We start from the raw sequence: 138,603 nt of genomic DNA on the forward strand, positions 1-138,603 counted from the left end.
TCTGGCTAAAATCCAGTTTTCACGGGAACATGCCGCAAATCTGTTTGTTTTTCCGATTGTTCTGATATGTCGCATAAGTGCAGCTTTGCAGCTTCATGAAGATTGTTGATGAATAAATAATAAACAACTTCTACCTTGCATTAATGAGATTAATTGCTGTGAAATAGTAAAATAAATGCATCTGAAAGTAATTTTCTTTCTTCTGTCTTTAACACTTTTGCACCCGTCTCCAAACATCCTGTCCAAAGCCTGCAGGTGGGACGTTGGACAGAAGGGCTCTCCCAGCAGCATGGCGGCCACCAACCCTTCCTCCTGCCACCTTTTCCTCCTCTTCCTCCTCTCCTTCCTTGTAGCTCAACCTGCTCTCACCCAGGACCCATCCGTCACCACGGTGACAGTAACCGAAGGTGACCCGTTCATCGTCCCCACCGCGCTGGCCAACCAGACGACTCCAAGCTACGTGGAGACCACACAGAACACTCCTCAGGAGACAGGGCTGTCCACTCCCACCAGCGGTGGAGACGCGGATGACGAGGACGTCCCTCCCGTAGGCGGGACGCGTTGCCAGGGCTACTACGACGTGATGGGCCAATGGGACCCTCCTTTCAACTGCAACGCCGGCGTCTTTCTGTACTGCTGTGGCACCTGCTTCTACCGCTTCTGCTGCCAGTTCCGCCAGCAGCGGCTGGACCAGAGGATCTGCTCCAACTACGACACGCCCATCTGGGCCAACACCGGAAAGCCTGTGGCCACCATCACCGAGGGCCAGGAGGACCAGGACCGGGACCGCACACACCTCATCGTCTACATCATCTGCGGCGTGGTGGCTATCATGGTGCTGGTGGGCATCTTCACCAAACTGGGCCTGGAGAAGAGCCGCGGAGGAAGTGGAGGAGGAGGAGGAGGAGCGGGGGCGGCGCACACTGACCTCAACTCCAGGTGAGGAGCATGAGGGTGTGTGTAAGTGTGTGTGTGTGTGTGAGTGTGTACGTGGAGAGGGTCTGTGTGTCAACGACATTTCATATAGCGAGTAGATTTAAGCAAAGAGGCGGATAGAAGTATGTGTGTGTGTGCGTACATGCGTGTATTTATGTGTGTTTGTGAATGCATGTATGTGTGTGTGTTTGCATGCATGTTCTGATGCACTGCAGGGGTGTTGGAGAAGTTGGAAATTCTGACTTCACCCCAGCAGAATAGCAGAAAAATGCCATTTCGTGTCCCATCAACATGCTAACACTCAACCTGCCAGCGTTTAATGTGTGTCTGTCGGCCTTCTAACGTGTGTGTGTGTGTGTGTGTGTCTGCTTGTACAAATTCATCTCTGAGCCTTTTCCTGACAACACATAACCAAGTTTGTTCAGCTCATCTCAACCTAACAAAACCTTTTAGAGCAGAAGCTGATGACTTTTGTCCCCGAGGTGTAACTGGAATGCTTGTTAAATGTAACCTGAATTTCAAACAAGAGAAAGAAAAAAAAACAGAGTCTGACAGAGAGAGGACTGAAAAAAAAGTTGGCAAAATCCAGTTGATCTTATCACGGTATTTTAAGATAAGTGTGTGAAGTGTTGCGCTTTATGAGCCGTGTAATTCTCTGAGTCACTCACCAGGTGTGTTTGCATGTTGTGAATGAGATCATACCTGTAAGGTACAAGCTCATATGTCTACACACCCCTTCATACACATATATAACACCCATATTTTGCATTTGCTCATAATCTTTTAATGTGTCTAATTTTGCATTTTTTCTTTGTTTTTTTGTGCTTGTTTCTTTGTTTCTCCTTTTTTCCATTTTTTTTTCTTTTTCATATGCTTTTGTATTTCACCCCTTGTGTATCATTTGCTTTGCTTGTAAGCATGACTTATATTTGAAATAAACAAAAAAGACTGGAAAACAAAGAAAAATCGACCAAACAGTTTTTGCCGCAGTAGGTGTTGAGTGTGATGCAGCCTTGAAGAGCGAACGTCTTTGTGCTTCGATGCCAGAATTCCTTCTTTCAAGTTTCCCCTCATGTGTGTCAGATCACTTCTTACACTTTAGCATTGAAAAACAAATAACGAAAGGGCAGGACGGTCACAGATTATTTTCCACTTTGACACACAACCAACAGTTTGGTACTTCTGTTGTGAACTCTATCTCTTTCTCTCTCCTGATAAGCATGCACACACACACACACACACACACACATGTAAACACACACTCCCGCTGCAGTTGGGTTCAATACGTGGTCCAGGGTTCAATCTGTTCACCCCAGGAAATCATTACAGCAAACAGCGCGCAGCGTGCAGCTCAAATCTCCCCGCTTTCATCCCAAACTATCTAACCCTCACTGGCTGCCTCTCCTCATTCTCTTCTCTGTCTAATTCTTCTTATCTCTCCGAGCGTCTTGTATTTGATCTCGCTTTTCTTCCGCGAATCTCCATCTCACCACGTGCCATCCTCAGTTTCTTTCTCACAAATTACAATGTTACTCGAAGTCCCTCCTCACTGGCCTTCCTCCTCATCTCCTCTCATCCTCCAGCTATCATCCATCCTTTCTGCTTTTCTTCTTTCCTCTTCCTTTCCATCCCCCTTTCCCTCTCCTCTGGGGCCCAAAGAGCTGAGGCAGGGGCCAGTTTCAACCACTCACATCCTCTCTTTTTTTTTTTTCTCTCCATCTCCTCCTCCACGTCACCTCCCTCATCTGCTGTCAGTACCGCACCTAACTTGCCTCTACTTCTGCTTTCACTCATTTTTACAGTGGCTTCTTTGTGCATTTTAATTGAGAAAGTGGACACCAAACCTCCGTCGACCAGCAGCTCAGCTTGTGTGTCTCTCCCGTTAACCTGAGCCGCAAAAAAACTCATTCTACGGATAACACACAGCCAGGATTAATATTTCCTGCAGGGTAGCACCTCACTGAAATAGAAACACTCCGGCTTCATAAACACCCTCCCTCCGTGAGCCCATCTCAACAGATTACCGCTCCTCCTTGCGATTAAACAAATTTCACCAAGATTACAGCTTTACCGTTTCTGGACTGCTCTGCCTGCACGCTCATTTAGTTATTAGCCCGCTGACATAAATCCCTGGTCCAAAAGTGTATGTGCAACTAAGACCTCGTGTACTGCACGCGCTTCATGAGGAGAAACGCATGAATATGTACACACGCCCACCCACTCGAGAGTTGGATATTGATGTGGCGAAGCACAAAAGGCAGCGTCTGCGCTCCATGCATGCCATGCATGCCATGCACCTGCTCTTTCTTTCCTTCCCACCATGTTTGTCTCCGTCTCGACACCCTGCGAGCAGAGGATGATTAACACTCTGAAATCCCACCAGTTCTCCCGAATCAGCTTTGAAAGTTAGAAATCCAAAGTGATCCTCCTCTCAGATTACCTTCCTCCCACACACACACACACACGCACACGCACACACACACACACATACACACCTTCTAATGCATGAACCCGCTCTTCTTCCAACCAAACCAGGTTCAGTATGTTTGCATGCTGCACTAATCCTCAGCCAACAAAAAGGAATGGAGAGCGCCGCCGTAGGTCACTCATGTCACGTCTAATGAAAGGCCTCAACCGGAGAGGGGCTGGCTTTACACCCAGGGAGTAAACAAACACCGATGACCTTCATGATTTTACACACACGCACACACGCATGCACTCGCAGTGATTTATAGTTCAATTAACAACAAGAATGATAGTGGTGGCATTTAGGCTGCGTGAGCACGGTTGAGATCACCACAGTGAGAGGTCAGGATGGCCAGGAGGCGAAATGCACTGCAATACAATACAATTTTATTTATATAGCGCTAAATCATAACACAAGTTATCTCAGGGCACTCTTCATACAGAGCAGGTCTGGCCCGTACTCTGTATCATATTATAGGAACAATTCCCGCCATGAGAACGCACAATGTCCACCTGACACAAGTGAGAGAGGCCAAGGACCAACATGGTGGCAGCTGAGGTCACATGGTTAAGAGAGAGAGAGAGTGTGTGTGTGTGTGTGTGTGTGTGTGTGTGTGTGTGTGTGTGTGTGTGTGCGTGCGTGCATTCATGCGACAGTGTGTGTGTGTGCATGTATGTATCTGGCCATTTGTGTGCCCCAGCACTCCAGATGCTGTCAACAGGGGAACCGTGTATCTCCAACTATTAAACAAATGCAGACAAATATAATCAAACATTAGATAAAATCCACAAACTTCTTATGGTCATGAAATGAACAGCCTTTGTGCAATGTCCAAAAATAATCTTCTTTAAGGCGAAAACCACAAGGCTTCTCTGGAGAGGTTTGCATCCGGCGTCAACACTACATGCATAGATCTATATGTTTGACTGCATTTGCAGTTCATCTCCAGTGTGTGTGTGTGTGTGTGTGTGTGTGTGTGCACTGCAGTGGGCTTTTTGGCCACGATGTTATGTAATGAAGGACACTGTCACTTAAAGGGTTTGACTGCTCTGCCCTGATTTAAGGCAGACAGATAAGCAATACTCGATACAGTGTGGGCAAACATATGGGCAGCGGCCGCACGCAACAAATGGCATCACAGTTCCATTTCACCTCCTCTCTCTGTCTCTTCGACACACACACACATTAAAATGACACCAGGATAATATTTCAAGGGCATTTTTTTTGGCCGGTTGATGTGATTTTTGGCGACAGTTTGCTCCTTTTGGGGAAACTGGTGCAATTCTATTGAGCTGTAAAATCATACTTTTGCACTTTATATACCATCACATAAACGGAGCAACATTCAGAAACACTTACGACACCTTCAGGCTGTGTATTCATATGTTAACCAAAGTAAAATCTGGAAAAGTGATAATTGATTGATGAATTATTCCAGGACATTTTCTCCCACATATTCTCAATTCACAGATTATAAACTTTTTTCAAAGTTTAAAAGTTCATAAACATTTGAAGGATCTGACACCTTGTTCATTTCTGCTCTGTGCATAACCCCACAGTGCTCACTGATGTACAGTGTGTATGCATGTTGGGACACACACACACACACACACACACACACACACGTGCATCAACAAAGAATGCACACATCAGTTGCACCATCCCATTTCTCTGATGACTTCATCTGGTTTTAGAAAAGAGGGGAAAAAAGACACTCCAGGCAGGAAATCACGCCAGTGTGAGCCCCAAATACCTGCCATGTGAGACAGTGCGTTTGCACTAAGAAGTGAAAAAAGACAGAAGTTTCCTCAAAGTTTCCTCCTCCTCTGCTCCACTTTCTCAGCTCCCCTCCATCCCTCCTGCCTTCTGATTGCCTCCAGGGTTGAGCTGTCACTCTCCATCACCTCTCACCTGTCACCCTTGTGTGCGCATGTCTGCATGCATGCATGCTTGCGAGTAAATGTGTTTGCACACGTATGCGCCTGCGTCACCACTTGCCGCAGTTCCTCCCAAAGTGAAAGGACATGTACGTTGACAGCTTCCTTGCTGTATCAGATGTGACAATTTCCCCCCTCCAGCTGCTTTACCTTCCTCTCTCCTCCTCTACGTGCTCCTCCTCAGTCCTGCCGGGCTTCACTGGGTCCACACACACTTAAATGTGGGTCAGCGCCCACTGACTCAAGGATTTGGCTATGTGCTGCTTCTGTGTTTGTCTTTGTGTGTTAGTCTGTTTATCAGGGGAGAGGCTAAAATGGTTGACATCTGAAAAGCTGAACGATTGGCAGCTTTTTATCTATTATACCTTAAAGGTGGCATTTCCATTTTTAAGACTGCGGAAAAGAGTTGATTCCAAGGTGAAAGTCAAACACATATCAGTCAACAGTGAAGTTCACAGGACCAGCTGACACACAGTAAGCTGGCCCCTGTAGCTCCATTTCATCCTTCTCCCAAACTTCTAATGGGCCATCTGTCTACAGCCTCAAACAGGCATGAAAACCAGCTAAAAACAGCCCATATAAATATGTACGCTACTTGCAAACTTGAAAACAGCTCAAAACTGCATTTCTTCCATTTTCAAGGTGGCTGGATAAAGAAAACTCACTTGGCAGCTTCTGTGCCGGAGGGAAAGGCTAGACAAGTGTGCTTTTTGGTATGAAAACAAAAAGCGCTCAGATGATACCTGCATCAAACCGCTGAATAATACCCTAGAAAACTATATAGGGTACGTGAGAACTGAAAAAAAATCACCACAGAACCGCGTTTCTTTCTTTCAAGGTGGCGGGAAAAATAGAAGAACCACTGACCTCTGTGCCAGAGGGAAAACTAGGCAAGTTAGCTTGTTAGCATGAAAACACAACTCCTCAAGATGCTGCCATGCTAACAGCTGAATAATGACACAGAAAACAATATAAGACTTCTGGATAACTGATTAATCACCATAGAACAGCTATGTGTCCGTTTAAAGGTAGCTGCAAAATAAAATGGACGTGGCAACCTCCGTGCTCGGGAGGGAAAGACAACAAGTTAGCATGAAAACAAACCCACACAGATGCTACCTGCACACACGACAGCTGAGTAATGACCCAGAAAACAATGTAAGACTTCTGGACAAGTCAGCATAGAACCACATTATTTTATTTTCAAGGTGGCTGAAAAAATGAAAAATGACACATGACACACAGGCTACATGTTAGCATAAAACCGCAAACTCTCTGATTCTGCCTGCATCTAACAGCAGAACAATAACCCGCATAGATATGGAGGCTACTGGAAAACCTCCATGTGTCACCATTAATCCTGTTTGTCATGCACACTATAATCACAGCTCTCTACATGTCTGAGAAAGGAGCAGTCAGATGTGAATGTAGGTGTTAAGACCTCGTCGCCTCCGTGGGCTTGTTTGTTTGTTATGACAGAAAAGCACATGAAGAACACGTTTGGCTTTGTTTATGCGGTGCAGTAGAAAGGTTTCCGTTAACCTAACTGTTGAACTCGTTTTTTTAATTAAATGTTAGACACTGACTTTACAGTAGGCTGTATGTATGTAGCAGAAGTATGTTGATATTTGTGCTGCTAGATATCTCTGCAGAAACACACAAGTGTGTGCAGGCTTTGTGTGTGTGTGTGTGTGTGGGGGGGGGGGGGTGCATTTAAGATGTAAGTTGTCATCGTCTCACTCTTTATCAGTAATCGTCAGTGACAGCGAATCTGTTTTAACTGTATCTCTGATGAAAAGAGAGAAGCGATGAGTGACGAGAGCAGTGACAACAGAGGGGAAATAAAGAGATTGGAGATATCTGCCGCGGTCGCTTTACTTTTTCAGCGGATTATCTCAAAGTTTTGTTTTTATAAATAAACCTAATGGTGGGTGGTGTCTAGAAACTGGTTTGGACAGACAACAGATGGTAAAAGTACAGTACGGGTGTGAGAAGAATCAGAAAAGAGGAAGGAGGCACTGATGGATTGACTGAGTCCCGATGTGGGACATCATTCATCTGTCTCCATGTGTGTGTTTGTGTGTGTGACAGATAGTAGTGACAGTGTGTGTTCACTATTCAAGCTCCACATGCTTCTTTGTCATGTAATGTCTATTTGATACACAGCACTGTAAAACTGTAAACCAAATTTCAGTTACAGGATCAATAATGTGTGCACTAATGCACAAACAGGACATGAGGATGCACATGCACTTTGCTGCACGTCCTGAATGTATGTGCAGACCTTAACGTATTCAGGACATTTCACATTAGAATAATCAATGGGGTCTCGCTGCAGAGAGACACAGAGTGGATTCCTCTGTTTGGAGAGTTACTGTAATATTAGCTGTGACTATCACTGCGTGTGTGTGTGTGTGTGTTCTGATCTGGGTGATGTGGGTGGAGTAATTTATTGTTACAGGACATTAGCAAAGTCTCATCTCAGCGTGGCTGTGATGTGATGGGAGAGCATGGAGGTACAGATGACCTCACAGATCTCAGGCCTATCGCTGTTACGTAACATGTTGCAGAGTAATAAAGAGTCGACCCTGGAGGTTACTCACTGAATATGTACATATCATGTGGTCCATAAGGTTTCCCCAACAGCAGAGATTTCTCTGTCACAGAAAAAAAGGCTTTTCTAATAATTGTAGCCCAAATGATTCAATGTGCAGCAAATTGTCTCATATTTTGCAGTGCAGTTTGTAATTGTTCTTGTTTAATTGTCCAAATTGCGTCAGCCCTTTAGCAGAGAAATAAAGTCTCAATTCAGGGCATCAAAGTCCCCTGGTCATTTAAGCCATTTACAGTTACAGTTAGCTGGTCGAGCTGTGATTACATTTGGCTTGGACTGGATCATTTCACGGAAGGAAAATTGGGACTATATTTGCATTCAAGAGGCATTTTAGTCCAGAGTGACAATGTTTTGTTGAAATATTTCAGGGACTGGAACAAACTGGTGAATTATGTGAGAATTGGGTGAATTTGTGTTTTTTCTTGCAACTGAAAGATCAGAAATATCCTGGAGGACTGACAGTAATGTAAAGACAAGGCACATGTTAATTCATATTTAATGCTGCATATTTATGACATCAATCAGTTGTGATTTAATGGGACAGCCTGAGATGTTTTTCGGAGTTTTTGCAGGTTTGAAGTATGTGACCTCAGTAACAAGCTCATTTTCCTGCGTGCAAAAAAAACTCTTTAATTTTGGTGAGTGAAACTAACAACATGGATTTAAGATGCTGCAAACAGGATAACAAATTGTAATGACAGTATATGAGAACTGATCCAGGCTGCACTTGACAAACATGCTCCTCGTTTGCGGCCACCACAAGCTTTTTCTGTCAATCTATCCCACCCTGCGAGTCTTAATCTTTCAACCAGCTGCACGGCCATCTTCACTCTTTCAAAAGGCATCCGCAGAAACTCTCATGAAGCTCAGCCAACGCTCCATAAACACTACATAGCCCGGAGACAGGTGAAGTTTTTGTTGCAGATTAAAAGTCCAAATCAGCAAGTTGTTTGAGCGGCGAGCCAAGAGAGGAGTGCGTGGAGGCCTGAGGCGCCGCACGGCAGTGAGTCAGAGAGGGGATGAGGAGCAGAGAGAGACTGGAGGAGAGGAAGACAAACGATATGGTTTGGGGGGGGGGGGGGGGGGGCAGATTTAGGGCTGCGTTTCGGCGAGGAGGGGGCAGAGAGAGAGAGAGAGAAAGAATAGGAAGACTGAAGGGAAAAAGAATTGAGAAGTGACGAAGAAAAGAAGAGAGAAAGTGATTTACATCTTTGCGGAAAGAGGAACAGAGATCAGGAGGCGTTCAAAGTCTTTTTGTTGGGCGATGCAAATATTTAGAAGGGGACAATTTCACGTCATAATCTAATGCAGACTTTCGCAAAGACACACGCGCATGCACGGTGTGCATAAAAGGATTCACAGTAAGATGATTAAGATCTGAATTGATTTGAATGAATGAATATAATATTCTGTTACAAAATAAGGCTCCAGAAATAGCTCATAAAATGTCTTCCTTTAACATGTCTCATCTACTTATACTTCAGTTTAGTGAAGTATAAGTAGATGAGACATGCACTTCAGTTTAGTGATTTCCTACATGTCCCAGAGCGCCTTTAATCAACCCCAAAACCCAGAAATACACCATCCATAGCTATATTCATAACAGAATTATTAGTCTCGGGAGTTAAATGCAAACACTCGCACAAACTGTACACACAGGTACCATTTGTCTGCATGAGATACTTGTGACGGATAAAACAAGCATGAATACGATATCTGACACCAAGGCAGCTTCATGTCATTGCCAAAGTCCCTGCAGGAGACACTTGCTGTGACAGCGTTACTCCATGAGATGATCCTCACACACCCACACACACACACACACACACACACACACACACACACACACACACACTTTGTAGGTGATCTAAGAGGAGGCCAAAGGGACTCACTTTTCTATTTGGCAAGTTGAGTGTGAACAAGCTGCCCCCGGCTGTCGCTGTCAGGTCGGTCATACTCTAGGTTGTGTGTGTTTTGTGTACCTGTACATATATGCGTGTGTGTGTGTGTGTGTGTGTGGTAGAAGGTACTAAACACATAAGCTTCGTTAGCGAAACAGAGGCACCAGTGTTTGAATTATTGATCAAGGGAGTGAATACCATCAACACTGTAAATTCAGCAGTTTGCACAGGGAGCGGAAATGTGTTTATTCAGAGTGATGAGTATGCCTGTGTGTGTGTGTGTGTGTGTGTGTGTGTAGGACAAAGAGGATGGTGTCACCAGCTGTGGGAAGAAAGTTGGGGTGGTCGGGTAGCATGAGTCTTTAGCTGATTTAATGAAATGAATGGAAAGACCTTATACTAGGGAAGTACAAGAATGTGTGTGTGTGTGTGTGTGTGTGTGTGAGAGAGAGAGAGAGAGAGAGAGAGAGAGAGAGAGAGAGAGAGAGAGAGAGATGATCATTCCTTTGCATTTCTTGCTTCCAAACACAACAAGCCCCGAGTCCAAACATGACCATATTGCAGGAAATCTTGCCCGTATGTCGTTCAGCAAAAAAAAAAAAAAAAAGGCCTCTAGTCAAATACAGCTGGCTGGAATTTATCCTAGAGGACACACAGAACAAAACACACACACAAACACGCAGCAGGGAGATGAGCCACTCGGCGAGCGCAAACTGACAGAACTACAACAAGTAATCCAGGATGTTGACTATAAAATGCGGAAGGAAAAAATGCAAAACCAGAATGAAAATATACTTCTGTGGCTCAGTTTTATGGGTGCAGTGAAACAGAAACCTCCTCCTAAATTAAAGGTCACGTGACACAAACAGTTTGACTTGGTCTAAATAAAAGCAGGGGCTTCACTTCACTTCACTCATACATGGACCACAATACCTGATTTTGCGAGTGGGGAGTTATGATATATAAGACATTAAGCAGCCCTGCTTCATGGTAACACACTGCAACACATACTGTCATATTAATACCCAATAAACAAACAATAGTCTTACAATATGGTTTCTGCTTAAAATGATGTATTATATTATGAAATCTGGTTTGACATCAAGTTCAAAATCAGCCCAAACATGGCATAACATGGCATCAGATGCTCCATTCATGTGTCACAATCACTGGCTCATTTACAGCTGACTAGTATCGTCCAATCATATTTAAGTAGGTGTCAATCGCAACCGTTATAATATTTATAATATTATAATATTTAGTTTGCTTTCACAGCTCCATCCACGAGCCCAGCCTTCTCTGTATGTGTTGGGTTTTTGGTTTTGTTGATCCCAACCAGATTCTTGGAGAGCTCCCTCAAAGAGCAGAGCCTTTTCTGCCAAATCGAACTGTACAAACGCTGCTAAAAATGGTCAAGCCCTTGACGTAAGTGTCTGAACTGCCCCACATTGTGCAGCCAACGGCAACAAAAGCAAAAACGAATTACGCCAAAATGGTTTTAGAAGTTGGCTGGGTATCTATATGACTGCACGGACATGTGATGATTTCTGTTCAACTCTGTTAACCCAACACACAACGCACACATGTAGAATCACACACCACCACTTCTTTGCACACTTGCTACACAACCACACACACACACACACACACACACACACACACAGGCAGGCAGGAATCATGAAAACATTCACACACAGGCAACTTCCACACACAGTGAAGACACCCTCCCCTGGGAGGAGTGTAAATGTACTGTAAATGAACTGCTTGCATGTGTGCACACAGCTGTTCAGGAAAGCCCTCTCAGGGGACTAACTGTACACATCTGGATAGCAGATGATGTTTGTTGTCTCATCCACTGACAGATGTCGTTTCAGAATCAAGCTGTGCAACCGCTCCAATGTGACCAATCCATCTCGTCGCTTTGTATTTATTTTCGACTGGAGGACGGCATGAATAATGTTTCTTCTGTCTTCCTGATTTTTGTGCACAAGGTCGGATGAAGGAATCAGGGCTCATTTTTCTTTTTTTCTGCCATTCACCTTCGTTCAGCGTAGCTTGCGCAGAACATATGGCTCTTTTTTGGTTTGACTTCCAGTTTTAATGTCTGTTTTGTTGTCATCACATTGTTGAGTGTTTTGTACTTAGCTATGTCAATAGACCATTTCAGGCACATTGACTGGTTTGGCGGGGGGGTGGGGGGGGGGACATTTGTGTTCCGCAATGTGAACATACAGCAAGAAACCACATGTTTCACCAGCTATTGACATCTTTTGTTATTCCACTCTGCTTACAGTCGAGCACCTATTGTCAACTGTGTTTTTGTCCTCTTTCTCTTCTTCTCTGTCAGTCGTTTGTGTTTGGGATTCAAAATAATTTGGTGCAATTTTATCTGTTAGACACAACAACATAAATGTGTGTGTGTGTGTGTTTGTGTGTGTGTTGTTCTCCAGGACACTGACAGACCTGCTGAAGCAGCAGGGAGGTGAGGTGAGCTCGGTGGAAAACGCTGCGGCCGGTTCGCCCGGCGGAGGGAGATCCAACGGCATCTCAGCCAGGATGCTGCGCAGCAGGAGTGGTGAGTACTGAGAGAGAGAGCGTGCACGCACATACACACCCATAATACACAGGTGAATTCAGGATAGCATACAATATACTGCCAGTGTTGCTATCGCCGGGAGAAAATCTCTATGTGCTGGTGTAAGTGAGAAAGATACTGTGAAATTGTGTTTGTGAAGTCAGCGAGAATCCGATTCCCCACCAAATGACAAAAACATAAAACACAACTTCAGAGGAGCTCAACAAACAGCATCTGTGCTGCCGTTTGGCTTCAGCTCATTTTGCATCTGTTTCTCTATCTGCATAATGAACGGCATTATATGCAGGGTCACACATGTAATGAATTTTACTCCATTCAATATTCATGACAGAGTTTTGCATCTACAATTAAGGCTAAAACATTTACACAGGATCAACAAATGCATTCAGAATGCGAAGAAAATCCATCCATCCTTTCTCTAAACCTACTTATCTGGTGCAGGGTTGTGGGGCTGTAACGACTTGTATTAATCACTAGTCTATCACAAGACTGAAATTAGAAATTCAAGCAGAAATATCCAACAGATTGTCCCCAGGGTAAACTGAATCCGTATCAATGTACGACTGATTTGTTTCTGGAATGCTTTTTTATTATCTTTCTTTGAGACGTAATATTTCTACAATTTCTCGTAGCACAAAAAGTCAAATAATCCTTTAATCCGTCTGTTAAATATATTCTTGGTACAAACTTAACAGAATTTGCTTTAAATCTAACTGTATCAGAGATACAAAAAAAAAGCCTAAAAAGTGTAAAAGCAACAAGTACAAGTGAAAGTGAAACCTTCAGACAGAAATAAAACTCTCAATGCATCCTTGACTTTCTTGAAATACTGGAAGGAGGGAAGTGAAAAACACAGCAGCGGCTACCTACTGCTGTAAAAAGTTCCCCAAACAGAACTGAGACAAGCACATTTACGCCAACGCATTCATGTACAGGGCATTTTAAATTTTACACAATTTTGGCACTGGCCGGTGAGACTTAATTAGGTACAGGGTGGAGGGGAGAGACTGAACAATGGAGCATCTTCATCTGTAAGTAGAACACTGCAACACTGGTGTTCTACACACACACACACACACACACACACACACACACAGACTGTTTAATTAGTATGTTAATGTAGGCAGGCTGCACCCCTACAGGCAGCATGTGCCATGTTCCATACATTTTCTATACGTCCAGATACACAGCACACAGTTTAAGAGTAAGAGTGCCATCCTATTTTTTATGTTTGCATTGTTGTTCAATTTGGTTTTTGCCAAAGCTGCCTGTGCACGTGTGTATGGATTAGTATGCGTGTTTGTGGGCCTGCATGTGAGTGTGCATGGGTGTGTGTGTGTGTCAGAGGGAGGGAGTGGGGTGGAGTGTTTGATATGAGAGGCCCCCCTGCAGCGTCCATCTCTCATCTCTTGCTATGTAGAATTTCACACACTGCTAATGACATGATATGACGTACTGTATGCGGTGGACGCTTTAATCCAGAGTGTTTTCATTGATCGTATTCACTTGAAAAGGGAAACAGATGCACGAGCTGGAACTTAGCATTAAAAAAGAAAGAGGAAAACAAACCGCCACACTGGCTGTAGCCTTATTATTTCATCTCCTTCATCTTGCTGAGTAACTGTTGCTTGTGGCCAGAGAGCCTGCAGTACAGTAAGAAGCACAGAGGAAGTAAAAGGGAGTTAAAGCAATTCAATTCACAGCGCAAACTAAGTGGCTGGTCCATAATGCTCAGATACTACAGAGCTTCATGGCCCTGCAGCTGTCAAATCATAAATATTAATGCCCACATGTCAGTTGATCTCAGGAGCTAACACGATCTCTGCTGGCTGAAAATCTGCAGTCTTGTGTCATGGCAGCATGAGAGACTTTTCTTTCAGTTCTTACTAAGTGATGCGCTGGCTCTTCAGTCACTCCTACACCCTACCATGTTTTCTTCATTCCCCTTTTCTCTCTTTTTTTCCTGAGCTCACTCCCACTGTTCCTCCTGTTGCTGCCCTCGAAAAGGTTTAAGTCTTATTTAGTTGTCGACAGCGTGCTGAGAACCACAGACTGCTGGGGGATTGACATGAAGGGACCAGCATGTGGCAGAAAATGTTGATTGAATGAAAAAACTGTAAGTAAGTAAACGTAGGCGTGGGACATGAGTGAGTCCACTTCCTAATGTGAAGTGACGGTAGCGAAAGGCAGGGGACTTGGCAGTGAAATCAGCACTGAGGATGATACCTATTGATGCTAATGTGTTCCATATTTATGCACATTACACCCACTTCTTCTCAGAGGCAGTAAAATGTCCACTCCAATTGTTTGCGATCAATAAAAACAGAAAAACTTTGAGCCAATAAAACAAAACAAAAAGCTACATCGGATCACATCTAAACTCAGTATGAAAAGTATTGTTTGAGAGAAAAGAAAGTTCAAAATTGTCTTATAACACGTCAACTGAAAGATGTCTACACACGTATTCTTTTTGGTAACATAACAAGGTTTTAATAAAACTCACAAGTTGACATTTGAGGGTCGACACGTCAGTGCTTCACATCATGAATCACCTCCCTCTGTCCCAGATCTTTGTCCTCTGTTCACCCTAAGACGCTGTGAATTGAAGCTGGCACACACTGTATGTGTACGCAAACACAAAATGTAATGCAAAATGTTCCCTAATTGAGCCACAGGACAAAGTGGAACACTACATAGATTGCCTGGGCAGAAAACAGATGAACAATATTGGTTTTTCCATAGTAGACAAGATGGCAGACAGAGGCCTCTGGAAAAAGTAATGCTCAGTACACACACAGTAATTGAACACATTTGAACTGATTGGAGGCAAGTGCTGCCATTCTCTCTGTGGCTGACGTTCACTTTAAAGCGCGACTATGTAACCTTTGAAAGAACAAAGAAAAAGAAGAAGAAGAAACCAAGGAAAGGTTGAATTCATAAGCGATAAAACATGTTTAATTCACTCAGGGGGTTTTCTGCTACAGCCTTAACTGGTCTGGTATGACCAATAGCTTGTGGTGGCTAATGTTAGCTTATGTTAGCAAACTTTATATAGATATTGGTGAGTAAGTGCCATTGGTGAGTCAGTTGGCAGACTTTGTGACCGATATTACGGGATGCTTTAGCACATTTACTATTATCCCGTAGTTGTGTAACAGTGGAACAAAGTTATGTCGTCTCGCTTTAAAGACAATGAAAAATTAAATGAAAATTTTGTTTTCCAAGTTCTAATCCTGTGTCCTCTTGTTACATGATAAATAGGTGTCAAAAAAGTAATTTTTGAGTATGTTTTTATCAAAATCCCTCTCTTTTCTTTTACTGTAAAACGTTAATATTTTTGTAAGACTATCTTGAACTTGGAGGCAGTAACATACATTTATCCAATTAAATGCGGTTTGGGGTGACTAGCTAACCCGCCCACCATGTAAAACTGCTTTTAACTGTTAGCTCTTGGGTAGTTAGCAGAACAATATCAAAGTAGGAGGTTTGTGGTTGGATTTCAGCTGTCAAGAAAAATGTTCATGCCCGAAGAATGTGGTTGAAGCCTAATTTATTAATTTCACCTTTATCCTCCTCCCGAGCTAACCTAACCCTGACCGTAGAGCTCTGTATCGTGATGCATTTGCTAAGCCACGCCCATTTTAGAGTGATCGAATCATATGTGAGGGATTTCATTTCAATACTAACTAAACCCCACCCAAATATATGTCCAACTTTCACTGTGACTTTAAAGGTCAGGAATGCCAAAAAGTCCGAACTTGTCAGAGACACTTTTTGAGATTTACATGAACCATCAGCAGCTGATGTTAACTGAGGACAGGAAGCAAATATTTGGTCTAAAAGTCTCCAACAAACATGACTCATTGCAGAAAGAGAGCTTGAAGCGAAGAGCGATGACCTATTTATCAAAGTCGACTGCAGAAGTACTGTAGCCTGACCCAGTAACAAATCACTCTTTGTAACACAAATTTCACCTTTTCTTCTCTCACTTCTCTTTTTTTTTTTTTTTTTTTTGTCTTTTACCCCAGCTGTCAGGAGAGTTGCCTTTTGAGCGCTCTTCTCCTCCAAAAGGTTTTCCTGCTCCCTCAACTCTTCCCCTGGGGGGTCATGAGAGGCAAACTACTTATTCTCCTAAATTAATGATCTCAGTATGAATCTTTGCTCCCCTGCTCGTGTCATGTTGATTATTCTGACAAAAGGCATGTGTACGACCAACTCAGCAGATCGCACAGGGCGAGGATTATAAAGGACGTGGGGGTGGGAGACGGTTGTGTACGTCTGCTCTGACTCTGCAGCAGTAGATGATGATGCACACAGACTTTCACATATGATCTCACTGATGACAGACGCCGTGCGCTCTCTCGCTTCATTCTCGTCTGCTTATTCGCAACCGTCGCTCTCTCTCACAGGGACGTTCATATTTCATCTCGGTGATGACAGACGCCATGCACTCTCTCCTTTATCACCCCCCCACGGCACTTAAGACTCCTTTTATGTATCTTTTCAAACACAACACACACACTCAAGAGATGCACATTTATACACAGAACACACAAACGACATACAGAGACGCGTGTTGGCCTCGCTGCTTTTCTTAGTGTTTTTCACGGTCATGAGCACTCACAATGGCACGCCAGTGGAAACAGCAGGCAGATGGTATAGGTGTGTGTGTGTTTGTGTGTGTGAGAGAAATCCCATTACATCAAAACCTCCTTCAACTCCTCTAAAGTTGCTGACCTGAAAAAGAATCTAAATCTAAATGTCTTGCTGGTGCATCATTAGTGCTTCTGCTAAAACTTCTGAAAAATACAACCTTCTTTTCATCTCAAACTGCTAATCAGACACCGTCTCATGTCTGCATGGCATGGCTTTATTATTTATTGTTAAGTTTTGTTATCCGCTATCTTTTTGAAAAGGAGAAAAATACAGAGTAGCCAACAGTTCTGTCATTACGGCACAATCAGAAGAATATTTTATTTTGGTTTTCTTATTCTTTCCTTATTTTGTATACCTCTTATACAGAAAAGATGGTCACCTTTAGAGAGCATCACTGAGACATGACATGAGAAGTTTCAACACGATTAACACACTTTTCATTAAGTGGGATATTCTCACTCTCTCCAGGTGGACACCCCCTAATACTCTGTATTAATACGCCAGACTAGCACACACGTGACCACCTCCACTCAAGACCAAGCCGTTGTCTTCCTCCCCCCTTCGATCGGACAGCTTGTTTCCACGCTCCTGACTCGTTTTGACAAATGGTACAAAGGAAGCCCCTTCACCTTAATCGTCCACTGCCTGCAGTTCCCAAAGAGAGAGGAGATGTTACGTAACTCATTAAGCAGCAGCGTTCCTGCCCTCTCGTTCTGCACTTAAAAGATCCCGATGCCAGACTGGAGAAAATTAATATGTGCAACCGTGCTGGAGTTTTAACATCCACAACCTCGAACCAGAACCTCTCCTAATTCCCACAGTTCCTGTTTAATGCATTGGCTTACACACACACACACACACACACACACTCTTACATACTTATTCCATTACGCAATCGCTCAAACCTTGTACCCTGAGAGAGGGTTTGGCCAAGCAGATGGACTCATTAATAGGTATTGTTTACATTTCTGTGTGGTTGAGTGTGTGCGCACATGTGCATGCGGAGGGGGATCAGTATGGGGAGCATTCTTATTTAGGTTTTGGTGTGTTCCATTTCCTGTGAGGTTTATTCAAGAAGCGTGTGGCTCAAAATAGTAAAAAATAATAATAATTTGGAGAAGTTACAGTTTTCAATTTCATACCTCCATCTCATAGTTTAGAGGGTTGTCTGAGATTGACTTGATGCAAAAACATCTGACCTTCTCATGACAACCAGTGAATATACAGTACCAGGGTGTCATTTACTGTTGTTAGTAGAAGATGGTGATCATGAAAATAGTGATAATGATGATAATGATGATGATCATGATGATGACAGTATGAAAAGGACTTTTTCCTCATAATCCACTAATATGGCACATGCTGAGAGGTCAGCACCACTGAATTACACTTGATGATACCCTGATCACACTCACACACTCTCACACTCTCCATAGCTAATCAGCTTAGACTACATTGATGAGTGTGTGTGTGTGTGTGTGTGTGTGTGTGTGTGAACAGTGATTAAGGTAGAGGCTCAGAGTGTAAATGTTGTTACTCTTGACATTTCTCCACCCCTCTGGCTTCAGCATCATTTCCTAATTTATTCCACCAGAACATCCTGCCATCTCTCCTTCACCAGCCCTCCGTCTCCGCTCATCATCCAAACCACACACCACTCTCTCACTCTGCGTCTGTTTCATGTGCGTGCGTGCGGTGATTAGCATTCAGAAGTTGTGCCATGTGCACCTCTTTCTTAGCACTGACAGTCGCAGATGTGATGAAATATTCTGTCTCTGATGCTGTGCGTCTCCCAGTGTGGCACTCTACTACTACACACACACACTCTTATGCACAAATAGACTTGACTTGAGCATGGCAAATCAGATTGGCGAGCACATCAGTACGCTTTACTGTTTCATTCAGTCAAAAGATCTGTCACTTTCACACACAGAAAGGTTCTGACACACACACAAACACACATTTTATATACGCTAATAATGCTAATTTCCACTGATTTTGTTGCTGTCATCCAAATGACCTTATAAAGCATGATGTCTGGGTGTGTGTGTGTGTGTGTGTGTACGTCTATGTGGACATTCGTGAGCGCTGCATGTGTGTCCATCCATCCCTGGGGCTGACATCAAGTGCGCTGGCTGGATCAGTGGACTTCATTAATGCTAATAGCCTGGGCTTCACTCTCTCTGCTAGTTTGTTCCATTGTTCATTAACCTCAGTTCATTTAGCATGGGACAGGCCGGCCGTCAGGGTTGGGGTCGCTGTCTCGCCCAAAGTCACCAGCCTGGAGGTAAAAGGGAGAAGCTTTTTAACTCATGTTAATCCGGCGTTTATGTGACGCTTCCACAGCATACATTCCCCCCTGAGAGATTCCCAGTACAACCAATGTTGAGAGGACTATGATGACACACCGAGCCGAACTCCAAGAAATGACAAAGGCCAAGTGATCAAACTCTTCCACCTTATGGATTGTTTAAAGTCGCACTTGAGGGTGTCCCCCTGCCTTTGGGGTTAAGATACCAACCGTGAACCACAATGTCCCCAGTTCTCTTAGGGTCCCTGAAAGTCCCTTGTTCACTGTGTGTCAGTTGGTTTGTCTTCAGTTGGGAAACTGAAATGGTAAGGTCCCTGTATTGTTAGCTACTCTGAGGCCCCTCTTGTGGAGGGGCCCTGTGTCAAAATCTAGTTTTAATACCTTTATTTCTTCAGTATATATTGTATAAATGTGTGTAATCAACTGGCAAACATCATATGCAATACTATAGGAGTACTGGTTGGATCTGGGGCTGTAGGCAAATTATAATGAAGCTGCCAAGTGTAGTCTGCAGTGTGCACTGTACACGCAGGGTAGTTGAAGGTGACAGGGTGCTTACAGACGGCAAAGAGTGGAAGGAACTGTTGGTCAGTAGGGCCCTGCAGCTCATTTCTTCTCCAGGGCTACCTAATGGGTTAATGCCAGTGTTTTATTTATTTTTATTATCTTTATCTGTGTTCTGCATATGGCAACTACAGAAAGGTTACATCTTCTTTAAAACACTAAGGAAGGTTGAGGTTATGGTTGAAAAAAGCAAACATTAATTGTAGGGACATGACAGGACGCACACTCAGGATCACCTTTGCTTCAAACGAACATGACTGTTGTGTGACACTTTCTAAAGGTTTTTATAAAGATACTGTAATCTAATCACCACCAACTGACTCTGCCTCTCTCTCTCTCTGCTGGTCTCTCAACAGAACAGTACCAACTGAATAACTCTGCTTATGGGCCGTTTGGACAAGGGCTTCCACATCCGCACAGCAACCCCAGCACAGTGGGACTCAACAAATATACCTCCCTCAAAGCTGTGGGTAAGTCGGACACATAAACACACACAAAATGATGCTGACTCCAACTGACACACTAACCTTTGAAGTACAGTAGGCTGGCAGTACAGGAGCTGTCAACTGATGATCTTAAAGAGGAGCCCATGCTGTTCCTGTCTGGCACTGTGGTGTGATTGGTTGGATAATAGTGGCTGACTCTAAATGTGATTGGTATAAGTCTTTAACAGTAAACTTACTCCACAGTTCCTCATGGCCTATAGACAAGCTCAGAGTTATAGTGCTGACACCCTTTTTTGTTTTAATTATCAACAACATTGGGATTTTATTAGAGCTAGGATCACTGCAACATTATTTTAGCTGAGTCTAAGCAGACAGTACAGGTCACTGCCAAGGACAGAGCTCTATAATACATGTATTTCATGTAACGCAGCCTGTGGGTGCAGCACTGGAGCTCTTGGGTAGGAAGAAACTACTGGGGCAAACATGATGAGAACCGTGTGACTGGTGAACGTCCCATCATCCCCTGTCCTCATTTTGATTTGAACTATCCCAAAATAAAACTTACACTTAACTTTTTTCCCCCCATCCTTTTACATAGTTTGTCTTTATTTCGAACCGTTATTATAGCTTTATACTCACCAGTTTTACACCTAGAAGAAGCTATCATTGTAAATGCATCCTAATATTGGCTAGATAGAAAACTATAATCCCCATTTGCTACCAATATTTGCTAATACCACCATTTTATTTAAGTGTCCAAATTCTAAGTGTAAAATGTATGCACTATATACTGTATTTACCTTCAGGAATTCCCACAAAATCTAAAAAAAAAAATGTTTCCATCACGTTATGCAGCACTACACACAGTAAGTGATGGCACAAAATAATGATAACTGATGATTGTCCAAAATCCCAATTTAGTCACTATTGAGTAAACTATTGAGCGTAAAGTTGGATACAGCCCAAGGCTGAAAAGACAAATGGTTAACCCTAACCCTCTGTCCCATCGGATCATTTTCTCTTTGTCTAACGTACTTTTGGTCACTGTTTGTACTACTGCCTGGAAAAGAGGCCGTGGGGTTTTTACCAGGTGATTGTACAGACCATTTCATGTCGGCAAAGGTCACACGCACATGTTGTTGTCCTTGAACAGTAGTGGGTGTTAAAGTGTACAGAACTACGTCCAACCCCAGGCATCCCATTAGAACAAAACAATCCTCTACCAGTGCGCCAAAGGCAAGTCACTGCTTGTCAAGGTAAATCTTTTTAACCTTTATTGTCCCTGGAAGGTTGACTGAGCATGAGTGTAATTTCCAAGCAACAACCCCCTTTACACACTGTACATACAGTAGATTAACGCTTGGACAGACTCGCTTTTACTTCGAAAGTAAAGCTCCTTGTTCAAGGGCACTAAAACAGTAATTATTCATTAGCTAGGCCCCTTCCCCGCTTAATTACTGTTGCATGTCAAGCTTTCCAACCTAGAATGACACATGTGCAGTTTACAATGATAACAGTGTCACAGTTTCCACTCAAAATGTATGGTAATTAAAAAATGACAACTGGCAGACTTTTAGCTTGCAAGCTAATTGATGCTGGGTTCATGAGTTGGTTGTAAACACCATCTCCAGGTGACTTTTTAATGTTTCAGGTTATAAAATGAGACCCCAGTTAAAGGGTCTTAAATATATACTTGATGGCTACACGCATGATAGATTTATAGTACTGTAATGATGTAGGAAAAGGAAAAGCGTAACATCAGACGGTTTTGTCATTCTAACATAACACTGCTTGGATGTTTACTGTAGAAACATATCATTTTCACTAAAGAAAAGGCTATGATGATGAGGTCTAATCAACATATGTGACGTGGCATCTATAATGGTATCTATAATGCTATTTAGCATTATGATACGCTAATGTTAGCAGCTTAGAGCACACTGTTTAATCCATTTCTGACAGTTTTGCTGTTATGTTTTTCGTCTTAGAAAGGGGGGAGGCCATTAAAAAAGACATGACCCTCCAAACTGTCAGAAACTGTGAGAAGTCCTTATCCAACCGTACCAAATGGTCTGCAAACGGGACGTTCGGAAGTAACGCTCAACGTCATGTGAACGTTGTATTTTCAATGTTTTCATTTATATCAATTTTAGAAACTATTTTTGCATAAAATCAACTGGGTAAAAAATAGTAGCTTTTGAAAACAGATCAAAACAAACAGCTATTGTTGGTGGACTCGGACTTTCGTACAAAAATGATGAAAACACACACAGAGACAAGGTTACTGTTCATGTAGCTAGGAAGCTTGCGGCGATGACCTCAGTTTTAAGTTTATTTAAATAATTCTCTGTGACATTCATGCTAGCCCATGACACACACACACACACACACACACACACACACACACGTGCACGCTCTGGACTCAGGGTGAGGGTATTTATAAACTTTTATTGCTACAGTATGTCCCCACATCCTGACACACATACCTTTACCTCCATCATCTCTACTGAACTCCTCAGTTTCTCCATCCTCATCGCTCTCCCTGCTGTCTGCACTCTCGTATCTCAGCAAAAGAGGAATACCGTTAGTATTCACCTTGAGGGCATACACCAATTGGAAATACTTAAACCAGCTTTCCCCTTTGATCTTCTTCAAACCCTCCCTCTCATCCTGACCATCCTTCGCCTTCTTCTGATTCTCTCTTTATGTCGTCTTTACACTCACTTAAAGTCTTTTTGTTTTTCAGAATTTCACATTTTCTGGACAACAAGGTCCGATTTGTTTGTAATGGGAGAAAAATGTAACTTGCGTTTTGCTTCTGATAGCTCACACTGACACTTCCCACTCCTTTTTTATACTATCATATTGTCGCATCCTATCCTTCAAATTTTCACCTCCTCCTACTCAAGCTTCACTTACTCCTTGCTGTCCCCCTAGTTTTCAATCGTAACTCGTGTCTCTGTTCACTTTTGATCATAAGGTGAACTGTTTTAGTGTCAGAAACACCACTTTTAATAGCAACACAAGTGACATTTATGGTATAATGGTGAATGCTAAAACATAGTTTAACAGTAGCACAAATAAAGAACACTCATAAAGTCAGCAGACTGGCTGAGTTAATGTTTTACAGCTGTAACTCACTAAAGTTAACTAATATTAGCCACCGTAAGCTACTGGTCATACCAGACCAAGTGAGGCTGAAGCGGCAACACCACTGAGTGTATTGAATTGAGTAGAATTGGGTTTTACTTCTTAAGAGTTCAAGTTTTCATCTGTAAGAAGACAAATGTGTAATTTCTACTTTTAAAAGTTGCATAGTCTCCCTTTAAAAGTTTCTAAAATACTTTGAGGAGCAAAAGAAGACGACATTGCTGACAGGTTGGAGCCGTGAGGTCCTAATATAAATGCATCATAGATTAAGTGTGATTCAGTCATCAGCCTTCTTACAATGACAGACTCTGTGTTTGCACATTGACAGTTCATTTTAGGCTACTTCTGCATGTGACTCAGAACTGCATCAGACTGTGACAAATTGAAAATGACTCTGAAGCAGGGCGGGAAATTAGCACCAGCCACCAGCCAAATGCTGGTAAAATATGACAGTGGGTGGTAGATTTCAGACACAAAGTAATGATCTGAAGTATAACCAACCTTAAAGAGGCCAAATACAGCACGTTTGTTTAAAAGTTACAAACAGAGCATACTACAGTAAATGAAAGGGTTTTTCCCATCAATTCAGGTTATTTCTGAATCTTTGGTGATCATTTCTATCAGTTATGATTTGTAATCACAAAAGTAATTGCAGAGATTTGGGAGCATGACAACATTGTTACAATGAAATATCAATGGGGCAAGTAAGGAGCGGTCAGATGACCAGACTGGTTGAACATAAGATTATTTAAGTCATTTATCACAACTGCAGTAAGTGGGGTAGGTCAAAGTAAAACCAGGAAGTTGATAGTAGAAGACTGTAATGGATGTTTACAACTGACAGTTTGGGTAATAACTGTACCATTCACATTCATTTTTTTCTTCCAAATGAATCTAGGTAACCTGGACAACCTGCTCGTGTTTATGTCTAAAACTAAACCGAACTGCTCTCTATAGATTATACTTTTTCTCACAAGCTGTTTCCACCCACCCCGTTCTTTGTTACAGCGCACAGTGCGTCTCGTAGCTACTACAAGAGCTTCCCGCTCATGGACTTCTCCCAGTACCAGCCTGTGGCGCCTCCTGCCTTCCAGCCTGTGCCTGTGCAGCCAAAAGAGAAGTCATACATCCATCAGCCTGTGTCAGCACACCACGACCTCCACGCCCCCCTCTCCATCTCCATCCCCTCCAGCCACCTGGAGCACTCGCACCTCCCCAAGACCACCACCCACCCGTTGCTCTCCAGCTCGGCCTTCAAAGCCTGGGAGCCGACTGGCCGCCATGTCCACAGGCAGACCTCTGCCCCGGGGCACTCCTCCTCCATGCACAGCTCCACCCGGAGACATGGCTACTCCACCCGGAGGCAGCAGAGCATAGAGAACATGCCGGATCTCTTTAACCAATCCTATGGAGGGATGTATGGAGGAGCTGGAGGGGGGGCAGGGCAGGGGCAGCATGTACAGGGGCAGCACGTACAGGGGCAGCATGTACAGGGGCAGCACATACAGGGACAGCACGTACAGGGGCAGCATGTACAGGGGCAGCACATACAGGGGCAGCACGTACAGGGGCAGCATGTACAGGGGCAGCACATACAGGGGCAGCATGTACAGGGACAGCACCCATCTCAACCCTCCTACTACCACCACACCAGGCAGAAGAGCTACTCTACCCACAGTACGACTGAGGTGACCGTCTGATCACCAAGGCCTCCGAGAGCGGCCTGCTGCAATGTTAATACATACTAAGAAAAGGCTTTGGTGTTAGCTAAATGCCAGAGTTTGGGACATTTGGCCCAACAGGTGAGGGATACTAAACGGGGAGACACATTCAGATTTACGAGATGAAAAGGGATGTTTTGATAAGTGGAAACAGTGAGATTCAGGAGAAAAACGGCGTAGCAGAACCACCATTCTTACGGACAATAGACTCAGCTGGTACAGGTTATTATTTGACTCCAGCAAGGGTTTTGCACATTGATCATGTAAAGTATATAGACTCTGAAAGGAAATCTAGGTTGCTTAAAACCACTCTCAGGCTCCTAAAGGTCACACAGCCTTTCATTGCGGTCGTCCAGGTCTTATAGGAACAGGGACGGGAGCACCAGCTCGTAGAGCAGGGAGCAAGCTCGACTTTGTCTGTGGTAAGGTTTTACATGTTGATTTCCTGTCAGACTTGGCAGGAATGAACAGTGAGTTTGTGTTAGTCAAGTAACTCTGGTTAAGTTTAGGTACAGTAGGTCATTGGTACACGTGGCTGCCAAATAACCAGCTGGCTCATTCCACAATGAGCCTGGAGCTGAGATGAGAGAAACTGCAGCCAGAGCCCACACTTTCTGTCTCCGCCAATCCAAGGAGACGTTCGGTGAAAACATGCAGCTATTCCCAATGGCTGCATTTGATGTAAATGTGGGTTACAACCTTTAAGATCCATTTCTGTGGTTCACCTTCAGGAGTTAGACCTCAGGAACCATTCACTTAAATTTGAAGGTACACTGAAAATCTTACTGCAACACATCGATAAAACGCTTCCTTCTAAATCCACTGCTCCCTCCCTCTTAAAGGAACAGTTCGACATTTTGGGAAATACAAAATGGGCTTTCTCTTGAGTTATATGAGAAGACTGATACCACATTGCAAGAAAGCAAATAAGTGGAAATCATTTTTCCAAAATGTCAAACTATTCCTCCGAGCTACATTGATTAAGCCACTACTGTATGTAACAACAGCGGTCTGTACATTAGCAAGCTAATTAGAGCAGAAACATTAAGTAAAAGAACGTAAGCTGCTTATCATTTGTTTTGTGGCACAAACATGAGTTTACAGTATTTCCACTAAAAGTGGTGGTTGAGAAGTCCTTCGTAACTCCAGTGAGTGGGGTGTTTTTGCTCCCAAACAGCATAAAGTCTGATTTGGAAGCCAAAAATCTCAGCGCCAGGCCAAATTTCTTTCTTTTTTTTCGATCTGCCAAATGACCTTGCTATGGTCAGTTCGTGGTATGGGGCAGTAGAAATCCAACTTGTTTTAAGCTCGAATGTGGAATTTCAAGTGATACCTCTGTTGGAGCTAACTACTGGTCGACATTTTGTTACATTTCAAAACACGAGTGCGATATCTAAATAAGAGGCGTTTGAATTTTGATTTGTTTTTGATACGCTGGACATTTCTCATAGTCTACATAATATACCATTTAGTTACAATGTAATCATAAATCATCTCAAGGTAACACAGTTCAGGTCATTTCCAGGCCCCATAGATGCCTTTTTGTGCAGTTCTTTGATAAGTTCCCTCCTGTTCCTCTTGTAAAAACACCTCTACTACTGTGCATCTCTCTTTCTACCTCCATGCACAGCAGTTTTCTCCTCTTTTCTTCTTCACCCCTTCCGGCCTCTCCCACCCTCTCTCCACGACGAAGCGCTTTGCATTCTGTGCCATCAGGCCAAGCATGCAGGGACAGCATCCCCGAGGTCACATTAACTCGACGGTGAGGACAATGCCACCATCATGTCAGCTCCCATCAGCCTCCATCCCGACCGGAGAGAAGGAGAGGGACAGAGTAAGAGCCAGAGGCTGGGACTCTTTAGAAAAGAAGAGAAAGGGAGGAGAGAGAAGAGAAAAATAGAAAAACAAACATACGTGGCTGCGTGTTTTCCTTCCTTGGGGGAAGGAAAGGGAAGGAGTCACTGTGGATCTGGGTCTCTCACTACTGAACTGTCTGGGTCATAACTCAAGAGTGCGGGGACGTGTGTGGATGTGTAATTTCCAGCCTCCGGGCACCATTGCAGAGGAATTCGCTGAGGCATTTTCAGGCCTGGAGCGTTGGACATTTCTCATCTTGTCTCTGAGGCCTGGACAGCAACGGACACTGTGCAGGGATGCTGCTGCTGCTGCTGCTATGAACATGCAACAGTTAATGCAACACATCCACTGTAGGCCTACTTGTTGGTGAAAGTTTATGGCTGCAACACCCTCAGGAACTGAACATTGAAGTGAAGTGTTAACGATGATGGCACACATGTCAAGAAACGCTTCCGTAAGGTTCTGTTTGCGCTGAAAGAGCAGAGAAGATTTGATGATGTTAATGCTAATTATTTGGTTAAAGTGTGAGGTGCTTTTGTAGCAGCTGAATTAAGAGTCGAGCAAAAATATAAAAGTTTAGCAAACATGACAGGATCTCTCTCTAACACACACACACACACACACACACACACACACACAGGTGCTAGCTTAGACTTCACAACAAAGTCACACAAAGTTATGGAGGAAATAATGGGTCTCAGATTTCAAGCTAAATTTCAAATGCCCTGTTTTCCTAAGAGACTCAAGTCTGAGCTGCAGGCTTAACCTTCCTCAAATCCTTGTATATCATGCTATTAAGGAAGTACAACATCTGTAAGCAACCATGATTCTCAAGGCAACAAAAGAGAACACGATTAGGTTAACATCACATAAGTGTCCACAATGGTTTTTATTATAATAGATTGAGACACCTAAACCAAGTTAACATTATTAAAACAGCGTTTTCTTCGTGACCCTAGCTGCACCACATGAAGACATAAAACTAAGTTTAACTACACACCTGCTAAACCTCTGCTGCAGTTTGCCTCCTATGGATGAATCCCATTTTGTTCTGTTTGTGTCACGCTGTCAGCTGTATACGGATTTGATAACCAGGGAAAAACGGTAACTATAAAGTGCACTCTTTTTGAAAGATGTCAGAAACTCAGTGGACATAATCGCACAAAGTATTTTGAATAGTATACTTGAACAATGCCTTTAGGTGGCACCAGCTAACTACACAGAGTTATCTGAAAATATGAGTTTTGACAATGGAAAAAGGTTTTCTCTCCCACTGCCAAAATCTCTAACTTTGCACCGAGACAATCCCAGTAATTGAGCGGCGTGAATACAGACAAGCCAAATACTGAAATCGAATTTTCAACTTGGGGAGGTGTGATCACACCCAAACATTCACAGAGGTCTTTCACCCAGACACCTCAAATAACTTTCACTCCTCATGACCCCCGAGCCACAAACAGTGCGCCGCACCGCATCCTTGTCAAAGACAGATCTCCACAGGTGATGTTCCATGAGCTTCTTGCTGCAGGCTGAGCCCATTCATTCACTAACAAACACAAACAAACATCGTGTCACTGTTTCTGTTTTCGCAAAACAACAAATCCCATGAGGAGCACTGTGACTGATGCTGCGGCCAAGACACCAAACACCTGTCTCTCTTCCACTGAACACATCTCTTCTCCTTCTTTCATTCGTTCGCTCCTATTTTGTCTGCAATTACTCACCGTTTCTCATTTCCAACGCAGCAAAGGATTCTGGGCAGGCATCACTTCCTCTCAATGCTTGATGTTGTGAGTTTCAAATGTGGAGATCTGCCGGTTTAGAGACAGATTTTCTAAGCAATAGACGTTTAGTTCTTTGCAGTGAACAAGTGCTTCCAATGTTTTTTCATGGTATGACGTCATGCATTTTCTCCTCCTAAAACAACGGTACCTCTCTGTTCTTTGTAGAACCACTTTTTTTCATCTATTTATGCTAAATGTTTGACATCTTGTGTGCATTATGATTCAGTCTTTTTGAACACATTTTTATGTAGTGCAAACCTCATCGGAAATAATGTGTTCTGCTTTATTAATGAGTATTGTGTAAATAGGTTTATTTAATGGGATTTCCTATATATTTTGTTTGAATAAGGGCTTTACGAACTAAGTCATTTTCATTCTAAGAGTATTTATTATAATTGCCGTTGATGTCACATTTTAGTAACATGAAACATGATGCATAGAGAGATCTATATTAGCAGAGTTGTGAAATTTTCTAATGTGCAATAGAGGATGATAAAGTAGGCCTACTGTACTGTATGTCACATTATTGCAGTGGGTTTTTACATTGGCGGCAAAACACAGTGACATAAATTAACTGTAGTTTAGGACGAAGGCACCACAAAGCAGACAGGTTGTCTGAAGCATTGATAATGTTTCTATTGTGTGATTACACAACACTGACTGATAAATGGGACGCCGCGCAAAACACAAGTAGCGTCGAGTATAGATCTGATTTGCAGTAAAGCATTTGTGAGCATGCAGCAGTTTGTTTAAAGCTGGTTTGCACAAGCAGAGGGGAGACAGTGATGTTTAGTGCTGTGTAAGGGTACTGGGCTCTCACTGTCTAACTGTGAAGTGAAAAGAGGGAATTCATCCCACTTTGGCACCATGAACCTCTGCAGTATTTGTTTAATAAAAGAATATATACGAGAACAGAGCTATGGTAAATGTAGAAATACAAATATGATCAATCCAAAAGTGGTGTGATATACAGTATGTAGCAGAACTGTGTATATACTGTATGTACCTGTACTTCTTATTACAACTAATTTATACCCCAAATGTTCTAGAAATGTTCTTTGCAGAGGATTGTTTAGTAACTGATGCCACTTTTGAAGATGAAATATTAAAGGTTGTAAAATTGACTTGTGCTTGTGTCAAAGAAAGGTTGGACCTTTGATCCTTTTGGGCAAAACACTCCACACACCAAGCAGCAGGCACCTTAATGAGGTCAGCTAAAAACTGAACACGCTGAACAAACTGAACTCCCTGCAGCCAACAGCTCAACGACAACTTGACAGCAATCAGCAGTTCTTTGTGGGATCAAGTTAACATACACCAGCGAAACCCCATAAGTAGTCAATATGGCTTTTAAGATTTCTCCATTTGAGATACGTTTAAATAGTAAGTAGTGTGTGTGTCAGTGATAGGAATAACTACTGCTGTGATTAACAGTTATCTATTGACAGGACAGGATCCATCTTGAATAGCTGGAAGTCTTAACACTCAGGGACCATCTGACAGGAGTTACAGGACATTTTACAACATTTGACCAGCTGGGATTTGAAGCGGCGACAATCACAAACATATAAATCTTGAACGTGTTTATATTTCTAGAATTGATGGGTGAAGTTGTGGTCCACCAATCAGGATTTATGCATTGCTTTGATATATTGTGGCATAAACTAGCTGCTGCCATTGTAGTGGGCCTGTAGTGTCACCCTGTGGCTGCTCTTGATACTACATGAATCCAAAGCATTTGTACCCAAAGGCGGGTCGCTTCTAATCCTACAAGAACTCATGTTCTTATCAACACGGAACATACATTCCCTTGCATATACTGTGCTCATAAATATAAATATGAGAGCCATACTTCAACACAGAACAGTTCACAGCACAGAAATGTTAAGACATGAAGGATATTTTAATATCACAACTTCAGGAAAGTTTCAAATGCCATACATTTAACAGCATGCAGGGTGTCGAAGTAAATTTAGTACTCATAGCACCGTTTTTAGTTTAATGTTTGTATAAACAATGTGTGAAAGTTTGTGACAGGGTCACTTAAGTGCAAAAATAAAATTAAATCACACTAAATAGTTTAATAAAACTTTGGGCCTGGAACAGTCCAATTTAAGAGAACTATAAGTGAATGTATGCAAAATTAAATTTGAGACAATTTAATTTTACTTTTTAACAACCTGCAGACACACTTTAAGTACAATGAAGTAGGTGTAATAGCAATAAGTTACACAATACTAATAATAGGTCTACTCGAAATAACAGTTTATAATTCCAAGGAAGCTATTCAGGAAAGTAAATGAGAGTAAACTGAGAATAAAGACACTGATGGCATCAACAATATCTGCTTTTCTTTAAGGAGGGATTAATGGCCCTGCAGTGATGCAGGTAAGTGGCTGTGGGCATAACACCTGCTGTACATGCAGTTCACTATGCCTGGCTTAGTCATGTAAATACAAACAAAATACAAACACAGATATTCAATGCTTGAACACTTTCTGTCAAATTCAATTTTGAATAAATTCTAAGGTCTTGGCAAGCGAAGCTACTGAAAGATGATGTGCACACGATTGGTCCTGTATTTCCAAAAACACAATCCTCTGTGGTCATTAGACCTGAATGAAGCAAGCATCTCAGAGGACACAAATGTGAACACTATAGACAAGTCAAACTGTGTTTTCACTCAATACAAAGAAAGGCCAGCAGAAATGATGTACACGGTTTTCTTCCTTTTAACGTTCACTTACTCTGGCCTTGCCCTTGGAGTGCAGAGCGGCCTTTTGACTGATTATGTCTAATGACCACAGGGGAACAAAATCAAAACAGAAAATGACATGTTAAACAATTAGGAGAATAGTTGTGCAGTGTTGAGATCGACAGCTCTACTTTTAATTTTTTTTTAAATAATAAGGCCAAGGACCAAGGAACAAGTGATTAGTTATTGGTACCGATCTGGATCCTGGTGCGGATTCTGGATTTTAAAAGTATTTCTTCACATTGGGGCATTTTGGAATATTTCTTAATCCTTCTGTATTTTGATGCAGATCTGGATCCAGATAGAATTACATTTTGTTTCTTTTTATTCAATTACTTAAGTAAACCTTTTACAGGACTGCAAAGCCTTGGAGACTTTTAAAGACCCATTAACACCCATTAAAAATACAGATTCAGACATAATCTTTGCTCAAACATCATGAGAATTGGGATAAAATAAAGGGGGTCCCAACTAAATTCGATCTAGCTTGTGTGAATGGCCACAAAAATTAAACGTGGCATCTTATAAGAAGCATTTAACTACACTCTCGTTCCCAAGGAAGTGTCAGCTGTCATTGATACGGTGACAGAAAGGGTGGAAGACAAGGCCGATGTTTGGTAAGCGCATGATGAGGTTGAGGTACGACAGGATTAGTCAGGCTTTGCTGTTATAGTGCTGGTAAAGTAAGAGCTTGTTATACACCAAGTTCTGTATATAGCCTACCAAGGAAACAACATTCTTTAATACATACATTTCTGTACATGTCAATCAATTTCTGTACTGGTCATCTAACAGTAACACACTTCCTAACAGTCTGTCATAATGAAGCACCTTAGTAAAGAATGATGATGTTTATTTTAAAAAGCCTCTCATGAGTACCAGTGCAGGGAAGCAGGAATTCAGCCTCTCAAATAACAATTTAAAATACAAATCTGGAGGATATGTAATGATTTGGTTAAACTGTCACTTTATGAACACACACAAACTTGTAGCTGCGTCAGATTTATTGCACCCAGAGCAGTGGCCTGGTGGTTGGCACACCTTAAAACCTCAGATGTGTAGATGCAGAAACTGAACTTGAAACTGAAGAGAGAAGGCCGTCCAAATGATGGCAGGTTATCTGGAAAAGTATTTTCCTTAATGTGCACAGGCCCTGTCTATCTCTGTCCAGTTATGTTGTTGCCTCCAGGATTTATGACGATGGAATCCAGTAATGGACGGAGAGCCTGGCCAAAAGGCCTAAAGAGGAAACACAGTAGACAGTATAGTTACACTGAAATCAAAAGGCCTGAAGAAAACCTAAAGAAATGACAGCATGTGAGCTAGGTAAGAGGAAGGGGAAGAAATAAAGCACAAATTCACAACAGTCTGTCAATTGAGACAAATAACTGACAGAAGTCACAGTGTCACAATAAATAAAAAAATTCCAGTGTTACTTCAATACTGTTTGTAACATTAATATTTCATAAATGTAGCGATGCACAGCAATGCAAAATTGTTTCAGTGTCTACTCCCCAAGGAGGTGAGTGAGATGAGTGGAACCGATCAAAGGAAAAATCCATCATCACATCTACGCACACTAGGATGTTCAGTACATCTCAGCTTGGCTCTACTACTTTCACTTTAGTTAGTACATGTACCATTTCCATGAAACATTGTCATGTTTCCCCCCCGGGGATCAATAAAGTATTTCTGATTCTGATTAAGACATTTTATCAATGTCTTCTACAAACGATTCCTCTCTGTAAAATTGGGGGAACATTGGTGCAAAACAAACAAAACCCTCCTGAGGGACTCACGCCAGTACACACTGCAGATGTTTGACATTGTCTTTAACAATTTCCAGGACTATTAAACTCTACTGTATCTATAGTTTTTCCCCACTGCTATTTATGTCAGCTATTACATGAACACACAATATCATGCGCTCAAGAACTTCTATGTCTTAATGCAGTTGACAGCATTAGACTATCAGACTTTCAGTGAGACTCATTCCACCCAAATGCACAACAGAGCGCCACAGGAAATCATTCCTGCCTGTGGCCATCAAACTGTTCAGCTCCTCCCTCTGAGAGTCAGACACTCAGAATAAACAGACTGATTCTGGACTAATTTCCCCTCGGTCAGCAACTCCTACCTCATTATTTGTTCTATATTTATATTTATACTTGAACTGACTGTTACTGACTTAAAATTACAATAACCTGTGCAATAATTCACCAGTGCAATACATATATATATATACATACATACATACACATTGTTATTGTATATATTTTATTATTTTTCACTTAAATACTGCAAATGTATATATTTTTTATATTTCTTTAAATCTTTTATATATTTTGTATTTTTTTATATCTTATATTTTTATATACGTCTCATTTCTAGCTCTATGCTACTTCTTCTATTCTTGAATGGGAGCACCTGTAACGTGTCTAATTCCCCCCGGGGATCAATTAAGTATTTCTGATTCTGATTCTGATGTCCTGAACAGTCCCCCTAAACTAAGTGAAAGGAGGCAACTACTTATCTTACAGAACTTGCAAAGATGGACACCAAACTTGCTCAAAATACAGAGAATAAAACGGAGAGAAAAATAAGAAGAGCATTGGTGATGCAAGAACAGCTTCATGACGCTTATTAAATTGAGTTGACTCACGTGGACAATACTTCAGATGGAAGGTCTGTAATGTACGATGGGATCTTTTTGCCTGTGAGGAACTGAGCCACCTCGTTGCTGAAAGCGTTGCAGTTGTGCTCAAACAGGTTGTACTTGTCACCTCTGTGCACCAAGAGGATGAAGAAGAGAGAGAAAAAGAGAGGAGACAGAGACATTAATTCAGAGAAAAGACAGAGAGGCCAGAGCGGGTGGAGAAGGGCGGGTGAGTAGCAGGAAAAGACCAGATAGAGACATTTTGACGGAGAGATAACAGGAAGAACTGAGAAGTGTGGGACTTTAAATGCACTCTCACTGCATCTCTTCAAGAAATTTAAGATAAAAATTGAAAATTCACTTTAAAAAATGCTGTAGGAAAAAAGGAAGTTGTAGCCTACATCAAAACTAAGGGCGGTAAGCACTTAAAACATGTTCATTACTAGTCAAAGTAGTGGCAAAGTGACCCCTACCTACCAATGGGCCCACTGGGATTTAAATTTGTGTAGTGAGTCTGAGTCTTTACCTGTATGTGGACTCCGCCAGTGAAGTCAGGTACTCCATAAAGATCTCTTCCGGCACCTCAGTGGAGCCCAGGTCCACTATGGAGTCAGGCTGACCCAAGGGGGTGCCACCCTAAGACGCAACAAACACACACACACACACACACACACCTCAGTGGACGTCTTGTTCCAAACACTTTGACAAACTTAAACATCTTGATCCATTATTTTCTAAATATTTGCATTTCCCTGTACAGTCATAAAAGTGGCAAAGGGCTTTATCGTATGTGCTTTGTATTCGGGGAAAGGATGAAGCTGATTCTTACAGGTGAACAATTGTTAATGCCTTCTCCTACAAAGAAAAACTCCTTTCCATGGACCACAATAGCAGTGTGCCTGTAAGACAACAAAACATCTTATTCCAATACAACCAAGCCAATGAAAGTAGTTAACCACAGTGAACAGGATCTTTAGAGAAAAGACTACAAAATGAGCTTATAAGAAGCTGCACTCACCATATCCCATCAAGCTGTTTCCCTGAGATGATAAAAAAAAAAACTGAATTAAATCAGAATCGACAGAATTCCCTAATTATTTGTGTTTCAAGTGTCGTATCACGTTGGCAGAAGATAAAAGTCATAGCTCAGGTCTGAGAAGCATCCCACTGTCTACAGCTTACGTGAAGCCAACCAACAGGTAGCTCGTCAGAAACTCACCTAGCATGAGGGGACTCATCTGGCGGGCCATGCCTCTGGACAGGTCGTAAATGTACAGTTTAACTGGGTAAGAGCCTGTTTGGTCCATAATGACACAAAAAGATTTCTTCAAAATGACAACTGCAGTTCAAGTTAGCTTACTCTCATCCACCAAGAGCTGGCCGGCTAACTGGCCTACCGGTAGCCAGCAAACAAAACTTTAATGAAAAAGTTTCCTGTGGAGCTGTTGCGGATATAAACATAAGCTACAGACTGTTTAGAATGAAAGGTAATAAATAAAGTAGGAAATATTAATCTCCCAGTGACAGCCCGAGATTGCCGGGTGCTAACAGCTGGTGCTGCGTCACTGTCTAACTGTAAAACAACAACATGACTGTCAAAAAAGTGCTTTCGCATGTAGAGGGACCCTCCTTCCGCAGTCGAGCCTCTCTGCAAGCAAATCCCTCCTACTTCACTGAGATTGGCCAGCGCCTTAGATTGGCAGACAAGCGTCCAATAGACGTACGATTTTCAGCGTGCTCGTTCACGTACTTGAACGCGCCAGCCATTGAAACTAGTCTGGACTTGTGGGTAGGAAGTGGCAACAGAGCACGGCAAGTGACTGAATGCTGTTACAATGACTAAATATGTCTTCAAGTTATTGTTTTAATGCGTTTAGTTCATATAGTTTGTGTGCGTTATTAGAAAGATAAGTGTTTACAAGGCCACCTCGAGATACCATTGAAACGAGCAGTGGCTAATTACAAGCTAAGGTAGCTAGCTAGCGTTGCCTGGGTAAAGTTGGCACCTCAGTTAATTTAACATTAATAATATCTTAATTAAACATTATTAATTATTCAGGTATTGTTGTCTGATTAAATTAGCGCCACACTTATATTTGTTTAGGTGGTTACGTATTTATTGAAAGTTTTGAAGGAGACCAGCGAGTCAGTGAATCGACTTTTGAGCTGGGCAATTTAGACACGATCTAACATCATTCATCATCATTTTAACTCACTACCTCAGTATTGATAATGCACTTTGTGTATAAATACTCCCGAACTGCTGAATCCCTTGACAGAGCCAAATGGCGGAGTGGAACGCATACTACCGGAATGAGGATGAGGAGGAAGAGCAAGAGGATGGAGAGCAGTCTGGAGGTGAGGTGAAAGCCCATTACTTCATCTGACGTGCAAATAATTGTCAGCTACCATGAATCACTCTGATTTGCTCATTAAGCCTCTCTGCTAGATTTGTCCTTCACATTATTACATTTCACCAAGTAGGGTGAAAAGCGAAGAGAAATATAATAAATATGATATATGTATATTATATATATTATAAATAATATACAGTTAAATATAACTATATATGACAACTTTGACTTGATCACACTTTATAATGCCATGGAGTGTAGTGTTATGAGCTGCAGTTATTACCATGTCATGTAACACATGAGTTTAAATATGTTATCAGATAGCATCTGACACCAAAATTAAGACATTGTCTTTACACAACAACAACTCTCTGTCTTTGTTAGGGGATTACAAGGTCACAGGGAGAGACAGTCTGGTCTTCTTGGTTGATGCCTCCAAGGAAATGTTCATCAAAGGAGAAGATGGGCAGCCCTCTAACTTCGACATGACCATGCAGGTAAGATGGCCAGTTATCTAGGTCTCTTTTGCTCTGTCTTTGTTGTGTACTGCCTCTTTTGTTTGTGTAACAGCCGTTTTTGTAAACAATTGGAAATGTTTGGAAATTGAATGAGGTGATTATCCAGATCGTCGCATGCGTGGGAATGGCAAGAAATGTGCTGGAATTATCCTATTACGTAAGACAGAAAGTTGGGGGAAAGCATTTTGAAGCGTAAATCATCACAAAAGACTTTAAATTATTTGAAGGTAAGGAGACATTTCTTAGACTGAATTCATATGAGAAACTGAAAACCTCCTCAGCTTACCTACTGCATATCAGTATCATAGGATCACCTCATTAGTTGTTCTTGTTCACAGATATGCCTGATGTCTTACGATAATAAGTGTTGGTGCTCTGTCCTTGTAGGTTGTGCGCAGTGTGTACACCAGTAAGATCATTAGCAGTCACAGGGACCTGATGGCTTTGGTTTTCTATGGCACAGAGCAGAGCAAAAATCTCAAGAACTCATTCAAGCATGTCTACGTGTACCACAACCTCGATGAACCAGGTGACAAGCTGCACTTTTCAAACTAACACATGATCACACTCTATCTATAATGCTGTAGTTTTGCTGCAAAGACAAATGACACACGTCTTGTGCACAGGTTTCATCCCTCAAATATCTTCAGATAAAACATTTTCAACTCTGTAACTTAATATTTTTTCACAAAAACATAAGAGCACTTGAAAATACCAATGCAACCCTGTTCATTCTGTTTTTCCTCATCTGTCCTGTTTTGTCTGTCTGCTCCCTTATTTTCCATAGGTGCAAAGCGAGTGCAGGAGGTGGACGCTCTGCGGGGGGAAAAAGGTGCCCAGCTGGCGGCAGAGACCATGGGCAGCGGGGAGACGTCATTAGGCGACGCCCTTTGGTGCTGCGCCAACCTCTACAGTGACATCAAGCTACGGCTCTCACACAAGCGGCTCATGATCTTCACCTGCAGGGATGAACCACACAGTGGCGACAGTGCAAAGGACCGACAGGCTCGCACCAAGGCCAGTGACCTGAAAGAGACTGGTATGACTGACGCAAAGGCTGCTCGTCTTCCATGAAAACCTGTAATGCTGTTTTGGAGTAAAGCTCAACGCTGCTCTTGGAAACTTTGCTGTTTGCATGCCAAATTCAGTATGCAGAAAGCCTGTGACTTTACAGCAGTAAGCCGCACACAGAAGCATTTATGTCATTATCAACCCAGACAGTAAAATGTATAACTTCTCTCTGATTGGAGCTATGCCGAACACCATAATTTTATTTCATAATTCCTAAGCGGAATTCTCTATTGCAGTCTGATTTTTTATAGGTTAGCTGATAATACAGGCAGAGTTTTACATTAATTCGACTCATTCAACTAATCCCTTCTCTCTCAGGTGTCGTCATTGATTTAATGCATCTGATAAAACCGGGCGGCTTTGATGTCTCGCCCTTCTTTCGTGACATTGTAAGTCCACCTGAGGATGAGAGCGAGTTGGGGCTGCAGCTGGAGCATTGTGACAAACTGGAGGACCTCCAGAAGAGGGTGCGGGCCAAGGAGCAGAAGAAGAGATCTCTGGCCAGGTAGAGACAAGTGACACGTTTCCGTTTCCAGACAGATAAACGTTCTTACTGCCTGGCTTCCTGCAGATTAGTCACTTCCCTTTTCCTTTTTTATTTATTGCTCTGTTTTGCTTTCTTCTTCTTTTGTGGTTCATCTTTGTGTATTTTCAATCACTTAAATCTATTCTTGACACCACCCTTCCCCCTCTGCCATCTTTAGGATGAACCTGTGTCTTGGTGAGGGTATAAACGTAGCTGTGGGAATTTATGCAACTGCTGTGACAGCTCGGAAACCAGGTGCCATCAGACTTTACAGGGAAACCAACGAGCCGGTCCGCAGCAAAACCCGCACCTTCCACACCCAGACTGGCAGCCTGCTGCTGCCCAGTGAGATAAAGAAAGCCCAGGTAAGAGATGACTTGTTGTAACTAACCATTAATACATCCTAAATGATCACATGTCATGATGACAAACAACTGACCAAAAACATTTATCAGCTGCAGCCAAATGTATGTGAATTCAGTTGATCATCGACATACATTTCTGTTAATTATCACTGATTTTATTCAGTGCTTGTTTGTTTGCGTTTGTCTGCTGTAGACGTACGGTAAGAAGCAGATAGTGATGGAGAGGGACGAGGTGGACTCCATCAAGAAGTTCGATGATCCTGGAATGTTTCTGATCGGATTCAAACCTATGGAGAAGCTCAAACGTCACCACCATATCCGACCTGCCGTCTTCATCTATCCCGAGGAGGACGAGGTGAAAGGTAAACACCGTTAGTCTGTCTGTGTCTGATCGACTTCAAAACTGATGATAAGGAATATTAAAACCACAGTATTTCCAAATAGTGTGAGGATATTGGGATATTGATTGTGATGGGCATTTTCCACTATTTTATGACATTTAATCGACCAAAAGATTAATCAAGAAAATACTCAGCAGATCAATCAAGATTGTGTATAGTGTGTATCTGTGTTTGAACATGCATGCTAATAAGCCTCTGATAAGTTTAAAGGACGGTGTCATCAAACTTACAGCACCCTGAGTGAATAGTGGCCCGCTGGGTCTGAACCTGTGTTCTCCACCTCAGGCAGCGCGTGTCTGTTCTCTGCCTTGTTGACAAAGTGTAGCGAGAGGAATGTGTTCGCTCTGTGCCGTTGCATCTCTCGCCGAAACTACCCGCCTCGATTTGCTGCCCTGGTGCCTCAGAAAGAGGAGGTCGACAAGGGGAAAGTACAGATAACACCACCAGGTAATACTTTACCTCCTTTTGCTGTTTCTACCAATGTATTTGGCTTTTCTAGCTCTTTTCCAGTGATAAGCAAGATAGGCAACTATGTTATAGTCTCATTGTAGTGTACTGAAGCTTTATGGCAACTTGTCGTCTCTCTTGCCTGCATCAGGTTTCAACGTCATCTACCTGCCATACGCCGACGACATACGGACTCTGGATCCCCCCCAGTGTCCATCGGCCTCACAAATACAGGTGGACAAAATGAAGGAGATCGTCTCCAAGCTGCGCTTCAAATACAGGTAGCTGCACATGTTCAGCACTCTACAGAGATCTTAGTTTAGAGATGCCCAAAAAACGGTTTAGTAGAAATAAACTAGGGTGCTGTATCAAATTCTGTAATCCAAAAAAGCAAAACAGTGTGCCTGTCTTCGGTGTGTGTCGTTTGCCACGCGGGAAATACTGAGGGACGTACGTTTAATTAACAAAAAGTAGCCCCATTATAACATGACCCCTTTCTCGTGTGAATTTATGGACACTTTGTGGTGACAAAATAATAGCTAGCAAGTGTGATCTCTGAGTCATAATAAGGTTATTCACTTGGTTTCTTTGTGTTTTCATTCTTCGTAATGCAATGCAGGAGTGATGCTTTTGAGAATCCAGTCATCCAGCAGCATTACAGGAACCTGGAGGCCTTGGCCCTGGATATGATGGCTCCAGAGGATGTAGAGGACCTCATCAGTAAGATGCAGACAAACGAATATTAAGAGATCCTGGTTCCTGTCGTGGCTGTTTCTTCATCTCACACTTTCTGTACCTGTCTGTCCTCTTCTCTCTTCTCTCTTTCTCTCTGTCTTAGTGCCAAAGGTGGACCAGATTGACCGCCGTCTGGGTGATTTGGTTCAGGAGTTTAAAGATCTGGTCTACCCTGCCGACTACAACCCTGAGAGCAAACCGGGTCCCAAACGCAAAACAGGTCTGAGCTGGAGTCATAAAAGAAACTCCAAAAATTGCTTTTTACTGTATCTTTGTTGTTTTTGCTTGTTGTCCAATACACAGTATCTGCAGGGGTTTGATCGAGTCACCGATCAGTACTGACGGCTGGCTGCTGTGCTCACTTTGTGCTATGGTACAGCAACAAACTGATTGTTCTTTTGACTGAATGTCTTTTCTCCTTGAATGAACTTGCAGCAGATGCCGGAGGCGGAGCTGAGAAGAAGCCCAAAGTGCAGGTGCCAGAAGACGAGCTGAGGGCCCATGTGCAGAATGGCACCCTGGGAAAGCTGACCGTGCCCGTGTTGAAGGAGGCCTGTAAGCAATTCGGGGTTCGGACCACTGGGACCAAGAAGCAGGAGCTGATAGATGCTCTGACTGCCCGGCTGGGCCCATGAGGAGTTGAATATACAACTCGCTGTGCCTTCATGAGCGGGCAAACTTGACCAGATCAGTGATCTGCTGTTACACCTGATTCCAGGTGTAGAAATGTCTTCAGCCACTTTGCACAAACCAACTTCTGATCAATTCTGTGATTCATTTTAACAGCAGGCAATGGATTTAAATTGACTGTGTGGCCTGTGAATTTTGAGATGCACCGGGACACTGTGTCAACAAAAAAAGCTTGATAAGACTAATCCTGTTGCTTCACCCTTTTTTTTTTTTTACAAGGCAGCACTGTTCAGTGCAGCTCAGTGCTATTGTCTGCAGTTACTGTGTCTGCTCTACGTTACATGAATATTGTTTGTATGTAAAAAAGCAAGTCATCTTCTTGTGATCAAGAACGCTCAAACTGGATGATATGGGTAACAACATTATGAAAAAGTCTTGTGTGCATTGGAATGCACTGTAACTAGTGATGAAACTTGTTGATCATTTTACGTTTGCATTAATAAAACAAAAACCTTTTACAGCCCTGCATCTAGTTTGTTTTATTTTACTGCATGAGTCAGTATACTGTACATCTTATGCAGCATTTCCAGTTCTTCTTGTAGCAAGAGAAAAGGTGTGTCCTTCCAAAGTAAGACCGCAGCATTACCAGCATGCCTGGACCTTCTCACTGCATTGTTTTGCAACACAGCACAATAAAGTAGGAGCAGCGTTCCTGTTGAGGGCAGGCCTCCACATGCAAATGTTTCTGCACAACACCAGGAAGAAGGGATCACATACAACTTTGACCTCATGAGTTGTGTCAGGTTTTGACAGACTGGAAGTGGAGGACTGTCTGACTACACACCAGGTAATGGAGCTTTAGGAACATTTTGCCATTGCTATGGGTCAATATGGACTTTCAAGCAACTGCATAGTTCTCCAATGTAGGTTTTCTGTGTTGACTTTGCTGCATATTGTAGATATGGAACCTCTTCTAGGGTCTGAATTGACTGACATATCGTGAAAATGATGTCTAGGCACTTTTGCTGTACTAACAGATTTAAACCTGATGTTATTCCTACATTTAATTTGAGTTGTTTGTATAATCACATCAGCGTTGCAAAACATTTGTCAACGGTGTTGTCTTGAACTTTTAGGGCTTTTATATTGAAAGTTCTGAGCAGAAGTGCCGACACACATTCCCGCTGCCTTGACACTGGCTGAAGGTCTGTCACCAGCAGAGAAATGGAGTGTCAATGTGAAAAGGACGATGCTGTTACAGGTGAGACGGAATTTTAAAAACTCATCAAACATACCTTTAAAGACATTAAAGATCTTCATAGTATTATTTGTATTTATAATTTATATTATAATAATTTATAATTTAAATTGGGACTTAATGAGATGTTCATTACTCACTCAGGGTTTTTATCTCATCTTACGTCATATGTGTCTTCATGGTTGCAAAAACCAAGTGGTTTAGATTTCTACAGATTTGTAGACTGTGGAGTATGTAGTCTATAACGTCAAGTTAGCAGCAAAACATTTTTGACTTCCGGGTTAGTATTTTCAAAATAAATCCAAGTAATCGACTCCTGACAATTTGAAAAACTTAACAAACAATGAAGCAATCAAAAATGTTTTAAGCATTTTATTAAATAATTATTTTATATAAGCAATTTTAGCAGTTGTTTAGCAATTTCAGCAGTTGTGAACTGCCATATTTAAAACGTTCCTGCCATAAAACAATCCTGGAATGAAAGAGACTGTGATGTCAGCCTGTACATACGAAGATTAAAAAGAGAGCGTTTACTTACTTAAGTAAACCTTGATGGGCCTACACACACAAAGCCCTGCATTGAACAATGGTGGTTTCCTGGGATTTAGAGTATTTCACATTTGGGTCAAAGGTAAACCCCATGATAAGTTGTGTACAACATTGTAATACTGATGTTGTGCTTTCCTCCCTCTCCTCTCTGTTTAGGCTGGTTTCAGAACAGCAACAGCGTCCAGATGGGAGCTTTCACTGTGGTGGGGTATCTTCTCTACAGATTCTCACAGAGTCAGTCACTCACCGACACACAACTTCATATTCATTTGGAAAAACAGAAAGATCCCCTGAAGTATAAGCCATATTGTTTGATTGATTGGCCTGTCCTCCTCAGAGATAGTGAGTCTGGAAACTAGAAAGCACAGAAAACGCTAAACAGATTACTTGCTTGAATTTATCAGAAGTGGTTTTGATGAGAACAGACATCCCTGGATGTCAGCCAGGAATTATGGGTCCTGCTTACAGAGGGTGACCCTAACCTCCCCCCATTTTTTAGCGATAAATAAAGACCAAAATCAACAATGACTTAATCCCACTAACATGTATTGTCTGCGTGGCCAGATTCCTCTGTGCTGTAGACCTCCATTGTTGTCCAAAACTTAAAAATACATGACAATGAACATGGAGTTAACCCCACACACTGCTGCTGACCTAGTGCACCAAATGTGTATTAATCCACTGCTGAAAATAGTTCTCAACAAATGCACAGAACTTTGCTAAAAACTGCACTGTTCAGCTGTTTTAGCAAATTACTGAGCCTTTTTTTTAAAAAATCTATGCACAGTATTTGTGACTTGTTTTAAAGATTTTCAGTAGGAACGAATTGGTTTGGGACGATGTGCCACAGAGTCAATAAGAAAGTTAGGAAAAAAAGTATTGAGAGAGGGACTAACAGACTGTTGGTTTTGGTCTTTACATGGGATTTGTTGACAATAAGAAAAATATAAAATAACACCAGCCTTATACTTTAAATGAAAATGGTCCCCTGTTTGAATTTTATTTTTCTCAGTGAAGGATTCTTCACCCAAACGCATACTCCAGTAGTGTGACATTAAAGTATGAATTATTTATAGATACACTGAGGACCACATTTAATTCAGCAGCCCTGTTATCCCAAATGCAGCCCTCCAGATTTGTAAGGCACTTTAGCAGAAAAAGGTTCCATGTAATGGGAATTCAAAGTTTCCCATCTTTATGTGCACACTGTATACAATTAAAGATTTTATATGGAGATCATTTCTTGCTGGTGGTTTATTGAACTACTGAAATCTGTACAGTGAGGGCAGTTTGCAGGATCAGAGCTTGAATGTCTCTGATCTGCAGACTCACTCACAAGTTTGATTAGAGGAGATGCTTCCATCAGCCAATCAGGGTCCAGTTTTGTGGGGGCTCTCTGTATGTCTTCACAATGACAGTATTCAACTCATTCAATTGAGGGTCTGATAGTAGCCTGTTTTACCTGCAGCACTCCCTGCTCTGATCCGATGGCCGATTCGTCTGTTCTGCTCTCTAACTGGTGAGTTTGGTTGGAGTCATATATCAGAGGTCAGAGGTCACTTTGTGCTCCCCCTCACAGCCTGGTTTTAACTGACAGCACACAACACTACCGTCGCCATTAGTACGTGTACGTTAATGTGTGTTGTTGTCTCCTCCTCAGGGCTGTCAACTCTTTGGAGCTGGGTGAGCCGCATAGTGGGAACCCTTCGCGGTACAAAATATAAATCTCTCATTTCTGACTCAAAGGAATAAAACACAAACGTGGCACGTGTCAGCTATGAATTTTTTAAAAAATGCTAACTTTTCTATTCGTGCTTCATGTCTCAGGAATCCAGAGCCTGTTCAAATGTCTGTCTCGACTCTGGCGGTTCATTGTAGGTGGGTACTGCCTGCATGTTGTTTACTCTTCACTCTGTGCTTCAAATGGACTTTTTAAGTGAAGGCAAACAGGTCAGGAGAAGTTTACAATTTGAGTGGGTAAGTTTGGGTAGGGAGGAAGTGACTCGGAAAGTCAGCAGACACATGACAGCAATTTAGTATCTGAAGGGAGTGGAGCTATTTTAGTGATAGATCTACATGATAATTATAGGCCTGTAATTAACAGTTAAACCAACTGACTTACAATCTGCTCCTCCATCAGGATTTTCCTCCAAGTTCAAGTGGCTAGTTGCTCTCATCAAAGCAAACACAGGTCAGTTCAAGTTAAGCTGCTTTTCTGCAATGTGCATTTTTTTTATTTATCTAATGAAAACGTGTCGCCTCTGCAGGGTCAGAGGATCTGACCAGCAGCAGTCCCAACAAACCAGACCTGAAGCTGATCCTCCTGGGGCCCACCGGTGGAGGACGGACCTCTCTGGCAGATACTTTGCTGGGCAACAGTGAGACAAAGGCGCCCATGGGTCCCCTAATGGAGAGCACCAAGAGAAGGACAGTAATGGATGGTAGAGAGGTTACAGTGATCGACACCCCAGATCTTTTGGGGCCCTCATTGGAGAACGACAAGAGAGCCAGGGAAGCTCTGAGGAGCCTTCAGCTCGCCAGTCCTGGACCACACGCCTTCCTGCTGGTGATCCGAGCTCCAGGCTCCAGCAAAGGGATAGACCAGGATGCAGCTCAGGCAGTCCAAGCCACCCTTGAGCTGTTTGGAGATGGGGCCATGGGGTACATCCTCCCAGTGCTCACCCATGCAGACCGTCTGGGTCGACGGCACGCGGTAGATCAGCTGCTGGATGTGGACGCCGGGGGTCTGAGACCTGTATGCGACCAGAGACCAGAGCTAGTGGACAACAGGCCGGACTGCCCCCCGGAGGTGCAGAGTGAGACGATCAAGCAGGTGGTGGGGCGAGTGATGGAGATGAAGACTCTGAGGGGGTGTTTCGTCCACGAGCTGCAGAGGAAAGAGGACCGCATCAGGGAGGAGCTGCTAGCTGACATGGCCTCTGCTCTGGCTAGAAAACTGGGACACATGTAAATAAGAGAGGGAGAAGGAGAGAAGGAGTTGTTGGTGTGTGTGTGTGTGTGTGTGTGTGAGAGAGAGAGAGGAGGTAGGATTCATTCAAGTGTTAAACATGCAATTTTGAGTTTAAGTGCAAGTGTGTTTCTTTGCCTGAGGTATTTTTGTCACTCTGCTGGTTTACCACTGTCCAAATGTATTTACTGCCACTGGCCGCCTTTTGGTTTTCAACATGCCGCAGATGCTTTTGGTTAGATATCATGCTCACACACACTTAATTTTCCCACTCTGGTGTGTTGTAATTCTTCGATGTCTGTTTATTCCTTTGTGTAGGCCTGTGTTCCATGTTTTCTTAGCCCTCCCCTATCTTTCATCTTTTATAAGAGATATCAAATTTTAAAGATGATCGAGGAAAATAAACAGAAGTCATACTTGGACTTTCTCTAAATGCAACAGCATTTAGGCCAAAAATTAATTTGAATTACTTAAATGTAAACGAGCTCATTTAATTGCAGGTTTTATAGGCTGTATTTATGTAGCTGTGATCAGAAAAAATCTTTTGGCTACAGATGACAGTGTCAAGTTGATGTATGACATCATAATATCAGTTAATCAATCTGGCTTTAATTGGGAAATATTAATATCATCTTTGTTTTGCAAGCATATGTCGCCATTGCAGTGTAAACCCACTCTAATTAACTTTTCATTTTGAGAATTGAGGTTGCCCACACTTTGGCAGACAAAACACAAATGACACTAGTAAAGCAGAGGAAAACTAGCACAGGAAAAAAAATAACACCCACTGGTCTGCTGTTCTTTTGCCGAGCCTGACCTCTGACCTGAGAAAAAGAGAAAAAGGTGTTAAAGGAACAGTTCTTCCCAAAATGAAATGGCATTCATTATCTTCCAGCTGGTCTGAGAGCACTCAGGGAGGAGCTGGAGTGAGGTCCTGAAGTCTGAGCCTGACCACGAGACGGATGGAAAGGTGGAGAGGTGGATGGATGGAAGGAATCATTATCACTGTGATTTGGCATCTGCTTTTTTTTTATGTTTAAGGGTTAAAAAAAATCATTAGCTTTGACATCTCAAGCTGCTTTAACTACAGTGTTTTGCAGTCAAACAAAGTTACTGCAAAATCCAATATTTACATCATTAGCTCCAACATTTTCCAGTGTCACTTTTGGATAACTTGTTACTCTTGTTACTGTTCAGTAAACTGATTCTTGACTTTTGGACCCACAGTAGTAGTGTTTAGCTGAAAAACACTTTCTTAAAAGCTTCAGTACTAAAATACAACACCAGCATTTCTGAGTTCATTAAATTTGAAGACCGCTTTCAAAAAAGATCAATTCTCTGTGGCTGAACATGCTATTGGCGGAGCAGGAAGGCCACAACTGAGGAAAAGAGATGCATTTTCAAATGTATCAACAGTATTGTGGTCATGTCCTGGCATTAAACAGGGCTGACACTTGCATTAAGAAATATGTTTTATATTAACACTGAATCAAATTACTCCTGTAATTTAAAATCTTTTTTAAAAGCTATTTACAGCTTTTTAGCCACTTTTAGGTCTTTGTTTGAGTTTTTCTGCCTGCACAACATTCACAGACATTCAAGTAGAGCACCACACCAAAGGGATGGGAAAGTGTCTTTGTGATTGTTAGCTAACATTTTGGCCAAAACAACTTGTTAAGCTCAGGGTAGAGTGACTGTTGGGATAAGTCCAACTATTTCAGGTGTAACTCTCTTCCCCTTCCTCCATCTGCTTGTTACCATTTTGCAAGGGCACCATCACTGCATCCTGGGTTTAGCGCCGGCCAAGACGATTGTGATTGGTTTAAAGAAATACAAACAGGACTGAGCGTTTTTTTCCCCTGTCCCGTTGAGATGCGACTGGATGCAAGACTAAGCTCAGGGTTGAGGCCAACCCAAATGGCCAAAAATAAATGCTTCTTTAAAGTTACAGTATTGGATGATTTGGCGACACCTGTGGTTACTGGTGGTTATAGTGAGTATGTAATTGAAAAAGTGTGTTTTGACAGTTTGAGCTACTCTGAAAATGTCAAAAATTAAACGGATAACAACTCCTTTATCCGTTTGCAGCGCAGCCAAACAAACCATGGGCTGGGGCGATTCATTATGTCACATTGTTTCAATAAGACCATCAACAATGTCATCATTATGTTAAGTATATCCTGCAAGCAGCTCTTGTGTTCCACAACGCGTCCAGTGCATGAATCCATTGTTTCCTGTGAATTCCCTGTGCATAGTATGCAATTTGAATTCTGCTCCACCGTAAAAATGAAAACCACTATATGAAGACGCAATGACAGAATGCAATTCACCGAATTGGCTATCGCTGAAGAAATGACTGCCACAAATGCCATCAAACATGCAGTTTGATAGAATGAAAACCTTAAAGATGTGATTCATAAAGTCAGATCACGTTTTATCACTTCATAAAGTTGTGTTGATGTTTCTGTCTCTGGCCACCTGATGAATATATGTACAAAATTCACTCTGTTTTAGTTCCCACAAACTGAAAAAAAATCTGGCTGCGAAATATTCTATCCAGCTAGTTGCTAACTTTGTCTGCCACTATTTGCAAATAATGTACATTGGGAGTGAATCAAAGCAGTAAAGTTGCAAGCGTGGAACCAAAACAAAGAGCTAAAAGAGGCTAAAAAATCTCCACAGATCTTAGCGGAAGTTGGGCGATTTATCTATGGGTTCCTCACTACAAGCGACTCTATAGCCATGTGTCTATAGCCATTGTAAAAAAAAGACTGGATATTCACACCTTAAGCATTCGGCAAACTGAATTTGATCATGTTACTACATTAACACCGGGCCTAAAAGTCATAAAACTTTTTTTCTCTCTACTTGTACATCACTGCTGCAAACAGGACGTAAGGCAGTATTGTGTTATGTATATATTTATGTATCTTGAACATGCCCACTCAGAATAAAGTGGAAAATATAGGGTTTCGCAGTCTCGGGGGAGGGACTGCTCCCCTGTCTACTGACGCAGGCGGTGACAGCAATATGGAGCCAGGGAGACGCTACTGCGCATGTCCGCGTCTGCACGGACGGAGAGAGAGAGGCAGACAGACAGAGAGGGAGAGAGAGGGAGGTAAACCAGGGAAGAATTGGCAAAGACAAAGGACTGGACAGACTTTAGGGAAACAGCAGAGAGTAGATTCCGCTTTTAGACCGGTTTATGACAGTCCAGCTGTGACACCAACCTCCAGGAAGCGGCCAGGTAAGCGGTCGGCGAGGGAAAATGAAGTTATAAGACGTAAAGGAAGCGCTGTGGTTGTGTTTGCTGTAGACACAGGAGTCACGTAGAGCCAGAAGAATAACGCCAGATATCTGTTACTATCGTGGGTTAACTGCATCTGTACATGTATGGTTTCAGAGTATAACAGCGGCTAACCCTCCTTAATGGACTGTAAGCTCTCTAAATGTGTGTGTCTTGTGTTGCACGGGGCTGTTGTCATATTTTGCTAGCTTACTGAGCAGCCCGCTTCCTCTATCCAGTCCAAGCTGCTGGAAATGTTTACCTTCTTCTCATTTTGGGGTCTACTGACCAAATGGAGATTGTAGCAGCGTGTAATGTTGTCTCAGCTATCGATCCCCATCAACAACGCAATCAGCGTGGCTTCAAAGTGTTGTTGAAGGTGTTCTGGCTGCTGTTCAGATTAAGTAAGCAGTTTGAAGATGTTAACTTGTGGTGGGCATTTGTGATTTGTTATTTTGAATGGCTGAATTGTAAATGACCAACAAAAGTAGATCATGAGAGTGTAGCTTTTCTCTCTGCCTCTCTTCCAGGTGTTTTTTTCAGAGGTTTTATTTTTTTGTCATAGCTCGGCATCAGATCCCTGTTGTATCTGTTCCAGTGGAAGTGACGCCTCATGGTCAGCAAGTCTGGTGATGGAAAGAACTGCAAAGCTATAGGCTCGCTGACTGGATGGAAAGAGCTGTCAACACACTCACAGAAGATGGAGGAAGTGGAAACACACATAGAGGAGCGGCAGTTTGATTGACGACACCACTGTGGTGTTGTTGGAGGAGTAATCTTTCATTTGGGAGCATCTGGAGTGTCTTTGTTTGTTTTTTTGCTGGCAATCCCGTCTTGAGTTCCAGTTTTTACCCCCTCCCTCCTGCTGACCTTTCTTCATGTCTGTCCTTTAGAGAGAGAGCAGGTGTTGCTGTGTGAAACAGCCACAGGTCTCATTTACCCCACCCCACCCCCGTCTTGACCATACACAGAGACACACACAAGCGCCTCTCTTCCAGGCGGGTGAGAGGTTGCTATGGCAATGGTTGTCATGATGCTGATGTAGCGTCCTGAAGGTAGTAGTTGTGGAGGTAGTGGTGGAGCTGGAGGAGGCGGTGCCGGCGGCGGCAGCGGTGGTGGTGGTGAACGTCCAGGGATGGGAAGCGCTCCGTATCCAGCCGGTGAGTGGAAGGGGAAGGGGCGAGGCGGCCTGCAAGAGCTGGGCTGCATGCGCTGGAAGGTCAGTAAGCAGAAAGGAGGAGGAGGAGGGGGAGGGGAGGTGGTGGTGGGAGCGGAGGAGAGGAGGTGCAGGGATCCCACGGACTCTCAACAGCAGCAGCAGCAGCAGCAGGATCTCTCATCCTCCTCTTCCTCCCTCACCCCCCCACTGCCTCCTCAACCCTCTCTGACACCTCCGGCTATTTATCATGAGAAGCAGCGGAGGGAGCTGTGCGCCCTGCACGCGCTCAACAACGTCTTCCAGGACGGGACAGCCTTCAGTAGGGACACCTTGCAGGAGATATACCAGAGGTGGGAAAGCTGGTGCACCAAATCCATATCAACATTTAGTCTGTGTACATGAAATGTGGCCGATAATCTGTTAATCTCTCTTGTTAACTTGTTGCAGGCTATCTCCCAGCACTCTGGTGACACCTCACAAGAAGAGCATGCTGGGAAATGGGAACTATGATGTAAATGTCATCATGGCAGCCCTGCAGACCCGAGGGTTTGAGGCAGTTTGGTGGGACAAAAGAAGGTATGTAGGGCTTGTGCTGAAAACCTCCACTTCTGTTGTCCCTATTCTTGCACTAGAAAATGTAAGACAGTGATGCTTTTGTTTATTTTTAGATTTTTTTTTTTCACCCTTGCTCACGTCAATTGCTTGTGTCATAGCTGCAGTATATCTTTTGACTGCCGTCCTTGTTTTTTCCCTAAATGATCAATTTGAGGGTCTGCCTGTCTTGTTTCTTAAGTTACTTTCTTATCTTCCATAAATACACATGGCGAGAAGAAAGAAATTCAACTATTGTTAGCCGTGACATCTGCAGTGTAAGAGCATACACTTGAATCCTAGTATGTAAAGATAAGGTAAATGTTGTAAAGAGACTCCCTGTGTCCTCATCCGCACCCTCAGCCACCTAATCAGCAGGGACTTGAATGATCTCTTTGAATAGTCAGCAGTTCCATCAGTTGACAAAGTCTACGAGACAGTTTTATCAGCATTTCTGTTCCCCTCATTAACGGTCTTGCATGACTGTAGACAACAACAGCAGCCACAGAGTTGCTTTTATCAGTAAAAAGTTAACGTTATCAGAAAAGCCATATTCCTGTTTCTCTGTTTTGGCCAAAACGGGAAACACAATCATAGCTGCTCTTAATCTAGTGACAAAAACAACAATGCTTCTCTCTGTTGCTGATTGATTGATTGATTAAAGCTTTGATATTTTTGTCTTTGTAAATATTGATGTTTTAATGTTCCAACCAAAGACACAAATACACAATTTACAGATTACCACTTATACATTACTGTACAAATGATAAGCCACTTCTATGCAAAGTGCTGAACACTTTCTGCAGTAGTGTGAAAAGGAAAGACGACATCTGTTTTGGTCAAAGTTGTGTTTGTAAAGAAGCTGTGGCCTGTATGTTTCTAACTCTCCTTGTTGGTGCATTTGAGTGCTTCTGGGAAACAGACAGCCAAGAATTCAGGATCAGCAACCTTGTTAATGCATCAAACTACCGAATTCACGTCATCCTTTTCACTTCCATCCATGTTTGCTTATTATACAACGCAATTACAATGTCATTTTGACACATGTTGAAGGGACAAGTGATTCATGTAGCAGTATATTCTGAAACACTGTGTTCCAGTATATTTTCGGTATACTGGGAACATTATTGTGAAAGGTTGTCTTGATGCTGAAGGTGCCTAGGTGTGTCTGTCCTTTACAGTAGACATTTTAACACTGAAACTCTCTCAATTTGTGGCAGTTCAGCTGGCTGTTTGGCATTTGATGGATGGAAAGTTTCTAAATGTTGCTGCATTTGTTTAATCATGGGCAATGTATCATACACACAGTGACCCTGTGACTCTTTCCACTGATGATAATTACGTCAAACAGGTTAATATCGTACTGAATTGAAAGGCTGGCAGTAGTGCATATAATTCATCTTAATTAGTGTACTAGAGAAAATGGCCAACAGTAATGTAAGGATTATACAATGAGATAAAGAACACTTGTATGGCCAATTAAAACACACTGTATTAGTACATATAGACAACATTTCCTACTGTATTAATTACAATATGACACAGTTGTTTTTTTGCCCATTTCTCCATAGCACCACACCCTAACTCGCTGCTGCCCCAACACAAAGGGGAAGTTTACAAACAGTAAATGCGGCCTTTCTTCCTCCAGGGATGTTGGCAGCATCGCGCTGTCCAACGTGACGGGCTTCATCCTGAACGTGCCATCCAACCTGCGCTGGGGGCCTCTGCGGCTGCCGCTCAAACGGCAGCACTGGATAGGAGTCAGAGAGGTGGGGGGAGTCTACTACAACTTGGACTCCAAGCTGCGTAGCCCTCAACCCATCGGCGACCCGGATGAGCTCAGGTGAGAGCGACGGGATGTGTGTGTGTTTATGTGCATGTGTTCTGGCGACCATGAGAAATATTGTTGTCATGAATATGTAGAATAATTGTGCCACAGTGGGTTCATCTATGGCATGCTGGAGCTGCGTTGGTCTGTCTATGTAACACTTTGGTCCAGAGTGAGATTTATTTACAACTATAGTAGAAACTTGATATGCAGTCGGGTACTAACCTCTGTGGCTTTCTGTAACTTTTTCATAGTAAAAGCCTTGAATTGGTTCACAGAGGCTTTTTACTGTGAAGCAGCGTTGAGCTTGCTTTGACAGTAGATCAACACAGATAATAGAAAACAGTTTGGCTCCTATATGTTAGACATAAGCTAGAGAAACACCTTTTTACAGATGTGTTGTTTTAAAGTTTTAATAGTTCAACATTTTAAAGTAGAGAAGGGAAATGGAAACGCAGGGCAGCACAACTGGCGCTGTCAGCAGCCCGGTAGGAGAGACGCGTTGTGGTGCACTAGGATTTTATAACTGAACTATGTTTTTCTGACTGTGTGGAAATCTGATTATTATGTCAACAGCCGTAACATATGCCCTAGCATATAAGTGTATTTGGGGAAATACAAAATATGTAAAGCTAAGTTGTGTGGCCGCTTGCAGTAGCCTAATATTTAGCTATGTGTAATGTGAAAGGGGTCACTTATAGTGACAAACCCACAGAGAATTATAACCAGACTGTACAGTTCCTCTCAGCTCTATGGAGCACTAACTGCTTTTAGCTCATTGCTTTGGTTTTCCAGCCTGCACACTCTACTCTCATTAACCTCCAGCAGCAGCAGGCAGCTGAAATAAAGCTCTTATAATTACATTTTTTTTTTATACAAATTGACATAAAAGAGTTGCTCATCTTGCTTTTCATCATCATAACTGTGGCTGTCCTTTTTTGCTGTTCGTTATAACCACATCCCAGGAAGTTTCTCCGCCAGCAGCTGCGAGGGAAGAACTGTGAACTCCTGTTGGTCGTCTCAGAGGAAGTGGAGGCACACCAAACATGGCGGTCCGATGGTTGAGGATTTAACCAGCCAATCGCAGCTCCAACTGGGCCAGCTGGCCAATCACAGAATGAACAGGAGAGGAAGTAGAGTCGTGCACAGCCAATCACACAGATGCACACTTGCAGACCCCCCCCCCCGCCTTTTTTTCTGGGTTTTGTTTACACAGCCATTGCTGGACTCTTATCTGATAAGATGCAAAGCAATGAAGGAAGCAAACACTTTACAGGGAGAATCAAGAATCACAGTCCTTTACTCACAACACAGTTAAGACTTATAAAAAGTTACGATTCTGTTTCTGCTGTTCTTGTGTTTTTATATATATTGACTATTTTTCAATGGCAGTTTCATTTTTTTTTTCTTTTTTTACTGTTCAAGTTTCCAAAGTCATGGGAGTTCAGGCTTTCTGAAAAATGCTGTGTTTATCTGCGTGTCTCCCTCAGTGATCCTCCCTGCTTCAGTCATGATGTTCACTGACGTGTCTTTGTGTTTCCCTTCATGTCGTGAACTTCTGTCCCTAACCTCCGTCCTTCACTTTCACCAAAGCGTGCCCTTCCTTTCCTCAGTGTGACTCCATCTCACTCCTCCTCTCTGTCCCTTTTTCACATCACATGTCAAAGTCAGTGATTTATCATGTTGCCAACTTTGTATTTCATCCACTTCGCAAACACTTCTGGCACAGACTGAGCCTATACTGTACAGAGGCTGTGCTGACACAACAGTTTTATATGCAACAAAGCAATGCAACACCCAGGCCAAGCACTCCCTCTAGTGGACGTTTGCCTCAGTTTCCTTTCGAGGAAGAAGGAACAGCATCATTCATCCAGTTTCTTTTTTTTTTTATTGTTCATTCAAATGGTTACTTTAACGTAATGAAGAATGCATGTCATCGAGGAAGTAATGCAATACTAATGATTATCATCTTTTCGTAGAAATGTACTGTATCATGATATATATATATATATATATATATATATATATATATATATATATATATATATATATATATATATATATATATATATATCAACTGAGGGTGACAAGAAAACCTGTTGTTTAAATGATTGATAAAATCAAGGGTATTGAAATCTTTCCAAAATATAAAATTACAGAAATTGGCCATAGTTTGTACAACCAGTTACAGCATGACAATTCATATTTAAAACAACCTTGACCCGAGGTCTACTTACAAGCTTGTTCTGGAGCTTTTGACCGCATCACACATTCCTCATCAATCAGCAGATTTGTGTAGATGTTCGAGTAAACTTAATCTACTGATAAGGACTGTGTGATTCGGTCAGAAGCTCGAGAACACGCAAGTAAGTGATCTTCGAGTTTAGATTATCAATGATAATTAGAATAATTAATATGACTTATTGTTAAAAAATCAACAGAATTTGTCCATATCAACCCCTCTTGCTTAGTTAGAGCCACAGTCATTTCTTGCAGTGGTAAAATGACACCACACAGACAGGTGACAAAATAAGGGACGATACTTATTCATTGTTTTATTTTATTTTTTTCCCCTTTGGCTCCGCTTTGGTCCAAAGGGTCACCACCACAGCAGCCCTCTGTAGCACAGGAGCTCAGCTGATGCAGGGCTCCTCCTCCTCCTCTTCCTCTTCTTCTTAAACATCTCTTGTCAAACCTGCCAAACACAGCAGATCTGAGAGGATGCCACAGATTGTCCCACCAAGTCATATACAGTCAGCAGGGGCCTCTAATGTGTGACACTTCAGTCGGGGGGGGGGGGGGGGGGGGGGGGGGGGGGTCTGGTGGTTGGTTGTCAGATGGAGCGCAGAGTGCCTGGGTAGAGAATAATGGAGAAAAAGAAAAGTGAAAGTTGCCGGCTAGTGAGCACATGTCCAGCCAGACGCGTGTTGCGGTTGATTATTGTGAAATGAGCCTTATGAGAGAGTTTATAGCTTTCAAATCTATCGGTTTAAGAGAAACTGTTAATTACTAAACACGTATTGTCTGTTAACGACAATATTGGCCTTAACTTGTTTACATGAGAAAATATTTGTTGCTCTGAAAGATTAAGAGGGGCTGTGCAGTTTGACGCCATTTCAGGAGATTTATTCCAAAGCACCAATTTATCGTAAATATAGAGGAGTTCATCAAATATGAATTTTTCACTTTTGCAGCCAAGGGCTTTATGTTATTTACAATAGTATATATGATTTTCTTTTAAAGACAAAGATCACGTTTTTCAATGGTGCATGTCTTATTTTGGAATCTTCACTTCCTGCGGACTCTGTAGGCCTTTAATGTCATATCCAAGTGAACCTGCACCGAAACACCAGAGAGGTTGTCACTCATTCGCTGAAATTTTTGGACCCAATCCCATCATGACTAATGTCTCACAATTGCAATTTCAACATTTGCTTTTTTTTTTGCCATGACAATCCTTCAGTCCTTCCTGCTTAAGGAATACTGATTGTCACTGTATTTTGTTTTTTTTTATTTTTTTGCATAGAAATAAAAGGCTTATAATGGCACTTTATGTATAAGCTGTGGGTGTATTAAATGGGTCATTATTCGCTCTGAAAGGGTCATCATTGAGTTATGGAGCAGGATATTTCTCTTCTTGGCCTGGTTGGGGATGTTTTGGTCAGCAGTGGAAAGTAATCAAGTACATTCACTCAGGTACTCTACCTCAATACAATTTTGAGATACTTGGTCATTTTATGCTACAAAATGTGAATAGAGAGCACAAATTATTTTTTCCCCCCTACCCAATTAATCATCTCCCAACCCCTTAGATCTATCTTGTGACCCTGACCCCATAGGTTGGTAACCAAGTAGCTCCACCTCATCTAAGTACTACAAAAATATGCTACTTTTTCATTTATGCACAAGTATTACCAATTACTATTTAATAATATATCAGTTACATGTGCCACTCTGCACAATGAGTGCTTTTACTTTTGATACTTAAAGTACATTTTGCCAGTGATACTTTCTGCTTTCACTACTGTGTTTGTAATTGAGTATTTTCACATGATAGCATTTCTACTTTTACTGAAGTGAGGGATCTGACTACTTCATCCCACACTGTTCTTGGTATCCATCCATACTCTGGATGAACGATGAGGATGATGAGGCAGCTCGTGGCGCGCGCGGACTCATTGTAAAAGGGGAGCGCGCTGTCGGAGGCGGGCGCGCGCGAAGCGGTGTGCAGATGTGTCGCAGATTTTGTAAAGTCACTGGACGCTCGGAAAGATACACCACAACGAAGTCGATCAGCGTAAATGGGCCCTTGAACTGTCAGGAAAACAGGGCTGCCGAGAGAGAAACGGCAGGAAGAGGACAGAACCGGAGCACCGTTGTCATAAGCAGTTAACGTTAGCTTAGTTTGCAAAGGAGAAAGACGTTACTTTGACAGTTAAAAGCCGACGGACGGCGGCGTGCACGGAGATGGAGCTGTCAGCGATTGGAGAGCAAGTGTTTGCTGTGGAGTCAATCGTCAAGAAAAGATTTAGAAAGGTAACCCTTATACATTTTGCCGTTTAGCTGCGGGACATCAGCATTTGAAGGGGACACATTTTTGGGAACCAGGGATGCTACTTTGGATGCTAATGAAAGCGTGAGAGCTTAAATGAGCAGAATTGCGCGGCTAATCTGGTTATCTAATTGCAGGCTGTATAAAGGGGGCGGGTTAAAGGAGGATGTCCCTTTAATATAACGTGGAGAGTGTTGTTGTCATTGCACTACAGCTTAACACGCCAGGTGTTTTGCTAAATAGTAGGGCACGGGATGAGGTTATCAAACTAATACCTTCATTTTGGGCCTGTTTGCTTGCTAATTGGATTTGGGTTTAAGTTACCATATGGTGTTGACAGACGAGGTGCGCAGCTAGAAATCATGGTTCCCCCGGAGCGCAGGAGGGCCCCCCTGAAACTCCTCTGTTTCCTAGTAGCCCCCCCAAAGTCTCTAAGAACAATTAAACACTGATAAACTGTTTAAATCTACAGGGGTAGACAAAATGATTTGAACCCTTTACGATAAAAGGAACTCTAGTCCTGGAGTATGCTAAGTTACAGATACAAAGGTAGGGCATGTTAGCTATTATGCTAATTAGCTGTATTTTACTGTCAATTAGAACTTAAACATCAAAGTTTTCAAAGTAATTGAAAATGGTCAAATAGAAGCTAATTTAGTTATATAAAAGGCAATGCATCTTCCAACATGCAGTGGGCCTGCAACTTACTATTGTTTTGATTATTCATGAATCTATTGAGAATTTTCTTTGATTCATCAATTTGTAGTTTAGAAACATAATGCCTCACGCCATTTTCCAGAGCCTAAAGCGAGTTGTTCAAATTGCTTGTTTTTGTCCTACTGGCAATTCAATTTACATGAATTTAAAAATGTAGAACACTTTCACATTCAGTAAATGTTTGGCATTTTGCTTGATAAATTAATTAAATGATTAATCAATTATCAGAGCCGTTGTCAATCAACTAATTGATTAACTGAGTAATAATTTCTGCACTGATATACAGAATATAGCATAACAATGCAATATGCATTAACTAAGTGCATTCACAAGGTGTATGCAACCAACCAGAAGATGGCAAAATACACAGTAGAAGGAGTAGAAAGATACAGCTGATTGGTGTGCAACCTAACTTGAACTTCTATTTTATTAGTGTTTGTAATGGAGATCTACTTGCTATTATTTTGTCTACACTCTGTATAAGTGGCTAGTCGTTAAGCTTAAAGTGAGGCTTCATAGAGTATAAAGTGAAAGTTTAGCAGACACAGAATATAAATAGGCCAATGTTAAAACCACATTTAGTACTCAGTGGACAGTATATCTGTCCATCCACAACTCAAACATGTCTGATTGTCAGATATATGTAAAGTATTGGGTTAATTAATTATGTCGTCTACATTGCAAGTTATGAAAGATATGGGTACAAGCACATGCAATATACAGTACATTCATTGCCTTTTTACTGTATGTGGGGAACTGGGTGAGTAAAACGAAGTCGGGAAAAGTGGTGACTTCACCCACTGAGAATACCTTTGAGAGCCTGGAAGTTATTATTGGATGATGTCACTGAGGATGACTAACTCTGAGTGGCTTGGCTGGTATATGGAAAACATACCGTACATTTTACATGATCTGTTAATTATAGATATTGCCTGATGGCATGGCAACATCCTCCTACACATAATCTCCATTCAACAACAAGAACATAACAGAATATAGAAGATGGAGGTAAATATCACCAATAATTAAAACAGTGATCAATTATGTTTTCAGAGAAACAAGAGTTCTGATTATTACTTATACAACTGTATTTTCATATGATATGCTTGTATGTTACTGTACAATTGTAATGTTCATAAAGATTCGTATCTGCCTCAGGAGGTGAGTGAACTCTGCAACAAATGATGCAGTCATTATTGGGCCAATCATTAACAAGGTGCATCACCCTGCAATCCAAGTCAGTGTTACAGTCTTTCAGAGTTTGACATATTGACCAACTTCTTGGCTGAAATTGCTCTTAAACTTTGTCTCCGCAGGGGAATGTGGAGTATCTGCTGAAGTGGAAGGGATGGCCTCCAAAGTAAGTATGTAAACTTAATAAGAAGGATGAATGGATTATATGGATTATATGACACTTGCGAATGTGCATCATATTCACATTGACATACAGATGTGCACAGAAAAGTACCATGGCCATGTAAAAAAAGAAATCTATCAAAAAGTTATGCTCATTAACAAAGATAACATAGCATATGCACAGAATGCTGTTGGATGAGATAATGTGAAATGTCTTTTGACAGGTTGATTCATAAACAAACCTCTGAAAAGTACGGAAAGTGATTTTCATAATATGTATCATAATTTTCATCATTTGTATCGAAACACTGATTATTAAAAGTAGGGGTTTGTTGTGTTTTTTGTGATTTTCCATATGAGTAACAGAGACATCACGTTTTGTGATTAAAAAAAGTAATGATTGGTTGACTCTCTCAGCACAAAGTTACTGTTTGAGTGGAACTGAAGAAGCTGAAGCCATCGTGTAGCCAACACATAGTATCTGTTTTCAGTAAGTGGAAAATGTAAAAAAAAAAACAGACAGACTTGATTTAATTACTTGATTGAGTGCAGTAACAAATGAATGAAGGAAATAGATACTAAAATGACGGCTTGTATGTACTATTTTTTACGCCTTGCAGGTACAGTACATGGGAACCTGAGGAACACATTCTGGACCAGCGCTTAGTGCAGGCCTATGAAGAGAAGTAAGGCTCCGGTTTTCTTCTTGCATTATATTAATCATAAAGAGATTATGACTCAGCAGACCAAAACGCAGATCCAAGACTTCTCTCCAGCTGGCATTAGCATATGTCCTGGGTTGCTGGATTGTAACTAGATCTCCCAAAACACATAAAATCCACATCTAAAAGCACCAAAGATATAAGGGGGATGTTGCCTTCCAAATCATGTCCGAAGGTGGTCAGACACACACATCTGGGACACTTTTATAATGTAAAGTGTTGTGTTGTGTGTTGTAAATGCACCACATCTCTAATGTGGATGTTCATGCAAAATAAACAGGTGGTGCTAGATGTCATTCATTTGAATGCACTCAAGTCTGGTTTTCTTTAAAGGTGCCCCGTGGAGTTTTCTTGTAAACAAAGTTTCTGTGTTTCGTGTTACATTGTGTGTGTCTTTGAGGCCTAACAAACATGTTCATTTCATTTAATTATTTTTAAGGACAATGCCCATCAATCAACATTTTTGTAAATGTGCCAGGGTTAGCCAGCTGGCTTCTATCTCTCTTTTTTCGTCTTCTTCTTCTTCTTCTTCTTCTTCTTCTTCTTCTTCTTCAGGATGGTGTCCTGTATGCCTGACCGTTGTTATTGTATGTTCTGTTTTTGGATCTCTTTCACTGCTGTTTTTATGACTGATGTCACCTGGGTGCAGACCAAATCCCACTTGGGACAATAAAGATCAATTGATTGATAATAAAACATTTGCAAAGTCGATTTTTAATAAAAGTTTAAAACCTGCATTGTTAACATCTATGGCTGTATTCGAAACTGCCGACTACATACTACCGACAAATGCAGTATGCAGTACATACAGCATACTGCTTTTCATAGTAGTATGCAGTATGAAACTGTCAAATTGATTTATTTTGCAGTATGCCTGGCAAGGTTTAGCTGGTTTCCGGTTTTGGAAAGAGGAAGTAATAATCATGCAGGTATTATGCCCCTGCCTTGCGAAAGTTGGAACAAACTTTTAAACAAGGCCGTGTAGATCTAATATGAGTGAAGATTCAGTAACTGGGTTGCTTATTTCTCGCTTCAGATTTGTTCAGAAACAGATTTTGGTGGACTGCTATGGGGAAATAAGTGAGTTAAGGTAAGGTAAGGTAGTTTACATAAGGTAAATGCATGCATTGTGGGAAACAGTATGCAAGGTATACTGGTCCAGTGCATACTGGAGATTTTTTCCGAATCAGTACAACATCCAGGTGTTTTTGGCATACTGCATATTTTGCTTGTGCTTGCATACTACATCAACTACGAATCAGTACGTACTGCTAGTACTGCAGGTTACCTTTAAGGAACAGATGTTTTGTTGCTTAATCCCTGGATATGTTTTTTTCTTGAGTCATGTGAAAATATAATCCAGTGAAACATCTACGCAACAAACAAGTGTTCAAACAGAGCCTAAGATTGGCTCTTAAAATGGTCAGCGAGCACATGTACAGAAGACATTTTGCCATCAGCCTCTTTTTAACTGTATGCTTGGCTTTTTAGAGAGCAGAGAGACAGAACTGTGGGTCACAGGAGAAAAGGATCCAAAACCAAAAGACTCCTTCTGCAGGTAAAAAACACTTCAGTAAAAAAAGAGTGACAGTTTTCTCTATTCTACATTACTTTATACTGGTTTATACAATTATCTTTCCTTTCCCCTTGTTTGCCCATTTTCGGTGATTGTGCTCTATACTGTAGTACATTTGCCTTTTGTATCCTGCCACCTTGTAACTCAGTTTGAGTTACTCAGATGATTCTGATTGAATTTTCAAGTAATTCACGTTTCAATTTGTAAGTGTTCTCTCCTTTTATTCAGAATACGGTCTACACCATGGATCTCCGCAGTGCTCACAAGACTCCAGAGAAACCTCCACCTCGCCTTCGTCTCTCTCTGACGCGCTCTCTGGTTCCTGAGGAGGAGGATCAGCCGTACAAACACAGGAGGTCACAGTTCAAGTACCTTGACTCGAACCCCCCGAGTCCTACACAAGAGGACTGGGAAAGCCGGGGAGAGGAGGAAGATGATGAGGAGGAAGAGGACAATTTAGACGATGAAGAGGATAGAGTGGAGGAGGAGGGGGAGCAAGAGGAGGCTCTAAAGGAGACAACAGAGAAGAGTGGAGGCATTTTAAATGGTAAGTGTGTCAGTCGGTCAGCCAGTAGACTCCAATCAGCATCACGACCCAGTTTACTTGGCTCTTTGTGAACCTTCTAGTGGGCACAGCCATGAACAGGCATGCAACCAAAATTACATTAAACTTCCTCCATGCTGAGCTGATTAAAGAGGTCAAAATGTAGATTCATTAATGACTGTGTGCATGTAAATGTAAAGCAACAGTTAGAGTAGAGTCTCTACTTTAGAAGTAGAAAACTACAAATAACTTACATTAAAGTAGCAGCCTAAAAGATCTACTGACAATCAGTCTGTCATATAATGTAACGTCCTTTTGCTTGAAAGTGTTACAACACAGCAAATGTAAACAATGAAGTTTGACAGTTACAAGACAGAGTATCCATCCATCCATCTACTTTCGGCCCCTTGTATCTGCAATCCCATTCTTTCGGCCACTACCCAAAGTTCATGACCAGAGGGTGAGGGCTGGCACGGCTCAGCTCCCTCTTCACCACAACAGTCTGGTTCAACGGCGCCCTGTGGAACCAGCACCTGCAGGGATAGGCACTGGGGTCGGGTGCATTGTCAGCTGGGCGGCAGGCAAAGGTGAGGACCTAGGTGTGCTCCTGGCATCGCAGGCTGGTTGTAGGGACGTGGAAGACAGAGTAGTAGAATCCATTTTAATGAATTAAAGGTGAGACATTACTAAATCTTCTCAAAATAATGATATGGAGTGCAGGATGGGGCACGTCTGTCCACCCTATCACCTCAGAAGCACTCAGAGCTGTCTGTTCCTGCAGCCAAATGCACCCTATCTGCCTTTGTCAATTTATAGCATCTATCAGAGTAGAGATAATCTGTCCAGGTCAGTCCAGGGAGGTGAACTCAATAACAGTACACATGCGATAGGCTTGATGCAATCGTTGTCTGACTGCAACTCCATGTCTCTGTCTCGCTCAGGACATGAGAGGACAGATGAGTGGAGCTCCGCTGTCGGACCAGACGAGATCACCCCATCAGAAAAGCCGGACGACGTCTGGAGACCCATCGTCGGTCCGGGGGAGGTGACAGTCACGGACGTCACCCTCAACTCCCTCACAGTGACTTTCCGAGAGTCACGAGTGGCCAAAGGCTTCTTCAGAGACTGGGGCCTGGAGGTCTGACATGTGGTGAAGTCTGAGTAGGTTGGTGGGGAGGGCACTGCGAGAGGGAGCTGGAGGCTCTGGCTTCGTCACAGTGTGTGAATGGTGGATGAGGGCCTGGATTGGTGTTTTCACTTCCCCTCTGTGACCTCTCTCTCTGCTTTTCCTCTTGCCAGCCACTTCCAGCCTGGGCAGTGGTATGTTTACATGCACAGAGTCACCTGCATATAAGTCAATCCTCAGTTAATGTTATATTTACGTTGAGCTGTTCACCTTTGATACAGAGGGACTGAGTTGCCTTGAATTAAAGGGGTATTAGATAGCTGTAACCTGTGACTATTGGAGAACAAAAAGTGTGACCCAAGTCGCCAGGCTGATTGAGGTGCAATTACCGGCACTGGAGGACCAAATGTGAGCGAGCTGTGGCCACCAGGTTTAGGTCGATTTTGGGGATGCACACTTTGGCTGAGAATCAGTTCGATTTAGCAATACTCCAGCTAGCCGAGGGCCCCATTGTTGGCCCCTGGAATCTTCCAATGTCGAACAGGTGAAAATGTGACTAAGCAGGTGAGTCAGGTGAAGCGAGGGTACGAGTCACAAAGTGATTTTTGGAAGCCGGAAGTCTCACACCTACCTAAAATGTGCCAATACAGGTATGTTATGATCTTAACTTTTCCACCTTAAAAGGTACCCTGTAGAGTTTTCTTTTAAACAAACACAGTTACTCACCAACACATTGCGCCATACCAAGCGGTAAAAAAGCTCTGCAGGGTACCTTAAATTTAAGCAGTTAACAGAATTGGCCTCATGGATGAAGATGTTCATGTCCTTTTCTCCTCTCATACTTGTATTTTTTATTGTAAAGTAAAGTAAATAGTAACTACAGTCATCAGAGTATGACGTAGCACGGTAGCAGGGTTATGACATTTAGTGACCTAAAAAGTAATCGTGAAGAAGAAGAAGAGGAAGAAGAGTTCTCTGTGCATGTAGACATGCCGCTGTTTCTGTCTCTCTTCCACGCTAAGCTAACCATTCAGTACTGGATTCATACGTATTGTACATACTCCAAACTACAGTGAGGCGGGCGTAGCTGTCAGTCCCATACTAACATGCAGTGCTGTACCTGTAACCTGTGAACACATAGACTGTTACTACTGTACAACACATGGCTTAGTCTTGCTTGCGTTTCAAAGTCCTCTGAGAGATGACTTGATCCGCCTGCATGCCTTTCTCCTCCAGTACAGTTATATCAATGCAAAGACACACAGCGTAGTTCTCTCTGTCCACGTGGTTCTTCATCTCAAAACATACAAAACTCCATACAAAAAATTGTACCAAAATTCGAAAACAAGATGCGACTTGATAACAGAATGTACTATGGAATTGCACTGTATTTTACTGAACATCATAAGGGTTTGTGTGTCCAAAGAGCGTCTTTGTAGAGTTTGGCCGACAGGGTAAATCACACATACTTTGCATGACTGACAACTATTTTATAAAAAGTACCAAAAGGTTTCATTGATTTCCTACCTTCCAATCACCTTTCACAAAAATCAACTTGCACTCTTGGGTAACCTATTACAGCTAACAATCTGTCAACTCAATTTATTCATTAAGCTGTGTTATAGTAATGTGACAATGCAGGTGCAAGCAGGTACTGTTTGGGAAACTTTACCTGCAGTTGGCTGATAAAAAGCACTGCATTCAGAAGATGAATTGTTGTAAAATCAAACCTTGAAGACAAAGCGTAAGCAACCTGGACATTACAAGGATCATGTGACCTATGACGAGTCCCTTATATTAAAGGAGGGGTTCACAGATTCACACTGTCTTAAAACAATAGTGAGGTACCCATATGAACAGGCTATTTGACAGAGTTTCCTTGTTGAGCCTCATATTAGCTTCTCATAAATCTTTGAATACATTTTTACACAAAAAGGGGACTGTGGATTTTGTCACCAATTTGTCAAATTTGAAAGGGAAGGAATGATTACAGCAAGCAAAACTCTGTTTCAGTGGCAAAAATGGTCAGGAACCTCCGTTCTAAGTCTTGGATGTGAAAAAGACAATCCAAGTCAATGGTCACTGGGATGGATTGCATATGTCAAGGCATATCAAGTCATTATGGAAAACATGTTTAAGTAGACATTCATTCTTTACCACAGAAACAGCAGTTGACAATCTCATCTTGAGGTCCATTTAGTAGCTGCTCTGGAGCTTTTGATCATGTTGCATGATCTGAGTTTTCCTCAGTTGACATGATTTGTACATGTTAAAAGTTGAGTTTTAAAGTCCATTCTTGACCTTGGAAACAGCAGTCACCCCGAGGTCTATTACTAATAGGATAACTATTAGTAGGATAATATTAATATATTTTAATGATAGAAATCCAGATAGATTTAGATATCACTAATAGCAATACAATTATTAAATATAAAGGATAATAAGACAACAACTCCGTGACAACTGAGCAGACTCTATTTGACATAAACTGAAACCTGTTGCTGCCTAGAGGGTAAGAAATGAATCTAAAAACCTGCAGTATGCTTTAGAAAAATGGGCCAATATGGTCTTTAATGCAGGGTGTCCCAGCCCCCTCCATCTATCAATAAAATAATATTTTACCAAAAACACTGGCAAACTCTATAAGAACACATAAATTGAAAGCTTTGCAGCTGTATTTCATGAAACTGTGGTCAGGGATAAATACTGGAAAGATCAAAATTACTCATTTACTCTGAAGCCAGTATAGCGCTATGATGCTGCCGGCTTCCTGCCCAGCGGACACAGGAGCTGATGTGATGTGTCATGTCTGTGGAATCTCCCACCGTGGCGTCCCATTGGTCCACAAGTTGTTTACCCCGCACTGAGGATGATGGGTCAGCGTCTTGTGATCTCAAAACTGTCTCTGCGTGACGATGAGGCTGCAGGGAATGGAAGTGCCTGATGTTGCAACATTTTGTTGTTTTGTCTGGAGGGCTAATGTCTCTCTCTATCCTCTACACACACACACACACACACACACACACACACACACTATTAATGCCCCAGCTTATTTGGTTTCTGTATGTCTGAATGCCCGATCCTCCACTGATGTGATGAAGACTTGACATGTGAGGAGACTTTAAAGGGGCGGAAGATGTGTCCCCTGCATCTAGGGAGGGAGAAACATGTATTTTTTAAGTCGTTATTTTTCTACATTGACCTGAATGTATATTTATTCTTTAAAGATACCTGTGTATTTGTCATGCAGATGACTGAACAGAATAGTTTTTATACGGTTTGTGATAACCACTGAGCTGATGCCATATTTAAATGTACTGACAAAACAAGCATTTGGGATTTGACATTGCCTAATGTGGTCGCCTGTGCTGCTTTCGTCCACCACTGAGCGAAGGACCTTGCACTTTATTTTGATGTTAACCTGCACATTACCTGCTCCAGTCTATGAAGTGTCATTGTGTATAGAATATTTCTATGGTAATACTGAAATAAATGTTGCTCATGTTTAATATAATTTTAACCAAACCTGTGCAGTTGCTTATTGACACACCAAAGATACTTTGGCTCTAGTTACTCAGCGATGCTGAAATTGGGTGCGTTAAAATTGTGTTCAGATATTATTACAAGTCTACAGGAAGTGCCATATGTTCAAAGCAACATTAAAAATTTAACTGAGGACAACCATTCTGTTATTGTTTCAGAGCTTAATTTAATAGCGCCAATATGTCAGTTATGAGAAACACAAATAGATGTGGATCTTTATTGATATTAGGGATTAAATGTTAGGCTCTACCAACTGGCATCATAACAGAAAGTTAAAAGAAGTTAAATGTGTCACAAAGTTGTTACACTGGCAGTGTAACCTTTTATTTAGTAACTTTTAGTCTAAAATAGTTCAGCTTGAATACTTCATTAGTGGCTGTGATTATTATATTAATATATTTAGGTTTAAATTAGATTACAGTATCTTAAATTCTGTATACTTTTACATACTAACATACTACTAATTAGTCGTACCAACTCGTACAGTGCCTTATTTACATGTAAATAAATGTAGCCCAACCGATACTGGATTTTTTAGGAACTAATATTGATGTTTGAGAGTTTAAAAAATCTGATAAATATATATTGATTGTTTAGATAGTCATTTTGTTAACAAAACATTTTGATAGTGATTGCTTCAGATTTTTTTTTAATTGTGGCCAAGATACATATTGAGCAGGACATTTTACAGTTGAAAAATCAACTTGTGAGTGTTCTCTGGTGGACAAACTATGCAGTGATTTCTAAACCCATTTCATAATTTCATATAGGCTACAAATGAATCTACAAATACCATGAATTTTCAGTGATGCTTAAATGTGTGGTAAATAGTCATTTATTCACCATACATAAATGTGAGAAAAGAGGAAACAATTGAGTATTTTTCCAATGGTACAAACATACTTTATTGTACAATTAATTTATTGGCAAAAAAACAATCAGACCACCAAAATAACTTAAAAAAAAGAAACTAATGAAATGGAGCAACAGTTATTTTTGCTTTCTCTCAGCAAGCACCAAAATTGTTAACAAGAGGAACGAAAAAGTGGTCAAAGATTCCATTTGAATACTAAACAAATATTTAAATAGTCTTATTTCCAGTCTCTTTTTAGGAGAAGAAATGATTAAAACAAAACTATTTGTTCAGTTGCCATCGGTTTGTACAGTGATTCAGTATGTTTACAACTATATTCATGTACATGAAACATTTCATAAAAAGGATGGTATAATATACTCCACGGCCTCCCCAGGGCAAACTGAATGACTGTCTGCAGTGTCTTTTTGCATCACCATAACATCTTTAATACAAAACAAAACATGATTTATCTAATAATTCCTGTAGCTTCAAGTTTTATTTCCAAAAAATAAAATTAAATAATATATCTATATATAAAAGACAGTTTTTCCTTGTTTTTTCTTATAAAATAAGTCTCAAGATATATTGCCACCTGGTTCTGATGCGTCCCCTCCCCATACCCAGCAAGCCCAACCTTTTGAGAAAAATAGTGAGCATGTGAATATTGTGTCTTCAGTCCTCTCCATAAAAAGCTAAATGACCAAATTTAAACTCTTTCAGATCACACCTCTAAATCAACCCCTGCCTCGGCTCGACTTCGTGCGGGTTTCCTGTCCGTTTTGAGATTGTTCAGGTGTGTGACTTGTTGCAATAACCCCTCCCTCCCCAAAACCTTGTCAAAAATACACAGGAAAAAGGCGCATTGGTGCTTGTGACCGACTACACCCCATACTGTACCTTTTAGAAAAAATCTCAATACTGTACAGTAGCTCAGGAGTACTTTTTACAGATACAGCAAATATCCAATCAAACGAGGGGAGACAAGCAGCAGAAAATCATTTCTCTGCTCATAAGGTTTTAAAGTATGTACAGTTTTTTTTTTTTTTTTTTTTTTACATCTTTCACTTTCATTACAAAAACAGTATCTAAGTCCACCATTTCTTACTTTGTACAGTACTAACATTGAATTAAATCTTGTGGCTGAGAGGCAGTCATGAGGATGAGGAACAAAGGGGAAATAGAGAAAAAAAAAACTACAGAAAGGGAAACAGTCGAGGGTCGAGGATACAGGCAGGACTTTCTTCAAACCTCTGCAGCCCAAAAACAAAACAAAAACAAAACAGACAACTTTATCAACCTCTTATCCATGTCACAGTTCATAAACAAGGCTGTAATATATGTACACGGCACGCACAACCTTTTAACATCAGCCAGCTTGAAACAAGAGCACAATATGCCTCCGACAGCTAGACGATCAGACATCAACAGTTCATCCCTCCGTTTGTTTTGTTTTTTTGGGGGGGGGTGCACATTCATAGGAGAACTGAGGGTGGAGAGTTGGACCATGGGTGCAACGATTTGTTCTGCGGATCTGGCCATTGTTTGCAGAAAAATACAACCAAACCCACGGTCGGCGTCACCCACTCCCCAAAACACTGTTGAGGTTTAATTCCAACCTATAAACCCGGTCAAAAAACAAACAAACTAGGAAACAAGTCAAAATCAAACTGCATTTAACGCACCCTCCCACCCACCTATCAAATAAAATAAATTCTATATGTGTGAACTGTTGCAGTCGCTGTAAAATGTACATTGCTGTGAAAACTGTCCAGAAGAAGACTCCTGTAAGCAGAGGATATGTTGATGCTTGTTTTACGATCCATTGAGGGAAAGAAAAGAAGAATTCAGAAATAAAATATACTTACTCTCTGCAAAATAGATACAATTATGATAGGGATTAGGGTATTTGAGGAGGAAAACAAAACAATAAAAAAGGTACATCGTGTCAACTCACTTTTAATTTTTAGCCACATTTAAAATCTTAAAAATATTCATAAAAAGGCAAAATTCTCAGTCCCCAAAAATATTGTGTCATAGACTAAGGAAGAAATATCTTCAACCTGAAACACTGCCCTTCCACCTTTTTGTACACAATTGGCAAAAATATAGATATATATTAACAGCAATAACTTACCATTGTTTTAATTTATTCATTTATTGACTTCTAAGATTTATGTTGCATCTCCCATAGGAAGGAAGCTTCAGTTCTTATTTATACATCACAAAAATATTTAAATAAAAAATAAAAACTTCTAAAACCCCAAAGCTGTAGTCCCGCCTCGCTCTCCGTTCATGGCAGTTTGTCATTTGGGGCAACTGATCAGAGCATCAGGACAGAGAGACAGTATGGAGTCAAGGCTACATAAGGTCTAAACTGCTGTGGTTAAGGTTCGTTCCCAGCTCCTGGTTGTTGTTACTGCTGTTATTATTCCCAACCAACATGTCCGACTGTCCCGCTTGCCCACCGTGCATCCCTGTCATCCCGCTCAGCTGGGACATGATGGAGTTCTGGTCTGAGCTGAACTGACCAGGATCTACAGAACTACCTGGCTGTTGCTGCTGAGATAACGCTTGCTGCTGGGGTTGCGGAGGTTGGGGCGGTGCCATACTGGGGTGATGTTGGTTTAGGTGGCCTGGGTGGGGTGAGCCAGTCTGGGTCTGCGGAGAGATGCGATGAGGGGAGGGCTGGGGTTGAGAGGAGGGCTGCATGCGTGGGGACGGGCTGGAGTGCGGAGGCTGCGACTGCGGCCTTGGCGAGGGCTGAGGTGACCTGACCTGACTGCTGAGCGACCCCGCGGGGCCAAGTCCTCCTTGTCCTTGGAGATGGGGGTGGGGGGACTGCACCATCTGCTGGGGACTCATAGGACTGCTGTGGTGAGCTGGAGAGCCCCCACCGAGGTGCTGCTGTTGCAGTAGCCTCTGGTGGATGTTCTGGTGAAGCATGCCTTGGGATGTCTGCGGTAGTGGGGGCCCACCACCCCCTCCGCCAACTCCACCTTGCTGTTGTTGCCCCTGCCCTGGTCCGCCTTGTCCAGGCTGGAGCGGAGGTCCTCCAGTGCCTCCACCAGGTCCTCCATCTTGTCCTTGAAGCCCACCCATTGGATTTTGTTGCTGCTGCTGTTGTTGCTGCTGCTGTTGCTGCTGCATCTGCAGCTGATGCTGGAGCCTTTGCTGGAGCGCTGCAGCTACTTGTGACATGGAGTTGGGGTAGCCCTGCTGCTGGCCTAGCTGTCCTGGCCCACCCTGTGGTCCTCCTTGCTGCTGCTGGGGACCCCCTACGCCCCCACCCCCAGGCTGGGGTTGGGAAGTGGGGGGTATCCCCGGCTGTCCCTGGCCAGGCTGCATGAAGCCTTGCTGGCCTTGCTGCTGCTGCTGGAGTCCTTGAGGCTGCTGGAACTGCCCGTGGTTTCCCATCTGCTGCTGCTGCTGTTGTTGTTGCTGCTGTTGCTGCTGCAGTTGTCTTCTCATCAACAGCTCTCTGAACTGTGGAGTCATATTAGCCATGTTGCCTTGTTGCCCTGCTTGCATTGCTCCTTGTTGTTGTTGCTGCTGCTGCTGTAATGCAGCCATTTGCTGTTGCTGTAGATTCCCAGGCAACATTGGGCGCTGTTGTTGTTGCTGTTGTTGTTGTAACTGCTGAAGCTGAGCCATGGTGGGCATATTGCCTCCCCCTGCTCCACCCTGAGCCATGTTCATCCCTGGCTGGCCTGCCTGGTTCACATTAACCTGCTGTTGTCCATCGATGTTAGCAAGCTGGTTAGCCCCAGGCCCTCCTACACCAGGCAGCCCTCCAGCAGCCCCTTGGAACCTCACTCCTCCAGGGCCCCCTTGTGGAGGCCCTCCCACTACTCCAGGGCCACCCTGACCACCTTGATACCTGGCTGCTCTCTGCCTGATAAAAGCGGCCATAAGTGTTGGGTTGGAACGAAGGATGTTGAGGACTTGCTGCTGTTGAAGGGGTGAGCTTGGGGAGCGCAATGTTCTCAGGAGGTCTTGTAGTGCTGCCTGGGGTAGGTTTCCTGATGCAGCTGCACTTGCTATTGAAGTGGGTGCCCCCGCAGCCCCTCCTGATACACCCATTACCTGCATCAGCCCGCGGTTTCCTGGTTGCGGTTGTTGCGGATTCATCGGCTGCTGCTGTTGCTGAGCAACTGATGGCTGCTGCTGTGGTGCCATGTGACCCATCATGCCTGGCCTTTGTTGTGGGTTCATGGCTGGTCCCCCAGCACCCCACTGCTGGTTTGCCGACTGAAGCTGTCCTCCACCTCCCTGCTGGACTTGCTGAAGCTGCTGTTGAACTTGAGGTGGCAACTGTGACTGAGGGCCACCTTGCTGCATCCCTGCCAGCATTCCCTGTTGCTGTGGGTCTAACAAAGTCCTGCCAACAACTCCCTGAGCCTGGGGGGGCATGCCCTGGGCCCCAATGTGGGGCATGCCCATTTGGGCCTGGGTGTTCTGGTGGTGAGGATGTGGGGGTATCATGCCCCCTTGCCCCAAGCCACGGATCTGGGCCTGGGCCTGGGCCTGAGCCATCTGTCTCTGGGTCTCTGCGAGGCGCTGGATTTTTAGAGCTGTCTCTACAGCAGCCAAAGGGGGGCCTTGCTGCTGGCCTTGTACAGGCATGGACCCCTGGCCCTGGTTGGGTTGTTGCTGCTGCTGCTGGGGTGGGGTGGCTGGACCCAGTCCAGGTTTGCCCAGGGACTGGTGGAGAGGAGAGGCTCCAGGTGGTCTGGGGTTGTACGGAGGCAAACCACCAGGGTGCTGCTGCTGCTGGAGTTGCTGGACATTGGGAGGCTGCTGCTGGAGCTGAGGCACCATCTGCTGTTGAGGAGAGTTCATCATCCCCCCTCCACCTCCTCCACCTACTGGCTGAAACTGATGGAGATGGTGTTGAGGGAGCATTGTACCACCTTGCTGCTGAACCTGCTGTTGCTGGCCTGGAGTTCCCATTCCCCCCATTCCCCCCATCCCAACTCCCTGCTGCTGAGGAAGTGCAGGCATGTTCCCCTGGGTGGGTGTCTGCGGGGTAGGAGGCTGCGTGCCCACAGATGTTGGCGTACCAGGACCAGTTGCTCCATTGTTGGCTCCTGGAGAGGGCAAGCCATTGCCCCCTGGAGCTCCTCCAGGAGTGGGCTGGCCCACCCTCTGCATGCTGGCCATCCTCCTCCTTAGCATCTGAGCTTGCTGGAGCCTGTGCTGCAGCTGCTGCTGTCGGAGCTTGTGCTTGATGTTTAGGCAGAACGGAACTGGGCACTTGTTCTCCTGACAGTGCTTCGCGTGGTAGCAACACAACGCGATAAGCTGCTTGCAAATGGGGCAGCCACCGTTGGTTTTTCTCTTGCAGCCTTTCGTGTGCTGAACAACGCGTTTCATCTTCTGGCAGGACGGCAGAGAGCAGTTTGCGTTTCGACACTGGCAGGCGTGGACGAGGGACTGGATGCAGCGCTGAATGCTGAGGCGACGAGAGTCTCCGGGGCTCTGAGTGGTAGCGGCAGCCTGGTTGCTGCTCTCATCATCTAAACCAAGGCCTAACTTCTCCATCTTGTGCTCGTGGCCCTTAGTGTTGTAGCATGTGATGCAGAGGTCATAATCCTGTGAGGGATGGCATGAATGACAGTTAAACATTTTTTACAGTTTTACAGTTACAGGTTTTACAGTAACATAATTAATACTACAGGCTACATATTGTTTTACCACAACACCAGACCCACCAAAACAACCCTTCCCCAACTCACCTCACAGACGGTACAGTGGAAACGAGTCTCCACATGGTGCTTGCACTCATTACAAGTGTAGACAAAGCGGTCCTGGCTTTGGTTATGCAACTCCACCAACATGCACATGGAGCTCCACTTGGACCTTCTCAAAGAGCTGAACTCCAGGTGTTTGTCCCTGGCTATTGTCAGGAAAGCATCACGGCCGTCCATGAGGTCACATGCCATCAGGGGATCCGGGTCTACAATAGGGGGCAGTGCGTTCGCCATGGGGCCTGCGATCAGCCGGATCACGAAGAACACCTAGGACAGGAAAAAGAGGTGCGAACAGATGAGGCACAAGTGATATGTGGTCTTTCAAAATTAATGCAACTTTGTGCCAAAGTAAAATCTTCTTCAGTAAGTTGCTTGAGAGCGATAAGATGCAGACGGTTAATGAAGTACAAGTGATGTGTAATTTCTTTTTCTCATACCTCTTTGTGTTTTTCCATAGTGGCATAGAGTTTCTGTGAGAGGTCATTGGAGACATTGGGCATCCCTGGCTTCTTCTTATTGGCTCGGCTTAGGCTGCTCTTGTTCTTACTCGTCTTCTTGTTGTTCTTCTTCTTTGCGTTTTTACTGTCGCCTTTTGTGTCCTGCACAAGAAAGAAGGGGGGATATCAGTGATCACCAGATTAACAAGATCATGGATGGATGGATGGATGGATGGATGGATGACAGATCATAGCATTCTTACATCAATACTCTCATTGGAAGTGCTGTTCTCCTCCCTTTTCCTCTCTTCCTCCTCCTGCTCCAGCTCTTTGATGCTCTCCTCCAGCACATTGGGCCAAAAGTCACCCTCAAAGTAAGGCAACTCCTTGGCACTGGTCAAACGATCCTCTGTCGCCTGCTTGAAGATATCCTTTTAGGGTAAATTGAAAATAAAGTTAGTGTTTTGTGTGGATAGTATCCAAATCAGTCATTACTATCAGCTATACCATTATATGTACACTAATGTTAATCTTTATTGCTGTGCTACACACACTGGGGAGGGAAACATTGCCAAGGGGTTAGACAAGTATGATTGTTAAAGAAAAAGTCTCTGGTTCAAATCCTCCAACACATACTGCCTCTCTACCTTGTAATCGTGCACTATCCTCTCTGCCACAGCTTTGTCTAACATCTTCTTGTACCACTCCTGGAGGCGTTTGGGCTTTGGAATCTTCTGATCTGCAGGGTGACAGTGGAAGATGTAGTCGTCCCCTTCACTAGGTGGGCAGGCCCAGATGTGGCCAGTGGTGTAGCTGAGGAGGACACAATAAGCAAAATTAATTTACAGAGTAGCAAAAGTAAGTTGGTTGTGTGACAAATCAGAATAAAAATTACATAAGCATTCGGATACTCCTGATTAAAAAAAAATGTTTTCTTTGAGCAGCAGCACTCACCCCAACTTCTTCACATACTCCAAGTAGCCGATGAGGACTTCATGGTAGACTGCCGTTCTTAGACCGCGAGGCCGGAAGAAGTGTACACTGTCCAGGTAGGAGATGTATACTCGCCTGAGTGGATGACAGAGGAAATATTAATATATCAAATAGCATCTCATATATCATATAAAAAGGAAGTACTAAAATAATGTTTCTAATACAGTGACGTCCTTACCTCTGGTTAGGCTGAGGGCAGTCGGATCCATACTCTTGAACATGCATGCCAAAGAAGCAGACTTCTGCTCCGTCAATGTCCTCAAACGCAAAAAGAGCTTTTGTCCTGTATGGGAAAGACTCCGACATCTCTCCGCTGTCCACAAATCTGCAGAAAAAACATGAGTCTAAACTTACTGACTGTAAAAGAGAGTAAAATATATCTATAACTCCATACTTTTTACAACAACAAATTCTCAGCTAGATTAAAAAAAAACACATTTTAACATGCATCAGTGTTCTCACTTAATGGCAGAAATACATTTTTTTTTTTTTTTTTGTTCATGTTGAAGTGCGACAATATGTCTTGTTCTTCTACCTGGACTTCATGCCTGGTTTAACCTCCACCACTTTGTCAGAGACGTGGACGACGCGAATGGTGACTTCTCCAGCCTCTGGGTGACTCTGACGCTTCAGGAAGTCATTCACCCTTATCTCTAGGTAACTGCCCAACTTTGTCTGGGGCAACCCTGTAAAGCAAAACATTTTAAAGTAACTTTTAGCTACAAGAAACCTGATTGTAATCCAAATGTGTATATAGGTGTACATGTGATATACTGTGCAAAGCCATAGAGAAACAGAGAAAGTGGAAAACTAAACGGAATTATTATTATTACTGATTTTATGCAACTACAGAGTCGTGAGTCAGTCAATGGTAACAACATGAGATTAATGTGTGACAGCAGTCTCATATGAATAGGTCAAATGGAGGTTGAACACATGTTCAGAACACCAGTTTCCTGTATGAAATAGGTATATAAGTATAACAAAGCATCAGGACAAAATGGGATAGAACCACAAGAAGCATTGCCACTTACTTTTGGCAGAATACTTGTTCTCTTTCCTCGTCTTATTTGCCTTCTTTAAGCAACCGTCACATACAAAACTATGGAAACAAGGGGGTTAGATCAGTTGAATTGCATAAAAAACGATGTTTAGCAAATGGCATCAGGACTTTTGCATGAACCTTGAACCATGAACTACTGGAAGTTGAAATAGCTACTCACCCCAATGGCCAGATTGTGTCATTGTGCAAGACACAAATCTGATGCATCCTGCGTCCACAGTCCATACATTCAACAAGCCTGAAAAGACGGACAGAGGTGAAGATATATATATATCACACACTGAAGTCCTTGAAACTAATTTGGTTTAATCTTTTTTCCCGTTGCTAAGATTTGACATTTGGCGAGGAGTTAACTTACAGTTCAGGGTCCAGTGTGTCATTCTTCTTCTTCTCAAACTGCTCCTTGTTAATCGATCTGAAATGAATTAAGAGGGAGTATGAAAATATGTAGAACAACAAGAGGAAATACAACGATAAAAGCAGAACTGTTACATAATCTGCCCTGTCAAACTGTCAAATATGATTTAAAGAGTAGGTAGAAAATGTAAAAATGACAGTTCATGAAATGTCAATATGTTTCAAATAGATACATGATTTTTTTTTAACTGAAGTTATCTTGCATATTAAATGGACTAATACTCACGTCTGTGGCTGGGTGGGGTCGTCGCCCAGGGAAACCGTCTCTCCCTGGATCTCGTTGAAACACTTCTCGCAGAAGTGGTACCTGTTAGCAAGAAGCCCAAATTTTGGTGAACTACACCGTTCCCCACAGCACAGTCAATCACAGACAGCGCACGGGAGGGCAGTCAGCGATTGGTACAGGACATGGGCAAGGCAGGGTGCCACAAGCGGAGCAAGCAGGAAGTAGGAGCGCAGGACAGCAGGAAGTCGTCATCGCAACAGCCAGTCATGATTTTGAGGGGTGAGGGTGAGGGGATGGGTTTGGAGGTGCATGGTTGGTCAAGGCAAAAGCAAGCCAATGTTGATATCACAGCCATTGGAAGGGAGGACAGACAAGTCGTATGGACCAGAAACGAGACGAGACGAACATCCAAGACAACACACAGCAGAGAGCCGAGGCAAAGCACAGATTAGCAATTTGGACATGAGAGGATGAGCAACAACCACCATCACAGATAGCAGAGCAGGAGCAGAATCAACAGGAGCTAAATGTGAGGAGGGAACTGCAGCAGGAGGTTTCGGCACAGGACATAATACAGACACTGAACAAATGTGAACAAGTAAGCACAGACAACTGCTCAGCTGTTCATTCATTCAAGCAGTTCATTTTAAAGTCGGTCCTTTCACATTCTAGTAAGGTTTTCATGGGTGTGTAAAAGACCTGGTAAAATTACTGCTGCTTCTTCCTAAAAGAAAACGTGTGGTAATGGAGTGTTCAAAAGATACTTTGATGCAAAAAGCACAAATAGCACTTGAGGAACAAGGCATTTTCTTTCAGCTTTGTCTGTGCAGCCTTTTCTGTAAACACTGACAAATACTTTTTCAAATATTCTGTGCTGAGGTGTTATTTATAGATTGGTTTAGTGACTAAGAAAAACTTAAAGAATGTGAGAAGAGAGGACGGACTGTTAAAATGCCAGTGCATTAGGCACCACATGAAGGTATAAAAACAGGGAATATGAAGTGAAGGTAAGTGTTTAGGGAAACAAAATTAATCAGATGAACACTTCTATCTTATCTTCCTCATTTTCTCTACAATTCAATTCAATTCAATGTGTACTGTTTAAATGTTTTCCAATATTATCCCTTCCTCTTTTACGACCCATCCATCCATCTAGTCATCCCTCCGCCCTTTATTACAAGGGCGCTTCCCTCCCTCCATACCTGTTCTGGTAGCTGAAGTAAGCAGCATCTCTGGGAATAGTGCACAGCTGCTTTCCGTAGCAGCACAGTGTCTGAGGAGAGAACTCCAGCTGATGGACACAAACAAAAAACGGGAAAAAGAACATATTAATCTCCTGACCATCAACAATGGGAACTTTAGTCACACACACACACCTCGGCTAATCATGGGACAATACACACTTGATACGAAAAAGATCTCTCTGGGCTTCCACTGGTAGTTTACATTAACTGGCAATGTATATGATAGAACTATAAATGATAACAAGCGAACTGTAATACGTGTTGACTGGGACATTAACATATCAAAATCTGTGATGAAAAAAAATGAAATATCATATTAGCAAGGACAGCGCAAGTCCTACTGTGTGAGATGAACCTACATCCACACTGCAGCTGTAAAAACTCCCCCAGCTGCGCGGAGGTGAGCCAACTTCTGTTTCTGCTTAGTTTTGTAAAAAGTAATTACATCAAGCTCTACTTGGCTTTGTCTCATTGTCAGAGGTAGCCATTCAGCCAGCCTCTTATAATAAGGGCCGATTGGTTTTGTTATTTGTCTGCAAAACCAAAAATAGCAGAGTCTAATGAGAGCTGAAATGTGATATCGCGGTGGTATGCCCAAGGCCAAATTTAGCTATGAACCACTTCACTGCTTCCATTTTCAGATGTGAATGATGGGAGTTAATTTCTGCATCTGAAACACACTCAAAACATTAATATACTTATCCATACATATCTATATCTCAAAGGAAGGCTCTGTTCACCTGATGGGAAGTTTACAGGCTGAGCATTACCAACTGAAGTTGGTTTCAAAGCCAGGAATTTGAAAACCTTTTTGGTGTTACCGTTCAGCCTGTAACTTTACAAAGTATAGATTTGTGAATAGAGCAGTCTTAGAAAATACAGTAAGAGTACTGACAAGTGTGCATGTAAAGGGAAATCAGTCTATGTCAAATACTAAGATAAAAAAAATCAACAAAAGTCACTCTTCAACTTCATCCCACATTCACAATATCGCCCCTCACCAACATACATTTACAATTACACCCATCTAGCGCTCTGTCTCACCTTCCTCCCACAACAGTAGCCAAGGCTCTGCATGACAGGATCGATCTCCTGCTCAAAAACCTCGGCCAGCTTGGAGCAGTACTTGTAGACTCTGGATGTTTTGCGGTTGTACAGCCAGGCGTTGTTGAACATCAGCCAGATGTCATCCACGTACTGCCAGGGGTCCTGGTACTGACCTACAACCAAAGCACAAAGCATGGGATGATGGAATGAGAAAACTTTTGTGTGTTCTTTGTAACACAGCATGACAAAAAGGTGCACTACAATGGAAAAAATTAACCTTTGTAATATTTAGCAGCAAGCACTAACCTGTGTCAAGCTTTCGCTTGATAGTAGACAAGTCCATGGGGTTCTTCACAATGTCAAAGTAGTCCTGCAAGAACACAATGAGCATGTATTAAAATTGAGCTGTTGAAACGGAACCCTGGAAACTACATCCTGGTAAATATACCACAAGCAACAGCAGTCAAGAGGTGTTGGATTTCCACCCAAGTTCTCACAAAGTGGGGGAGCTACACCAAAGACAGTACAGACTGTGGCAGTTTCAGTTAACCAAGTGAGGAGAAGAACACACTGTGACATGGGGAACAGTGACCAGGGACAGTGCAGTTTATACAAGGCACAAGAACAAATACATGCATGGACTCGGCATGGATACATACAGGTATGCACAGCAGTTGTGGGTCTACAGGCATTCTGAAAGGCAGAGACTCTGGATCTTGTCTGTAGAGAGATTCGAGTGTGGGCATCAGGGCCTGACGAAGCTCCTCTGGCTTGAAGACTGGGGAGAAATGGAGATCAGAGAGGAGAATGGGATGAAAGAGTAAACTGAAAAACTTTTATTTTACACTGCTTCAATTACCCCTTTGGCTTCCAAGACAAACACATGACACGACATGTACATCAATAATATCCAAGGGGATGTTTGTGTGCAAATAAGATCAGAATCCCTCCTTACTCTTCTTTTTCACTGCGGCCTGTGGTGTCTCCGACGTCTCCTCTTCCTCTTTCACCTCCTTCTTTATCTCCGGTTTCCTGTCTTCCGTCTTCACACACGCTGTCTGCGTTGTAGTAGACGTATCCATGGGAACCCCTTTACCTCCCTCTCCAGAACACTCTTCCTTTTTCACTTCTGACTTCACAGGCTTTTCCTCTGTTTTGAGGTTGCTGAGCTTCCCTCCTTTGGAGCAGCTGCCGGTATCGCTCTCCTCCTCCTCATCCTGCTGCTTGATTTCCATCTTGGGGTCAAGGTTACCTGCTGAAGCGTCCGACTGTGGCTGCTGGGAGGAAGTGTCCAGGCTGCTGACAGAGGCTGGAGTCAGGGCCTGACTGTCTGCTGGGAATGAACCCTTTTGGGACAACTAGAGAGAGACATAGAAACACATTCAGGTGCATGGAAATATAGGGGATATATAGGGAAGCAGGAGATTAAAATAAACCTTAAGGACATGAGTTACTGCGACAGAATCAATGATATCTGTAGAATAAAGTGAACTGGTCTTAATGTTAAAATGTCTAAGTATGTGAAAGGCTAAATCACACTGACCGGAGTGCGTGGCAGCTGAGCTCCGTGCGGCGTTGAGCTGGAGCCCAGTCCGGGGTGAGATGGAGTGGTCGAACCAGCTGGCCCCATGTGCTGCTGCTGGAGGGACTTGTTGGAGCCGGGGCCCTGGCCAAGCTGGTTCTGCTGGGGGACTGAAGGTGGAGCCAGCTGTGGTGCATTAGGGGTATGCGGCTGAGGGGTCTGGGACCCAGCTAGCCTGGGGGGTGTTTGGTGAGGAGTAGGAGATCGGCTGTGAGCAGGAGAGGGCGAGCTGCCACGCATGGCCGCCAAATGGGGGATGGAGTTGGGTTGCTGGTTTGTGTTAGATGGAGTCATTGAGGAAGCAGGGGCTCCAACAGCTGAGTTGGGACCTCCGCCACCCACGCTCTGAGGACCCATGGGCCCCACTGCGGAGACGCTACTGGGACCACTGGCTGAACCTGGCTGTGCTAGAGGACTAGCAACTGGAAGAGAGGGAGGAGTGCCCATCTGCGTCTTAGGATAGAAGAGGATGAGGGTAAAGAGATGGGTGACAGACAGGAAGGGTGCACAGGGTCAATAAAAGAATCTGAATAAAATCTCTCTGACTAACAGGAAAAAGAACTTCAGGCCACCTTACCTGTGCCATGCCCGCCTGTGCTCCAGGTTGAGCCATCCCAGGCTGAGCTGTTCCAACTCCTGGTCCTGACCCAGGAAACTGTCCCTGGGACAGATACTGGTTCTGAAGCTGGTTGACATTGGGCTGCCCCATCCTGGGTCCGACCATTCCCATCTAGAGGTATAAAAAGGGCAGGGGTCTTAAAAATGCGTATGCAACTTTTTCTGCCAAGCCATTTGACTGGCTAATGAAGCACTTTTTGCAAGTTAGTGTGTAACAATTCATTTTCTTTTAAAGATTGTGTTTGATATGCATACTTCTGTCCTGAAACAATAAAAACCGTGGTGTGTTTAGTACTGACCTGGTTTCCAGATGCTCCCATGGGGAGAGGAGGCGTGGACCTCTGGCCCATAGACTGCATCCCCATCTGATTGAACTGATTCATACCTGACAAAACACAGAGACTGTTATGATACACCACATAACATTTCATGTGGAAACCACACTTCATATTGTATTTTCTTATATAATAGTTCCCATACATGTGCAGTGCAAATGTTGTTATGTAAAAGTGTGAAGTGTCAACACCAGGGCAAAAAATATCACAAGCCTCCAGTCTTAATACTAATGAACAATTCCTAAGGAAAACAGGTTTCAGTCACTTTGACTTGAATTAACATTTGAGCTGATACAACAGATACAATGTGTCAAATGTTGTTCCTACCATAAACTGGTGAATTAAAATACTGCATTCTGGTTTCCCAGTGGTTCTTTACCTGGGCCTTGCATCCTGTTGACCATCTGATTTGGTCCAGGTGGTCGCACCATTGGTGGGTCAGGGAGGGGACCGTCTGTAAAAAGATTAAGAAAATCAAGCTGGTATCTGTGCACAGGAGATAGGGGGAGGTGAAAATGCCCTAACTAAGTGTGTGTGGAGAGGTTTGTACAAACTGGAATGTTTCATCCTATTTTCTGTTTGTTTGGTCAGATAGATCAGTGGCATTTGGACTCATGTGGCAACAAATGATTGAACAGAGACACCTGGAAATGCGAGTTTTTCTTTCAAAGGATCTGTGGGCCAGTTCATAAATAATGTGTGTATAATCTGAATCCACTCAAGAAACAGACAGTACACCATGAGCCCATGATACTAGCATGGCAAAATGAACTCCGAAAAAAAACACTGGTAAGGTGTAATGCATGGCAAAAGTAACAAGGAATCCACATTAACTCCCATTCTCAGCTATACTGGACTTAATTGAGCCCTGAGTATAATTCTGCCAAATGCAGCAGAAAGAAGACATCAAGGTAACACAATATGATACTAATAATCCTGCAGTCACACATCACGGCGTGTCATTATGTCGCATTCCGCCAGATTAAATTAACATTCACATGAATGTGTGCGGCCCGGTGTAACATTAGCTCATCCAAGTCTGCATATGCTGCATGTCCACTCACTTGGAGGCAGTCCAGTGGGGGGCTGACCCATGCCAGCAGGCCCGAGACCCAGACCCTGCTTCTGGAGCCGAGTCCTCCTCTTCTCCTCCAGCTCCTTCTGGATCTTATAGATCTTCTCCGCTAGCAGGTGATAGTACTCAGCCTGTCAAAGAGAGGTTAACAAAATAAGGGAAACGTGGCAAACTTCTCAAACGTGAAAGAGCAGTTGAAAAGTTTTTTTCTGACCTCTTAATAACTAAGGAAAAGTTAGTTTCACATGCAGGAAGGCCTTTACCAGCTGCAGTAAACCTAAGGTAATTTACCTGTCAGGCTCATATGCTGTAGGTTTTCACCCACATCTCATAATGGCACAAGAAACGTGAATTCTTTCACTTTTGAGACTGATCTGCGACAGAACGAGTGACTGGCTACAGCCACAAAATGACAGGCAAACAGTGTCTGTCAGCTAAAGGAGAGAGCAACTTACTCTACTGTTGGCTGACTCATACATGTCTCCCTCAACTTTTCTGGCATAGGCCACCAGGTTCTCCATTCGACGGTCCTTGAGGGCAGCAGGGTCTGGAGTTGGAAAGATGGCTTGAACACTGTGGGTGGGAGAACAAACAGTAAAGGAAAGCAAAAAGACGAGGAAAGGGGGGTGGAGGTGAAAAATGATGCAACTGTTAATTCCTGTCATTTTTTCACATTTGTGTTGATATGACATCTGAACCCTAATCATAGTCCCTTTGAGAGAGTTTCTGTGTGGGTACCTGTGTTGTAGCTGGGCTAGCAGTACACTACGCTGTGTGTTTCTTCGTATTAACTTAATACACAAACAAGATTGTGATAAAATGCACAGTGCAAAAAAAGGAGTGTGGGTCTTCTTTAATACTTACAGTTTGTGTACCAAGTGGTTTCGTAGGTCCTGCGTGATGTCCTCATGCCAGCTTTTCCTCATGCCTGAGGCAGAGGGAGGGCCTGCTGTGGGCATGGAGCCGACACCACTGGCATCATTCATCAGACTGGAAGAGATGGGGAGGCATCATATTAATTACTTACTTATTAAAAAAAACAGGTCTGATCTGATGTAGAGTAAAATGCTGAAAATCTGAAGCTCTTAGCCGTGATAGGTGCTTCTTATCAATGTACCCGCCCAATGGCATGCTATGGTGTTTGTGTTCCTTCTTACCCTTGGCTGTTCACATTGAGGTGCATCATGGTATCCTGCAGCAGGCTGGCTTGTTGGCTCTGAGAGGAAGCTCCCACACCTCCATTGACTCCCATAGGATTTGCACCTAAACATGGAAAGACCAGTGCACATAAGTTAGCATTCCTTACTACTAATAATAATGCAGTTCTATACCTTGCTCTTGGACATGTACCTTGTAATGTCTTAAAGCCTCAAAGCATATTCTTTAGGTGCTGATTAGACTGTATCTACAGGCTCCTCTATTCTTTTACCTGGAGCACTTTAAAAAAGGTATTTTGGTAGGCAATTGGTTTGGTGGGCAATTTGGTTTGGCAATAAACAACTGAAATCTAACTCCCTACATAATGCCCTTACTCTGTTGAACTTTTCAAAATTCTTGTCTGGGCTCTGGGAAAGAGATGTTATGTCTTTGTGTGAAAAGAACTACCTGGATTTGAATGCATCTAAAACCAAGGAACTGATTATTGATTTTAGACGTAACAGAGACGCAGCCAAGGAGTGTGTCATACATAATCAAAGTGTGGAAATTGTCATACAAATATTTTGGTACTATTTTATTTTTAACGCTGGGGCAGAGAATTCACCTTCCCCCCAAACTAAATTCCTTTTCTGTCAGTCCCGTCATCCTCTGTCGTTTCTATCAATCTTATATTGAACAGCATTGTTGGAGTCCGTTCCAAGATCTCCGGTGTGAAACAAAGAGACCTGAATTCTTTTTGCAACCAACAAATCCTCCAGAAAGCAGCAAGTACTCTGGCCTCTTCTGGACATGTTCTTGTTAGTGAATGCCATCAGGGCGTTGTTATGTTTTACCTGCTTGTAAAACGAACCACTATTCTAAAATCATGCCTTACCGCTGCAATTCGACTACTAAATGCTCCATGTTTTATCTGATCTTTTTATTGTGTTCATCAAGTTTATTTATCAACAATATTTACAGATTAAATTCCATATTTAGCTCCCTTGTATCATTGTTATTGTGTTTTGTGTACAACAAGTAGCTGTGATTAATAAAGTTGTTTGTATTGTATCTTTCTACTGAAAATACCTGGACAGTGAAGCAGGTGAGCATGCAACCTAACTCACCCATTGGGTTCAAAGGCCTCATGCCAGCCTGGCCTTGCAGGCCTTGGTTGGGCATGTTGGGCTGGGCAGTCTGAGCCTGGATCTGGTTGCCCTGATAGGTGAGGCCCAGGGCTGCATAGGCTCTTTCTATGGAGCTGGGGTCGATCTGGCTCTGTGGGTTGAGGTTGGGGGTACTTGATTGGCCACCAGGTACTGCCCCAAGAGAGCTGCCCAGACCTGCAGCGGCCGCACCAAGTAGAGCTGTGAGGACATAAAAGAAGAGAGGAGAAGGTTAATAATACATCTGATCTGTTTAAGAAAACCCTGTGACTGAACATTTATGCAGAACAGAAAATTCCAAAACTCAAATCATATTATCGTTAAGTACACTATAGATTATGTTTAGCTCACTAATACTGTAGACTAATAAGGTGTGGTTTCCAATACAGTACAAAGTAAGACGAGGCAATATCGGCATCACAATATTAATACAAATACTTTTCTATATCAATATACTATACAAAAATCACATACAACAAGTAAAACTGGTGAAGATATAACAACAACACAATATGATAATATCATTAAGACGAACAGTGTAGTGTGAACAATAGGAATGTATAAGTATAGCGATGTTTGGTCAGATACAGACACTCACACTGCGGGTTCCTCTTGTCCCCAGCATTCTTCAGTGGCAGGCAGACAGGACAGTCATGTCGCGTACAGTTCTTCCAATGGGAGATGATCTGCCTTGATGATGCACAGTGAGCAACTGAGGATGAAAAAGGGCAGAAAAGACAGTAAGAGATGGTAAACACAGAGGTATGTGAGGGAGGGGAAAGAGGCAGAAGAACAAGAATGACACAAAGGGAGGGAAAAGAAAAATGAAATAAAGGAGATACCTAAGAAGAGCTGCTGAATCAACAAGACACAGGAAACCATTATGAAGTTAAAGTAATGCTGATGTTGTTTTATCTTTTTATTATTACCCAAAACAAGCTAACAATCTACTAACAAGTATTGTTTTTCAGAATTCAGAACTGCCCTGGCCATGTCCATTGTAATGAAGGAATATGTCAACATATTCGATATGGTTTCCTTGTGTTTGATTTATGTTTTTGGACTACACTCTATAGCAAATGGAGGTACAAGCAATATAAAAATGGGTCAAGACAGATTTGTGACTGGTTAAATACACAATAATTGTGATCTCACTAGGTTTGTTGGTTATAATATAAAAGAGAAAATAACTCTGCGTTATCCTTAATAACACCTGATATCTCTGTAACCAGCCTGCTTGTCAAACACAGAGACACATAATAACTATCCTCTGAGTGCAGGAGATTGCAGCATCCCTTCTACTCACCCTGACAGGACTTGCCAGCCTGGCAGTGAGTCATGTGGTTGAGGACGTTCTTCATAGTGCGGCAGTGGGGCAGGTTGCACTGCCGGACTTCACCGTTGGCCTGCTCCCGCCGCTGGCACTTGTGTGCATGCAGCAGGAGCACCAGTTGCTGCTGGATTAGCTTGCGCTTCTCAGGGTCAGCTGTGGGTGGTGCTCCGGCTGCAGCAGATGCTGCAGAAACCTGGGTACCGGGACCCACCAGGCCTGCCTGCGCATTGGGCACCATCCCTGGGGCCCCTCCCACAGGTGCCCCAGATGGACCGCCCACACCTGTCTGTGACTGCTGGGAGCCCTGGTAAGTGAAGTGGGAGGGAATAAGAAGAGGCGACGTGGATGAGACAAGTAAGCAGTAAATAAATAGGAAATAAGGAGGGGTAAGGTGGAAGGTAACAGGGAGTAGGGAGAGGAAGAAGAAAATAAGGTGGTGGTGTTACATTTACAATGCGGTGAGTGAGGTAAGTGAAAAGAAACAGAGCTCATACAGAGCAGTAAAACGGTGCGGTGGGTTCAACGGAAGAGGTGGGAGATAAGGGAATCACTTTGATTTGATACTTAAATCTGCCAACTTGGTAAAATAATTATAGTGCAACTCTTTCTTGCATCTGACACAAACATTTTTTTCCAGTCAGTTTGTATTTGTTCCCTACCATGGCGGCCATTCCTGGCATGGGCTTCTTATCCAAGTTGAACTGGGCCAGGCTGTTGGCCATGGGACCTTTGTTCTGAAGCTGAGGGCCCAGCCCTGCACCTCCCAGACCTTGATTCCCCTGCCCTGCATACGGACCTCCAAAAGGGCCCCCCGGGTTCCCCATCATGCCCATCTAGGAGAGAAGTTAGTGAGAATGATGAAGAGATATGAAGAGTAGAAGAGAGTGATGTAGGACACATCAGGCAAAGTAAGACAACAATAAACTGTGTTGTTGCAACCACATTTCACTGATGTCATCAGTGATAGCATTTGAACTGCACATGTAATAGTATTTTGTGTTCTGGCAGTTTGCAACATAATCTTTCATACTGATATTTCCTCACAACGTGAACTCCGTCAAAGTTAAAGGGAAGCTTTCATTTCCCAAAAGAACATTAGATTGTCTGTTTTTACCACTTTTTATTGCTCAACAACAATTAAGTCACCAACTACAGAAGGGAGACTTTTAAATCGGTTAACCATGTTACACCATCAAATAATGTGTAATTGAACAATTAGAAAATCTTATAAAACATATGCAAACCAAAATGTAACATCATCAGCAGTACCAGTAGCCTGAAGAGTGGGTAATAGCAATCTAAAATGAATAGTTCCCCTTTCCTCCCTGTACATTGAAGGGTTTTTTTTTTGTTTTTTTTTAAATCACTGATCTATTCATCATCAGTACCCCTGTTTCTTTCCTCTCCTCATTCCGTCCATCCCTTTCACAAGCGGTTGCATTTTTCTTTTATTGCTTCCTATACCTAACCCAGAAACCCTATCACTGCTTTTGATCTCTATAGCTAAATCAAACATCAGTGTTTCCACCACATTCATTCATTCAGCAGCAGCCTGCCACTGCAACATTTTTACTGTCACTCCTGCGGGACTGTCAATCACACAAGCAGAGCAGTTTTCTGCCACTTCAACTCCAAGAAAAAGCATGCTGTGTATAGCTCATGGTCTGTATACATAGATACGGTCATGGACCAAACACACTACTTTGTGGCTGTATAGGGAGAAAAAAGCATCTCTTATTGAGTGAAGAACCAAACTAGATCCTACAATAAAGTAGCTCAAGTTCAAGGAAAAACAACGCCAAATATAATTTGTGAATAGGTTTTGCACATAAAAATATGGTCTTGACCTATCAATCGCTCAAAATTTAGCTGTCTTAACTTTAACTTTAATTACTAAATCATGAAATACAAGTAATGATGCCTTTATAATTATATACCAAAGCTTGCTGAAATTAGTCCATGTTTCCGTTTCAAAAGTTAAGGTTTTGGGTAGCATTTTGGGTAAATGTTTTTGAGCATTCACTGGAAGATTATGCAAGTTCTACAATTTAGTATTGGAGAGAACAACATTGTGCGTATACTTGAAATATGAGATTTGTTTCTTGTTCCATTAATTGCAATCAAAGCTTGTCAATCAAAAAATGTATGAAATATGCAATGTTAAACCATTTTCCATAGGAAAAGAACAACATTTCAATAATTGAGGAGTCCCTACCTTGTTCATTGCTCCAGGTTGCTGACCTCTCATCCCAGCCTGGCCCCCAGCTCCCTGCTGCTGTAAGGTCTCAGCCAACAGGTTGCTGTTGCCACCCATCCCCTGATTCCCAAAGCCCATCCTGGGGGAGCCATTCATCACCTGGCTCCCAATCATGCCTGGCTGCTGTTGTCCATTATTGCCTTTCTGCTGCGCTCCCATCATGGCCCTGTTCATGCCACCCATCATTCCAGCTGCCGCATTCTGTTGCTGCTGCATCATGTTGGCCTGCTGCTGAGGGGAGAGGCGCTGCTGTTGCCCCTGGCCCATCATCTGCGGAGGCCCCTGGCCAGGGGATGCCTTCATGTTCGCCAAGTGTTGCCCCATGGCAGTGGGGCCACCTGGGCTGCCCATGGCTCCTTGGTGTCCTTGTTGGGTTGAGGTGGGCGCCCCTGACCGCAAAAGTTCGGAGAGCTGTTTGTGCTTGGCCACCGCATCCTGGCCTCCGCCAACACCCCCAGGAACCCCTCCAGGTCCAAGCCCAAGACCCATTCCTCCTGCCCCTCCACTGCCTCCCCCAGGACCCAGCCCTGCAGGTCCTCCTCCCAGAGTGGTGTGCAACTGGCTGAGGTCCCCTCCATTGACCAGGCCTGGTTCATTAGAGCTGATGAGCTCGTCTGGGAGATCATGCTCCAAGTCAAACAGTGAGCCGAAATCTAAAATGGGGAAGAAATACAAAGTTTAGGAGGGGGAGACAATGAGATAGGAGACAAAGCAGGGAAAGGTTGAGGGGAGGACAAAAAGGGCCACAGCCATGTTAAGCTGGTATAATCCTTCATTTTTCAGCATGACTGAGTGAAAATGCAATTGCATGCTTGACATTAAAAACTCATAAAAGCTGTTTAGTGGTGTATGACCAATTTACTCCCATCAGAAATTAATAACATGCCACCAAGCACAACAAGTGAGCCCTAACTACAGGTGAGATCAAAAAGAACTTCAGTGTGCATGAAGCTGCCTGCACAAACATATATGCAAACACACACGCCCACATGGCCGGCACACACAGAGATTCCCTGACCAGTAAAGTGATTCACCATGCTGCAAAGACAGGTTTGTACAGACAAGGTGACAAATGGACCTTTTCATAGAAGTTAAGCCACAAAATGGAGCCAAGTCAGTGGAGACGCACACTCACTATGTCAGTCTGTATCCACTGAGTTCAGCAGCACACAGTTTAGGAAATCAAGAAAGATACATGATGGACATCATGTACCTTTCTGTATCTTTAAGATGGACATCAAGACCAGAGTACAGAAGTCCTGATATCTGCTCTTCCATAAATCAATGTTTTTCTAACACTGTAAGGTACCACATACTGTCTACCTCACCCAACCAACATCCAATTAGTTGTTCATGTCATTTTTCTAGCTACAATACGAAACATTTACTCATTAGAGATCACAAAAGTTAAATGTGTTTTTGTCTGTTTCATATAACTACAAAATGAATATTTTAGATTTCTGGTTACAGGTCAATTAAGTAAGCGATAAAGACATCACTTTCAGCTCTGGTCACTTAAGGTCATTTGCCATTGTGATAAATTAAATGACTGATCTACAATGAAAATAATCTGCAATTGCAGCCATAACTTTTAATGAACTAATCTGAAAATTAACAAATAGTCATAGCAGACAACACCAACTTCAAATGTACACCAATTCCTCGCCATATGCTTTTATTTCTCAACTTAACTACGAAAACTCAGCATGGAAGTGTCACAAATAGTCTTATAAGACAACACATTTGAGTGCAATACATTGCATCCCTTATTTACTGCTCCTTTTCTTGACAGCACTGCACTGACCCTGCAAATGTATCATGCAAGGTAACGTAAACGTGTGCAACGTCTGGTTGATTTAACCGTAAAAGTCCCTTACCACAGATGTTGACTGTCAGTGACAACCTTAGCTGGGTGGACAAGATGCAGCTGTGCATGGTAAAATTATTGAGTGGTCAAATCTGGGTGACTATTCCGTGCTAGGAGCAGTATTTGCTTGCTTACTTGACTCGCTGGTTAATATCGCAGTGGCTTGGCATGGCGCTGTCCATGCTCCACAGTTTTGTTCGCAGGCCACTATTCCAGCTGCTGTCACACGCCATCCACAAAAAACACACCAACAATGGCAAATTGAACGATCAGTCGGACCCGTGGGCCTAAATTTAGCTCTCCCATTAGGCTTTCCCCACCACCATCGGTAACCTCTGCTTTCACGAACACTCTCAGCGGTAGCTAACGTTAGTTGGGAAAGGGTCCGAGTTATGATGGGGCAACACAACAGATTGTTTTAGACGTTAGAAGCCTCGAAAACTAAATTAACAGAATGGGGTTAACTGTAGCTGACAGTCAATTTGGCACAACGGTAAGACACCAAAAACTTTGTCTTAAGTTGGCTTGGCATTGGGCTTATTTTCAGCCCGGCTAAAGTAGCCATTAGACACGGGGCCGTCAGTTGAGGACCCACATTCTGTTAGCTAACCTAGCCTTAGCCGAATGGCTAACAGAGCTACCTCCGGCTAAAATGGCTGTTAGCATGCGAGCTAGCTGGGGGAGCTCTTCTTCACGTCCGACACACACTCACTACTAGCAAGCTAACATTAGCAAGCTACGACAAAAACAGAGGAGTAATCCCGCGTCTTCTTCCTCTTTCAAGTAAACCCAAGCCGCCGAAAATGAACAAACTTAACGAATAACACCGTAACAAATGATATCATAAAACAATACTTACCATTTCCATCGCTGGCGGAGGCGGAAAGTGCCGGAGAGGAGAGTTTAGGCCTCTTGGCTGAAGGCGGGCCAGAGTCCAGAACGTTCTCGGCCATATTTTTTCGAAATAAAAATATATAAAGTATCCACAATTGCAGACGTTTTCACGCCCTTAGAAGCTCATTCCTCTTCGTTTCCAATATTGCGACTTTTCCCCCTCCTTTTGGGGGACTAAGAGGGGGAAAGTCCCGTGTACAAATTACTCCTCTTTCCCTGGGTTCGCCTCTCGATTTCAGCCTCGGCGTATATCAACCCCCCTCCCTCCCTCGTCGGATTTTTTGTTCTTTATAAATTTCTGCCAGCGGAGGAGGAGGGGGTCGGTGAAAGTAAAGAGGGAGACACACGCAGCGGCTTCCCTCTAAACTTACACAGCCTCTTCGGATGTAAATAAACTGTCCCCGGGTCTCTCTCCCATGGTTGCATCCGTCATTTCAACCTCCTTTCCAGCGGAGTCTGGATGGAGATAATGTCGGGCAGAAACGGCTTGTTTGCCTGCGAAGTGATGGTGGTGCTGCTGGTGGCAGCGGGTAAGGATGAGGGGATGCAAATAAAAAAATAAAGCTGACAAATGTGCAGCTGCAATGGTGGATAAAGTATAATACTTATTCGCTGACCTGTGCATGTAAAAGAAGAAAAAAAAAGAAAAGTTATTCATTATGAAATTCATATATGCAGCAACCTGAACTTGCATCTGCTCTCTGGTGAGCTTTAGTTGCAAAGATTAAAGTTGGATTATTTTACATTTATCTTAAATGTAAGTAATATACTTATATACCAAAAGTTTTGCAGCCGGTACCCTTTAAAAAGAGCAAATTAAACATTCACAAGAACTTCAAGTGCAGCAGATCAAGGTGGATTCCTAAACACTGAAACGTGTATGCATATCTGGAAAGACTTGGTGGAACTTGATTACTCAATAACTGACATTCACTGAATTAAAGACCCAATCCTGTCATCTTTATTTTGATTTGTTTGCTTTCTCATAGGTAAAGTGTTAAATCCTCTTTCATACAGCTCAGAAGAATGCAATTTCCTCAGCCTGTCCTGGTATTGGCTCTGCAAGTTGGCTCTGTGGCCAATCTCACCCATTAAGCCCTCAGTCAAAGAATATTCATCCTGTCTTGTTGTTGCACCAAAACAGTCATCAGCCTTTACTCTGTCACGTGTTATTGAGTATTTATTCAGCCTGTAAAAATACATTTTCTGCTTGTTCCTCGACTTAATTTTTTTCTCATATGGAACACTAACACTAAATCATTTTCTAGTGTTCAAAATAATCCCATAGTCTTTAAGGTTTCCTACTGCAAAGCAATGTCCAGTTTGAACATTTTCAATTTTTCTTCTCAACTTATAATTAACAGCAGCACAAGAGCTATTACAGTGTACACTGCTCTATATAGGTGCTTCACAGCCATTCGTTCACACTCTTCTTCACACAGGTTAATCTTAACTTATCAAACCTTTGTTTCCCAGAACATTCTCCGTAAGTAGCTTTAAAGTCAGATTTGATAAAATCCACATTGGATGACCATGTCACCATTACTGTTTATCCTTTATCTGCCTGTTCCACGAATACCTTTTCCACAACATACCATGCTTATATTGAGTTGAATAGTTAAATGTAAGATTAAATATAACATTTTTAATTACTGCACCATTACATCAGATGTAGATATCTTACATGTTAATCTGTATTACAGGATGGTTTAATATTTTTAAGATCTGTAGTAGAATTTAGAATAAAGTTTTGTGAATCAGTATTCCTAATGACTGGCCAGTGGGACAAAAGCAGTTTGTAAAAGAAGAAAACAATGTGTTGTCTTGATGAAGAAAAAACTTGGGTGCCAACAGATTACCATCAGAAAGTTCTCTGAATAAAACCTCATGTATCTTCCAGAACATTTCGTCCTTCGTTGCTGCAGGTACTGTAAGCTGTTTTAATATTTTGCAAGTTGTCACATCCATTGACCTGCTTTATTGCTATGAAAACAGGGAATTCCACTCCATGTTGAAGGGTTCACCAAACCTGCATTATCATTTAATAACCACATCAGTGAATCATGACACTTGGGGACAGGACTGTAAGTGCATACTGACACTGGGAGTCAAACCCTGACAGTGTAGGTATCATGCCCAGTCACAGGACCGTGGCTGGATTAACCCACTAGGGGGCCCAGGGAAAAAACTACTCTGCCCCCAACTCTGCCAGTGATCAGCATTGCCTACTTTGCTCATTTTACATGTACATAAATGTTGAAGCAAATCAGAGTCTGTTTGTACAGGATCTGAACATGAAAGAGAATTTATTCACAATTTAATTCTGGTCTTACGTTACTTTGACTAAACTTTACATGCCAGGGGCTTCAGTCATGCATGGCCCTTATTAAGGCCCGCACCATTACAGTTGATATTATGCTTACATCAAAAAGGATGGAAACAAGGGCTTCCAATGTGGTACAGAAAGGAACAAGATGAAGACAAGTGAAAGCTCCTTGAATTCTTTCAGTTGTATTCATTCATTTATTGATGTTTCAGATGCGTCTAAACCACCATTGATCCAAACAGAGCAGAAGACAAACATTCCTTGATTGTAGATTTAATACAACAAGAGTTAATAGGTGGTTATAAAGGGTTTAAACAGTCTACACTCACAGTAAATTATGACAAACCAATGGACGCACTGTGAACCTGTGGCCTTCAGGGTCCTGAGGCAGTTGCCACCTCTGCCAGGTCAGTAATCCAGCCTTAACCATTAACCACGCATACAACTTTGGTTAAAATACAAACATAAAAACTTCTTTTTATAGTATTTATTACACCTACCCTACCTAAAGTGTCTGCCTATTGAAGGGGCAATGAGTAGATAATATATATATAATAACATATGCATAGTATATTGTTATTCTAGCTACCAAACCCAAGTTTATGATATTCAATTGGTGACAAAATCAACAATAGGCTAATCTGATGACTTAGTTGTATAAATAAATGAATGAAGAAATACAGTTAATTTAAGTGGATTGTAAAAATCCAGACAATCTGAGAAAAATGGAAGGCTGATGCATCCATCTTTGGCCTACTGTAATATCACTGCCATGTAGTCAGAGTATGAGTACTACCACCAGGCTATAGTAATCAATTGGCCCATGCATGCCATGGTTGGCCAACAATGTATCAGATAGTGACACTATAAGACATATGAGACCTTCTCATTCTCAAAAATGACAAAAAATCAGAGCTATTGTGAGGGAAATCGGATGCTGTGTTTATTCCAGAACATATTTTCCATTTTTCAGAAACTCAAAAGTAATCTTTCTATACAATCTAGACCCTCCATTCACACAGTCCCAGTGTGCTGTGTTGCAACGTTTCAGCACATTACATTATTGGCTGTTCAGTGCTCAATAAATCAACACTTGCAAATGGAAGTAAATCACATTACTTGCATTTGCAGTGCATTACCTGGGCACACACATACACATACACTATGTTTGTGTGTGCATATAGTTTCCTGTTTTATATGTACACACGTATGGGAATGTTGGCCATTAGTGATGATATATAGACTGGCTGTGAAAGGTTTTAGACCTGTATTGATGATAAATTGATAATGTAAAATAAATAAAATACATTTGGTGATATAATCAGTAGTGTTTTGACTTGGAAGTGCTTATATACTGTCACAGAATGAAGTTTAAGTCATCAAAATACTTATTTTAGACTTATCTCATTATTTGATTAGATGAAAGCAGCAATGCTCTTTTGGACAAAGGACTTTTTCACTGAAGACATTTTGACATGTCACAGTAGGAAAAGCACAAGTGTAAATAATCATTAACAACAATTAATGATGGCTGAATTCCATTTAGTTGCTTTAGTTGGTTCCTGGTATTGTGCAGGTTGGCTCGCTGTCATACTGTCATGGCATAAAATGGAGCCATTGTTAATGTTACTAGTGGCTCCTGTGCTTTTCCAACAAAGTCAAAATGTTTGCTGTGAAAAAAGGCCTCTACTCCCTGTGATAAAGGCCCAGTCAGTATTTTAACATTTTAATATATTGCAAACACGTTTGTCTATTTTGACAAATATTACTGAAATTAACAAGCACTGAACAATATAAGGGTACAATATTAGATTAGTGTTGTTCTCTGTATTGAAAGACCTGCTTTTAATGAGAAACTGGCACCAAGGACAACAAGACTAAATTTGTAAATGACAAATCTGTACCTAAAAGTTGTAATGTATGTTAAACTCCGTTGTATAAAAGTATTGGATGGAACATTATAACCCAATACTGAGGCTGACAGAGTTTGTCCTGAGTGCACCCTCAGGTAAAAACTTGGGGTCATTTAAGTTTAAAGGGTTCATCTTCTGGTGAGCATGAATATGTTCAGTAAATCTGATGGCATCTTCACCTTAGATTTTGATTTTTTTTTATATTTCTTATGTACAAGTGGAAATGTTGGCCTTAAGGTGGAACAAGAGGAAAGGGGGTCACCAAAAATATAAGGGCTCATCCTCTGAGCACCATTAATGTCCAAAGCAGATTGGATAGACATCCAGCCATTTGATTTTGGGGTTGGCTTGGCATGTTCAGGGTTATGATTATGTTGATGTTGCAAAGGAAAGGCCACAGGGTCACCAACATCACAGGGAGTAATCATAACCCTGAATACCTCAGAGCAATTTTACCTGTGGATGTCAAAATATCTTGTTCCAGAATAAAGTTGTGGTCAGACCGACTGACTGTCATTGTTTTCCTTAGCAGGACAAAAAGAGCAAGGGCAGTTGAGCACAGAGCCCATTAATAAAATCCTCTGAGAATAAACTGCTGTGGTGTTGACACAGACAAGGGGATGCTGGGCAGCAGGTGAAGAAAATCATACAGAGATAGATGACTGAATACCTATATACACTTATTTCTGTCCTATGTGTAGATTAAGAGAAAAACATAATGATTCTGTCGCATAGCGATGCATGTGTATGCAATTATAGACAAGTATGTGTCATAACTAAAAAGTGTCATTGTAATTTAATGTTGATTGTAATTTCAGTATTGAAAGCAATTCTTAGATATCATTAATTTTCATATTTTAGGCCCAAACTCTCAGTATGCCCACAAAAAACTCCACCTGAATATGTCAATACCTCAGTTCCTGTTTGGTTCACGCTAAGTTGTAGACTACTCTAGTTTTTTGTTTTTTTTGGTCAGTGTTCAGGCTGGGGTTTACTTGGAGTTACACTGGGCTTAATCACTAAGGTGTGTCTACTCGCGATGGCCGTTGGATTATCATCAACCAGAGAAAAAAATGTAGTGATTACATATTTTAGCTCACTGTACGAGCACATGAATAGAATAACAAGTTGCCAGTTAAAAAAGTAAAAGAGATGATTATGGCACTAAGAGATTATGAATAAATATTGTAGAAATTTACAAAAAATAGACATGCAAGTATTTTCTGTAAATATGATAATATGGTATGAAACAAACAAATAAACACAATATTGCAGATGCAAAGCTACAGAGTACTGGAGGTTTTAAAAGTTTTTATAGAAATAAGTGGGTTAATGTTGCTTATTTGACCAGGCAAGGCAACCATTACAGCGTTTACTGTTACAAATACTACCACCGTTACTATTAACTTCTAATTTAATTATTAAGCCAACATTTTAACACTTGTATGCCTGCCCAATAATTCATTTTAGATTAGGAGACAAATCTGTGACTGACTGTGGTTCGCGTTTGTCCAATTCTGCTAAAACCTCAACTCCCATAATGCTTTGCCCGTGCGTAAGAAGTATCTACGGTGACGTCAAAGGTAGGTGACCACTATACAGCACCGGGGGGGGGCTACGAGGATATAGTTAAACTTATATTCAAATAGTTTAGCAGTTGTATGAAACATTTCAATCAGTGCCGAGACATTATTAGCCTCTGTAAGTTGCCCCTTAAAGTAAAAACAAGCGAATTGCTGCTTCATTATTGGACAAACGTGCTGTTAGCAATATTAGCAATTAGCTCGTATGTACAGTAGCATGTGAGCTAGTCACACTTTTGTTTATGTTTTGACCAGCCTGCTTATAAACCTGTTAGCTGTAACAATGTGCACATAACAGTGAGTTTAACAGCTAAATTCATTTTAAAGTGGTCGTTATTTCGCATGTTGGGCCTGGTAATGACATTTACTTTGTGTTTACTTGTTTAAACAGTTTCTGATTCTGATTAACAAATGTTTCTAAGTTCTGGTATATAGAAGTTTGTCTTGCCTATAAATTAACGTTTCATTGTCTATTGTACATGTTCACTTTGTTGAGACTTGACGGCTTGATATTATTGACCAAATCTTGCCAGGCGGCAAGAGGCATTATTCATCGTTCATTGCAGTCAGATATTAATGTATCATTTAACTGTAATGCAGTTTTTAAGACTAAGAAATACTGGAGCAAGAAACAGCAAAGGTGTTATATAAATTATCATGCAGCTCTGCCTGTGTCTGACCAGCAGTTTTCTCATGTCTAGTGTGTTATCTAAAAGTAAATGTTACAGAATGTATTGTCTGTGGTAGAATTGGAAAATTGTCTGCTAGTTGTAACATACAGTCATTACTTTCCCCTGCAGAACTCGTACAAATACGCCCTGCAACTCAAAAGTAGAAAGGATGCATTGGCTGTAGACCCTGCTTTGAACTCTGAGAAACACAGGATGCCCTACCACTGTGTTGCCTATGGATGTGGAAAAACTGCAGAAGATGGTGTGACGCTGTTTAAATTCCCAAAGGATCATGAGGAGTTTCGCAAATGGGAGAAGCAGGTCCAGCGCACCCGCACCCAGTGGGTCGCCACACCTAATTCTCACCTCTGCAGTGAGCATTTTGGCAAGGAGTACTTTGAGCCCAGACCACCCACGGGGGCTCTGAAGCTGAGGCCGGGAGCTGCTCCCACAGTGTTCGTCCGTCCGCACTGTTCCTTTTGCAGTGGAGTGGGCTGTAGTAAGTGCCTGCCTGCTATCCAACGCCGGGGCATTACAGCTGAGCCAAGAGAGCGTGCCGTGAGTGTGAGTAGTTATTATCGTGGATCTGGAAAATGTCACTGCAGAGAGAGTTTCTGTCATCTGAGAGCTTTAAGCAAGCCTGTTGGTTGTTTATATGTGTGATGTAAAATCAGAGTAAATTTACCATTCTGTTTTTTTCTCTTCACAGGCAGAATACAATGAATTGGCGCCCATTCGCTTTGATGATACTGATGGGGGAGGTAACCAAGAACATCCGACACAAGGAGGGGTGAAGCTGGGGGAAAAAAAAAAAGAAGAACGACCAGGTGAGGTGCAAACGCAGAGACGAGAGAACAAGGGTTGAGAGACAAAATGTCACTTTTCTGTCTGTTCATTGAAATGCAATTTTAACATTGTTAAAAGGAGTGATGGAGTAGAATAATGTATTAATTTATTTATCTTTACAGTGGTGTGTGAGATGTGTGGCACCACCGGCAGCTTTAGCACCTTCTTTTCGAAGACCAAACGTTTCTGCAGTATATCCTGTTCACGTTCCTATTCATCAAACTCCAAGAAGTCCTCCATACTGGCACGTCTGCAGGTGAGAAAAATATGTGATATTGCTGCCCACAAACAATACTGTCTGGTGAATTAGTGCCACGTAACATTTTGGAGTGAAGCTCTTCATACACACCTGCTGGTATTTGTTGTTACAACTTTACAATCTTTTAGTTAACTTGCTCTTTAAGGAGAGCTGTGTTTTTCATCCAAAAGCCAAAGTTTGTACACTTTTTTTTTTTTACATAATGTACATCACAACGTGTGTGTGGGGTTTAATAAGTTCTTTCTGCTGCACCTCGGCCGCTGCTTGTACACCATTGACAGCATCATTAGTTGGGTACCACTTATGGAGAAGCATTGACAGGGTTGCCTCCGTGACATCTCCCTTCACTGGTCCTCATCCATCTGTTCTTATCCTTCCTCTTGAGGCACAGACAGAAGCGGCCCTTCTCTTCTATTTCTTCAAGCTCCTTCACTGTCCTCTTTACTACGAGCATTACTGCCACTTTTGTTCCCGCTCCTCTCTGAGTGTAGACTGTAGAGGCTCCTAAAAAGCTTTTGAATCCCTTTTTATATCAGATAGAAGTTCTGCGCAGCCAGCTTGGAGTATTTGAGACATTTACCCTCGTAAGCAGCCTCCATCAGAAAATCTACAGTATAATCAACGGTGTATTTTGGAACCATTTCAATACGACAAAATTATTTCCGTCAGCGCCACATTGATTTGACTTTAAGGAGTTTTACATGCAATCAAAACCAGCATATGTTGCTTGACACGCAAAGATGAATGGGGACATTCAGTGATGAAGGTATGCAAAACAATGTGAAAGACATATTGCCAAGACTTTGGGGGGGCTTTCACATCACGTTTCAGTACTGAAAAGCATCAGGATTATTGTTACTTTATTGGTCGTTAAAGAGAGTATTCAGCCAAAAACAGAGCGCGACTATTCTATTCAGATTGTTTCGGTGTGATTGGTTGAGATTTTTAGATTTTAGGTATACCTCACCAAGTTACAGGTTTGTGCGTGCTGTTCAAAGCCTCACAAAATTCCAACTGTCCAACCACCAACATCAGTTTGCCCCTTTTTTTGTTCCCCTTAAGTAGCTTATACTTGGAAAAACCATCTTATTCCACACTTTCTGACTGGATCATACTGTTAACTCCCTATAGGCTGCAACTAACAATTAGTATTTACTTGACTAATCAATTAATCTTAAATGTCAAGAGAATTTTGAAAAATGTCCATCAAAATGTCCTAAAGCTAAAAATAAGTTGGTTAAAGGTAAATTGATTATCAAAACTTTCTGTCACTTGACAAGGTGTTTCAGCTGTAGTTGAAGCTGAATTATGTTTACACTGAGGGAAACATTCAAATCCAAGACTCCATGTTTTCATGGCTGCATCATTACATGTTTTCAACAACAAACATTTCCTCTGCAACTGGTATCTTTGGAAACTGGTTTTTATTTATTGTTTTGGTGTATATTAATATTTCCCTTATTTATAATTACGAACAAATGGTGGCAGTGTTTCGCAAAAAAGCTGTCAACCGGTCGCCATTGCAGAAAAGGGGGAAGAAGAAGAAGAGGAGGAGGACCGCGCTGGACTTGAAATCAGTGCACCGACCTGAGAGGCTGTCTGCGGGCGAGTCCGACTCTTTTCACTCAGTAATTCAACGGAGACGTCCCTACATTCAAACAAATGGTCCACAAGTGTTGCGTTGAAGCGTGCTGCAACACAAAACGCCCGAACCTCGTCTTTCACCGGTTTCCAGTGGGCGACCCAGAGAGACTGAGGCAATGGCTGTTCGCTCTCAACATGGATGTAAACACTCCGCTGCACGTTCTCAGCAAGCTGTTCGTCTGCCAGAAGCACTTTCAGCCGGACGACTACTACGACATCTCGGACCTGCCGACCCGCCGGGCCCGGCTCCTCAAGACCACCTCGGTCCCCACCCAGTACACGTACACACACACCTCTGAGCCAGGTGACCTCACCGCCAGTGGCTTTTACCTGGATCAACTGGTGAGTTATGGTAACGAGAGCATACATTATTTTCAGGACCTGCAAAGCCTGCAATGTTGAAAACCCCTTGAGATCACTGCAGCATAAAATGTTTTTTAGATTTTTCCTCATCTTATTATTTATCTAAACTTACATTTGATTTGAATTGCCTGACTGAATGCATTTTGTTAAAAAATGGAACATTTTTATACCAGTGTCATTTTGTTGCACAACTAATTGTACAAAAGTGTTCAAAGGAGAGCTGAAACGAGTAGTTGATTAATCGTTTAGTTAGTCAATAGATAGAAAACTATTTTGATAATTCATTCATTTTGAAGCAAAGTTGACAGCTATCGCTGGTTCAGATTTCTCAAATGTGAATATTAGCAGTCGTTTTTTTCCAGTCCTCTATGATGCTAAACTGAATATGAGTTTTGGACAGTTGGACGGACAAAAGAAGCCATTTGAAAACATCAACTATCGCTCTGGGAAAACAGGATGGACGTTTTTTGGTATTTTCTGACATGTCATAGATTTTTGATTATTTGAGAATGTCATTGGCAGGTTAATTGATAATGAAAACAATCCTTAGTTGCAACCCTGGTCCAAATATTTTCATAGTAGTAATTTAGTAGTAATTTGTTGTGTGTGTGTGTGTGTTTTGTATTTCTTTTGCCTGTTAAGACTGGAAATATGTGATTGTATATATTATTAACTGAAAACTGCAATAAAGAATATATTTGCCATCTTCCTGTGGGAAGTTTTGTGGCAATGAATTTAGCCCAAAGGGTTTTGACAAATGTTATATCTGTTTTTTTTTTATATCTGAGCTTTATTTTAAAGCTGCCTCTGCTTCTTGTTTTCACTTTCATAATATGTTCACCCATGAATATTGAACCACCTGTAAGTCAAAGCATTAGCGTGCACAGAGCTATTAGTCACAGACACACGTGTTTCTTTGCCAGTCTTCTCTTTTATATGTCGGGAAATGTAACCAGAATTTGTCAAAGTCTCAAACGTTTTCACCTTTGACAGCAGATCTGACTCGTTACTCTCCTCCCCTGCAGTACATGCCAACAGTTTGAAATAAACAACCATTTGGCTAAATGTGCTACAAGTGGTAATACGGCAACAAAAATCAGGACGATGAGACAACTTCTTTCAACGACGCAATCTTTCTTTGTGCTTCTCTCTCCAGGGGAAGCCCCCCTCGAAAAAAGCCACTGTGCTGAACAAGGTGAACAAAGCCCCTCCAGCCCCAACAGGACAGGATGGTGAGGACACTGAACACAAACACACAGAGGATCTAAATTACTTTATTGCAGTACAAAATCAGATGTCATGTGGTCAGTTATAGTATACTTGTAGTATATCTTGATACAAGATACTGTACATGTACACAAACATAGCACAAAATCTTACTTCAGCTGTATGATTCCTCTATTCTTTCCACTCCGTAGCATCTGCTGCAGGTTTTGAGTGGGGCTCCTACTTGGAGAAGGAGACATCTCTGGCTGCATCAGTGTCCTGCTTCAGACATGTGAGTCCTATCTGCAAAGTGTAATTAGAAACAATTGTTTTTTTCTCACAGATCATAAATGTTGTGGGATTTGTCTCTAATACTGTTGTAGGGACAATTATGCCAGTTTAATATAGCTGTGGTCAGGAGAAGGATGAACCTGGAGCACATAAAACACGTGACACTGATGTTGTGTAAGGAAACATCTGACCTCCCACCTGCAGGCTCCCCTGTGTGCCCAGTGGGATGACATTGCTGTAGGAATGAAGGTGGAGGTCCTGAACACAAACGCGGTCCTGCCCAGTAAAGTCTACTGGATCGCTACTGTCATTCAGGTTGCAGGTGTGTACATCTGTCTGTCTGTTTTAGCGAGCCATTATACCGTGGAATTGACCAGTTGTCACATTTATTTTCTTACTCTTAATCAATCTTAAAGGTTCCCTGTGGAGGTTTTGACCCTTGTAGCGATATGGATCTGTTTTTCTTTGAGTGGGTCCCTGTTCTGTTTACACAGTTGAAGCGGTACACATTTCTGCCAATGGTGTCACACTATTTCACTGATCTACAGGTAGCAGTAACGCAGCAAGATATGCTGCAATTAACCTGCAGGGAAGAAGACTGTAAACAATGCTGGATTTAGAATACTTAAAAACTGCCTCAAATATACACACAGTGTGTTTTGATGAATAACAATGAATGTAAACATGACTTTTGTTTTACAGAAGTTTACAAGAAAACTCCACTTTAACATCATCTATAACAAAACTAAAGGGATAAAGCAGGCTAGCATCCCCTAGAGGCTACAGTAATTATTACATAATACAAAAATGTTTGGCTGGACAAAAATGACACTGATGATTTTGTTGTTGTTACAGCCTAATAGTAGGGCTAAAAATGGAAAATTTGTCCTGACGGTGGGCCAGAGGAAAAGCCATGGGGTCAGACTCATCAGGGTTCATCCTCTGATGAGCCAGTCAATTTTAGTGTCGCCTCAACTATTTTTGCTTGATAAAGGATTTTCACTCTGAAACTATTATCAGAACTAGACTCTATGTCATTTTACTAAATGTTTCAGCTCAAATCTTGTATCAAATCTCATCTTTTCTATTTTCATGTAAAAAGAATTACAAATAGTCTGTCCTCAGAATTGAGTTTTTCCTTAACTTAACTTGGGCCTCTGAAACAGCATTTCAACCATGGCACACTAAACTTCTAAATCCCATAATGACACAACAAAAATAGACTGTACAATGGCAACAACATTGCATTAGAATAATTTTGGGTTAACGGATTAATAACTAGCGTATTATTAATCAAAAGTACAGTTCATTCATAATCATAAGAAACTGCATCGTATTTAAGTTCTACAGCCCAATATCTAATCTTAATAAAAAGTTAATATGGGCCTGACATTTTGGAAATGCAGTAGCATCGATAGTAACTTAACTCTTTCCTTCCTCCCGTCCCTTGTCTCCAGGATACAAAGCCCTGCTGAGATATGAAGGCTTTGAACACGACAGCAGCCATGATTTTTGGTCCAGCCTCGTCACGGGAGAGCTGAACCCGATTGGATGGTGCGCCATGACAAGCAAGCTGCTGGTGCCACCACAAGGTGAGGAACCACGCTGCCATGCAAACACAGAACCGCATGACCATGGTCACACTCATGTAAGCCAATAAAAGAATTGCAAGGTTCATTGGCTTCCTGATGGCATTAGGCCATAGTGATGAATTTGAGTGCGTAGCGATTGGCCTAAATCAGTTTTAGCAAGAGGATATGTTCTAATTTAACAAATGTGTGTCCATAGATGTGAAGCAGAACATCCCAGATTGGAAAGAGTATCTGATGATGAAGCTGGTGGGGGCCAACACTCTACCTGTTGACTTCTACCTGAAGGTAAAACTGGATGCTGGACTGCCTGACACAATGATTTGGCTCGTGAATGGGAACCTGACTGTCTTGTACATGTGAAGAGTTAATTAAAATTAAAGGAATGGTTTCATTTCACCGAATGAATTAAACACATGAACTCTGTCCCTTTGCCACCTTCCGTCTGTCCTCTTCTTAGTTGGCAGAGGGCATGAGGACCTCTTTCAGAATAGGTATGCGCGTGGAGGTGGTGGACCCCAAACACGTGAGTCGGACCCGCGTGGCCATCATAGACTCGATTATTGGTGGCCGTCTGCGGCTGGTGTACACAGACCAGAGCGACGCCCCCGAAAACGCTGTCTCTGATTTCTGGTGCCACATGGGTAGTCCCCTCCTGCACCCGATAGGCTGGTCCAACAAAGTGGGTCATGCCATTAAAGCACCTGGTAGGTCTAGGATTCAGTTTATCCATACACACGATTGATGGCATGCAATATAGACGGAAACACATTTTGCACTGGTTTATTTACATTAGGCCCTTTAGGACCACACTCCCATTCACCTCGACAGGTTAAAGTATTCTAAAAATCACAAGCAGTGATCAAAATAGATGAAACACACATTTCATGCTTGTCTTGAACGAAAGCTTTTAACATAAAGATATATACTGCATATATATATATATGTATTTCTGTGTTTCTTTTTAAATTACAGTGAACAGTGTGGAAGCTGCTGCCAGCGGTTTGAAGGGTAACTGTGACAGTACATTCCTGCTCTTTAAAAAGGTAAGGACATGTCAAAATCATTCTATGGAAACCTTGACAGTAAATCCACAGTTGATAACAGTAGGAACTAATTCAGTTGATGTTGTTTTTAGAGACCTGGCGTGATATTTTCTTTTTAGACCGATCAGCCAGTAACACTTTATAATCTACTGTCTTTATTTTGGTCCCATTTGACACAACTCAGTATTTCACGACAATTGACGTCAAAGTGAAGTGAGTAATAGTGAAGTTTGGGCCATTGCTGATGTGACACTAACCTGCACTCACTACCTATTGAAAGTCACTCTTTACATAGCGCTGCTTTAGCACAACTCTTGAAAACCACTGTGTGATCTGCAGCCCAGGTTTGTCTACATGGAGGGCTGTTTCTTTGAGGAAGGAATGAAGCTGGAGGCCATTGACCCTCTTAACCTGGGAAGCATCTGTGTTGCCACTGTACACAAGGTAAATGCAGCTGTTTCTGATCTGGTTTTGTGTTAGTATAATCTTGATTAGACCCCATCAGACAGACTAGATTTGCCTGAACAATTGTGTGGTTATAAATTACATTACAGTGGCAGAGTAAAAAAAAAAAATCCTCTAGTTGGACCATGTCTTTAAAACACTAACTCCTACACTGTTGTCTCTTTGTCCCTGCCAACCTCCACTCCTCCCAGGTGTTGTTAGATGGCTACCTGATGGTGGGTATCGATGGCACCATATCGAACAACGGCTCTGACTGGTTTTGTTACCATGCCTCATCTCATGCCATCCTTCCTGTAGACTTCTGTGAAAAGAACGTCATTCCTCTCACAGTACCTCAAGGTGAATATTAACATGCCTGTTCATTCAGCCTCTGCTTCAGCTTACACTTGTGCACTTCCTGCTGGTAATAGTTTGCCTTACCGTCCTGTTCTTGACAGGTGTCAATGTATGCCATGAAGAAGATAGAAAATACTCAAGCAGAGTGCTGTTAATGAAAATACTTGCTGATTTCTCTGTGTCTTGTAAGGTTATGACTCTCAGACCTTCACCTGGGAGAAATACCTGAAGGAGACCAAAGCTAAAGCTGCACCGGCACGACTGTTCAACGCTGTAAGACAGGAAATACAAGGAGTGCAATCCTTCTATTAGTTTGTCTTAACTTGGTACAAAAAGAAACTTCATCAAACAGCATATGAACCCACGGTTTGTCTTTCTTCAGGACTACCCAGGTCACAGCTTCTCCACCAACATGAAGCTGGAGGCGGTGGACTTGATGGAGCCGCGTCTGGTGTGCGTGGCCACTGTGAAGCGTTTTGCAGGCCGCCTGCTGCTTATCCACTTCGACGGCTGGGAGGACGAGTTCGACCAGTGGGTCGACCACCAGTCCCCAGACATCTACCCCGTCGGCTGGTGTGAGCTCATGGGCTACCAGCTCCAGCCGCCTCCTGGTCTCGGTAAACACTACGTTTAATAGCAGTACCCCCCTAATGTGTTGTAGAGAGCTGGGTTAAGTTAACTGGGCATCTGAGCCATTTTATTCTAATTGAGATGTTTACATGAGGCATTTTAATTGTGATTGAACTGCAATTTGGATTATCGGTTGAATTAAAGGCCAAATGAGGCAGAAAACTGTCCACTTTCCATCACAAGTTTCCCCTTCTAACCTGTAGTCTACCACTGTGACAGAGGAGCGACTGGTGGCCAGTGCTGTGTAGATGTTTTTGACCCTGCATAAAGTTGTTTAATAAACGTTTCATTCTGTTTTCCAGTTGATTTACACGAAAACCAGTCGGCACAGAACAAGAAATGCAAGCCCTTTGCATATGGGAAAAAGAGTACGTTTTGACTCAAATGTATATGCAGTCTTGTGTCTTGCCACAGAAACCGGATTCACATTTAGTGTTTTCTTACATCTGATTGAAATTACTCTTTCGCCTCCTTGTTTTGCTTTCCATAGAAAAGAGGAATGTAAAGAAGAGGCTCTCTCAGGACCAAGCTAAAGATGATGCTGATCAGCAGCCTGAGGACAGTCCTCCAGGGCAGGAAGGCGGCAATCTTCCTCCAAAAATGCCTCTCATCCAGCCCAAGACTGAGCCAGAGGAGCAGGAGAGTAAGTAGACAAGCTCATACAACATGCTGTTCACTTTTTCCCATTTTCGTGGGACAATTTTGATAATTTGCTGACTTAATTATGTCTGTGTAGTCTTTGCAGTACAGGTGAAAGTGGAGGAGGTGGAGATGGAGACTCCCATTGATCCTCCAGACAACCCTCAACAAGTCTCTCGGGGTATAATCAAACAGGAGGAGGGAGGGGGCCGGAGTAAGTCAAGACTACATCAGGCAACTGAGCCGAGCAGCTCGGGAAACGTATCGCATGAAAAGATGGAGCAGAGTGAAACTGCAGCAGGAAGAAGTGAAGAGTGGGGATCATTGGAAGAGAGCTTCACTGGTGAAAGCATGGAGCAGAGTGAAAACAAAAGAAGCAGTGGTGTAGAGAGGAGACGAAAGCTGGACCAAGAGGAGGGGAGCCAAGGAGATGACAGTGCCATGGACGAAATTTCAGAGCAGGACACAACAGGAGATCCTGCAGGAACGGAGGGATGAGACGAGTCTGCCTGTTTTAAAGAAATAAGAGAACTGCGGAAAAGGTGGATGAGCAAAGAGATTGTGATGACTGTGATGGAGTAAATTAAGGCCAATGTGAGAAAAACAAAGAAAAAACTGATGGAAAAAGCACTGACAAAAGCATGCTGGGATATATAGAGCAAATAAAAAAAAAGGTACATCATCAGTAGGAAGAATCTCTGGTGGTTTAAAGTTATGATCCGTAAGATTTCAGTCCTGTTTGATTTGATGACGCACGGTAACAGCAAGTGCGGGTTCCAGAATTGGGGGAGCAACCAAACAAACTCATATTCTTTATAAAGAAGTCCGTCCATAATAATAGCAACTGCGACCTGATTTTTTTTTTTTCTTTTCTAGTTTTCCACACAACAGCGGGGCACTGTAATAGGAGTTTGTTACCTTGCCTAGGAGGTGGACATTTGCAGCCTGTCGCCTGCTGCTTTCTTCATCTCACTGTGGAGATTCTTAGTTGTTCCATTGCTCCCTGCAATATTTAAAACTGATCCGCAGTCAGAAAGTCCCAGAATGACTGTCGTCTTGTTTTGCACATGCATTTTTCAACAGTGGCAACCGCGGCGACAAATACATTTCATTTTCTGTGACTGCTTCACAATAAAAGCCACTCCGTGTTTCGACAGTTGAACACTTTTAATGTGAACTAGCCGCAGCAGGAAATGGTGAGTTCGCATTAGCATTAACTAAATACAGCTCTGATAGAGCTGTGGGAGACTGAACAGTAAACAGCGAGGCTGATATAAATGAGATAAAATTACAGTAACGCTGGATTACATGCAGACGTGTCCTCTCTTCAGCTCCCCTCAGACAATTTGAATCACAAGCAGGAATGGCGGACTCCACCACTACCAATAAAAACTACGATAGAGAATTAATTATGGAATGTAAATACATTGAATAGCTTTTGCTGAAAGAATACTGAACATAGTATTAAAAACAGGGTTTGATTTTATGAAAATAGGGTCAAAACTTTGAATACTTTATAGACTTTTAATGACTGCATATATTTCACAAGGACCAGCTTAGCCAGTTTATAAAACTACCTCACTTTCTCCATGTTGGTATGCTCCACTACACAATGTAACACAAACCTGTAAATATGACTTAAGTGTTTGATCCTTCTGGGTTGACATAGAGACAAATGTTTGTTGTAATGTTTTATTTTTCCTGTTTTATATCCAGATGTGTTCTTTTTTTGTAAATATGAAATAATTGATAAAAAAAAAAATACTGTTTCTCAACTTGCTGATTTGAATGTTGTCTCAAGCTACCTTTACAAATGGGACTTGAAATTCAGTGAGTTCAGTACACTGCAGTTGTGGTTTAGTGGTTAAGGATAACTAGCACAAAGTCAAAGATTGTATCATTTTTGAGCAAGTGACTAAAGCTAATGACATTCACTTCATTTGCCTCCTTCAAGATGCTAAAACATCCAACAGAGCTGCTCAGAGCTGGGAATGTGAAGCAGGGCAGTGCCATGTGTGCTCAGTGTAGGTTCCCTGGATGATAAAAAAAAATAAAAAAAATCTTTGACCTTTTTCAACACTGTATTGATTAGACAGCACAGAGGAAATACTGCAAAAAAACTGTCTGGCAGGAGATGTGAGACAGCCTCAGCAGCTACAGCTTTTAAAGTCGACAGAGGTTACAGTTTTAGAGAGTTGAATCCATGGTTTAACCTCAAAATCTTTAACAGTTGCCAGTTTGCTGGAAGTTGTGGCCTCAAAACATCAGTACAAATGGCAGCAGGTTCAGGCCATACTGCGTCTCTTGGTGGTTTTCTTGGCCGCTGCCGGTTTTGTATTGGGACTCTTGCGAAGTTTGGATTTGGCTTTGAGCATTTTGACCTGCCGGAGGCCATTGAGGTGCATTGGTTTGGGTTTGGTTGCCTTGGGTGCCTTGGCAGGCTTTGGGGTGACGGTAGGGGCGGAGGGGAGGCTCTCGCCCCCGGGACAGGCTTTGAAGATGTGGACGTCCTTGACCCTGCGACCCTTCAGCTCAGGAGGGTTGGCACAGGTCGCTCGTACCTTCAGGTTTACTTTCTCAATCCACCTAAATGAAGAGGAAAAATCAAATTATTTTATTAAGAATGCCCCGGCACTAAGTAATCCATCTTGAATGAGGAACTAGTAGCTGAAATATAAGGACAAAGCTACAACTGGTGTGCAAGTTTTGCCACTATTTAAGGTTCTAGATTTTATGTTATTGGGTCATAGGGTGTAATATATGATTCATGTAGTCATAAAACAAGCTTTGTTTTATGTCTAAAATCTTTAAGGAGCTGAATACATTTTCAGGCTTTAGAAGCTCCTGTCAGTCAAACCTCGGTCATTTCTGGCTGCACTGTGCTGTAGCTGTCTTACATGCGTAGTGGCAGCAGAGGGCAGTCGCACATCAGAGGGTTGTCGGCCAGGTTGATGACCTCCAGAGAAGTGAGAGGGTGGAGGTTCGGCACCTCCTCCAGCTGGTTGCCCTCCAGGAAGAGACTCCTCAGCCCTGGACCCAGACCTGCCAGGGAGTTCTGTGACATCTGGAGTACGAGAGATCACATCCCAAAATTGTCAAATAACCTCGGTGAAGTGATTTGTTGCGTATCCTGAGATCTATCTCGAGTCCAGCTTCTTATGAGTAAATGTGCAGGTTAGAAAATAAAAGAAGAGAAAGGTCTCGGCTGCTGTTGGAAAGAGTGACTCATAGCTCACACCTAGAGCCCGCTCACCTTCTCCAGTCCCATGTTATCCAGATACAGCTCCTTCAGAGACCTCTCCAACGGTCGAAAAGCATTTGGCCCCACCCAGCGAATTGAATTCCCCGACAGCCGCAGGTCTCTGAGGTTTCCCGCCTTGCTCAGCGCTTCGGTGGGCACCTCCGTCAGCTTGTTTCCTCCCAGGTGGAGCGTATCGAGGTCATGGGCCTGGTCCAGACCCCTGGGTGAAACGTGATTAATGGCATTCCCAGTGAGGTAGAGGGCTCTGAGGCCCTCAGCTCCGGTCAAGATGTCCGGCTCCAGCTTGGTGATGGCGTTGTTCTCAAAGTGAAGCGCCAGCAGGCTGGGCACCAGTTTGAAGGCTCCTTTGGGGAAACCGGTGAAGCGGTTCTTCTCCAGGTGGAGGTAAGTCAGCTGAGGGAGGCCTGTGGGTTTGGATTATAGAAATTCAATTTGAGTTTAAGTCAGAATAATTCTACAAAGGCCTTTTCTACAGATTTAAATGTTGCCTTTAAAAGACCTTTAAAGGCGTCAGGGCTGAGGGAAGTGAGGTCATTCTCCGACAGGTACAGGTAGATCAGTCCCTTCATTCCACTGAAAGCCCCGCCCTCCACCTCCACAACCTTGCAGCGCTGCAGATGTAGGGACACGACCTGGGCAACGCCGGGGAAACTGTTGCTAGGGATGTAGTGGAAGTGGTTGCCACGCAGGTCGAGGAGACGCGTGTTGGGAGAGAAACCGCGAGGAACTTTGGTATGACCGCGGTTCTCACACGAGGAGTGGTGCGTCTCAGCCTGAAGACAGGAAGGCAATGGACAGAGGGGACAAAGAGACACACACAACCAACACAAATCATGCTTTTCCACTCACATACGTACACATTAAGCCTTCCTGACACCACAGACTTGACAATTGGTGCCCAATTTTCTAGAATCATATTGTTTTTCTTTTGTAAGTAGCATATACACCAGTGGTTCACATATTTTTGGCTGCAATGTCGACTCTGGTTTGCAAGCAGTTCAACAAAATAGTTTCCTTCTTGGACTGTTCCATCTGATGAGTTTTTTAGGAGCCAAAAGCGCAGCTCTAGGGACCGGTTGCCAATCTCGAGAGGGCGAGTTTTACATAACGTGCTGGTAAATTGCTAAACTGTCTCCCCTCGAGTCCAACTTCATCCAGCCCACTCACCTCGCAGGCACAGTTGGCCGGACACTTGACCTTGCTCTCTGGCACTTCAGTCGGTGGTGGCGTGATTCTGGTTGCCTCCTCGAACTCTGCCTTCAGCATGGCCTCCTGGCTCTGACAACGCAGCTCAGGGGGGTGAACGGCCTCCAGGTTCTCTCCTGACAGATGGTCCGGTCCTCCACATGTCCCCATCAGCTTCACCTTGCTACGGATCGCCCACTCCCTGTAGTGAGGTTATTGGGGATTAGTACCTTTTATTTGACGAATGTAAGCACTGCGGCCTAGATGTCAGCCACCGGTTGGTCTGCTGTACCTGAGTGGACGTAGGTAGCAGTTGCAGTAGATGGGGTTCCCAGCCAGGTTGACGCGTGCCAGTTTGGGTGAACCTTCAGAGAAGGGCTGGATGACACGTAGCTGGTTGTAGCTGATGTCCAGGTGGATGAGGCTGGGAGATTTGGATACAGCTGTGTTGGCCAGGTCCTGCAGGGACATGTGGTCCAGGAAGAGGTGGGTCAGTTTGGCCATGGTCACCACCTCCTCTCCGAGGTAAGTCATTGGGTTGTAGCTCAGATCAAGACGGGTCACCTCAGGCATTCTGGATACCGCGAGGGAGAAGTGTGCAAAATTAGGATAGAAATTTCAGGTTTATTACTCAAATACTACATTACATTACATTATGTTAAATTATATCATATTAGAAAAATCATATTTGATGTTAGCAGATGTTTTCCCTCCAAGGCACCAGGCAACTGTGAGATTAACCAATGTCTTTCAGCCTTGCTAGCAGTACAGCTCTAGGGACTGCAACCCTAACAATCGGTTGGTCCACCACTTTGGTCCAGACTGAAATATCTTAACTACTACAGGATGGATTGCTTTGAAATTTGGTACAGATATTCATGCCATGTGTAACTCTGTGAGGGAACATAGATGTCAATGTCATCTAGATAGTGTCATATGCCAAGTGGCCTACCTGGTCATGGTCTCACTGGGGAAGAACTGCAGCTCATTGTGGTCCAGACTGAGACGGGTGAGCGTGAATAGACCAGCGAAGGCCTCAGTGTCCAGGTAGTTCAGAGAGTTGTGACTAAGACGAAGCCATTTAATGTTCTGCAAGCCCTGGAAGGAGAAAAGGTCGGCCATTCGATTAATGTTCCAACAACAGGAGACATTTCTGCATTTCTTGAGGCATCGTGTGCGGGTTGGCGTGTGTGCACCTGGAAGGCCATGTTGGGGATGTAGACCAGCTGGTTGTGTGTAAGGGAGAGCAGGTTGAGGAAGCCGAGCTGAGAGAACGCTCCAGGCTGGATCTCTTCTACGCGGTTACGGTCGATCATGAGCTGCTTCAGCGAGGACAGGCCGTCAAATGACTCCTGGACTCACAAAAGACACAGGAAGACACAATGTTTTTACTCTGCTGCATTGAAAATGTGTACAGGGGTAGAGGGGGTTAGAGTTTGTTTTGATAAGGAGAAGCTACGCAGAGGGTGACGGGAGAATTCTAGTTAAAAAAACAAGTATGATGGGATAAATGGATCTGCGTGACCACCTGGTAGAGGATCTCAATGTTGTTGGTGGCCAGGTTGAGGAAGACCAGGCGACCGAGGCCGCGGAAAGCCCCCTCCTTCACCCTGCGGATGTTGCAGCGCTGCAGCGACAGGTGAGTCAGGTAAGGAGTGTGTTTGAAAGCCCCGCTGGGAAGTTCCTGGATGTCGTTACCTCGGAGATCTAATTTCACAGTGATCTATGAAGAAAGGGGATTACATATTAGACTGGAACAAGAAGGAAATACTGGTATAGAAATGTTGGTATACGTGTGTGAATAAGAGACCTCATCAACAGTGGGAGGAACTTGGGTCAGGTTCTTGTTGACGCAGGTCACAGTGAGCTGGATCTGGTCACAGACGCACTGCTGTGGACATTTTGCTGCGTGTGCCGCGGGGATGCAGAGGAGCAGCAGGCTGAGCAGCAGGGTGTCAGGACAGAGCTGGGAGAACATCTGAGAGAGAGCGCAACAGCATTTATAAGAAAGTGTGTCCATTGACACCCAAAAGGCCAAGCCACCAACAACTGACTGCTTTAATTTTTTTTAGATGTGAGATACCCTAATAGATCCACCACTCACCCATTCATTCATTCATTCATTCATTCATTCATTCATTCATTCACTCACTCACAGTCAACTTATTTGGCCATGGCAGTGTCTACAGAGGAAATACTGAATCAACGTCATTCATCATTCACTCTTTTACCCTCTGCAGACTGCCGAGTCTATATTATTCAAACCTATTCATACAACTTAGTTAAAGTCATATATATTAGTTCAATACTACAAATGCAGGTGGGCCTCATCTGTAGGACCCCAGGCCTTCTCTGGCTCAGAGCCACTGTTTTGCACACATCGTCAAGTGGCAAGTAACGTAGCACGTTCGGAAGTTAAATACACCTTTGAGGTAAATATTGGACTTTTTATTTCACTACATTTTGACAGTTATAGATTTTCACCCCCCAAAAAGGGGCCCCTTGTCAAGTTTCAGATATCTGAGTTGTTCCATCAAAGAGACGTTTCCCCTCTAAACCTCTCAGATGGTTTCATTTAAATAACTGTCCGTTCCAAATTTCACTCAAAGAAGTCCAAAAAATCAATACAGATTGGTGAAGCAGAACTTTGTCTCTAATGCGCCATCTCACAACCCCTCAGATTTATCTTGTGACGTTTTGGAAAGGGAGCCACTGGACTATAGACCAGAACAGCTACAAGTAAAATGCTACTTATTAATGCAACAGTAATTTATAGTAATATATCAGTTGCAGTGGGGCAATTTTCTGCAGAATGAGTTTTACTTTAGTAAGTTAAAGTACATTTAGCTGATAATACTTTCACTTGAGTAGGATGTTAAATGCGAGACCTTGTGATTGAGTGTTTTTACAGTGTGTTATTGGCTTTTACTTAAGTAAAGGATCTGAGTACTTCTTCCACCACTGCTGGTTGGTAACAGCAGGAAGAATGTGAACCTGTGCAGGTAAAATAAACATGTAAAGAAGGGCCCTCCTTCCAGACACACACAGTCCCTGTGATCCAGAACAGTTTGCTGAAGCTATATGATGTACAATATATGACATGATGTACTCATATTCTATAGTTACAACAGCCTGAAAACAATTTGCGTTTCCTTACTAAAGCTCAGCTTGACGAGAAATATCTCCATCATTCTGCAGTTCTGGGGATTAGTGTTATTTTGGTCAGATTGGGCAGCCCGAGCCTTCACTGGAATGCCTTAAAACCACATTCCCATGTCGGATCAACAGTCTTGATCCGCAGGAATGGACATGAAAAGCTTCACAGCTCCACACTCTGAAATTTGGAGTCTCAAAATGTTGACACGGTGAAATGGGGACTTGCCTAAACCTCTCTGTCAAAACTGCCTCACCAAACCCTGCCAGGGACGGACCGGACAGAGACCCGCGGCTGTGTGATTCAGAGACGACACGGTTACATTTCATGAATCCATTTGTGTTCAAACTCTCAGGTTGCATGGAAGTCAAGCCGACTATACAGTGCTGGACATTTTATCAGCATACCACGTTTTGTTCCTAAGACCCCCTGAGCAGAGCGGGGCCAGGAAACTAGAGACGGAGGAATTTTCTCCGGCCGGACTGTTTGTCCGCGTCCCCCCGGGGATCAACAGTCCCGACCGCAGAGGAGCTGCCGCGCCGGCGGCGCACAAAGACGCACAGTGTCTTTCTCTGCCGGTGTTGTGCCAAACTGCGTTTCCCTCTGGGAAAAAAAAAATGTGTCTTCTGGCCAGGGACGGTGAGAAAACCACTCTTCACCGGCTCTGGATGCTTTTACCAGAAACGACCGTGCAACGTCGTTTCCTGTTTTCAGCACTGTGTTAATGTTGTCCTGCGCGTAAACAGGTTGATCCGATGAAGGTTTGGGAATGACCAAAAAGCTGCTACAACGTCTGATGTGGAGAAATACCAGCTGCTTGTATGTGTTGAATTCACGGACTTAATGACAACCAAGAAAATATGATTTCTCCAGTGAGATAAAAATGTCCCCTTTCTTCTGACGCCGAATTGCGCAAAATAAAACAAAGCGCGTCCACACGATTAGATAATTGCGCAATTTGAGTATTAAACTTACAATTTATATACATTGCTTTCTGTTCATCAAGTGCTCATCTGCCACTTTTAACAATCACTCCACTAAATGCAGGTGTTTGAGCTCCTAACATGGGACTATTTACAGTAAGTATAGGAATCCTTTTTACGCACGGACTCACCGTGGTTCGGTCGTGGTTCCGTCCGGCTGCTGGTCGTTTACTGGCCGCTGACTCTCTCACGGTCTCTGCTCCCTCTGCTGCTGTTCCCCCGGCTGTCCCCCATCCAAAACAAACTCCTTTTATCCCTTCATTCACTGACACTCCGCCCCGACACACACACACACACACACACCTCCAACCTCTGGAGTCTGAACTGTTCCGCTGAGCCTGTTAAAGGAATAGTTCGCCTCAAAATGAAGCTATTTAGCCATTTCACCTCACTGTCATGCCTGTTCAATCTCCACTGAAGTTAGAGGATTTATGTCGCCGTTCTTATTCTGTTTACAGCGTCAAAAAGCAACATTATCACCAATATTTACTGATTTAACGTAAAAAGAGCCGTCTGTAGTTCTACTCAGCAAAACACACACACACACACACACAGACTCAGAGTCAGGCTTGTTAGGTTAGTTATATTTCTGATGGTCTTTCAGTACAAATCAACAACATATCAGGTAAACAAACATGATCCTGACAATATGAATGCAGTCCACACAGTCTCATGTTATTCAGCAGAGTACCTAAATGCCATTAAAGTGTATTCCATTGTCCATCCTATTTCCCTTAAATGCTCCATCACGTCACCAACACATAAATCGATATATGAGGTAACACACAGCAACTGAACTTGTGCGACACAAAGTCACATAAGAGCACATATTTTCAATAAGACTTATGGATCCAAAAAAAAAAAAAAGAAGAAGAAGAAGAAACATCAGGTAAAAGACTGTGGTTCCCTGAGCTCTGCAGTGTTATGACTGTGCTCAGTGCGGGGCAATGCACACACACACATGCTGTGTATTTAGGCTCATGGGTGGGTGTGTGTGGTGCTCCTGCATGCAGCCCATTCCTGCTCACAGTCTGATGCACACAGATGCACTCTGACTGGACTTTATGAGCAGCGGTATGACGACTGTGATTGGACAGACTGTCCTAAACCTTTTGAAGCAATGTCAAAATAATTAAGGCAGCTCTTTATTTAGGACTAATTTATTTTGATTTGTAGATTGTAGCTATGTTTTTTGTCCAGTATGAGTCACATTAATAATTGACTTAGCCTTCCCATTTTCTGTCTCACTCCATAACAAAGTTTTCACAGCAACAAATATCAGAGTACATGAGACGCTACTGAAAATACAGCATATCTGTCGCTGTGTGCTCATCAGAACACTGTGACAATATCTGCCATACAAATGTCCTAATTCATCAGGACCTGGAAATAATCTTGGTGGATTATTTTGTTGTGTGAAACTATAACTAGACGCAAAGCAATATGTTGCAAAAAGTGCCAGATTGACATTGTCTATGTTAGCGCCACTCAGGTTACAATCAGTTCCATTTTTTTTTGTTTTTTTTTGTTTTTACACATCAACTCAAAAAGTTAACTGATGTGTATTTCTATATTTGTATTATTTGTATCTCTATTTTCTATAAAAAAAATATAAGTCACAAGTATAAGTAGAAAAATAAAAATTAAGACATTCTGGACAGTCATGCCTTCATAAAATATACAAATCAGGAGTGGAGAGACATTAAGTGGTTGTCTGAGCCCCGTGTTCAAGTGTAAAGCTTCCCTGATGGTTTTGTTGGTGAAGAGCTTCGTGTCTGTACAGTGTGTGTCTGTGTCCCAGTGTTAGCACTGGCAGTGGTTGATCAGGGTTGATCGTGGCACTTCTTCTCCAGGGCAGAGCCCAGCCTCTCTGCGGCGCTGATGCAGGACTTGAGAGCTTCACTGTTCCTGCAGATGCACAAAGAAAAAAAAAAAAAAACCCTCACAGTCCCAGCATTACACTACGGGGAGTAATGAGACATTTTTCCTAACAGGTTACAAACACTAATACACTACATTTAAGCTTTTGTTCACGTTTCGACTGACGAGTAAATCTGCTTGTGTCGATAAAAGATTCTCCTACTTGGACATGAAGGTGTGAAGCAGCGAGGCGTGGTGCTGGGGGAAGTACTCCTGCTGGACAGCGTGCTCCAAACACAACAGCTGACCTGGGACCAGTGACACCTTTTTCATCTTCCCCTCTCCCTGAAACACACAACAGAAAAACCTAAACTGAATTTTAAATTAATAACACAGTGATAGAAAGGAAAAAGAAAAGCGGAATGGATCAGCAGCACACACCTTTAAAAGAATTTAATTTCATGATTCGAAGTAATGAAGCAGGAAAAAGCTAGAACCACAACATTTCCGTGGAATCTGCATGTGGTTTCAATAAAAAAAATAAAATAAAAAACAATCCTTCAGATACTTGCCAGATTCAGCAACTGGGACTAAAGCACAGAGTTTAAATATCCATAAAAACACATGTAAACAAAGTCTCTATAACAGCGGAGGATTGTGTCACCTCCTGATTCAGCACCTTGGAGAGAGCACTTATTGCAAAGTGTTGTATGTCTGCAGTGTAGCAGACATACAAAGCAGACCTATAGAGGCTAGACCAGGTAATCAAAAGGTATTATGTGTAGGACTTTTATGTGATTCGAGTCTTTCATATTAAAAAAATATTAAACAATCCTGGGGGAGATGGGGTTGGGGGTTCTGGAGCAGTCCTGTACCTTGAGGAGTCCCATCATGACCAGCAGCGTGGAGAGGAAGCAGTATGACTGGAGGGCTGAACCAGAGAGGAGCTTCTTCAACACAGCGTCTGCGGGGACGACACAGGTCATTTCAAAACAAACTCATAAACGGTGAGATCTATCAACGGCAGTATCTGAACCACACAACAGCAAAATACTCAGAAGCAGCATTTTATTCACCAATAGTTTCAAGGACGGCGGTCTTGGTCTCTGGTTCCTCGCTGTACAAAGAAGCGATTTTCAGAAGGACGTCAGCTGCCCTGTGCGGGTCAGATGCATCCACCTGATGAGAGAGTTTTATTAACACACCGTGTCCATTCTGTGCAGAAATTAGGTTCGTGCACCTAACCCAGCACACTACATCATCAAAAGGGACAGATTGTGGGAGCAGCAAACAACCTGCTGGGACACTTTATATGAAATCCTACCTGCTGCTGCAGGTTTGTCCTCATCTCTCCCAGCTGAAGAAGCTTCTCTGCAGAGGGGCAGCTGAGGAAAGACACAATCTCTGCCTGAGGGTGGACACAAAGCCCCAATCAGATACACAGCAGGAATCCTGATTTCCTTTTCTATATATTTTGTTATATAGAACATATATCCAGTCATTCAGCCTTGACAGGGTGTTTCAAGATCCAGATATGAAGCTTATTGCAAGGCTGTTTACCAAAACCATTATTCTTTTAACATGAAATATTGAAAAATGTATAAGCTTTGGATTTATGCACTAAATGACTAGACTGGTATAGTTCATTTGTTTAGAAATTAACAATATAGATCCAATATAACAGCTAAAGAAGAATAACTTGACGCTGATCTGGGTTTGGTTGTATGGTAAATAAATACAAAAATGTATGCAAGATGTATTTTGTGTCATCTTACTGGGCTCTGAAGTTTTTCAGGACTGTCATCTTTTCTTATAATTCCATTTTCCTTCACAAAGTCACTGTCCTCCTCGCTGCCTTCATTACAGTCATCACTGGCGGCATCATCATCATCATCATCATCATCTTCATGGTTGTCATCATCTTCCTCATCCTCAGGTTCTCCCTCATCATCACTGTGGGTTAAGTCAAGAGAACAACATGTTTCTCAGTAAACACACTCATTGTTTATTAACAATTATTATCAAGCTGATCAGAGATGTGTTGTGTTTTTGTACTGAAGGAACTGGACGCTTCAGGAAACATTCATAGGATTACTTAACGTTACACAAACGCACACTCTGACCCACACACGTGTATTACCTGAGTGTTGCCAGCATGTCTCCTTTGTCCATGCTCTCCATAACTTCTCTCAAAGCCTCACAGCCCTCCTCTCCCAGACAGTTTCCTGTTGAAGCCACACACAAGAGGAACTCTTTTGTGCCATCATTTTGTTATTCTAAAACATTTTAATAACTTTTCTTTAATTGGAATTTCACAAATTTTCAAACATTTTCATCATATTCAACAATTATGTCTTTGGAAACCAATTCCATAACTTTTCCAGGATTCTTATGGCTATGGGAACCCTGCATGTGACTGCTACTTCTACGGTGATAGTGACACCAGTTCAACAGTCAGCGTGCGTACCGTTCAGATCCACTTTCTCCATGTGAGGTTTGTCCTTAACAGCCTGAGCCGTCACCAGTGCTGCTGCCTCAGTGATCTCACCAAACGACAGATTGAGCTCCTGGAGACAAGGAACACGACAGAGCGTAATCAGCCTGCTGACACACACACACACACACACACACGTAAAAGGCTGAAATTTGCTGGCGAGCTGACCTTGAGGATTGGCAGTCCCTCTCTCAGGACTGCAGCGAGGGCGATGGCTCCTTCAGAGCGGACCAGACAGTCGCCAAAGTTGATCACCTGTACATTTCTCAGGTGCCTCAGAGCCTGCATGGCCAACAGGAGAAAACTGCGTTCAGAAACAGTTTTGGCATAAAACACACTGGCTACATATCTACTCTGAACAGGCCTCACCTGTGCCATGGCCAGCGTCCCCTTCTTAGTGAAGGTGTTGTCGTTGAAGTTGAGGACGCGGAGCTCTGGGTTGTGTCGCATGGCTGACGCTAACGCCATCACACCTGCGTAGTTGATGCCATTTTGGGGCATGTGGACTTCTTCCAGGCTGCCCATCAGCTTACATGGAAAACAGAAAGGGGGTTTGAGGTTTAAGGGGCTGGCATTTGAAGTGAAGCGGGTCAACTCATTGTTTAATCAAATGATTGTTTCAGCTTTGAAATGTTCAATTATCAGATGATGTAACAGTTAATTAGTGTTGTGTGTTTTGTAATGTTTTTATTTTCTGAAAACATTAATGATACATATTCAAACATACAGTGTAAATGAAGAGTTTCAGGAAATGATGAAAAAAAAAAAATATTACTGATGTAAAGCTTTAACAGCAATAGAAGAAAAAAAAACTTGATTTGGTAGTCTAGTGTTAGTCCATGTATTAAAAAAGAATCGATGTCAACCAATTTGGGAGTGAGTATAATCTACCTGAAAGGCCTTGGCCAGAGCGCGGGCTCCTTCATTTTCCAGGCGGTTCCTCCCGGCGATGAACACTCTCAGTTTGAGAGGAGCTCCGAGCGCTGATGACTGTCTGTGGCACTCCATCAGAGCTTCAGCCAGGATCTACACAAACCATACAGCACTGTTACAGTCTGCACTATGATGCACACATGTATCAATATCTCTCCTGTGTGGAACATGTTTGCAGTAGCTTATTCTAAGTCTGGAGCACTTGCTTCTTTTCTTCTGGTTTGTTTGTTTATAGGACAAAAGTATTATTTGAAGTCTGCTATTTGGAGCTGCATGAAAGATTGAGTGTTCGGTATTGTAGCTTACCTTTCCTCCTCCGATCCCCATGCCACAGTTGTTAAGCTTTAGCTCCCTCAAGGTGTGGCAGGAAGGGCTCTTAAACAGCTGCTCGATTCCCTTCACGCCATCCGGCCCAAAGGCATTATCGCTCAGGTCCAGCTCAGTCAGCCGGGCCCCTGCACTCATTAACGCACTGCCCAGAGATCTCTGATGAAAGCACAGAAAGAGAAGATGTGAAGCTGGCATGTTCTGAGAGTGGATGTCAAACAAGTATATTACAACACTTCATCACAGAGCAAAGCCCGAAAACCTAATGAACTGCATAAACCAGTGTTTGAGATTCTCACCAGGGCTGTTGGGATTTCAGAGCGCAACCTTCCAGTAAACATGTCACTCCAATAGCATCTCTGAAAGACACAAAGGGTTTTAAACAGAGAGAAAACTGCACAGTGTATCCTCTTTGTTACAAGCAGAGTATTAATACTGCAAGGCTGGGTATTCAACCACAGTACTGTTTGCAGTCCAACCAAAATGTGTCTTTTATAAACCGCAAAGTACTGAAAGTACTAATAACAAAATATTGCTGATTTAAATCTACATTTTGTAACTTTTACTGTGTCTTTTATATTGTTTGGCTATTTATATTAACACAAAACATTAATACATATGAGAAGTATAATTTTACTAAAGAAAAAGCATATGACATTCATAAATGAATCATCTGGGTACTGAGACTATTTAGTGTGAAAGCATTTATTTAAGTTTAAGCTGGTGCACCGTACATATTAGACTGCTTTTGCTGCTTTCCCACAATTGAAATTTAATGAATAGATTTTGGCAGCCTAAAGTATCAACCAACTCCTAAATCGGTGTTTATTACATCAATATCCTTTTCTTCTGTTGAAACACATTCAAAGTGCCTAATAATCAGGATCAATACTGGCAATACCACCACTGTCTACTTATAGATTAAAGCCAAAGTTTGCGGTCTGACCCATGCGTTTACACTGTGAATGCCAACTACAAACTGAGGAGTACCTGGAGCAGGTCTTTGCTCTCCAGAGCCTTGGCGATGGCCCGGGCTGCGTCCACTCCCACAGTGTTCCCCTCCAGGCGCAAAGCTCTCAGACCCTGATACTGCTCTATCTCACGGACCAGGTCCTCCACTGACAGAGAGAGAACACGGAGAACAGGCAGTCAGGTCTCAAGAGGAAGCAGGAAGCAGTCCTCTACAGTGAGGAATAAAAGGAGAAAACCAAGATAAACCCTGCTGCCCTCCTCAGCATCTGACCTGACTCTGCGTTGTCCAGCTTCAGTCCCAGGCCTTTGTAGCTCAACTCTCCATCTCCGACGTGGGTCTTGGAAAGAGCATCGGCCAGTTGAGCAATGTCATCTGCGGCCATGGCGCCTCTATGGAGACATCAGAAGTCAGACAATAGAGAGAGGGACCAGATTTTAGTAAGTTCCACAACATATAAATGAGCAGAAGTACATTAGTATAGCCAAAATCGAAAAATGATGTTCAATGACGGCTGACACGAACGGATCATTTTCTAACATCAGTAGAACTATCAACAACGGTAGCTATTTAGCCTCACGAGCGTTAGCTAATAGAGGTGCGCAACATAAGAAACGTTGACACCACTAGCCAAACTAAAACTGTTGTGGCTGTGAGTCCGAGCTTTATGGAGTGTACTCCTGTGTCTGTCCGCCCCTGCGTCAGTCACACAGCCCTCACTGAAGCACTGAAACTTACCACAAAGAGTAATTTCCAGGGAAATGATAGCGAACACACGCTGCTCTTCCGTACAGCGCGCCGGTTGCTCAACCATGTGACGTCATGCTGCCCCTGTTTCTTTTTCGTTGATTCTGTTCGATTCTGTAAAATCGATCTACAGGTGTTTTACCGCCATCTGCTGTTACTATCCGAACTCCGTTATCCGCGCTTGGATTTATTTCAGTGCTTTAATGAATATTTTCATGACGTGTTCCTTGAACTCCTGCTATAGATGATGATATTTGAAGTGGCCCCTGCACCACATAACTGTTTATACTAAATGTATTAGGCTACATTTGTTGCCTTTGAGGAGAGAGTAAATGCCATTTTAAATGAGCACATTACAGCACAATTTAGTGTGTCTCAAATTAATACATTTCAAAAATGAAAAGGAAACCCACAAGGTAGAAATTAAGAGTGGCCTAATAATTTTTTTTTTTTGTCAAACTACTTTTCAAAGGGAGAGAACCTCACAGAGGACGGGACTGGCTCCTCCATGCGGTCCCCAGACGAGTATAGGTGATACCCTGAATGCCCATCTTAACGGATGGAGACAGTGAGGAGCCACTCCTGCAGGTGGGCAGAGAAGATGGCCTAAACCCTCCGGATGAATCATGTGAGGAGTTGGAGCCCGGGAGAAAGTCCATTCTCTGGGAGGACCTGAGACTCAAGAGCAGAGAGACCAACCAGGCCACCCTCATCCAGGAGGCAGAGACACTGCTGAAACCTCCTCAAATTATTGCATTATTCTGGTGGAAATTAACTAAATATATTTATTCCAACGCTGTACTTAATTACAACTTTGGGGAATTTGTACTTTATTCATATATCAAATATTGTACTCTACAATACTGTATAATACTTCTGAATTTTTATTTAAACAAACATTTTGCGTGTAGGGCCTATAATTGTAATGGAGTATTTTTACACTGTGGTATTACTACTTTTACTTAAGTAAAGGTTTGAATACTTTTTCAACCTCTGGAGAGTACCACAGCATATCAGGTGAAAACTAGGCCCAACCAAAACCGTGACACATTTATTTCTGCCCTCCTGTGGCCATACTTCTCCAGGAAACTTGTTGCAATACTGCACCGGCCAAAGCAGCTAGCAGTTAGCTAGCTAACGTTAGCTAGTCAGTATCCAGCAGCAGTCGTAGCGCAGAGAAACTCGTGCTCCGTCCACATACCAATGACAGGGACACTATACTTACAAATATGCGCCTGGACATTGACTGATATTTGGTTGGCTAGTTTTTCCTATCTCTATCACCAACGCGCTGTGACGCTATCTCTGATCTGAAAAGCGCAGTAACTTAACTCTGGGTGAGTTGCCGTGCTAAGTGAGGGGTTTGGCTATTAGCTGGATCTCCACCAGTAAATTAAGTTAGCTAACTTACCTGGTAGCTCGTGAACAATTCGTTTATATACAGTGTAGCCGTATATGTCCGCTCAACAATCATTCTTTGTCAACTGTAAATGAAACACTGCGTGTGACTTTGAAGATAGTGTTGTTGAACGCTAACTTTGCTTTCATTTCTTTAGCTAAGCTAAGTTACAGTGGTTAGCATTTAGGCTGAGTGAGCAAGTAGCGTTAGCTGGCTAATCCTAACTACCGGTAGACATACTGAGGTAGCGATAACGTTACCTAGCTACACTAACACCATTAGCAGCTAACCCGATGTTAGTTGTGTATTTTACATGCATCCCTGTCGGTGAAACGTTTAGCTGGAGTTGACGATCTGTAAGCCTGCACATCACACGCTAATGTTAGCTAATGTTATCATTTTGTCAACATTGTTGTGGGTAACGTTGAAAATGTCTATGTAGGTTAACGTTCAGATGCCCCCTCCCACAAAATTTCCGCAATTTGTACGTCAAATATTTTTCGGTGTACTGTGCCAAGATGAACAAAATGTTAATGTTAATGTGTCCTGCTTCACCTTTAGCTGTCTGCGCTGTTTGTGTACGCAAGTCCGATGATTAGCGTGTTTTAGTGGCAGGCCTTGGCTTGTCTAGGACGACTGTAAGTAGTTAGCAGGTTTTTCAAACGTTTATAATAATTCCAGAACATAACTTTATCTGTCAGAATGATATTGTCATGTGTGGACAGTTTGACCGCAGCTGTCACAGCTGTTGGTACTGTTGTGCAAGAAGTGGACTTTTATGCTGTTGCATGTCAACCTTGTCTTCACCCTCAGGCTATGGATCCTGAAAGACAGAAACGAAGAGAGGAAATTCAGAAAGCAATGAGCTTCATCCAGTAAGTGAACAAATAATATTGACTTGGAATGCCTTCCTTTAAAACTAACTAGCAGTATCATGACCAAAGTGCACACCGCTTGTATATGGAGAATGACCACCTTCTTATTTTCTGTCTACAGGTCATCATTGCCTTTCCCAGAGCCAGAGAGTTATGAGGTTTGCATTGACCCCTGTTATTCCACTTTTTGTTCACAACAAGATTTCACCATGATCATGCTGACATTTTGTTCTATTATCTCCTGGACCAAGATGTAAATTTGACCTCAGGCATTGTGATTTATCTTGTCCTCAGTTTTTTTTCTCTCTCTTGCTTCTCTCTTCCCTCTTGTTCTTTTTCTTGTTCTGTCTTCCTGACCATCTCATATTACCTTCCCCTTTTTTTATGTCACCCTCTCCCTGCCTCTATCAACCCCCTCATTTATTTCTCTCTTTGACTTCTCGCTACACGTTCCCTTCAGGCATTTCTGACCCAGTTGGTGTGTAACTTGCTGGACGAGGGCAATTGTTGTTTTCGAGACGGGGACTGCCGTCAAGCGACCCAGCAGTATGGGGAGGGGATCAGTGTTGCCCGCTATGCTCAGGCTGAGGCCCTCGTCATCCCCCACGAGCTGCTGGAGAGCCTCTATGTCAACAGGGCTGCTGCCTACTACCAGACGGTGAGGGAGAAGGGGAAAGAGGGGATATGTCACGCAAGTGGTTGGTGTCACGCATAGTGATGGAGCAGGCATCGTACTACAACGATTTTGTCTGCCACCACATTGTATTTGGGGTGAATCTGCTGTATTGGTCTTGTAAAGGACTCAAATAATTCTCAGTTTTATTACATTTATAGTTTATAAATATACATATAATAAGACAGTATGGTTTTCATTGTACATTGTTAGAATATCTTTGTCTGGGTTGGAGTGAGGAGCCAAACCCTTTTTGTAAGCAACCACCGTGGTTAATTGCAAATGTTATAATCTCGAGACACAGTATCTGTGATAGTGCTGGGCTGAAATACAGGCTTTGAGTCTGTTGTTATGTCAAGGTATTGTTGCCAGTTTGACAATTCTGCATTGATGTTTTTAAAAGCTACATAGCACATGTGTTAGCAGGAAAGCTGACTTGATGTGCACATTCAGTGTCACTAATTTGCATTCCAAAGCGGGCGATCTCTCTGGGATTCAAATGAGCTTTTCTTGTAGGTTCGATTTACCCCTTGCGCAAGTCTCTTTTTTTTGTTCCATGTAAAATGACACTTAAATTCCAATGCCTTTCTTGCTCTTACTGTGTATCTCTGTTTTGTCTGTCTCAGAGGGAGTACGAGCGCGGTGTTCATGACTGTGACAGTGCACTGTGTGGGTCAGAAGGCAGTCGCAGGGCTTTATACCGCAAAGCACTCTGTCTGAGGGAGTTGGGACGACTCAGAGAGGCCTACGAGTGTGGAACCAAATGTCTCCTCACAGCACCACATGTAGGTCATCAACAATGAAAATATATTTTTTTATATATTTAAGAGTTCAAAACTAAAGGTAACCTCTCAGGGTTTTCGCCAGGAAATTAGTAAGCGGAGATGGTAAGCGCTTCAGTTTATGATAATTATATCAGTGATATGATTTATTTGATGACTTCATGGACTACATTGTATAGTTCGTCTTCAAAGTGAATGAAACTTATCCGTAGCTCTTGTTTGTGTGATTCACCTTCCAGGACAGGCAGGTGAGTGACCTGGCCCAGGAACTGGCCAATAAACTGGGCCTGAAGGGCCGTAAAGCTTACATCAGTCCACAGACAGAGTCCACGGTCACAGAAGGAGAGAGTCATGGGGAGACTTCCCCACCCACAGGAGAGGTGGGTGCTGTTGTCGTAGTGTAGTTACATACTTGGAATGTGGTGACTGAATGAGAGTCTAATCATGTCTGTTATTTTTTGCTCTTTTTCTTCAGATGTCCTCCAATGGTCTGGAGTCTCTGGGTGACATTGGGCCAGGTATGACAAATCTTGAACATTTCTGCCTCCTACCCAGACTCCCATTTCCCATATTCGTTTCCTTATCTCCATGACTGTTTTCGTCCTCCTCAGGGGACCTGTCTAGTGCGCAGTGCATCCCTGCTCCTTTGGCCACACCCATCCCAGTCAGCGATGACCCGGCGACCCCCGTTGTCAGCCCATGCACTGACCTGTCAGAGAGCCCCATCAGCCAGGCCCTGCCTCCCATGCCGTACTCTGTCCCTGTGTCGGAACACATGGAGGAATGCAGCAGCAGCGTTATCAAGGACGAGCTAGACAGTCTGCTGGAGTGCATCCCCAAGAAAGTCAGTGAGGTGAGTAAAGGACAGAAGTGTTGCTATTTTCATATTTGTTTTACAGTTTCAAAATGTTAGTTTAAATAAAAATGCAGAAGTATTATCACCAAAATGTTCTATGTAATGTCATTTGGTCTTTTGTTGCTGGTAATTATTGATCAATACAATTTTGAAAAAGGTCCTTTGTAGTATTCAGCCAGGAGGGGCATGTGTGTTTTTTAGTAGGGATGACTTAAATTGGTAGGCCCTCTACATGAAACAATGCTTGCCTTTCTGTCTCCTGGTCCAGAGTCCAGTCCAGGGTGCTATCCCCACCAACCTCCCCAACACGGCTGTGGGTCTCCGGCCTCCGTACTCCCCGAGCCTTCCTGCCCCGTCACCCCAGCTTCCCTCAGCCTTCTTCAGCTCCTCCATCGGTGACCTGCCCCCCCTGGAGCCTTACCCGCTGCTGGCCCAGCGGGACCAGGGCTCCACCCAGGCGCAGGACGCACTGGGAGGCTTCTCCACAGGGGCCACGGATGCAGAAGGGAAGGCAGGAGTCGCCGCTGGCGGGCTGGACTCGTTGTCTGAGTACACTCTCCCTGGTGAGCAAAGGGTTAAATGTGTTTATATCAAATTTAGGAGAAGCCGTCTTTGATTTTGAAATGTTGCAAACTGTGACAGTAAATGGCATGCTCATGTTTACCATAATGGTTCACACACCCAAAGAAATAAAAAGGGGACAGAGGAAAAAGATATATTGTTTGTGAGTGGACACCAGAATTACATAATAGGACTCACTTCATTGTTGTAAACCCAAATACTTAGTGCCCCTTCAGCTCTAGTTTTCTGCTGAAGTCTGTGTTTTAGCTCTGCACACAGTACTGTTGCAAAAAAATCATCATCACAAGTTGCCCCGTTGTATCCACCCAGTGCAATGTCTTAGCTTGCTCTTGCTTAGTTACCAGAGCACAGTTCCGAGGGAGGTGGCTTTAACCTGAGATATGCGTCAGCAGCAGACAGTGTGAGTCAGCGCCATTAAAATATGGTGTCTGACATCAGTGTCCTTGTGTCTTGGTCTTCAGGGGGACGACTGTGTCACAGCTTCATCCCTGGAATGCGCAACCACAGTGCTACACATGCAGTGAGTAACACACGCGCGCACACAAACAGTGCTTCATTAGTTACATTTCATGTTTTTACGTCATCTCTTGCAGGACAAACTGCTTTCACTCGGTACTGTTAATAGTGACAGTTTCTATTAATTAGAAGCCATTTCTGACTATGCCGCTAAGTGGCGTTTGTGTTTAACGCCACATCTCCGTGTCCCCCTCTTCTTCCTCAGAATGGTCCAGCAGGAACCAACCTGTCTCTGCTCTCCAGGAATCCTCTGGCAGCTACACATGAGTTTCGGCAGGCCTGTCATGCCTGTTATAGCCGAATAGGTTGGTTCAAGGCTTCTGAGTCCCTTCCTCTTACTAGCCTGCTACTCCTTTCCCTCCTTTTTGTACGAATGTTCACAGTAAGACAACATTGACATCTCCTTTAGCACATCAGCTGTGTTTGTTATGTGTGAAATATAATGTGTTTTAAGTGATAATGGATTTTAAGTGATTAGTCATTAAATGTGTTTTTCAGTCTCTATCACTGAACAGGAGGAATTGCAACATCATTTACAGAATGTGTCTCATCCTACAACAGTCCTAAAAAAGAAATTGTAGTTATTACTCATTTTACTGTGTAATTTAACCTTCTCCCTCCTCCTCTTGCTCACAGGTCCACGGGTGATGGACTACAAGTATCAGCCGGAGGCAGCACACCGTTGCAAGAGGGATGTGCTGCTGTGCCGCCTCAAAAACACAGATGACCCCACTTGGAAGAGGATCCGGCCACGGCCTGCACGGAACAACTTCCTGGGGGCATTTGTACTCTGTAAAGGTATGTATATACAGTATTATGAGTAGTTGAATGTAGGTTGACGGTGGGGAAATGAATTTGGGAAACAAGCCCCAACAGCTAAACTGAAAGTTGAAATATAGCAAAAGGTGTGTTTATATTCTGTCTAACATTCTCTCTCCTTGGGTCCCTGCAGAGGTGCAGGAGCGTCAGGAGTGCCAGTATGGGGAGAACTGTACGTTTGCTTACTGCCAGGAGGAGATTGACGTGTGGACCCAGGAGAGGAAGGGCGCACTGAGCCGAGAGCTGCTGTTCGATCCGCTGGGCAGCACAGAGAGACGGGCGCTCAGCGTCACCAGACTGCTGCAGCTCCACATGGGCATGTTCATGTTCCTCTGTGAGGTGGGACCGCAGGATGTTTTTCTCTTGTTCTTTTTAGTCTCTCTTGGCCTGCACGTGTGGAGCATTTGAACAAGGCTTTGACTGATCTGCATCTCTTTCCTCTTTCAACAGGAATGTTTTGACAGTAAGCCTCGCATCATCAGCAAACGCAGCAAAGAAAACTTGGCCGTCTGCTCAAACCTCACAGCTCGACACCCATTCGACGACAACAAGTGAGTTTTTGTCTTTATTTTGCTAAAAAAGTTTTTAAAAAATCAGTTATTAACAGTGTGATGAAACGGAGGGGATAAATACACTCCAATTGTAATTTCATTATCATTGTACAGAATTGGAATTGGTAAAATGGTATGATTGTGCTGCAGGTGCCTGGTGCACGTGGTGAGGTCAGCCAATGTGCGCTACAGTAAGGTGCGACCCCTGCACCCTCTCTGCCAGTTCGACGTGTGTCGCCACGAGGTTCGCTACGGCTGCCAGCGCGAGGACAGCTGCTCCTTTGCTCACTCCGTCATAGAGCTCAAATGCTGGGTTCTGCAGCAGGACACTGGTGGGTAGAACACACACACACACACCGGTTGTCTTTTCAATCAGTTAAAAATATTGTGATATTGTTCAACCTGGAATGAAAACTTTTAGCTTTTAACTATGATAAAATGTAGTCCAGTACATAATGTCACTTTTGTGATTAATATTAGAGTTCTACCATGAAATAATGCTGTATGCTCTGTTGGTAAGAAGTTGATATGGAAAGGGTACTGTTGTAAACAAGACTATGAACACAGTATCTAGTAAAGTAAGTGATCAATCATTGAAGGGTTTTTCATGTTGCTGCTCTTCAGGCATCACCCATGAGGAGATGGTTCAGGAGTCCAAGAGACACTGGCAAAGGCTGGAGCAGAATGCACAGAAGCAGCAGAAGGTGAGACAGGAAAAAGGCTCTGAGACAGCTGGATCAAGTATGGCGTTCCCCCTGTACTGCAGTTATTGTCACTGCAAATGTCCTATGTTAGCCCTGGCAGGGTGAGGACAGCCACATACATCCTCTGATACACATGGCAGCCAGCCAGTTATTTCCACCTGACGAGGAAGCTCACCTGTAGAGCACGGTCAAGGCTCCTGTAAACCTCAAACAAAATGTAATGTTGCGTCTGTCTAATACAGCGCTGCTTGCAAATGTATACTTACAATGATATTGTTCTTGCATGCTTATTTTTCCTTGCTCATTCAGGCCATGATTGTATATCCAGCTTCACCCAAAATCCAATTATTTATGAGTAAAATAGGCGAATGTGTTTTTCATAGGTAAGTTCTCATTTCTCTTCTTCTGTGTGTTTCAGCCTATCCACATCCCCCATCCGAGCAGTAGCATGCCTGCAGGAGGAGTAGGGGGAATGGGCGGTGGGGGCGGAGGAGTAGGGGGAGATGGCATCGGCGGGGGTGGTGTGAGCCCAGTGGGTGGGGTGGGGGTGGGAGGGTTGGGAGCAGGTGCAGGAAGAGGGCGACCCCTAAACCTGAAAATGAAATTTGTGTGCGGCCAGTGCTGGAGGGAAGGACAGGTCAATGAGCCCGACAAGAACCTCAAGTACTGCACCGCCAAAGCACGGCACAGGTGAGGCCTGACTCACACACAGAGTCGGGGGACTCTCAAATCTGATCTCTAAGGCTGACTTTGCAATCATCTGCCGTCGTGGTCACACTGGTTGTTACGCTGGCGGCAGAGTTGTACACCAAAGGACAAAATGAATCTCTTGGCTGTTGTTTAGTTGTCACTGTGTCCTTGCTGCCCTTTTTAGGCTTTAGATGTTTTAAATGTGTTTCCTTTTGTTTGAATACATCTCTGCTCTCTGTCTCCTCAGCTGGACAAAGGAGCGGCGGGTCCTGCTGGTGAAATCCTTCGAGAAGAAGAAGTGGGTTGTCGTTCGGCCTCTGCCCTTCTCTCGCACCTATCCACAGCAATATGATGTGAGTTCCTCCTTTTTCCTGTGGTCCTTATACACTGTGTACACACCTCTTACATGCCAAGTATAACTGACTCCTGGCCTGTAGTTGACACAAAATCACATTTTCATAATTTGAATGGAGCAGATGGCCAGTTATTTCAAACAGGCATCACTCTGTAACACTTTACTTTTGCCTGTGTCTCATCCAGATGTGTGTGCATGTGATGAAGCAGAAGAAGTGCCACTATATCGGGAACTGCTCATTTGCTCACAGCCTGGAGGAGAGGGACGTCTGGACTTACATGAAGAACAACAGCCGTAAGATCCTGGCTCCACACACATTGTCCTTCACACATTTAGATCTAGATTTAATCATCATGTTACCCCTCAAATTTTAAGTTAATTGGGATAGCTTTGAGCTTGTCATTTTATTTCTAATATATCATTAAAACAAAACATGAAACATTTGAGAAGGTGTGTTTTATTTATGTAGGCCTGTTTTTCTTCCCCACCACTACAGTCCAGATAAAGGCTTGTTACATTGATTTTTGAAGTGCTCCATTCGCACTGATTGTCATTCTGCGTCACACACTGTATTCAAGGTTACAGAGGCTGTCTTCTCTTTCTCTCTTCTTTCTTACCCCACTCCTCTGCAGTGAGAGACATGCAACAGATGTACGAACTGTGGCTGCAGCTCACCAATCAGAGTAGACGCACAGATAGCTCTGCTGTGACCCCGCCCCCAGAGGACAAGCAGGTCACCATAACAGCAGATTACACAGAAAGCATGGTGAGTGGTTTTAACAGTATTGTATATAACCATAGTTTGCTGTTTGCATTGTGACAGTACAGATTTCACTAGGGACTTCAGATCAACTGGCTGCCACGGGAACTTAAGTAGTTGTTTGATGTCTTGTATTTGTACTTGACACAGTTAAAAGTGAAAGGCTAAAAAATGAAATTCAGAAAAAAGAACCTTCTATATGAAAGGCTAGGATACAGTTTATAGTACCTGACTGCATCTCTGTTTGCTGAAGTTGACATGGTTGTTGGTGAGTGAGTGTGAGAGATGAGCTGTGCCGGTGTGTATCGTTTCAGGGAGGCCGGCGGTTGTCGGACGGGGACGACCTCTGAGTGTTGCTGTGTGAATAGAGGCAGATGATTGCCGCCGACAGAGACCGAGAGACAGGCCTGCCATACCAGCTATAACTGAACAGTCTGTCATCTTGCCAGTCTGACCTCCTCTAGCATTCGGCCAGCAGTGTGAGAGCAGGCTGACACCCAACAAAATGGTTGACCCCATCCCTCTATATATACATTTACACACACACACGCAAACACTTTCACACAACACATGACACACAAATCATAGGCACCGATTAACACAAGGAGAAAGCTTTGCGAGTGAAAATACAGGACTTGGCTTGAGCATTATGTTTTAGTATCATGCTGCAGTTACACACAGCACCTTTAGGTTCCCCTTCAGCAGATTATACCGCAGAAATTCCACAGACAACTAGTTTTGCTCTGACTAAAATAATCAGCTAGTATTCCCTCGTGCTCTTTGGTCTGAGTATCTTTTTTTTCTTTTTTTCCTTTACTCGCAGCACTGAAACAGTTCTTGGGTGGGCGCGCTGGTCGCAGCTCTTAAATTTAGCTTGGTGATAGTTCAAAAACAGAATTGAGGCTCGGCACTCATACGCTTAAAGTTGTAGTGCCAAAAATGCCATGCTCTCAGTGCTGACGATGGCTAACGAGACTGAAGAAACTAGGACGCGTTGTTAAAAGAGGTTCTCGGTGGACACTCCTCGTTGAGCTGCGTAACAACCAAATCCTACTCTCCTTCCTTCATGGGAATATAGCGGGAGGGTCAAAATAACTTTCTGGACATGAATGATTTTGAGCGTAATTTTCTTTCCAAGGGGAGATGTACTTCCTTGTTGTATTGTCTGCCATATTGGTAGAACGCTATGAATGTAATGCCTGCACGGGCCTTTAAAGCTAGGAAATTAGTCATTTAAAACGTTGCTGTGGTTGTGGAATGTATGCCAGTAAATTCACATGCCCAAAAAAGAACTTGTGTAACATGACATTTTTCCCCACCCCTCCTGTTGATTGATATAAAAAGGCCCCTTGACAGCCGGTTATGTAATCATACCAACGGTTCCTGCTTGGGTCGAGCACAGACACGCACACACACATTCACATATTAACCTTGTAGTTGCTGTCAGCCGATGTCCAGGTGAATCAAAGCATGCATGAATGTCAGCTCCTCTCAGGTTGACAAAAAGGGAGGATAAAACATCTCAACTAATCACCTGTGGCTAAAATACACAAGGCTAATGGCTCAAAGCAATTGTTGCCAAAGCGACCAAGGTGCTATTTACCATCACACTCTTTAAACTGCATTGTTAAGCAGCTGGCAGCGATGTGGAGCTGGTGTAGGAGGGCTGCAGAGAAGTGATGAGTCCTAGAGCTGCTCTCAGTAATAGATGAGTTCAGACCGCAGATGCCCATTAATAAAAATAAAAAAATAAAAAAATGATGACCTCACTTGGACTGAAGCACAGTGAAAATACTGACAGAAGACTTAAGTTGGGAAAAAGATGAGTTTTGTAATAATTAAAGAAAAAAAGATAATAGATAATTTAACGGGTGAAAAGCAGGGAGACAACGTCCAATGAAAGAATTCAAGATTATTAAGAATGTATTTTTCTATAGTTTATTGTGAGAATATCTAAGGTGATTTGAGAGCAAGGACAAGTTGCCACTTGTTCAGTTGAACTGGGGTCATCATTTCACTGAAAACCAATCATGCCCCACAGCCTTCAAATGGAAACCTGTGTTCCTCATATGCATCCAAATGTTGTGTTCCTGATAGCTAACGGTAGCCCCTAGGATTAACCTTGTCATTGTGGGAAAACCTGCTAGCTTGAGACAGACGCACCACATATTGTGCCTAATAAACAACGCACCCAACATGTGACACGGACACACATGCAAAAACACACACACGCATACACAGAGAGAGAGGCAGGATATCTGTTCCCATCTTATTCCAGCCTTTAATGTGGACGGAGACTCGACGGAGGTATGTCTATATTCAGATACATACACACATATTATACATATTCACAAATAATGGTATACTACTAATAATAATTGATAACTTAGCAGTTAAGCTTAATAAATATATAACCTGAAAACCTGTATTGATTACATAGAAGAACTTCTTGTTATTGAGGTATTGCTATATGACATGTATCGCTGAACTAGATGACTATAGTGATTTCTTTTTTTTTTTTTTTTTACGATTCATTTTATTTTGTAATTTTTCCTTCTGTGTGGGTTGTTCCCGACAGGGTTTGTATGAAGTGGTTGCAGCAGAGATTTATTTGAGTTTCAGGCTGAGTGTGTCGAAATGGATGACTGAGGGTTAAACCTTTACTATTAGAGCAGAGGGGTACAAATCAACTTTTTTTGTTCACAAGTGCAGCAGCTAAAATGGATGTACAGAATATGAAAATGTTCTTGTTCTGCAATGTGTAAACTTTTCGAGAAGCTGCACTTTTATATTTTAAGTATTCATCTGTCTGTATAGGGTCCAGAGTGACCTCGGCTTAGTGCATAAATTCAACAAACTGCTCAAATTCCCAAAATACTGACATTACACCGAGCCAGCCCTGAAGAACATTATGGTCAATTGGAGCAAAACGTTTAAAAAAAAAAGCAAAAGTGTAAACAAGAGACATTTTACCTAGTAGAGATGATCGTCACACCACAAGGTAGTCTACGGTGTTATGTGATATTCCATTTTGTCTGCAGCCGCTCCGTTTGGGTCAGTGGATAAATAGAAAATAGAGAAATGATCGTGGCACCAAAGGCTGCAGCATCTTAATTATCCAGCTCCTAAAAACTCACTTCTTGTCCAGTCAGAATTTATAGGACTAAGCCTAAAATGCAGATCTCGGGTCAGTTTTGCTGGTCACTCGGCAGTGGTTTTGGGGGATTGTTGATGATGAGCCCTTGTCTGGAACAGCCCAGGTATTAGCTTCTTTGAGGGATCGTATTACTACTACTCCTAGTATTATGATGAATATGATGACGATAATGATTGCTATCTATTGACTATTTCTATTTCTTCTCCATATGCTATTGATATATGTATGTTAATTGCAATGTATAACTCTCTTTATATATGTATCCATGTATGAATATAATAATTGACCAGTAAATATGCATCTGTGTATGCAGCAGTGCACAGCTCTGTCTGGGAGACAGTGAGCAGAAAACATCCAGCTTTTGATATTTAATGTAAGGCTTTTTTTAATGATGACAGTTATCAGCTGCCAACAGCTGTAGGTTGTCAGTAGTACAAGACATTTCACACAGTATGGTAGACCTGCTATATATTAATGTTGTCCGAGCTCTGTTTGTAGGCCTTGGGATTGTTTGGGCTCTGGCCAAAGGGAAACAAAAAAAAAAGATAGTTGATGATTGAAGTTTTACAGTGTACATACTGTTAACTGTGTCTCAGTGTTGATCCTACCAGCAGAGCTCGCTGCTCACTGTCTGTGCTGTGCGGTTTTGTCTAAATTGATTCCCAGGCAAAGACAGATCTGGAAACAAAAGCATACATAGTAGCCTATATACTCCCGTATAGCGCCTTATTCGATATACTACACCTATAAGATGATACATACCCCTATTGTATAATCCTGCTTACTATATACAGTATATGATACCTGATACCTATTATAATACTTAGACACCCTTATAAGGTAATTTAGATAAGAGATGGTGGAGCTGTTTTTTTCTGTGGCTGTGGAAGAGTTTGCTCTGGTCAGTAATGTGTTCCCACCTTGTTTTTCAGGGTGTTGTTAGGAGAGTGCCACTCAAATGCTCTTTATCATTCAATAGTTGTTAGTTCAGGATATTTATAAAGTAGTTGGGATCGAAAATTAGCGAGACTGAGTGGACAAATAAACATGTCCATCCATGTTTAAATTCCTGCCTTTAAAGACATGTTGAAGGAAATTGATTAAAAAAAAAAAAAAGAAAAAATTTAAAAGAGCATTTGAGGGGAGGCTCCTCTTCCGTTGTTGGAGAAAGGCCAGCATTGATGATGTAACTGACCTGCACAGAGAGAGAAAAAAAGAAAGAAAACGGTGGTTACCTGTGCTGCATGTTCTGTGTGTGTTTGTTGTTAAAAGCAGGCAAATCGTGACACAAACTAAAGGGGAGGCAGGTTCCTGCTACTGTATCAAATCTCAACAACAACAAATCTCAATCAATTTGACCACATTAGCTCAGATTTCCCATCTTAAACAAACTTGGTTTGCACATTTGTGTATCTCCGCAGTGTAAACTTCGTCAGCCTACCTTATCAAATATGACTGATTTCCATTCATGTTGAAAAGGTGAGGAAACCAGTCTGTGAGACCTGAAGTTTGCTAGGCAGAGGACTTTGACCCTGGTGGCAACATGACAGTATGATAGGTGAATTACCTATGCCTAAGCATTTTTCTGTTTTACATCCTTTTCAAAATTAATGGTAGTGAATAGTGCATAGTTATGGCTAAACTCCACTAAAGTATGCTTTGTGATAATCAAACCTACATTAATTAGTTTGTTAAAAGATGGTTATCTCAGTTAACGGTGAGAAGTCCAAATTACATCACTATTGTCCTTGAAAGGTTACTATGCTATCATTCACTTTGATCTTTTGACCTTTTATCTTAAAGTGTTCTCAGGCAGGCTGCAGTACAAGAAACCTCCAACACATGAGGGCTCTCTCATCGCCTTTTCTGCCATCATTACGATACGGTTATTATTCATTATTTTTAACTTTAAGAAATACCATTTATTCTGCTGTAGGCCTCAGACCTCCGCATAGGATAAAGCAGACTAGGCAAAATGTAATTAATTGCGTTCATTAAGTTGTAAAAAATACTAAGTAGCTTTTGTGTTGCTCTAACCCAAGTTTGTGCATGAATTCTGGTCATTGCGTCCTACTGCAGTTTAATGAAATGACACGGTTCTCAGCTGTGATCAACTTTAACAAATGACATGTGACACACCGCCCCTCTCCAGCCTGATACAGTTTGTGTCATTTGATTCCCAGCACCAACACACACCTACACAGCCACAAAAAAGTCTTAATTTATCGGTTTTCAATCAGTTAGAAATGATTGGTTATTTGAATTATTTTCAACAACTCGGATGAAGAAACCAGGGTTGTAAAGAAGTGGAAAAACAAGGCCTCTTTTTGTACTGTATTTTTACATTTGGTTGTTATGTTTGTTTTATCTTCTTGACTTTGTTTTCTCTTTTCTCCTCCCTGGTTGGAAGTTCATGATCACACATGTGGACCAAAATCTCTTGAAAGCATTTAATAAACGGACTGTTTTAGAAAAAAAAAGTGTTTCTCCATTTGTCGAAACACACAACACACATTATTGTCAAAGGTCCCTGACGTGACGTGTTGCTGATGATTACGTTACAACAGTTATTCATCCGGAGTTTAGTTCATGAATACTTGCTGTTCTAAAGACTTTAACCGTGGACGGATAGTAATAACAAGGAAATTTCATTTGAAAAAGACTCGTTTTGGAAGATACTCACTTGGTTTGC

General features: G+C 42.7%; 11 protein-coding genes across 13 annotated transcripts; 7 read left to right on the forward strand and 4 right to left on the reverse strand.

Annotated features, from left to right (window-relative positions):
- Positions 1-289: 289 nt before the first annotated feature.
- Positions 290-25,278, forward strand: shisa8b (shisa family member 8b). Its single transcript, XM_070926606.1, has 5 exons — positions 290-939; positions 12,306-12,430; positions 20,339-20,452; positions 24,587-25,035; positions 25,177-25,278. Exons 1-5 carry the CDS (start codon positions 290-292, stop codon positions 25,276-25,278), a joined length of 1,440 nt encoding a protein of 479 aa, XP_070782707.1.
- A 7,403-nt stretch (positions 25,279-32,681) lies between these two features.
- On the reverse strand, positions 32,682-35,897 carry LOC139303254 (desumoylating isopeptidase 1-like). Its single transcript, XM_070927002.1, has 6 exons — positions 35,571-35,897; positions 35,370-35,391; positions 35,181-35,250; positions 34,878-34,987; positions 34,358-34,480; positions 32,682-32,934 (listed from the first exon to the last, which is right to left on the reverse strand). The coding sequence occupies exons 1-6, from the start codon at positions 35,656-35,658 to the stop codon at positions 32,853-32,855; spliced, it is 495 nt and encodes a 164-aa protein (XP_070783103.1). The 5' UTR covers positions 35,659-35,897; the 3' UTR covers positions 32,682-32,852.
- Positions 35,898-36,636: 739 nt separating this feature from the next.
- On the forward strand, positions 36,637-41,926 carry xrcc6 (X-ray repair complementing defective repair in Chinese hamster cells 6). Of its 2 annotated transcripts, none has more exons than XM_070927102.1 (12): positions 36,637-36,709; positions 37,090-37,202; positions 37,611-37,752; positions 38,011-38,262; positions 38,613-38,799; positions 38,999-39,185; positions 39,379-39,547; positions 39,872-40,033; positions 40,185-40,314; positions 40,653-40,753; positions 40,872-40,988; positions 41,204-41,926. In XM_070927102.1, exons 1-12 carry the CDS (start codon positions 36,637-36,639, stop codon positions 41,401-41,403), a joined length of 1,833 nt encoding a protein of 610 aa, XP_070783203.1. In that variant the 3' UTR covers positions 41,404-41,926. The 2 variants fall into 2 exon arrangements, with proteins under 2 accessions (XP_070783203.1, XP_070783204.1); XM_070927103.1 differs by having other exon boundaries at positions 41,207-41,926.
- A 180-nt stretch (positions 41,927-42,106) lies between these two features.
- On the forward strand, positions 42,107-46,436 carry LOC139303664 (GTPase IMAP family member 4-like). Of its 2 annotated transcripts, none has more exons than XM_070927504.1 (8): positions 42,107-42,245; positions 42,535-42,659; positions 43,362-43,439; positions 44,674-44,733; positions 44,866-44,916; positions 45,033-45,083; positions 45,346-45,396; positions 45,473-46,436. In XM_070927504.1, the coding sequence occupies exons 2-8, from the start codon at positions 42,623-42,625 to the stop codon at positions 46,174-46,176; spliced, it is 1,032 nt and encodes a 343-aa protein (XP_070783605.1). In that variant the 5' UTR covers positions 42,107-42,245; positions 42,535-42,622; the 3' UTR covers positions 46,177-46,436. The 2 variants fall into 2 exon arrangements, with proteins under 2 accessions (XP_070783605.1, XP_070783604.1); XM_070927503.1 differs by having other exon boundaries at positions 44,674-44,724.
- Positions 46,437-49,347: 2,911 nt separating this feature from the next.
- Positions 49,348-54,398, forward strand: josd1 (Josephin domain containing 1). The gene is made up of 5 exons (XM_070927336.1): positions 49,348-49,420; positions 50,025-50,968; positions 51,066-51,194; positions 52,858-53,052; positions 54,003-54,398. The coding sequence occupies exons 2-5, from the start codon at positions 50,595-50,597 to the stop codon at positions 54,100-54,102; spliced, it is 798 nt and encodes a 265-aa protein (XP_070783437.1). The 5' UTR covers positions 49,348-49,420; positions 50,025-50,594; the 3' UTR covers positions 54,103-54,398.
- A 3,106-nt stretch (positions 54,399-57,504) lies between these two features.
- On the forward strand, positions 57,505-63,648 carry cbx7b (chromobox homolog 7b). The gene is made up of 6 exons (XM_070927647.1): positions 57,505-57,573; positions 59,623-59,666; positions 60,283-60,348; positions 61,876-61,942; positions 62,189-62,507; positions 63,446-63,648. Exons 1-6 carry the CDS (start codon positions 57,505-57,507, stop codon positions 63,646-63,648), a joined length of 768 nt encoding a protein of 255 aa, XP_070783748.1.
- Positions 63,649-69,984: 6,336 nt separating this feature from the next.
- Positions 69,985-91,613, reverse strand: ep300a (E1A binding protein p300 a). The gene is made up of 31 exons (XM_070927691.1): positions 91,436-91,613; positions 88,668-89,362; positions 87,112-87,285; positions 86,426-86,756; positions 85,718-85,831; positions 85,081-85,320; positions 83,974-84,079; positions 83,681-83,806; positions 83,272-83,389; positions 82,806-82,947; positions 82,121-82,195; positions 81,706-81,791; positions 81,366-81,518; positions 80,750-81,241; positions 80,162-80,564; positions 79,866-79,984; positions 79,513-79,576; positions 79,204-79,379; positions 78,118-78,206; positions 76,916-76,996; positions 76,631-76,687; positions 76,433-76,510; positions 76,244-76,311; positions 75,745-75,895; positions 75,388-75,534; positions 75,171-75,284; positions 74,864-75,029; positions 74,480-74,647; positions 74,217-74,378; positions 73,765-74,046; positions 69,985-73,621 (listed from the first exon to the last, which is right to left on the reverse strand). The coding sequence occupies exons 1-31, from the start codon at positions 91,527-91,529 to the stop codon at positions 70,388-70,390; spliced, it is 8,505 nt and encodes a 2,834-aa protein (XP_070783792.1). The 5' UTR covers positions 91,530-91,613; the 3' UTR covers positions 69,985-70,387.
- A 6,563-nt stretch (positions 91,614-98,176) lies between these two features.
- l3mbtl2 (L3MBTL histone methyl-lysine binding protein 2) lies at positions 98,177-107,927 on the forward strand. Its single transcript, XM_070926737.1, has 17 exons — positions 98,177-98,527; positions 98,673-98,790; positions 98,932-99,065; positions 102,232-102,307; positions 102,494-102,573; positions 102,777-102,894; positions 104,030-104,164; positions 104,361-104,449; positions 104,622-104,868; positions 105,137-105,207; positions 105,547-105,651; positions 105,864-106,011; positions 106,199-106,281; positions 106,391-106,625; positions 106,941-107,006; positions 107,129-107,281; positions 107,375-107,927. Exons 1-17 carry the CDS (start codon positions 98,177-98,179, stop codon positions 107,773-107,775), a joined length of 2,610 nt encoding a protein of 869 aa, XP_070782838.1. The 3' UTR covers positions 107,776-107,927.
- A 1,635-nt stretch (positions 107,928-109,562) lies between these two features.
- Positions 109,563-113,702, reverse strand: chadlb (chondroadherin-like b). Its single transcript, XM_070926738.1, has 10 exons — positions 113,535-113,702; positions 113,253-113,447; positions 112,921-113,076; positions 112,677-112,822; positions 112,017-112,298; positions 111,707-111,926; positions 111,039-111,312; positions 110,531-110,943; positions 110,175-110,341; positions 109,563-109,863 (listed from the first exon to the last, which is right to left on the reverse strand). The coding sequence occupies exons 1-10, from the start codon at positions 113,700-113,702 to the stop codon at positions 109,563-109,565; spliced, it is 2,322 nt and encodes a 773-aa protein (XP_070782839.1).
- Positions 113,703-116,424: 2,722 nt separating this feature from the next.
- On the reverse strand, positions 116,425-123,251 carry rangap1b (Ran GTPase activating protein 1b). The gene is made up of 16 exons (XM_070926854.1): positions 123,184-123,251; positions 122,719-122,837; positions 122,466-122,593; positions 121,775-121,834; positions 121,455-121,634; positions 121,107-121,241; positions 120,585-120,743; positions 120,384-120,497; positions 120,189-120,288; positions 119,862-119,946; positions 119,497-119,674; positions 119,046-119,129; positions 118,798-118,900; positions 118,597-118,685; positions 117,945-118,066; positions 116,425-117,769 (listed from the first exon to the last, which is right to left on the reverse strand). Exons 2-16 carry the CDS (start codon positions 122,828-122,830, stop codon positions 117,685-117,687), a joined length of 1,734 nt encoding a protein of 577 aa, XP_070782955.1. The 5' UTR covers positions 122,831-122,837; positions 123,184-123,251; the 3' UTR covers positions 116,425-117,684.
- Positions 123,252-124,396: 1,145 nt separating this feature from the next.
- Positions 124,397-133,266, forward strand: zc3h7bb (zinc finger CCCH-type containing 7Bb). Its single transcript, XM_070926853.1, has 21 exons — positions 124,397-124,529; positions 125,405-125,466; positions 125,588-125,624; positions 125,927-126,124; positions 126,766-126,924; positions 127,161-127,301; positions 127,397-127,439; positions 127,533-127,774; positions 128,046-128,340; positions 128,821-128,879; positions 129,081-129,180; positions 129,512-129,673; positions 129,828-130,033; positions 130,145-130,245; positions 130,396-130,577; positions 130,870-130,949; positions 131,368-131,639; positions 131,887-131,992; positions 132,180-132,288; positions 132,627-132,760; positions 133,069-133,266. Exons 2-21 carry the CDS (start codon positions 125,408-125,410, stop codon positions 133,102-133,104), a joined length of 2,721 nt encoding a protein of 906 aa, XP_070782954.1. The 5' UTR covers positions 124,397-124,529; positions 125,405-125,407; the 3' UTR covers positions 133,105-133,266.
- Positions 133,267-138,603: the final 5,337 nt, after the last annotated feature.

Source organism: Enoplosus armatus, chromosome 20, assembly GCF_043641665.1.
Source record: "Enoplosus armatus isolate fEnoArm2 chromosome 20, fEnoArm2.hap1, whole genome shotgun sequence".
Taxonomy (NCBI): domain Eukaryota; kingdom Metazoa; phylum Chordata; class Actinopteri; order Centrarchiformes; family Enoplosidae; genus Enoplosus; species Enoplosus armatus.

Excerpts from the sequence above, each read along its gene's own strand:
- shisa8b (XM_070926606.1), top strand. The coding sequence starts at position 290 with ATGGCGGCCACCAACCCTTCCTCCTGCCACCTTTTCCTCCTCTTCCTC. Across the intron at positions 940-12,305 it reads CACACTGACCTCAACTCCAG|GACACTGACAGACCTGCTGA; the intron begins GTGAGGAGCATG and ends GTTGTTCTCCAG. Across the intron at positions 25,036-25,176 it reads GGGCAGGGCAGGGGCAGCAT|GGGCAGCATGTACAGGGACA; the intron begins GTACAGGGGCAG and ends CAGCACATACAG.
- LOC139303254 (XM_070927002.1), bottom strand. The coding sequence starts at position 35,658 with ATGGACCAAACAGGCTCTTACCCAGTTAAACTGTACATTTACGACCTG. Across the intron at positions 35,251-35,369 it reads AAACAGCTTGATGGGATATG|GCACACTGCTATTGTGGTCC; the intron begins GTGAGTGCAGCT and ends GTTGTCTTACAG. Across the intron at positions 34,481-34,877 it reads CTGGCGGAGTCCACATACAG|AGGTGACAAGTACAACCTGT; the intron begins GTAAAGACTCAG and ends CTTGGTGCACAG.
- xrcc6 (XM_070927102.1), top strand. The coding sequence starts at position 36,637 with ATGGCGGAGTGGAACGCATACTACCGGAATGAGGATGAGGAGGAAGAG. Across the intron at positions 38,263-38,612 it reads CAGTGACCTGAAAGAGACTG|GTGTCGTCATTGATTTAATG; the intron begins GTATGACTGACG and ends CTTCTCTCTCAG. Across the intron at positions 40,315-40,652 it reads AAGCTGCGCTTCAAATACAG|GAGTGATGCTTTTGAGAATC; the intron begins GTAGCTGCACAT and ends AATGCAATGCAG.
- LOC139303664 (XM_070927504.1), top strand. The coding sequence starts at position 42,623 with ATGGAGTGTCAATGTGAAAAGGACGATGCTGTTACAG. Across the intron at positions 43,440-44,673 it reads TCTCTACAGATTCTCACAGA|CACTCCCTGCTCTGATCCGA; the intron begins GTCAGTCACTCA and ends TTTTACCTGCAG. Across the intron at positions 44,917-45,032 it reads CATAGTGGGAACCCTTCGCG|GAATCCAGAGCCTGTTCAAA; the intron begins GTACAAAATATA and ends TTCATGTCTCAG.
- josd1 (XM_070927336.1), top strand. The coding sequence starts at position 50,595 with ATGGGAAGCGCTCCGTATCCAGCCGGTGAGTGGAAGGGGAAGGGGCGA. Across the intron at positions 50,969-51,065 it reads TTGCAGGAGATATACCAGAG|GCTATCTCCCAGCACTCTGG; the intron begins GTGGGAAAGCTG and ends AACTTGTTGCAG. Across the intron at positions 53,053-54,002 it reads GGCGACCCGGATGAGCTCAG|GAAGTTTCTCCGCCAGCAGC; the intron begins GTGAGAGCGACG and ends ACCACATCCCAG.
- cbx7b (XM_070927647.1), top strand. The coding sequence starts at position 57,505 with ATGGAGCTGTCAGCGATTGGAGAGCAAGTGTTTGCTGTGGAGTCAATC. Across the intron at positions 61,943-62,188 it reads CCAAAAGACTCCTTCTGCAG|AATACGGTCTACACCATGGA; the intron begins GTAAAAAACACT and ends CCTTTTATTCAG. Across the intron at positions 62,508-63,445 it reads GAGTGGAGGCATTTTAAATG|GACATGAGAGGACAGATGAG; the intron begins GTAAGTGTGTCA and ends TGTCTCGCTCAG.
- ep300a (XM_070927691.1), bottom strand. The coding sequence starts at position 91,529 with ATGGCCGAGAACGTTCTGGACTCTGGCCCGCCTTCAGCCAAGAGGCCT. Across the intron at positions 81,792-82,120 it reads CAACAGGATGCAAGGCCCAG|GTATGAATCAGTTCAATCAG; the intron begins GTAAAGAACCAC and ends GTGTTTTGTCAG. Across the intron at positions 75,896-76,243 it reads GAACAAGTATTCTGCCAAAA|GGTTGCCCCAGACAAAGTTG; the intron begins GTAAGTGGCAAT and ends TTTGCTTTACAG.
- l3mbtl2 (XM_070926737.1), top strand. The coding sequence starts at position 98,177 with ATGCCCTACCACTGTGTTGCCTATGGATGTGGAAAAACTGCAGAAGAT. Across the intron at positions 102,308-102,493 it reads AGCCCCAACAGGACAGGATG|CATCTGCTGCAGGTTTTGAG; the intron begins GTGAGGACACTG and ends TCCACTCCGTAG. Across the intron at positions 106,626-106,940 it reads CCAGCCGCCTCCTGGTCTCG|TTGATTTACACGAAAACCAG; the intron begins GTAAACACTACG and ends TCTGTTTTCCAG.
- chadlb (XM_070926738.1), bottom strand. The coding sequence starts at position 113,702 with ATGTTCTCCCAGCTCTGTCCTGACACCCTGCTGCTCAGCCTGCTGCTC. Across the intron at positions 112,299-112,676 it reads CCCAGTGAGACCATGACCAG|AATGCCTGAGGTGACCCGTC; the intron begins GTAGGCCACTTG and ends CGCGGTATCCAG. Across the intron at positions 111,927-112,016 it reads TGCTACCTACGTCCACTCAG|GGAGTGGGCGATCCGTAGCA; the intron begins GTACAGCAGACC and ends ACCTCACTACAG.
- rangap1b (XM_070926854.1), bottom strand. The coding sequence starts at position 122,830 with ATGGCCGCAGATGACATTGCTCAACTGGCCGATGCTCTTTCCAAGACC. Across the intron at positions 121,242-121,454 it reads TGGGGATCGGAGGAGGAAAG|ATCCTGGCTGAAGCTCTGAT; the intron begins GTAAGCTACAAT and ends TGGTTTGTGTAG. Across the intron at positions 118,686-118,797 it reads CGCCGTCCTTGAAACTATTG|ACGCTGTGTTGAAGAAGCTC; the intron begins GTGAATAAAATG and ends TCGTCCCCGCAG.
- zc3h7bb (XM_070926853.1), top strand. The coding sequence starts at position 125,408 with ATGGATCCTGAAAGACAGAAACGAAGAGAGGAAATTCAGAAAGCAATG. Across the intron at positions 130,034-130,144 it reads TGTTCATGTTCCTCTGTGAG|GAATGTTTTGACAGTAAGCC; the intron begins GTGGGACCGCAG and ends CTCTTTCAACAG. Across the intron at positions 132,289-132,626 it reads TTACATGAAGAACAACAGCC|TGAGAGACATGCAACAGATG; the intron begins GTAAGATCCTGG and ends ACTCCTCTGCAG.